Source organism: Hyperolius riggenbachi, chromosome 1 (genome assembly GCF_040937935.1).
Source record: "Hyperolius riggenbachi isolate aHypRig1 chromosome 1, aHypRig1.pri, whole genome shotgun sequence".
Lineage (NCBI taxonomy): Eukaryota > Metazoa > Chordata > Amphibia > Anura > Hyperoliidae > Hyperolius > Hyperolius riggenbachi.
In genome coordinates this window covers 52,851,217-52,995,395 of record NC_090646.1, presented here as the reverse complement: position 1 = coordinate 52,995,395, position 144,179 = coordinate 52,851,217, and the positions used below count along the sequence as shown (strand labels likewise).

The following is a 144,179-nucleotide window of genomic DNA, read 5'->3' as shown; positions in this document are numbered from 1 at the left end:
TGGATCTGAGATGAACTTTTACACATTGCATAATTGTGTTCCTTTCCTATTGTTTATAGGGCATTCCTCAAGCCAAATACTTTTTTGTTTTTGTGTTAATACTCTAATTCCCTATAGACTAAACAAGCCACGCCCACAGGTTTTCAGAAAGCCAAGGCGTTTTCAGACAGTAGCAAGGGCTCATGGGAGCTTAGTCTGGGCAGGAGGAGGGGAAGGTATTACTAGCCAGAGATTTCAGAGGCAGAGGGGAGGAGAGAGGAGGAGGGGGGGTTCGTTTTTTTTGCTCAAGATACAGATAAGCCTGCCTCTGTAATGTTTACAAACAACATGGCTGCTGTCATTGTATCACAGGAAGAAATAATCATTTTCTATTAAAGCTGTTTGCAGCTAGATTTGCTGTGTAAACTATCTAAACTTTAGATAAGATATATAGACAAGTTACTTGTTATAGTTAGTTTTTCATCTCGGATCCGCTTTCAGCTTGGAGTATAAGTATGGCAGCAATGTACTCCTCCACCATTGTTCTGCAGAGTGCTTTGAAAAACAGATTATTGCACAGGACCTCCCATCATTTGAGCTGCTAAGTGGAACATGCCAAGGAAGACATGTTTTCACGGGGTAGATGCCTACAAGAAAAGGAAGTTGTTGCAAGGGGGTGTGAGGATATGGTGTGAGGATATGGATAATATATGTGGTGATGACGATATGTACAGTAATACGCAGGACACTATTTATGATATTGTCATGATATTAGAGGTAACTGCCATCTTGTTTGTCTGCTATGTCTCACATGTGTATTCTGCTTTGAAGCGATTGTCATCTGGCTGTACTACATTTGCATCTAAAGCGGATTTCAGTGAATAGAGCTGGGGTGTAAGCCTCCAGCCAGGACATGGTTAATTAGACAACTCCTTATCTGGAGTTGAAGCTTTGAAGTCATTGACAACTGAAACATTTACACTTTTGTTGATGAAGGCTGTTAAAGCATTGTGAAGAACTCTAGACTAGCCAGGAAGAGCCTCCTGTGTGTTAAACACTATTTCATTGTGAGGAAATTAAATTATTGGTGGAGGTGCAAACTGTATCCTGTAAATTACATCTATTGGGGGATGGGAAATCTCTGCAATTAGGGACTGTCTACCTAACCTCTAATTAGGAGATGGCTAATCAGGCCAAGAGCAGCCGTATCCTTACCTTTGATCGGCTAGGAAATACTGTCAACAATGTGTTTGTCACCTGTAACTTGGACTAGGGAAGTCTTTTCATGTATGTGCTAAAATACACTTTTACCTGTGGAAATTAGAGATGGGGAGAGGGGAATTGTCTGGAAAGTTATTTAAAACTAGTTCCTTCCCTCCCCAAGGAAGTTGCAGCCTCCGGGCGTATCTCACAGTATAAAAAGCAGGGCCAGATGCCTAGAAAGAATCTTTTTCTTGGAGGTAGAGCATAGCTAGAGGGATCCCGAGCGAATCGGAATGGCGTTCTCCCACCAAACCACGTTCTAACCTACGCAGTAACGTTATATCCTTGTGTGTAATCTTGTAACTTTTACTTTGTAACTTTTTTGTTTTTTTTGTACATCTTTTGTATATAGTATGTTCTGCATTGTTCCACTTTTTTCCTGGAATATTAAATTGCTATTTAATAAGCTTGACTTCTGCTGTACTAAACTAACACTCATAGCCTGGAAGAGACTGAAGTGTAACTAAGTTCATGCTTGATTCTATGATTGAGCGACACTACCGTATAAGATTGTAATTGCATTGTGTGTGGGGCGTTTGTCATATGTTGGCCTAAAGCGCGCAGCTGACCCAACGTACGAAAACGCCACTGCGAGTAGCTCGACAGCAGAGTGGCTAACAGTATCGTTCGGAACGACTGTTAGTGGTTGTGCTTCACTACAGTGTAAGATTGCAACTGTGTGTGTGTGTGTGTGCGTGGCGTTCCCATATTCGGCCTAAAGCGCAAAGCTGACCCGAATACAAAAACGCGGATTGCGCTGAGCACTCGACAGCAAAGTGGACGTGTCTAGCAAACCGCTAGTGGTGGCAGTGAGAAGTGTTCTAAGGGGTCACCGCCTTGTTTGTAGCTTGAATAAGGCTGCTCCCCGCTTGATCTGGTCAAACCCGCAGTCGGGAACGGTATACGCAGGCGTGCCGTGGGCTGGTTCCTAACAGAGGGTCTCTCCACTTCAGTGAGCATCTTGAGCGACACAAACACGCAGGCAGGCAGGACAGGACCTGATGCATTGATGATTGTAAAATTATGTTATTTTGGTGTATAGAACATGACATGGGAGATGGGATCAAATCTAGGAGAGTTTTGTCAAAGCTCTTAAAAATGTTGTTTGTGATTTTGGTGGCATCTGAATATCATTTTCAGCTGCAGGAGGTAAACCTGAGACGAAAGGGAACTGACGAGATTACTGGACTGAATTGCGGAGGATCCAGGAGGCGGAGGAGAGCGGCAAAGGACCAAGCAGCCTGCAGGAGGCTGGAGGAAGCCCCAGATATGTCTAAAATTGTTATTTCCTTAAACTGAAGCAATCAGTGAGCTTCTTATTTCAGGGTGAAGATGGTGAGTTAATCTGGGTGCTGGTTGATGATGAAAGCTGAGTATTACTTAGGATTATAGGCTAAAGGTAGGCATAGATTTTGAGGGACAGGGCAGGGCTGGGTCTTAGCAGTAGATCAGGTCTACCCTTCCCCTGAAAACTGTCAGGGGTTCCCCTATCCTATGTTCACACCCCCTCTCCCCTCTCGCATGGTGATTGCCAAGGCCAGGGAGCCAAACAGCCAGAGGTGCCATGTAACAAGTGTGACCACAATAATTCCCAACCTATATGGGTACCATGGCGACATTGTGGTTAGCACTCTCTCTGGTTCAAAACCCAGCCAGGGCAGTATCTGCAGGGAGTTTGTATATTCTCTCTAAATCTGTGTGGGTTTCCCCCAGGCACCCTGTTTCCTCCCACATCCCCCCCCCCCAAAAAAAAAAAAACAACATACAGATAAGTGAATTGGCTTCCACCTAAATTGGCCCTAGACTATGAGACATACACTGCATGATACATACATAGACATAAGACTAAGGTAGGGATCAGATTGTGAGCCCCTCTGAGGGACAGTTAGTGACAAGACAATATATACTCTGTACAGTGCTGTGGAAGATGTTGGTGCTATATACAGTAAATACTAAATAGTAGTAATAACCCAGTCTAAAGGGGAACTGTAGTGAAAATAACGCAATGAATACAACTGCTTCTATTTTACAACATTAATTTATAAATTACTAGCTGATGGCCCGGCATTGCCCGGGTATGTATTTGGCTGGTGTTGGCTCCGCCCCATTTTACTAAATCTAACACACAATTACTCAATCACCTAGTTTGTGAGCTTTGCGGTCTTTGGAATCAAAAACGTGTATTGAAATGAAACAAATCTGATTGGCTGTTTGTGGCTCCACCCCTTTTCTGAATTTCAACACCAGTCACCCAATGACCAACTGTACCAGGTTGATGAGGCTTGTGCCAATAACAGTGCAAGAATGGCAACAACTAAATATTCCTCTTGAAAATCAATAGGTGAATTTTGATTGGCTTTTGTAGGCTCCACCCACTTTTCTAAATATTAATTCCAGTAACCCAGTGACCAACTGTGCAAAGTTTGAGAATCCTACCATTAACAGTGTAAGAATGGTTGCAGTTTACATTTTCCCAGTGAAATTGTATTTGTCTCCGAACACTGATGACCCAGCATTGCCCAGTTATGTATTTTGGTGTATTTGGCTGCGGCCGCTTTTTCTAACCCTAACAAAAAATTACTCAATAACCAAGTTTGTGAGCTTTGTGGTCTTTGGCATCAATAATTTGCATTGAAATAAAACAAATCTGATTGGCTGTTTTGGCTCCACTCCCTGTTCTGAATTTTAACCCCAGTCACCCAATGACTGAACTGTACCAAGTTTGAGGCTTGTGCCATTAATAGTGCAAGAATGGCAGCAATTACATATTCCATTTGAAAATCAATAGGTGAATTTTGATTGGCTTTTGTAGGCTCCACCCACCTTTCTGAATATTAATCCCAGTCACCCAGTGACCAACTGTGCAAAGTTTGAGAACCCTGCCATTAACAGTGTAAGACTGGCTGCCGTTTCCATTTTCCCAGTGAAATTTGTATTTGTCTCCGCCCACTGATGACCCGGTATTGCTCGCTTATGTATTAGCTGGTGTTGGCTGTGCCCACTTTTACTAACCCTAACACACAATTAATCAATTATCAAGTTTGTGAGCTTTGCAGTGTTTGGCATCAATAATTTGCATTGGAATTAAACAAATCTGATTGGCTGTTTGTGGCTCCACCCCCTTTCTCAATTTGAACCCCAGTCACCCAATGACCAACTGTACCAGGTATGAGGCTTATGCCATTAACAGTGCAAGAATGGCAGCAATTACATATCCCCCTTGAAAATAAATAGGTGCATTTTGATTGGCTTTTGTAGGCTCCGCCCAGTTTTCTTAATATTAATCCCAGTCACTCAGTGACCAACTGTGCAAAGTTTGAGAACCCTACCATTAACAGTGTAAGAATGGCTGCAGTGTACATTTTCCCAGTGAAATTTGTATCTGTCTCCGCCCACTGATGACCCGGCATTGCTCGGTTATGTATTTGGCTGGTGTTGGCTGCGCCCACTTTTCCTAACCCTAACACACAATGAGTTACTGAATGACCAAGTTTGTGAACCCTACCACTAACAGTGTAAGAATGGCCACCGTTTACATTTTCCCTGTGAAATTTGTATTTGTCTCCGCCCCCTTTTTGGTTATGGAAATAAAAAGTATCCTATACTTTATTCCAGGTAATGTACTATGTGTGTGCCAAATTTTATTCAAATCCGTTCAGCCATTTTTGCGTGATCGAGTAACAAACATCCAAACTTTCCCATTTATGTTATTAGTAGGACTAGCTGGACGCCCGGCATTGCCCGGGTATGTATTTGGCTAGTGTTGGCTCTGCCCACTTTTCCTAACCCTAACACACAATTATTTAATGACCAAGTATGTGAGCTTTGCGGTCTTTGGCATCAATAATTTGCAATGAAATAAAATTAATCTGATTGGATGTGGCTCCACCCCTTTTCTGAATTTGAACCCCAATCACCCAATGGCCAACTGTACCAGGTACAGGTGATTAACAGTGCAAGAATGGCAGCAATTAAATATTCCCCTTAAAAATCAATAGGTAGATTTTGATTGGCCTTTATAGGCTCCACCCACTATTCTGAATATTAATCCCAGTCACCCAGTAACCAACTGTGCAAAGTTTGAGAACCCTACCATTAACAGTGTAAGAATGGCTGCTGTTTACATTTTCCCAGTAAAATTTGTATTTGTCTCCGCCCGCTTACGACCCCGCGTTGCACGCTTATGTATTTGGCTGGTGTTGGCTGTGCCCACTTTTGTAACCCTAACACACAATTAATCAATTACTCAATTACCAAGTTTGTGAGCTTTGTGGTGTTTGGCATCAATAATTTGCATTGGAATGAAACAAATCTAATTAGCTGTTTGTGGCTCCACCCCCTTTCTAAAATTGAACCCCAGTCACCCAATGATCAACTGTACCAGGTTTGAGGCTTGTGCCATTAACAGTGCAAGAATGGCAGCAATGTAAATATTCCCCTTGAAAATTAATAGGTTAATTTTGATTGGCTTTTAGAGACTCCACCCACTTTTCTGAATATTAATCCCAGTCAATCAGTAACCAACTGTGCAAAGTTTGAGAACCCTACCATTAACAGTGTAAGAATGGCTGCTGTTTACATATTTCCAGTAAAATTTGTATTTGTCTCTGCCCACTTATAACCCGGCGTTGCCCGCTTAAGTATTTGGCTGGTGTTGGCTGTGCCTACTTTTCTAACCCTAACACACAATTAATCAATTACCAAGTTTGTGATCGTTGCGGTGTTTTGCATCAATAATTTGCATTGAAATGAAACAAATCTAATTGGCTGTTTGTGGCTCCACTCCCTTTCTGAAATGGAACCCTAGTTACCCAATGATCAACTGTACCAGGTTTGAGGCTTGTGCCATTAACAGTGCAAGAATGGCAGCAATGTAAATATTCCCCTTGAAAATCAATAGGTTAATTTTGATTGGCTTTTATAGACTCCACCCACCTTTCTGAATATTAATTCCAGTCACCCAGCGACCAACTGTGCAAAGTTTGAGAACCCTACCATTAACAGTGTAAGGATGGCTGCAGTTTACATTTTCATGTGAAATTTGTATTTTCCTCTGCCCCCTTTTTGGTTATGGGAATAAAAAGTATCCTATACTTTATTCCAGGTAATGTACTATGTGTGTGCCAAATTTCATTCAAATCCGTTCAGCCATTTTTGCATGATCGAGTAACAAACATCCAAACATCCAAACATCCGAACTTTCCCATTTATTATACTAGCTGGACACCCGCCGTTGCCCAGGTATGTATCTGGCTGGTGTTGGCCCTGCCCACTTTTCCTAACCCTAACACACAATTACTCAATGACCAAGTTTGTGAGCTTTGCGGTCTTTGGCATCAATAATTTGCATTGAGATTAAACAAATCTGATTGGCTGTTTGTGGCTCCACCCCTTTGTCTAAATTTGAACCCCAGTCACCCAGTGACCAACTGTGCCAGGTTTAAAGCTTGTGCCATTAACAGTGCATGAATGGCAGCAATGTAAATATTCCCCTTGAAAATCAATAGGTGAATTTTGATTAGCTTTTGTAGGCTCCACCCACTTTTCTGAATAATAATCTTAGTCGCCCAGTGACCAATTGTGCAAAGTTTGAGAACCCTACCATTAAAAGTGTAAGAATTGCTGCAGTTTACATTTTCTCAGTGAAATGTGTATTTGTCTCCGCCCACTGATGACCCAGTATTGCCCGATTATGTATTTGGCTGGTGTTGGCTGCACCCACTTTTCCTAACCCTAACACACAATTACTCAATTACTCAATAACCAAGTTTGTGAACTTTGCGGTTTTTGGCATCAATAACCTGTGTTAAAATGAAACAAATAACATTGGCTGTTTGTGGCTCCACCCCCTTTTATCAATTCAAACCCAAGTCACCCAATGATCAACTGTACCAGGTTTGAGGCTTGTGCCATTAACAGTGCAAGAAAGGCAGTAATGTAATATTCCCCTGAAAAATCAATAGGTAATTTTTGATTGGCTTTTGTAGGCTCCACCCACGTTTCTGAATATTAATCCCAGTCACCCAGTAATTAACTGTGCAAAGTTTGAGAACCCTACAATTAACAGTGTAAGAATGGCTGCAGTTTAAAATTTCCCAGTAAAATTTGTATTTGTCTCCGCCCACTTATGACCCCATGTTGCCCGCTTATGTATTTGGCTGGTGTTGGCTGTGCCCACTTTTCTAATCCTCACACACAATTAATCAATTACTCAATTACCAACTTTGTGATATTTGCGGTGTTTGGCATCAATAATTTGCATTGGAATGAAACAAATCAAATTGGCTGTTTGTGGCTCCACCCCCTTTCTGAAATTGAACCCCAGTCACCCAATGATTAACTATACCAGGTTTGAGGCTTGTGCCATTAACAGTGCAAGAATGGCAGCAATGTAAATATTCCCCTTGAAAATCAATAGGTGAATTATGATTGGCTTTTGTAGGCTCCTCCCATCTTTCTGAATAATAATCCCAGTCACCCAACGACCAACTGTGCAAAGTTTGAGAACTCTACCATTAACAGTGTAAGAATAGTTACATAGTTACATAGTTACATAGTTATTTTGGTTGACATACGTCCATCGAGTTCAACCAGTATAAAGTACAACACCAGCCTGCTCCCTCACATATCCCTGTTGATCCAGAGGAAGGCGAAAAAACCCTTACAAGGCATGGTCCAATTAGCCCCTAAAGGGAAAAATTCCTTCCCGACTCCAGATGGCAATCAGATAAAATCCCTGGATCAACATCATTAGGCATTACCTAGTAATTGTAGCCATGGATGTCTTTCAACGCAAGGAAAGCTTTTAAGCCCCCTTTAAATGCAGGTATAGAGTTTGCCATAACGACTTCCTGTGGCAATGCATTCCACATCTTAATCACTCTTACTGTAAAGAACCCTTTCCTAAATAAATGGCTAAAACGTTTTTCCTCCATGCACAGATCATGTCCTCTAGTCCTTTGAGAAGGCCTAGGGACAAAAAGCTCATCCGCCAAGCTATTATATTGCCCTCTGATGTATTTATACATGTTAATTAGATCCCCTCTAAGGCGTCTTTTCTCTAGACTAAATAAACCCAGTTTATCTAACCTTTTTTGATAAGTGAGACCTTCCATCCCACGTATCAATTTTGTTGCTCGTCTCTGCACCTGCTCTAAAACTGCAATATCTTTTTTGTAATGTGGTGCCCAGAACTGAATTCCATATTCCAGATGTGGCCTTACTAGAGAGTGGCAATATTATGCTAGCATCTCGAGTTTTTATTTCCCTTTTAATGCATCCCAAAATTTGTTAGCTTTAGCTGCAGCTGCTTGGCATTGAGTACGATTATTTAACTTGTTGTCAATGAGTACTCCTAAGTAGAGTTGGGCCGAACGGTTCCATGCGAACTTCAGTGGTTCGCGTTCGCGTCCCGCAGGCGAACTTTTGCGGAAGTTCGGTTCGCCCCATAATGCACCATGAGGGTCAACTTTGACCCTCTACATCACAGTCAGCAGGCCCAGTGTAGCCAATTAGGCTACACTAGCCCCTGGAGCCACTCCCCCCCCTAATAAAAGGCAGGCAGTGGCGGCCATTACGCTCACTCGTGTGCCTGCGTTAGTGAGAGTAGGGCGAGCTGCTGCAGACTGTCTCTCATAGGGAAAGATTAGTTAGGCTTAGCTTGTTCCTGGCTGCATACCTGTTCTGTTCAGTGAGCCCAAAATACCTGTTCTGTTCAGTGAGCCCACTGGATACCTGCATACCTGTTCAGTGAACCTGCCACTGCATACCTGTTCTGTGAACCCACCACTGCATACCTGTACTGTGAACCCACCACTGCATACCTGTTCAGTGAACCTGCCACTGCATACCTGTTCTGTGAACCCACCACTGCATACCTGTACTGTGAACCCACCACTGCATACCTGTTCAGTGAACCTGCCACTGCATACCTGTTCTGTGAACCCACCACTGCATACCTGTACTGTGAACCCACCACTGCATACCTGTTCAGTGAACCCACCACTGCATACCTGTTCAGTGAACCTGCCACTGCATACCTGTTCTGTGAACCCACCACTGCATACCTGTTCAGTGAACCCACCACTGCATACCTGTTTAGTGAACCTGCCACTGCATACCTGTTCTGTGAACCCACCACTGCATACCTGTACTGTGAACCCACCACTGCATACCTGTACTGTGAACCCACCACTGCATACCTGTTCAGTGAACCCACCACTGCATACCTGTTTAGTGAACCTGCCACTGCATACCTGTTCTGTGAACCCACCACTGCATACCAGTACTGTGAACCCACTACTGCATACCTGTACTGTGAACCCACCACTGCATGCCTGTTCAGTGAACCCACCACTGCATACCTGTTCAGTGAACCCACCACTGCATACCTGCTTAGTGAACCTGCCACTGCATACCTGTTCTGTTCAGTGAACCCACCACTGCATACCTGTTCAGTGAACCTGCCACTGCATACCTGTACTGTTCAGTGAACCCGCCACTGCATACCTGTTCTGTTCAGTGAACCCGCCACTGTATTCCTGTTCAGTGAACCCGCCACTGCACTCTCGCCATGGTGCGCACCAGTCGCCATGGTGCGCACCAGTGTTTGCGGTGCGTTACACGGTGAGTTTGGTGTGTCAGTGTGAAGCAGTACCTTAATTACACTACCTGATTGATGTATACACATGCAAGATGTTTTAAAGCACATTAGGCCTGTCATTTAGCATTCAATGTGATTTCTGCCCTTAAAACGCTGCTTTGCGTCAAATCCAGATTTTTCCCGGGGACTTTTGGCATGTATCCCACTCCTCCACCTGGGGATCCAGGTGTTAGACCCCTTGAAACATCTTTTCCATCACTTTTGTGGCCAGCATAATTTTTTTTTTCAAAGTTCGCATCCCCATTGAAGTCTATTGCGGTTTGCGAACTTTTACGCGAACCGAACCTTCCGCGGAAGTTCGCGAACCCGGTTCGCGAACCGAAAATCGGAGGTTCGGCCCCACTCTACTCCTAAGTCCTTCTCCAAGTTTGATGTCCCCAACTGTATCCCATTTATTTTGTATGGTGCTAGACCATTAGTACGTCCAAAATGCATGACTTTACATTTGTCAACATTGAATTTCATCTGCCATTTATGTGCCCATATAGCCATCCTATCCAGATCCTGTTGCAATATGACACTATCTGCCCAGAGAGTTGATGATTCTGCACAATTTTGTATCATCTGCAAAAATAGCAACATTGCTCACTACTGCATCTACTAGGTCATTAAAGAGAACCAGAGATGAAGCAACCTCATGTATTTTACCTTATAAATCAGTGGGAACATGACAGTAAACACCTAATCTGCTCTTTGTTACATTGTTCTCTGTTTAATTTGCCTGTTATCACCTCTAAGATAAGAATCCCGACTAAGCAGTCGGTCTGGCTTTGCTACAGAATAATTATAGCTGAGACTGTGTTCTTTGCTGTCTTCAAGTCCAAGCCTGCCCCCTGCTGGCTTTGCTCAGGAATCATTATAGCTGAGTCATTATAGCAAAGCCAGAATCAATGCTCAGTCCGGGATTCTTATCTCAGCTAGATAACAGACACTTTTAGCAGTGAGGATGGAACAGAGAGCATGGTAAATGTTTTCTCTAATGTTCCCACTGATTTCTATGGTAAAATACACAAGGGTGCTTCGTCTCTGGTTCACTTTAAGAAATAAATTGAAGAGCACTGGACCCAGTACAGACCCCTGTGGGACCCCACTGCTAACAGTCTCCCATTTTGAGTACGATCCATTGACCACAACTCTTTGTTTTCTGTCCATTAGCCAGTTCCCTATCCATGAACACAGACTCTTCCCCAGTCCTTGCATCCTCAACTTTTGCACCAGACTTTTGTGGGGAACAGTGTCGAAGGCCTTTGCAAAGTCCAAGTATATCACATCTACAGCATTCCCAATATCCATATTAGCATTCACTACCTCATAAAAGCTGAGCATGTTAGTCAAACAGGACCTGTCTTTAGTAAACCCATGTTGATGCCGAGAAATAAGATTATTTTCTACTATGAAGTCTTGTATAGTATCTCTTGGTAACCCCTCAAATAGTTTGCATACAACTGATGTTAAGCTTACAGGTCTATAATTTCCTGGATCTGATTTTTTGCCCTTCTTAAATAATGGGAAAACGTGGGCTGTACGCCAATCCACTGGGACTCTGCCAGTTGCAAGAGAGTCACAAAAGATAAGATAAATTTTCCAGTGAAATTTGTATTTGTCTCCGCCCCCTTTTTGGTTATGGGAATAAAAAGTATCCTATACTTTATTCCAGGTAATGTACTATGTGTGTGCCAAATTTCATTCAAATCCATTCAGCCATTTTTGCGTGATCGAGTAACAAACATCCAAACTTCCGAACTTTCCCATTTATTATATTAGTAGGATTCGTAGGATTAGTAGGATTTAGTCAGTGTTCCCCCATTATGGGTATCCTGAATAATTTACTGCATTCTACCCTCTGTCTCTACAGTGCCACTTTTAGGGCCCTTTTCCACTAGCAATCGCAATTGCTAAATGTTACCGATTGCGTCTTGTCACACATTTTTACAGGTGATCGCTCCCAAATGCGATTGCGCTAAAAATCAAATCCTTTGTTAAAGTGGCAACCCTTGCGATTCAAAAATCAGCATCGCAATCGCCGCTAGTGGAAAAGGGCCTTAAAGGAATTACGAGGTGACATGTGACATGATGAGATAGACATGGGTATGTACAGTGCCGAGCACACAAATAACTATGCTGTGTTCCTTTTTTTCTTTCTCTGCCTGAAAAATTTAAACATCAAGTATGCAAGTGACAATTTCTGTCTGGGTCGGGACCGGGTTGGACTGGGTCAGACTATAGCATAACCCTCACTGATAAGTAATTACAGCCATAAAACATTGTTCTGTCAGTAAATGGCTTTTAAGAGCAATAAAGAGATTAAAAAGGTCAATAATTCATAGATTTGAGCTCTGGCATACTGCAATGAATGTGTCATTGAGCAAAGACAATGAAACAGTAAAAACTTAAAAACTAGATTTAAATATAAAATAAAACTGTGGGATATCTAAAAAAAAGTCATTTTTAGGAGAAGTAGGATAGATATAATCTTTTTTTCAGAAGTTTATTTTCACCTCGTAAGTCCTTTAAGCGTGATAATATCTCTCTAGAGGGTAAGACATTGGGGCCCCTCCTCATCCTGGGCTCTCCCGCAACTTAAAGAGGAACTCCAGTGAAAATAATGTAATAAAAAAAGTGCTTCATTTTTACAATAATTGTGTATAAATGATTTATGAAAACAGGGTGAGATAAATGTGAAGGTGGGTATGACCCGATTGAACAAATCTGCAAAAATGCTTTAGTCAGTGTTTGCCCATTGTAAAATCTTTAGTCTCCCCGATTTACATTCTGACATTTATTACATGGTGACATTTTTACTGTGGGCAGGTTATGTCAGTGGAAATAGCTGCTGCGTGCTTTTTTGGCAGTTGGAAACAGCTGTAAACAGCTATTTCCCACAACGCAACAAGGTTCACAGACAGGAAACTGCCAGGAGTACCACGGTCCTCAGAGTTTCTTGTGGGAGGGGTTTCACCACAATATCAGCCATACAGAGCCCCCTGATGGTCTGTTTGTGAAAAGGAATAGATTTCTCATGTAAAAGGGGGTATCAGCTACTGATTGGGATAAAGTTCAATTCTTGGTCGGAGTTTCTCTTTAAAGAGACACTGAAGCGAAAAAAAAATATATGATATAATGAATTGGTTGTGTACTATGAATAATTACTAGAAGATTAGCTGCAAAGAAAATATTCTCATACTTTTATTTTCAGGTATATAGTGTTTTTTCTAACATTGCATTATTCTATAATATGTGCAGATTACACAACACTCAGCATTCTAAATGATTCTTTCAGAGCAGTCTGTGAACTAATGACCTCTCCTCTGGCAGAGAAAAAGACATTTGTTTACTTACAGTTGAGATAATAAAAGTCAGATAACAGCCATCTCCATGACTTTGAAAGTCGCAGAGCTTAATGGCTTTTTTGCATAGAGATAACAACTGGAGTTTCTTAACTCTTCCTGTACTGGAAATAATTAGACTGATGTATCTGATCTTAATGTTTTATTTCTTAGCTGTACTACACATACAAATCATAATATCATGCATTTTTTTTCGCTTCAGTGTCTCTTTAAGGGGTCGCTCCCCTCATAGTTATACCTCTGGGGTAAAGGTAGATTTGCTTTAAGCTGAATACTCACCACCCGACGGAGGAAGATGGATCCAGCGACGTCCCCCTGAGCGTCCCACGATCCATAGTCTGGCTGCCGGGTACACGCAACATCACACGACGGGTGCGAATGGGAAGTCAAGCAATTGCGGCACTTTGCGTGGATTCGTTGGAGATCTTACAGTTTTTTCTTGCGTCTTACCTTAGTGCTAGCGATTTGTAGAGCGATTGTGATTTTTTTTCTTTTTGTGGTTGCCATAAGAATCGCTGCTTTTGTACAGCGTTTGAAAAGCAATTTTGCGTCGTACCTTTACTTTGTATTAAATTGCATACGCTCCGAAAATGCTGCAGGACCCGCGTTGGCGATTTGTTTTTTAGCGCAATCAGTCCTGTGGAATTACCTACATAGTGCTTTGTGGGATCACCAGCGATTGTTAGCGATCCCAAAGCACTGCTAAAATCACGCGACTTGGCCATAGCCTGTAGGGTTAGGGATGGACCAGTGTTGTAGCTGGGGAAACAAGTGCCTGTGACAAGTCCTATCAGATAGCTTTGTGAACCAGGCCCTATGAGCTTTAATGACAAGCAGCAGCCCGGTATCGTACTGTTACGTCTCGCTACTGCTGATGATTCTGCTATCGTATTCTGGGACTAGTAGTCTAGTGGAGGCCCAGAACATGGCTGTGCACTGCGTAGTTTGTACACTAAGGGGGGAGGGGGGAGCATAATGACAGGCTAGCTCCAGCAGCTATCAGAGCCACACTCAAAAGGCTAAAGAGCCATTTACGGCTCTAGAGCCACAGTTTCAGACCCCTGTCCTATCCAATCACCTGACCAGGGGCGGAACTACAGAGGAGCAGCCCCAGCAATTTCAGGGGGGCCAGAGCTGTGATGGGGGTCCTACTAACCTCCCTTCCTCCAATAAAGATGTATATCCTTAAAGGGTCACTTAAGCCAACCTAAAAAAATGAGTTTTACTCCCCTGGGGCTTCTAACTGCCCCCTGCAGCTGTCCGGTGCCCACGTAGACTCGATCTGCTGCACCTGGCCCATCGGCAGCCACTACGGGTTTCGGTGACAGGAGCCGACAGGCCGGGAACATGAGTGATTCTTCGCGTTCCTGCCCACAAGAGCGCCCACTATACTGCTATTGCGGCCAGGAACGCGAAGAATGACTCGCGTTCCCAGGCCTGTCGCTGAAACCGGAAGTAGCTGCCAGCGGGGCCAGGAGCATCGGAGCGAGTCTACGTGGGCACCGGACAGCTGCAGGGGGCTGTTAAAAGCCCCAGGTGAGTAAAACTCATTTTTTTAGGTTGGCCTTAGTGTTCCTTTAACCACTTCAGGTTCTGGGGTTTTTACCTCTTAAGGTTCCTGACAATTTCAGCTGTGTCACTAATGATACGGCAATAACTTTTACCTGTGTCATTAAAGTGATAAATATATTGTATTTTTCAGGACAAACTAGGCTTACTTTACTTGTAGTTTTACATTTCAAAGGCATTTTATTGAAGAAAATTAGGCGTAAACGCAAAAACTTGCAAAAATTACACTTTTTTCATGTTTTCCCCTTCCTAATTTTTACACGACAAGTGCCACAGTTGTAAAACACCTCAAAACACATTACTTGTCTCGTCCCGGATAAAACAATACCCTATATGCCATATTTTATCATTAGTTGGGCATGAAGCGTACCATTATCACTAGCCTGTGTGTTTGTAGCGATTGCATGCGATCGCTGGGGCGCACTGTTTGAGGACCCTAGTGCTGTACGTAGCAATGCATCTATATAGCGTTGGGTCCTGGTCTGGAGCTGTCACCCTAGTGATTTCATCTGTTTACTATGGGCGGAAGCCATTACAGGTGTTCAGGAATCTTAAGGCCAAGTATAGGTGACACAAGGAGTTTATTAGTCTGGTAGGGGTTAAAACTTAAAAAAAAAAAACACTTTATTTTTTAACGGACTCACTGTCCCTTTAATATAAAACTTTTCTTTACGCCTAACTTTATGTGAATGATTGCTGGTAGCAGCAATCATTCACTATTGGAAGAGTGCACAAGATTGCACGTCTATGGGTGTGTACAAGCTTGTGCACGTGCATGAGCGACGGGGAGTGCGCTCACGCACGATCGCGGTGGAAACTCTATCAAAATATCAGCTGAAAAATACAAGTTTGACTGAGACCATTTGCTGAACTGAGATTAATATTTTCTCTATAGTTAGTTTACCCAACTCCTAGCTGAATGATGACCTTATTGATGTAACAGTGCAGCATCCTTTAGAGAATCATTGGAGACATCTAGCATGGACTTCCAGCCAAGGACAGTAGATCACGAGAGACAGCAGACAGGTTGCTCTAGTTTGTCTGAACATCCCCTAGAATCCTTGGCTCCCGCTATCGGTACAGGCAGCTGCCAGAGGCGGGGAATCTCTTACTCTCCAAGCATGCCAAGAGGTCTGATTGGGAGAAGCACAAAATCCCCAGAGATCCGTGCCAGACGTTCTCCTGCTTGTGTTGTTCAATCCCTCTGCCTCCTGCCTGGTATTCTCCACTAAACCTGCAGCTATGAGTTCCCATTGTGCTTCCCCTAAACTTTCAAATGAGACATCAAAAACTGATATCTACCAAGAACCTCCCATCATTTGGGACTTCTCTAGCTTGGAGGATATCAGAATTTGTGGCTAGCAGCCCATCTCACCTGTCACCTTCTCTCCACCGACTGGGCTTCTCCCTGTCGCTTCACTGGTCACGTGACGTAAGTGCCAAGGTGCCTCTAGTGTTTGGCCTCTAGTGTTTAGTCATGGGACACACAGCTCCCCAGAAGTGACGAGACAGGGAGGAGACCCTGCTGTAGAGAGATAACATGGGAGAAAACGCTGGTCGACAGGTGAGAGTAGCCCGCTGCCCCTAAACTCTGCAGGCAGTGCATGATCAGAGCTGTGGAGTCGGAATCCGAGTTGGAGCAATTTCTGGATACCCGGAGTTGGATTCTGTGGTTCCATAAACTGAGGAATCATAGCCCTGCAAGAGTTGTGGAGTCGGAGCAATTTTTGGGTACCTGGAGTCAGAGTTGGTGGTTTCATAAACTGAGGAGTCGGAGTTGGATGATTTTTGTACCGACGTCACTGTCGTCGCCACAGCCCTGTTTATACCGATGTCTATTGGAAATCTGTGTACAGTGTATGGAGGGATTTGATCAGATAAATCTCTCTCTGAATAGTTAATGATCTGAGAGCGAGCTAAGTGATGGCCGCATCGGCCAGTGTATGGTCACCTTTAGGCTTGGAATTTGTCCCACTCCAGATTGACTCTCGGCCCAGGGCTGCCATATAGATGTCGAAGGTCTTAAGCCTTTGATTTTTATTTGGAGTGAGTATTCTGATTGGGTTCAGAAACCTCTAGATGGCTACGTTCCTTACATCGTCCCACTGAGACCCACTTGTGGTTTTGAAGACTAGATGTAGAACGTCACATCCTCTGAAGCCCCTTTGAAAAATGACATCCAGGGATGGGAATCAGTCTCAAGATGGGTTCTCAGAAATTCCTCCCTGTCCCTGAGACAAATCCTTTTAAGTCGTACAGGCAAAGAATTCATTGTGATGCATGTAGAGACACTAAGCCAATGATCGAGAAAAAGACATCCATATCGGAAAAAGTTCAAAAGACTAGATTGATGCCGACAGTTATAAAATAATGTGAACTTTACTGGGGAATCAATTATTAAAAAATGTAAAAAGCAAAACAAGCAAACAAGCAAACGTGGGGGTCCTCAGAAGTATGACGTGTAATTCAAAGATGGATTAAGATGGGGCAATAGGTAAGGGAGTCGATTTGGGGCCCCCCTTGCAGTCCTTTTGGTAAGCTGAAGTGGAGAGAGGTCAGAGAAGGTGGCAGATGGGCCCCTTGACACCGACTAGGCCCCAAGCACCTGCCTCGGTTGCCTGGTGGATAATCCTGCTCTGGTGTAATTACAACTCAATCACAACTGTATAACACAGCAGGTATTCAAAAAATAATAAATCAAAGTTACATATGCACTGCTACGTATATAACCTACACACTAACAGCCCCTGGCCAACCACAATAAGTTGCAAGGGACCTCATCCTCCAATAATTGCACAATCACCCTTAGTCTGGCCTAATGAGCTCAGAAATAAATATAACGCATGTAATGAGTGCATGAAAAAAGAACGGCAGGAAAAAAGGGCTCGACTGGATAACGAAATGACGCCAGTGGATAACAAAATCTTAATAAAGATAAATATCCTTGTCAAACTTGGTTAATGATAAATACTGTTTTACAAACAGACAGGAGATAATAACCAAAAGATATTAATGTTAAAAATCATTACATAATACAACTTAACCCAACCTTACTCTCACATAGAAATCCTCCCCTGGTGGTGCCTAAAAGTAACCACTCTCCTGGTGGCGCCTTACCCTAACCACCCCCTCAATGGTACCTAACCCTAACCACCCCCCGGTGGTGCCTAACCCTAACCACTCCCCCTGGTGGCGCCTTACCCTAACCAGCCTCTCAGTGGTGCCTAACCCTAACCACCCTCTCAGTGGTGCCTAACCCTAACCACCCCCCGGTGGTGCCTAACCCTAACCACTCCCCCTGGTGGTGCCTAACCCTAACCACTACCTCTTAAGAGACCTTTTACACATAGAAACGATAATATCTTTGATAACGTAAAATCTGTACATACAAACTAAATAATATGACAAAAACTATAACGTTGCAAGCTTCTAAAACGTTAACATACTTCAAAAACTGCAATGTGCTAATATTTACCGGGCACCTTTTTTTCTGCTTTTTTCGCCATATTAACGATAACTGCATTAGAGTCTATGGCAGTGCCCTTTTCGTCCACCCTCAGCAGGTGCCCTTTTTTCCTGCTACCCATGTAATAATATATAACCAGAGGGCTGCTATCAACGCACTGGCATTAAAGGATACCTACCTTAGTGGAAAATAAAATGAGAAAAGGGGGCTGGGAGCCTGCTGGATACTGAATAGGGACTATCTACAAATCTTGGTCTGCAGCACTTTGAAAACATTGTATGATTCCTTATCTCTCCATGCCCTAAGTTGTCAGTCTCTCAGGTGAGGAAAAAGAAACTTTTCCCCCCCATGGTGCCCCCTGCAGCTTCTGGGCCCCCATGCGGCTGCATCCCTTGCAGAGGCTATTGTTACGCCCTGGCTTGGCAGAGAGGAGCAGTGGAGGAAGAACGAGAAGAGGAATGAGACAAGCAGCCAAGTTCAGTACAGATTGGAGCAGCGCCAGTCTGTTAGTTGGTAGTCCACAAAGTGGTATATTACAATAGACGGACAAGATATTATAGCAGCATACATTAACATTTTACTATTAGAGTCCTGAGTGAGAAAAGGACAGGAGCTGGTTAGGTAGTAAATGTGAGGAATAAAAGAGAGAGAAAGAGGAGTCAAATATTATATATATATTCATAAACATATTTTTATAAACATTTATAGGGCCTTAAGGTCTTGCGTAGCAGCCAGATTGAGAAAGCCAAAAATGTCTTCCTCACCCCGAAGCCTAAACAGTTGTCAAGAAAGTTGGGTAATGCTAAGCTTGCAGTCATGATGACTTTGGCCTCGAATCGAAGCGTGCAAGGTATGTATTTATTGACAGGGAGTGGGGATGAGCGCAGCAGCTCAGCCCACCTCCGACAAGCCCTTTCCTTCCAAACCTTTATCAGATACAGACACTCAGACCATTCAAAGACCTTCAAACCACTTATTTATTAAAGAGCAACTACGAATATGTGCAGACTGCATTTCTTGCTAAGGCTGCATGTTGTGCTTTAAAGTGGTATGAAACTGAGTATTTCCTTTTTGCTCTGAAAGATTATTTACAGCATAAAATCTACTACCACAAAAAATTGTAGCAGAACAGCATTCAAACAGTTAAACACAGCACTTTGTTTTTCAGTGGAAAGCTCCCTGCTTCTTGCTTCTGGCCACATCTGAAGAGGTAATAACATTATCTTTTGTTTACATTCCTTTGTAAGACTTGTTTAGTAAACATTATCAAACTGCAGAAACTGGGCTGTACTGAGCTGAGAAGTGATCACTAGAAAGATTTTAATAAATACAGCAGCTATACAATAAAATGCAAAGGCAGCTTTTAGAGCAGATAAACTGTACTTTGGGATTTTGTAATGTGTAGACAGACAAAATTACTTGTGTACAAGAGCAAATATGATAACTGTACGGGTAATAAAAAGTAGGAAAACACATTTCTACTGGATTTTATGTCAAAGTTGTATCCCACTTAAGGGATTGGAGACAGGGGGCGTCATAGTATAGCCCCTGCAACCTTCACCATCGTGAGGTGGGGAAACTAAGGGGGCCCAGATACAGAGTGTGGCAGTGGAGGCAGGATACATTACTTGTCAGTTGAGCTAGCCACACGTCCTCTTCACTCCTCTATGTAGCCGCTCTGTACAGTGTAATGGCCCACACTCACGGGCTACAATTGTCGCCGCAACACGCGGCGTGCGCGTGTTGCGGTGACAAGTCGCCCGTGAGTATGCGGCGTTGCACGGGCGCGCACCCCAAACTGTCGCTCGTCGCTGATGTCGCCAGGCGATTGAACCGCTCAATCGTCTGGCGACAGTCGCCGCCGCAACTCCGCCGCAACTGTCGCTAGTCCGCGTGAGTACGCGGACTAGCGACAGCAACAAGATAGGATTACATTTGGCTTCTGGCGGGGGGAGGAGCAACAGCGACAGCTTCCGCCGCATCAGTTGCCAGGTCCCTCCGCCGTGTGTATGCGGAGGGACCTGGCGACGAGCTGTCGCCGGCCTGTCGCGCACACGCTCACGTGTGCTGGCGACAGGCCAAAACAGTTGCCTGTGAGTATGGGCCATAACTCACAAGGTCACATGACATGCAGAGGCGGGAGCCGCAAGGAGTTACACTGTAAGGTGTAGCTGAAGAGATGTCTGAAGAGGAAAGAGGGTGTGTCACTAGCTGCCACACCCTGCCCGCTCTGCTGAGGGGCGATGACTGCATGCTGGATGCTGGTGGAGGGCAGCCAGCTACAATTTTGATCGAGGGGGGGGGGGGCACAATTTTAATCCTAGGGCGGATGGGTTTTTTCAGGGGGCCCGGCCACTTTTCCTAGTTACCCCCTGAATGCAGGATTGCTACACATGAAGATGGGTGGGGGAAGAGGATAAGGGGGGTGTTGCATATGAAAGAAATGGACTGTAAATACTTGCAATATAATATAATGCCACATACTTACATGTCTGATCGTTCCCCTCTCTTATAACACCATGTCACACACCCCCATATATACAATATAAGTCATTTCACTTTACTTAAGCTGATAGTACAGAGTGTTGATCCTTAAAAATTGTTAGAAAATAATTTTCCCAATTCTTGCAAAGCCTACTTATCTGCGTCTGTTGTTTGTCTTTCTTTCTTATCATCCATAAGCAGCTCTTCTAAACACTTCTGCACACACTGAGTACAGAATATGGGAGGGGGGTTAGTGATAAGTCATTTCTTCATTGAACAGTATGAGTCTTAAGCCAGTAGTCTGCCGGTATTCAAAAACAGAGCTAAAATCAGCAATGCAAGTCTACTGTATTATCAATCAGGGCATAATTTTACAATATTAAGCACATTCACAAGTATACTAAGACTGTGTAGGTTCATTTGTGTAGTGTTATAGGTAAATGTTGCCGATATTTTACTATAGCTAAACCTAACCCTACTCTCACACAGAACCCTCCCCACTGCCGAAGCCTAACCTTAAAACCCCCTCTTCCTGACGACTAACCCTAAAACATCCCTTCCTGATGCCTAACCATAAACCACCCCCCTTCCTGACGCTTAACCCTAAATCCCCCCTTCCTGACCCCTAACCCTAATACCCACCTTCCTGCCGCCTAACCTTAAAACCCCCCTTCCTAACCTTATCATTTTCAAAGCGATACATTTCAAAATGATTATTTTTAAAAACAAAAAAAAATTGTAAATACAAAACACAAAACAATTAAAACACTATACCTTTCTAATTATCAAAAACAAAATTTTTTGGTTAAATAGGCCCAGCGTCCGCTATTTATCAGGCGCCCACATTTCTGCTTTGGGCACCCAATAGCCGATATTTGTATTAGCACCCAAATAATCCATTAGCTGCAGGTGCCCAAATTTCCTGCTTTCCAATTTAGAACAAAAAAATAAAATGTACCAACCCCTGGAGAAGGCTGTACCCTAGATAGAACAATGTTGGATAGAGGCGCCAAGTTAGTATGGCAATAAAACACTTTTTCCAAAGAAGGTAAGGGTTAATCTTACCACTCAATGGAAAGATAAGAATTTATTCAGAAAGCACAGGGCAAGACAACACGTAAAACCACTTCTTCAGGTAAACATCCAGTTCCTCTCTGTGGAGATGCCAAACCAAGAGTACCTTTGCGTCCGGTAAGTTTTTTTTATTTTTAGTCTATTGTTATACCACTAGGGTGCCTCTAGCCATCAATTTCCTTGCAGATATGAAGGCTTGTGTACATCCACCTCATGTGACCTGATTGTGCCTCTTACCGCTGGTGCAGATAGTCCTGGCTTTCTTGACAATAAAATACTGCAGACATCAGTCCCCACATGTCTACCTCACCTTATGTCTAGGTCATGATGTTTGGCTTCCTGAGATTTACAGCCAGCCTGGATCGTTTCCGCATCGCGGAAGAAAGCTTTACCTCCATGGCAGCCACTTATTCCGGGGATGCCGTCAAAACACAGAAGGTTCTAAACGGTAGCCTCCAGCATGTCAGTCTCAGTACACCTGACCCTAAAATTACAGTCGCCTCCCGACCCGCAATTAAGGGAGGACCTGGGTCTGCCAGAGAGGGCCGGCTGGGCCAGCAGGGAAAGTGAACAGGTCAGGAAGTGGGATAATTGCCGGCTGAATCGGCCCACTGTTTCAGCCTCACTTAGAATGGCTGCGAGGGAGTCTAGTTCTTTCATGTGTCCAAGATTTCCTGGCATCTGCTTCCAATTTCATGACTCCACCGTTTCCCAGAGTGTCCCTGTGACCTCCTACCTGCTCCAAGGTGAAAATAATTATGAGGAATGACATATTGCTTTGTCCCCGCAGCAGGGCTTGTTCTTTGCAATAAATCAGTCCAGTGATCTTACTGTATTAGTGTAGATTATGTATGTTAGTTCCATCATACATCTACTCATGGGTGGAAATATTACAAGGAACGAGAACAGTGGCGGGTCTTTGCATCTGGACATCATATACGTTCTTCTTCTGTACCAGACACATAACTACTAATTGTGGAACTATGCAACACAAGATGTTTCAAGCCTTTATTGGTTATAATTTTGATGATTATGGCTTACAGCTTATGAGAACCCCAATGTTGGACCTTTGGAATACTGTATATAATCAGGGGTGCCTCTAGCCATTTTGTCACTCCAGGCGAGAAAATCTGTGGAGACTCCCCACCCCTGTGCCCCCCCCCCCCCCATTAAAATAATCGTAATGCAGCACCATTTCACCAGGAAATAATCGTAATGCGGCAGTGGTTCACTATAAAATAATTGTAATGCGGCAGCATTTCACCAGAAAATAATTGTAATGCTGCAATATTTCCACAGAAAATAATTGCTATGTGGCAGTGTTTCACCAGAAAATACTCAATGTGGGCAGCGTTTCACCAGAAAATACTCAATGTGGGCAGCGTTACAGCAGAAAATACACATAATGTAAGGCTGCCGAAGTGAGCTTACGTGCTGCAGCTGGTGAACTGGTGCAGCATCTATTAGACGCCGCAAGCCTGTTCACCACCTGGGAACACAACATGGGAAGGAGGGACAAGGAGACAGAAGGAGACAGATGGGGACATAAAAAGCCACTGGGAGAGAGCAGAAGGCACAAAGGGGCACAGTGGAACAGAGGAAGGCGCGGGGACAGAGGTGGCACATGGAGACAAAAGGAGGCACGCAGGGAGACAGAATGAGGCATAGGGGGACAGAAGGAGGCAGAGTGGGATTGAAGGAGGAACAGGGAGGGGACAAAAAAAAGGCAAAGGGGACAGAAGGAGGCACAGGGGGACAGAAGAAGGCACAAAGGGGCACAGTTGGAGGCAGAGGTGGCACAGGGGAACTGAAGGAGGCACATGGAGAGAGAAGTTTAAAGGAGGCACAAAGGGAGACTGAAAGTCAAACAGGGGGTCAGACATGGCACAAGGGACTTAAGGAGGCACAAGGAGACAGAAGGAGGCACAAAAGGGACAGAAGAAGGTGCAAAGGGGGAAAGAAGGATGCACAAGGCACAGAGGTGGCAGCTGCTTGCAACTTACGCTAAGTAGATGCAGCAGAAGCAAGTAAGAACATCCACAGGGACCGGGATTAGTCCAGGATGGGGCTTAATTTGGGGTGGGGCTTAATTCAGCAACATGGTGCCCCCCAGGACCAATGGCACTCCAGGCAACGGCCTGTACTGCCTATGCCTAGAGGCGCCCCTGTATATAATCATGCATATGTACTCAGTAGTTGGTTGGGCCCCTTTTCCATCAATTATTGCGTAAATGCGTGTTGGCATGGATGCTATCAGCCTGTAGCGCTGTTGAGGTGTTATGGAAGATCAGGATGTGGGGTGTGGCATGGATGCTATCAGCCTGTGGCACTGCTGAGGTGTTATGGAAGCCCAGGATGTGGTGCGTGGCATGGATGCTATCAGCATGTGGCACTTCTGAGGTGTTATGGAAGCCCAGGATGTTGGGCGTGGCATGGATGCTATCAGCCTGTGGCACTGCTGAGGTGTTATGGAAGCCCACGATGTGGGGTGTTGCATGGATGCTATCAGCCTGTGGCACTGCTGAGGTGTTATGGAAGCCCAGGAAGTGGGGCGTGGCATGGATGCTATCAGCCTGTGGCACTGCTGAGGTGTTATGGAAGCCCAGGATGTGGGGCGTGGCATGGATGCTATCAGCCTGTGCAGGGCCAGCCCTAGACTTTTTGCCGCCTGAGGCAAATTTAGAAAAAAATTGCTACCGCCGCCCCCCGCGGTGGGGGGCCGCCGAGCCGGAGGGGTAGCGGGCAGGACGGGGGTATTGGTCCTAGCGGTGGGGAGGGGGGTCAGACCCCCCTCCCTCGCCTGGGTCCCCCGATCTGCGCTCCCCTCCAGCTGTAAAAAGGAAGCAGCTGATGCCCGATAGTAAGAGGCACGGGCGGGGAGGACTCACCTTTTCCGCGTTCCAGCGTGCGCTCCACTGATGTCACTTCCTGCAAAGCCGTCCACTTACAATACAGTGGGCGGTGACGGCAATTTTTTTCAAAATTTGCCTCAGGCGGCAAAAAGTCTAGGGCCGGCCCTGGTTATGGAAGCCCAGGATGTGGGGCATGGCATGGATGCTATCAGCCTGTGGCACTGCTGAGGTGTTATGGAAGACCAGGGTGTTTCAATAGTGGTTGTCACGGAACAGCCATGAGAAACGAGAACGCAATCGGTTTATTGCGCCGATTGCCATTGATTGTAGTCGGGCAAGCAATCAGAGACTGACATTGCTGGTTTTTTAAAAAGGCAGTTTTTTCCCCCCTTTGCCAGCTGGCAGGAAACCTGGCCCTGTGACTTGCTAATTAAGCCAGAGGTGTAACACTCAGATGTTAATTAACAAACCAGGAGTCTTTTCAGAGCCAAGGAATCTAATCCCAGCAGGGGGCTATTCAAAACCTGCTTTCACTCCAGACTATCCCGGACCGACCACGGGCCATCTGAATGCATATGATGTATGGTTTCTTGTCGATTATATGGCAACCATACATCGCACAGCTATGAAATTCATATAGTCTTACTCGGTAAAATCTGGCCATCGGACTGATATGAAATTCATTGCGATAGCCCGTCAGGTTATTGAGGTATGACCCTTCTCAAGAACTGTATTGTAAGTGGACGGCATTGCAGGAAGTGATGTCAGTGGAGCGCACGCTGGAACGCGGAAAAGGTGAGTCCTCCCCGCCCGTGCCTCTTACTATCGGGCATCGGCTGCTTCCTATTTACAGCTGAAGGGGAGTGCAAATCGGGGGACCCAGGCGAGGGAGGGGGGGCCGACCCCCCTCCCCACCGCTAGGCCCAATACCCTGTCCTGCCCGCTACCCCTCCGGCTCGGCGGCCGCCCCCCCCCCCCCCCCCGCACCCACGGACGGGCGGGTGCCGCCCCTAGAAGTTTGCCGCCTGAGGCAAAAGTTTCACCCCGCCTCATGAGCGGGCCGGCCCTGTCCATAACACCTCAGCAGTGCCACAGGCTGATAGCATCCATGCCACGCCCCACATCCTGGGCTTCCATAACACCTCAGCAGTGCCACAGGCTGATAGCATCCATGCCACGCCCCACATCCTGGGCTTCCATAACACCTCAGCAGTGCCACAGGCTGATAGCATCCATGCCACGCCCCACATCCTGGGGTTCCATAACACCTCAGCAGTGCCACAGGCTCAGGGCCGGCCCGCTCATGAGGCGGGGTGAATCTTTTGCCTCAGGCGGCAAACTTCTAGGGGCGGCACCCGCCCGTCCATGGGTGCGGGGGGGCGGCCGCCGAGCCGGAGGGGTAGCGGGCAGGATGGGGTTTTGGGCCTAGCGGTGGGGAGGGGGGTCGAACCCCCCCTCCCTCGCCTGGGTCCCCCAATCTGCGCTCCCCTCCAGCTGTAAATAGGAAGCAGCTGATGCCCGATAGTAAGAGGCACGGGCAGGGAGGACTCACATTTTCCGCGTTCCAGCGTGCGCTCCACTGATGTCACTTCCTGCAAAGCCGTCCACTTACAATACAGTGGGCGGCGGCAATTTTTTCTAAATTTGCCTCAGGCGGCAAAAAGTCTAGGGCTGGTTATGGAAGCCCAGGATGTGGGGCGTGGCATGGATGCTATCAGCCTGTGGCACTGCTGAGGTGTTATGGAAGACCAGGGTGCTTCAATAGTGGTTGTCACGGAACAGCCGTGAGAAACAAGAACGCAATCGGTTTATTGCGCCGATTGCCATTGAGTGTAGTCGGGCAAGCAATCAGAGACTGACATTCCTGGTTTTTTAAAAAGGCAGTTTTTCCCCCCTTTACCAGCTGGCAGGAAACCTGGCCCTGTGACTTGCTAATTAAGCCAGAGGTGTAACACTCAGATGTTAATTAACAAACCAGGAGTCTTTTCAGAGCCAAGGAATCTAATCCCAGCAGGGGGCTATTCAAAACCTGCTTTCACTCCAGACTATCCAGCACCGACCACGGGCCATCTGAATGCATATGATGTATGGTTTCTTGTCGATTATATGGCAAGCATACATCGCACAGCTATGAAAGTCATATAGTCTTATTCGGTCAAATCTGGCCATCGGACTGATATGAAATTCATCGCGATAGCCCATCCGGTTATTGAGGTATGACTCTTCTCAAGAACTGGGTCCAATGCACTAGCCATGTCTGATGTCATATTAATCTGTATTTTCCGACAAGTATGAATCTGTTATCCACCTGAATATGACGTGTACCGTTTGTGAGTTACGGCATTTTATAAGTTTAAACCCAAAATCTCTCAGAGGGAAGGAACTGTCATTGGTGGGTAAGTCAGAGGGGGCCGGCATTGCCACACCCCCAAACCAGCTTCATCAAAAGCATCTGCGAGGGGCTCTTCCCTCATTCCTCCATTTTCCACCTTGATGAACGCACGGCCACCATGAGGAACAAGTGGTGGCCATTTTGCTTGGATTTTACATTGAGCTGAAAACAAAGGATTTTACCAAGGACTTTATGATTCTTCCCACAAAAGGACATCGTTCCATGAAACTAAGTATTTTTTCTCCCTTTCTTTTATTTTTCATCCTGGCTATTAATGTTTCAATAATTGTTGATTTTGAATAATTGTCTGTATATATTAATTATTTATATTGCCCGTGAATAAAAGACTTAATCAAAGTCATTCACTGTTCCGCTACCCTGCTTCTCAGCCGCACAAACTGAACCAGACTTCTGGAGAGACGCTACTATTGTATTGTTGTTATCTAGACAGGATACAGCGTGTTTTAACCGCTTTTATTTGCAGGTCGAGAAATAGTCAGTCAGTAGGGTCCACTGGCCCATACCAGTGCTGGTGGCAGATACCCTGAAATAGTGTGTAAAGTTGTAATTACCGTACCTCACAAGCTCCCTTCTGGTCGGGCTGCTGCCCAAAGTTCTGTCTGTTTCTGCGCAAAGATCGCGACCAAAGCTTGCATGGTCTGTGTACTGAAACCGATTGGAAGGCAGTTTGCGGTCTGACCACTAGGGCTCCTGTGACAGTGGTCTTCATTTCTTCTGCATTGTTCAGTCTCATGTCTCTCATCTTTCTTTTAACAATGCCCCATAGATCCTTCATGGGGTTCAGGTCAGACGACTTTGCTGGCCAATCAGGCACAGTAATGATTCCCATGGTCATTGAACCCTGGTGCTGTTCACAGCCTGGGGGCCCATCTCACAAGGGTCATAAAACAAGTGTGTCCATCATGATCTTCACACCCATAACAAGCGTAGCCACAAAAACACCTGATCTGAAGGATGGACCCCTGTATGGGAGGAAGGGAAGGTTAGTAGTTGGGGCCCCACAGCTCTGGGCGATTGCAGGGCCTGCTCCCCTCTAGTTACGCTTCTGCTGAGGTACGTAAAAATGTGTCTACACTTCAGGTGTCCTTTAGGCTCTGTTCACATTGGGGACCATTTAATGCACAGTAGGACACTGCAATTGTAAGTCTGTGCAACTTTCAGAGTACTTTCTGTGCAATGTGATCCAACAAACTTGGGTATCCCAACGTGATGCATGCAGTGTGTTACCGCATAATGTGCATGTTAACAGTGGAGGTGAAGCATACTTTCATTGACTGTATGCTTGACTGTATGCAATGCAACATGCACTAAATGGTGTGATGCAACTTTTCCCCTCTGTTGAATTCCTTTTTTTCTTTTTACAGGGAATGCAACGCAGTTCCTGATTGTGAATTTAGCTTTAGGCACATTAAGTTTCACCAAATATCTGGTCTGCAAGAGACTGAGGCCGGTTTTACAACTGGCCCTTGTGTTTGCGATGTGGTACTGTACCCCATTGCGTTGCACTGCAAAGAGTGTACCGACAGGGTCATATGCATAGCCCTGCCCTGCCGGCTGCCGTCTTTTCCAATGACATAATAAGCAGGTGAGGTGTTGATATATGCATCTTATTGATGCATTAGTAGGCATAAGCTCATTACAATAACCGGCTGTAGGCGTCCCCCACAACCCCCCTCCCCTCCTGCCTTTATCACAGCCGCCGCTGCCACCGGCGGTAAATCCGCACACGCACATGCCTGCCACCCTGTGCCCATCCTCCACCTGTCCCAATGGCAGCCCGCGTGCCACACATGCGCAGTAGCTTAAAGGCACACAGGGACAGGAGAGGACGCAGGGACACAGGGGGTTTATTGTATAGGATGCTACGGTAAATCCCCAGGGGGAGGGGAAGCTTTGGCACGTGACCAATCAGGCAGGAGTGCTGGCACCAGAACGGCAAAATCACAGCCGACAATGTTCCTTTCGCTAACTAGCGCCGATGGTCTTGTGGGCGGGACCACGGCACCATCACTTGATCAATCACTGCACTCGATCAGTAGCAGTGACATCTGATAGGTCATGCTGATCTTTTGACAGTGATGGGGTATATTGGGGTATATATGATGGGGGAATATAAATATATATATATATATATATATATATATATATATATATATATATATATATATATATATATATATATATATATATATATATATAAATCAGCGTTTCGGGGGGGGGGCGGCACATCCTACAAAGTTTGCTTTAGGCAGCAGAAAGTCTAGAAGCGGCCCTGATATTACAACACAACATAACGGCCTCAGAGTCTCCATGAAATGTAAGAAGCTGGCAAGTGATTCACCAATGAGGCGCCCACCCAAAGCTGAAATGTAAGGTCTGGAGGGAACTGACCTCTAATATCCTCGTTTGTACACATGTTGCTTCTCATTACCAGTTCTCCCCTCCACCAGAATGACTATACTGTTGTCGGTTGTGTATTGTTGCCTGGAAACCATTTCCTGTTTCAGTCCCTCTGTGGCCCATAAGTGAAATTTATATGTTCGGCCTCATTAGTGCATTTCCCCCGAGAGCAATAAAATATGTATTTCATGTGTTTGATTTGACGTCATTGAATTTCCTACAGAGCCATTGCCGAACATGGATATAATTAATGGTTGTTGTTCAGTGAGTGCACGTCTATGAGGTACATCTAAAAGAACCTCTTTGTGACGTGTATGGACACATACATGTGTGGGGGGGCACTGGCACACGCAGCTCGAGGGAAGACGTGTGTATGTCTACTGGCACCACGAAGATACATGCCAACCAAAGGACACAAGAGTTCCATGGTTTGCACTCAGGTCAAAAAGGGGATATAACAAGTCAGGAGGAAACTAGAGACTTTCAACCATGTTGTACAATTGTGTTCCCCAAGTGTACTTTAGGCCATAGTCAGTATATAAGCAAATAATGGAATATTCTTTGACTAGTTCAACTATGGCCGCCAATAAGGGTCAGCTTGCAGTGAGAAGATCAGCATTGTCCTAAAAGGCCAAATAGTAAGTAAGATTTCAGGGAATCCAGACTAGAATTCCAAACCTCAATATATCTCCATATTGTCCCAAGCCTCATGGAGGCCACAAGGTGCCTTAACGCCAGGATGAGTGCTGCCATGAAGCCAAACAGAGCAGTCCACCAGGGACCCCAAGCTTCTTAAAGATGCCCAAGCAGAGGTTACAACCAGGTCAGGGGCATAACAGTAGACCCTGCAAGGGATGCAGCTGCAGGGAGGCCTAGAAGCCACTGGGGGCCCCGTCCTGAGAGACTGATAACTAAGGAAAGGAGAGAAAAAACGTTGTGCTCTCTGCACAATTGTTCTAATTATGGCATCTGCTCAGCCACTGATAAGGAATCATACAAAATTTTGCAGACAAAGATTTGTAGACAGTCCCTATTCAGTGTTCAGCAGGGTCTTGTGTACAGCGCTGTTCTACTACCAGCCTTTCTACCCCTCCCCAAATGCTGCACCCTGCAGTAATGCTGGAGGAGACTGCAGGGCCAGTTCTGCTCTATGGGCAGAGTGAGTGTAATAAGCTGAGGCTGGGAGCACACTCGTCTTTCGATTTTCTGTATGCGTTTTCTGCACACGTGCGTCTGTATGTGTGAAACATGCACATCTTATCACAGAAGCTAATGTAACTGATAGAGAAAATGCGTGCAATGCTTCACTGCTGTCTGTTTTTATCTGCATCTGGAAAACACAGTGTCAGCGGGGAACCCCATACAAGGTTTTGCAGGGGGGCCCAGTGATTTCTAGTTATGCCCCTGAACCAGGTCCTTGCTCAGTGGGACTCAGCTGGAGGGCGCCATCACTCAGCCACCAATAACTACTACATCTGAATGGAGAAGGAAGCAGGGAAACCTGCATGTAATGACTGCACAAGGCACATTAAAACGTTTAAAGAAAGCCTGTGAGTTGCAGAGTGCCTAAGTGGGGATGTTGAGGTTAAAGAGAAACCGTAACAAAGGATTGAACTCCATCCCAATCAGTAGCTGATACCCCCTTTCCCAAGAGAAATATTTATCTTTTCACAAACGGGTCAGCAGGGGGCTCTGTATGGCTGATATTGTGGTGAAACCTGTCCCACAGGAAACTGTGAGGACCATGGTCCTGGCAGTTTCCTGTCTGTGAACCTTGTTGCATTGTGGGAAATAGTTGTATACAGCTGTTTCCAACGACTCAAAAAGCAAGCAGCAGCTACTTCCACTGACATCACCTGCCAGCAGAAAAAATGTTAGAATGTAATGTCAGAATGTAAATCAGGGAGAGGAAAGATTTTACAATAGGCAAACACTGACTAAGGCCTGGTGCACACCAAAAACCGCTAGCAGATCCGCAAAATGCTAGCAGATTTTGAAACACTTTTTCTTCTTTTTCTATGGCGTTTTGCTAGCGTTTTGCGGATTGCTGCAGCGGATTTCAGTATAGTAGATTTCATATATTGTTACAGTAAAGCTGTTACTGAACAGCTTCTGTAACAAAAACGCCTGCAAAACCGCTCTGAACAGGCGTTTTTCAGAGCGGTTTGCGTTTTTCCTATACTTAACATTGAGGCAGAAACGCATCCGAAATCCAAAAAATGCCTCACCCCGGCATTTTTCATTTCTGCAAAACGCCTCCCGCTCTGGTGTGCACCACCCCATTGAGATACATTGACCAAGCGGATCCGCAGCCGCAAGCGGCTGCAGAAACGCTGAAAAAGCCGCCCGGTGTGCACCAGCCCTAAATCATTTATACATACTTATTGTAAAAATGAAGCACTTTTTTAATTACATTATTTTCACTGGAGTTCCTCTTTAAAGAGTAACTGTCGGGCATAAAATAAAAAATCCATTCTTTATTTTTATCTGGTAAACAAGTAATAAGAATGCGAACCAGGAAATCCAAAAGGTAAAATCACTATTACTTTTCTTGTTGATAAATTATCATTCCCCAGTTTATCTGAAGTTGCAGGGCATGCTGGGTTGTCCTTTTTTGCTTCTGTACTTTCCCTCAAACTTAATTAATGCAGCCTGATTGGCTGAAGCCTCTTTCCCTCCTGTTTTCCCCTCCTACACCTCTGTTCCTCTCTGATTGGCCAAAATTTCTCATGCTGAGACAATGCACTTTCTATAGTGAAGGGCGGGCAAATAAGGCAGGGGAGAGGGAGGAAATGATATCAGAATTGGCTTCAAAATAACACACTTAAAATGGGAAATGCTAAGAAGGATTTTATCTTTTTTTTACTATAGAAAAATCACTAAAATCAAAACGTGGACAGTGCAATACGTACTGTGGGCTTGATTCAGAAAAGGGTGCTAAGTGTTAGCACGCCGGTGAAAAGCCACTTTGCATGTGCTAACATGCTTTGCACGTGCTAACTAGGGTGCTAAGTAGTTATTAGCACATGCAAACTACTTAGCACCGTAGTTAGCACATGTAAACTACTTAGCACCCTAGTTAGCACGGTGCTAAGTAGTAGTTTGCATGTGCTAACTACGGTGCTAAGTAGTTTGCATGTGCTAACTACGGTGCAAAGTTTGCATGTGCTAACTACGGTGCTAAGTAGTTTGCATGTGCTAACTACTTAGCACCCTAGTTAGCACTCCCAAAGTCTTTAAGCGTGCTAACTGGGTTAGCACCGTTTACTGAATCAGGCCCTGTATGTTATGTAAGTAGAGCAAGTATTTATCTACTTACATATGTTTTTTCTGAGATAGTATGACTGACAGCTCCTCTTTAAGTGTCAGGAAGGGAGTAGCATTACAATATTAGGCAACAGTAAGGAGGTAAGGCTGTCATCAGGGGTTATAACTAGAGTTGGGCCGAACGGTTCGCCTGCGAACGGTTCCATGCAAACTTCAGTGGTTCGCGTTCGCGTCCCGCAGGCGAAGTTTTGCGGAAGTTCGGTTCGCCCCATAATGCACCATGAGGGTCAACTTTGACCCTCTACATCACAGTCAGCAGGCCCAGTGTAGCCAATTAGGCTACACTAGCCCCTGGAGCCACTCCCAGCCTAATAAAAGGCAGGCAGCGGCGGCCATTAAGCTCACTCGTGTGCCTGCGTTAGTGAGAGTAGGGCGAGCTGCTGCAGACTGTCTCTCATAGGGAAAGATTAGTTAGGCTTAGCTTGTTCCTGGCTGCATACCTGTTCTGTGAACCCACCACTGCATACCTGTACTGTGAACCCACCACTGCATACCTGTTCTGTGAACCCACCACTGCATACCTGTTCTGTGAACCCACCACTGCATACCTGTACTGTGAACCCACCACTGCATACCTGTTCAGTGAACCCACCACTGCATACCTGTTCAGTGAACCTGCCACTGCATACCTGTTCTGTGAACCCACCACTGCATACCTGTTCAGTGAACCCACCACTGCATACCTGTTCAGTGAACCCACCACTGCATATCTGTTCAGTGAACCTGCCACTGCATACCTGTACTGTTCAGTGAACCCGCCACTGCATACCTGTTCTGTTCAGTGAACCCGCCACTGTATACCTGTTCTGTTCAGTGAACCTGCCACTGTATACCTGTTCTGTTCAGTGAACCTGCCACTGTATACCTGTTCAGTGAACCTGCCACTGCATACCTGTTCTGTTCAGTGAACCCGCCACTGTATACCTGTTCAGTGAACCTGCCACTGTATACCTGTTCTGTTCAGTGAACCTGCCACTGTATACCTGTTCTGTTCAGTGAACCCGCCACTGTATACCTGTTCAGTTCAGTGAACCCGTCACTGCATACCTGTTCTGTTCAGTGAACCCGCCACTGTATACCTGTTCAGTTAACCCGCCACTGCATACCTGTTCTGTTCAGTGAACCTGCCACTGTATACCTGTTCTGTTCAGTGAACCCGCCACTGCATACCTGTACTGTTCAGTGAACCCGCCACTGCATACCTGTTCTGTGAACCCGCCACTGCATACCTGTTGTGTTCAGTGAACCCGCCACTGTATACCTGTTCAGTTAACCCGCCACTGCATACCTGTTGTGTTCAGTGAACCCGCCACTGTATACCTGTTCTGTTCAGTGAACCTGCCACTGTATACCTGTTCTGTTCAGTGAACCTGCCACTGTATACCTGTTCAGTTCAGTGAACCCGCCACTGCATACCTGTTCTGTTCAGTGAACCCGCCACTGTATACCTGTTCAGTTAACCCGCCACTGCATACCTGTTCTGTTCAGTGAACCTGCCACTGTATACCTGTTCTGTTCAGTGAACCCGCCACTGCATACCTGTACTGTTCAGTGAACCCGCCACTGCATACCTGTTCTGTGAACCCGCCACTGCATACCTGTTGTGTTCAGTGAACCCGCCACTGTATACCTGTTCAGTTAACCCGCCACTGCATACCTGTTGTGTTCAGTGAACCCGCCACTGTATACCTGTTCTGTTCAGTGAACCCGCCACTCTATACCTGTTCAGTTAACCCGCCACTGCATACCTGTTCTGTTCAGTGAACCTGCCACTGTATACCTGTTCTGTTCAGTGAACCTGCCACTGTATACCTGTTCTGTTCAGTGAACCCGCCACTGTATACCTGTTCAGTTCAGTGAACCCGTCACTGCATACCTGTTCTGTTCAGTGAACCCACCACTGTATACCTGTTCAGTTAACCCGCCACTGCATACCTGTTCTGTTCATTGAACCTGCCACTGTATACCTGTTCTGTTCAGTGAACCCGCCACTGCATACCTGTACTGTTCAGTGAACCCGCCACTGCATACCTGTTCTGTGAACCCGCCACTGCATCCCTGTTGTGTTCAGTGAACCCGCCACTGTATACCTGTTCAGTTAACCCGCCACTGCATACCTGTTGTGTTCAGTGAACCCGCCACTGTATACCTGTTCTGTTCAGTGAACCTGCCACTGTATACCTGTTCAGTTCAGTGAACCCGCCACTGCATACCTGTTCTGTTCAGTGAACCCGCCACTGTATACCTGTTCAGTTAACCCGCCACTGCATACCTGTTCTGTTTAGTGAACCTGCCACTGTATACCTGTTCTGTTCAGTGAACCCGCCACTGCATACCTGTACTGTTCAGTGAACCCGCCACTGCATACCTGTTCTGTGAACCCGCCACTGCATACCTGTTGTGTTCAGTGAACCCGCCACTGTATACCTGTTCAGTTAACCCGCCACTGCATACCTGTTGTGTTCAGTGAACCCGCCACTGTATACCTGTTCTGTTCAGTGAACCCGCCACTCTATACCTGTTCAGTTAACCCGCCACTGCATACCTGTTCTGTTCAGTGAACCCGCCACTGTATACCTGTTCAGTTAACCCGCCACTGCATACCTGTTCTGTTCAGTGAACCTGCCACTGTATACCTGTTCTGTTCAGTGAACCCGCCACTGCATACCTGTACTGTTCAGTGAACCCGCCACTGCATACCTGTTCTGTGAACCCGCCACTGCATACCTGTTGTGTTAAGTGAACCCGCCACTGTATACCTGTACTGTTAACCCACCACTGCATACCTGTTGTGTTCAGTGAACCCGCCACTGTATACCTATTCTCTTCAGTGAACCCGCCACTGTATACCTGTTCTGTTCAGTGAACCTGCCACTGTATACCTGTTCAGTGAACCTGCCACTGCATACCTGTTCTGTTCAGTGAACCCGCCACTGCATACCTGTTCTGTTCAGTGAACCTGCCACTGTATACCTGTTCTGTTCAGTGAACCCGCCACTGTATACCTGTTCAGTTCAGTGATAATAAGGTCGTTGCCTCATTGTGGTCAGACCAAATTTGATCAGCTGGACAGTCACTGTTCTGTCATTCAGCTACATCAGCCAGGCGACCATATGGGCTGTAAAGCCACCAAAACCTGCACTCTCGCTATGGTGCGCACCAGTCCAGCACGGCCGTCACTACACAAACAGCTGTTTGCGGTGCGTTACACGGTGAGTTTGGTGTGTCAGTGTGAAGCAGTACCTTAATTACACTACCTGATTGATGTATACCCATGCAAGATGTTTTAAAGCACTTTAGGCCTGTCATTTAGCATTCAATGTGATTTCTGCCCTTAAAACGCGGCTTTGCGTCAAATCCAGATTTTTCCCGGGGACTTTTGGCATGTATCCCACTCCGCCATGCCCCCCTCCAGGTGTTAGACCCCTTGAAACATCTTTTCCATCACTTTTGTGGCCAGCATAATTTTTTTTTTTTCAAAGTTCGCATCCCCATTGAAGTCTATGGCGGTTCGCGAACTTTTACGCCAAACCGAACCTTACGCGGAAGTTCGCGAACCCGGTTCGCGAACCGAAAATCGGAGGTTCGGCCCCACTCTAGTTATAACACCTGATGACAGCGTAAGCCATAACCGTGGTCGGTAGGACGTATGAGAGTGGGCTACTCTAAAGGTGTATAAGGTGTACGTGACTTTGCAGTCCATACAAATACCTTAGAAGCGATTTGATGCAATTAGGCTCCAGTTTGCATGGACCCTTAAAGTAAGTTATATGTTTTTAATCTGTAAATTGGACATTGAATAAAGTGTAACCCCCTTTGTGATCTAAGCCTGTGTTGTGGTTTTATGCCCTAGTGGTGGCCACATCTATTATTGAGCACTTGGTGGCTGCAGGCTCCAACCCTAAGGTATACTTAACCTTGCAGTCCACCAAATGTGTAAGTGCCTTTACTATACCTCCAATGGGAGGACAGGGTTGCTCCTTTGCAGCAGAGAACGTACCAGGGCATGCTGGGCCATTTATAGGACAACTTCTGATATAATAAACCACTTTTTCCAGGTCCCTTGGCGTGTACTATAACGAGATTATACTGTATAAGTTAACCACTTGAGGACCACAGTGTTAAACCCCCCTAGTGACCAGACCATTTTTCTGTTAATAGGCCACTGCAGCTTTAAAGAGGAGTTGTCAGCCATACTATCTCAGGAAATAAATATATATATAAGTAGAGAAATACTTGCTCTACTTACATAACATATGTATTGCACTGTCCACGTTATGATTCCTGTGAATTTTATAAAGAAAAAGTCGAAAATCCTATTCTAGACAGTTTCCATCTTTACTGTGGCTATTTTGAAGCCAGTCCTGATGTAATATCCGCCCTTAGTCTCCTCTGCCTGATTTGCCAGCCCTTCACTATAGAACGTGCATTGTTTCAGCGTGAGAAATATGGGCCAATCAGAGAGGAAGAGAGGTGTGGGATGGGAAAACAGGAGGGAAAGAGGCTTCAGCCAATCAGGCTGCATTAGTTAAGTCTGAGGGGAAGTAGAGAAGCAAAAAAGGACAACCCAGCATGCCTTGCAACTTCTCTTTTGTGTACCAAATTTTCTGTGTACCAAATAAGAGTCATGTAAACCGTGGAATGATAATTTATCAACAAGAAAATTAATAGCGATTTTAGCTTTTGGATTACCTGATTAGCATCCTTATTACTTGTTTACCAGATAAAAATAAAGAATTGATTTTTGATTTTATGCCCGACAGTTACTCTTTAAGGCCAAGCTGCAGGGCCGCACAACACAGCACACAAGTGATTCCACCCCCCTTTTCTCCCCACCAACAGAGCTCTCTGTTGGTGGGGTCAGATTGCCCCCCGAATGTTTGTTTGTTTATTTTTATGTGTTTGTTTTTTATTAAAAATGCCTGTTTTTTTTTATGATCACATATTCCCCCCCCCCCCCTCCCCCCGCCAGCCAATCCCCGTGATCAGCTGTCATAGGCTTCAGCCTATGACAGCCAATCACCGCCAACTTGTAATGCTTTCCAGTCCTAGCAACTCTAGCATGGTTCTGCACTAAGAATGGCTACCACCTGAGGGAAGAAGCTGTTAATATGCCTGGAAGTTTTCATTGCAACTGACCAGGATCTCCCCCCCCCCCCCCCCCCCAAGGCATAACCTGGACAATGGAGTGAGCAGGTTGAGAGGGGTCTGAGGCAATCTTAGCTGCTCTCTTTCTGCACCTGCTAGCATAAAGGTTCTACAAGGAAGGTAAGCTACAGTTCATTGTAAATAGTAGGACAAAAAGAAGTTCCAGTCTGGCAAAACTTCACTTTGAAAGTGGAGAGTAGTTCAGATACTTATCTCGATAGAGGGAAGACTGTGGATACACTAGTGGCTTCCCACATCCTCCTCCCGACCACTGCTGGACGCTGCCTGGGACCTGCTGGAAGTTCGTAGTTTAGCTCCAGTCCGTGAACGAGCGTAGCCACATGGCACAAGCGTAGGACACCTTGCGTCTGTCTAGGAGCAGGGAACCTCCAGAGGCTTCTCCAATCCTCCACAACCCCTCCGCTGCTGGCCCAAAACCCCCTTAATATTCATGACTATGCTCCCGTCTATGAACAAGCATGGCCTGACTACGCAGGTGCCCTGATGGTCCATGCAGCAGTGTGGAGCATCTGGAGGAAAAAATGTGCCTGGATTACCAAGAGGCTTTCCTCTACTATCTAAATGCCTCTTGGTAATCCAGGCACATTTTTTCCTCCAGATGCTCCATACTGCTGCATGGACCATCAGGGCACCTGCGTAGTCAGGCCATGCTTGTTCATAGACGGGAGCATAGTCATGAATATTAAGGGGGTTTTGGGCCAGCAGCGGAGGGGTTGTGGAGGATTGGCATTTGGGCGCTCGTGGCTAATGGGCGATTTGGGTGCCTCATAGGCGCTAATGCAAATATCGACTATAAGGCACCCAAAGCAGAAAACAGGGCACACAAGAATTATTGTTTTCAAAATGACGTTAACTTATTTATCATTTTAAAGATTAGAGCATTATAGTTTTTGGCATTTTAAATGTTTAGTATTTACCATAGAAATGATTCATTTTTAAAAGTTACCCTTTTGAAATGCATTACACTATTATAAGGCTAGGAAAGGAAGAAATAGGGTTAGGCGACAGGAAGGGGGGTTTAAAGGGAACCTTAATTGAGAGGCATATGGTGTTTCCTTTTAAACAATACCAGTTGCTTGTCAGTCCTGCTGATCTCTTTGGCTGCAGTAGAGGATGAATTACACACCTGAAACAAGCATGCAGGTAATCCAGTCTGACTTCAGTCAGAGCACCTGATCTGCATGCTTGTTCAGGGGCTGTGGCTAAAAGTATTAGAGACACAGGATCAGCAGGAGAGTCAGGCAACTGGTGTTATTAAAAAAAAAATCCATATCCTTCTCAGTTTAGGTTCCCTTTAAGGGTTAGGCGACAGGAATGGGGGTTTTAGGGTTAGGCGACAGGAAGGTAGGGTTAGGTGTCAGGAAGAGGTTAGGGTTAGGCATCAGGAAGAGGGATTTAGGGGTTAGGCCTCAGGAAGGCTGATTTTAGGGTTAGACGTCAGGAAGGGAGGATTTTAGGGTTACGCACCAGGAAGGGGGGTTTTAGGGTTAGACATCAGAGGGAGGAGGGTTTATGTGAGAGTAGGGTAAAATATTGTTAGTACATACCGATAATGTATTAGTATTACTATTAAAATCGAAGAATATCGGTAGATATTAACAATAATTTTTCCTCACCTCCCTATTTTATAGACGCCTTTTTTCCTTTCAGGTACACTTTAAATCCCTTTCAGTTTTTCAGTAAAAAAAAATGCTGTAATTTAGTGCGTTTGCCTTAGGAAAGTCACTTTGCTCATCCACCCAACACCAGCACACACCCACGACTGTCAGGATCGGGTTTCATTGGACCAAAAATGTCATTTATTATTCTAAATAGAAAATGGTGAAGGTTAGAGCAAGTCCAAGAGCAGCAGTGGAAGGGGGGCACCTGCTGTGGTTGTGTTGGTCCTGGAAGGCACCCCATCTGCAGCCTGTCTTCCATATCTCTCTAGCGTGAAGTATGGGAAGCGGCCCCCGAGCTTGCGGTCAGGCACAAGTGAGCCTCGACTCATCAGCTCTTCCTCTACTGCAGACGGCCGGTGCCCTCCATTCGAACAACGGCCACTTTGTGCTCGGGCCCGGCCGTCAGACATCTTTGGAAAATTGCTGTTATAGTAATTAAGATGCGAGTCGTAAGAGGGTAAACAGCAGACTGTTTGCAGAAGGATAGACAAGGAGGTCTGGGCAAGGTTCATGGCACTCGTTACCTCCCCACCACGAAAGAGAAGGGGAAAAAAAAATCACTGACGTTATTCTGGGAGGCCAGCAAAAAATCATCATTACATAATGACTAAAAGACAACTTAAAGCGGATCCGAGATGAAAAACTAACTATAACAAGTAACTTGTCTATATATCTTATCTAAAGTTTACACAGCAAATCTAGCTGCAAACAGCTTCAATAGTTTATGATTATTTATTCCTGTGATACAATGAGGGCAGCCATGTTCTGTTTGTCATATTGTCACATGTTGAGGGCTGGAGATGCTATCAGCTTGCCTGTGTGTAAATTCAGTCCCCTCTCCTCCTCCCTCCTCCCCTCTGCCTCTGAAATCTCTGGCTAGTAACCTCCTCCTCCTCTTGCCCAGACTGAGCTCCCATAAGCCCTTGCTACAGTGCCAAGGCACTCTAAAAAGCTGTGGGCGAGGCTTGTTTAGTTTATAGGTAATTGGAGTATTAAAACAAAACAAAAAAAGTATTTGGCTTGAGGAATGCCCTAGAAACTATATGAAAAATTAGTAAAAGTTTATCTCGGATCCACTTTAAAGGGAACCTTAAGTGAGAGGGATGCCATATTTATTTCCTTTTAAATAATACCAGTTGCCTGGCTATCCTGCTGATCTTTCTGGCATTAGTAGTGCCTGAATTTCACACCTGAAACAAGCATGCAGCTAATCCAGTTCAAATTTTTGCCAGAAACATCCAACCTCCAACCTCCATGCTTGTTCAGGGTCTATGGCTAAAAGTATTAGGGGCAGAGGATCAGCAGGACTGCCAGGCAACTGGTATTAAATTATCCCAGGGCAGCCCAATCGCAAATTAAAAATGTATGCTAAAAATGTGGCTCATTACAAAAGAAAGTTTCAATTTACCTCATCTTTGTACATGTAAGAGTTAATTACAGGCATTATTCTTCTACTTCCTCTGTGCACAAGCCAATTGCAAGCAACAGAAAATGGAAGGCAGATAAGGACTCTTCTAATTAGACTTTATTGCCCACAAGCTAAGATCAAACAAACCCATAGAGCATTAGGGAGGGGAGGAGTGGGAAGACCACCCTTCAAAAAGAAAGATAAGTTACACCTGATGAACTTCACACCAACCCTGGTTAACAGTAGTAAAAAGGGAGGGGGGGGGGGGTTAACTTCTCAAACATGGAAGCCCTTTCAGCTATTTGAAATGAAGCTGCTAAGATCCCTTTAATTGTGTAGAGCAGCATTTAATCCCCATGAGTGAGAGATCTGGATTGGTGTATAGTCTCCTCATCCAGGGCCCTTGCTTCTCCATCCTTATCCCTCCCACTCTGTAGTGTGCCCTGTGTGATCCCTCCTCCCCTCCATCACAAGAGAGTGCATCACTCGCCTCCAGGCTAGCGACACATCTGTACAGCATCTGGTCCTAAACTGTCACGCAAGGGAACGGGTCCTGATCCCTGCAGGTCACAATAATTGCAGATATGTACTAGGTAGATTACATAGGGAATACAACTGTGTAAAGCTTGCGATTGCGCAAGTCAAAAACAGCATGGAACACATTGGATTGACCTATTTTCACGCTGATAACAATTTGAATTAAATTTGCATGCATGGACAGTGGACAGTCTTTAATTTTCAATAGACTAAGGCTATGTTCACCATTGTGTATTGTGGAGCGACTTTATGGGGTATCTTAGCGCAGAAAGTTGCACTGAAATAGTGAGTTAGTACTACATTAACAGTGCAAGGGATCGCTTTAAAGAGACTCTGTAACAAAATTTTGAGCCTTGTTTCTTCTATCCTGTAAGTTCCTATACCTGTTTTAATGTGCTCTGGCATACTGCAGCCTTTTCTAGTTGCACTGTATCTGTAATAAATCTTATCTTCTTTCCTCTGTCGGCTCTGTCGGGCTCAGGCTGGAATGTGCAGCACTACTTGTGATAGGCAAAAGCTTTACACACCCTCTCCAAGCTCTCCTCTCAGCCTATCACAAGCTGGTTAGCAGCCATGTCTTGTTTGTAAACACTGCCTAAAACTGGCAATTACAAGCCAGGATTGCAGCAGAGAGTGGCAGAAACAGCACAGAGGGACCCAGGAGAACATAAGGAATAGAATGGTATGCTTTTTATTGTAAGAATTGTAGAGTACAGATTCTCTTTAAATTGCTAGTGATCTCCCTAAACACTTTGCCAATGTATGTGGATAGAGCTAGAGCGATTGTGGTTAGGCAAATCGCAATCACAGGACATGCATCATTTTGGGAGCATTTGCATTTCAATGTAAAATTATATAAGCGCTAGCAAATCGCTACTGAATCGCTACACATATCAATCTGTGTACGATTTTGAATTACTGCAAACTGCAAATAAAAATAATTCGAAACAACTAATAAGAATTGAAATTGCTAATCGCAAATAGCAATCACTATCGCTGGCAAAAAGCTTACGCTTTTTAAAATTGCTAGCAAAATCAGCGGAAAACGCACATGAAATTGCTTACAAAACACTCATTCAAAACGCCAGCAATTGCGATTGCCATGTGGCACTTGTAGTGGATTCCAGGCCTAAAAGTTAGATTTGAAAAAAAAATCTAATTTAAAAGTGCCCAATAACGGTACAATTTTTCTTTCAGGTTCAATCTTTCAACACGGTTTGAATGATCAAAACTAATGTGAAAGCAATTTTCAATTGTTCCCCATTAACAAGGTTTTATATTCCGATTTGATCATAAAATCCAAATTTCGGATTGATATTTTTTTTCTTTTCCAATCGCCCAAAGAATCATTTCACATCTATTTGCGCTGCAAATGGTGCAGGTTTCTATACAATTCGATCATAAAAACGTGTTGAAAGATCAAATCTGAAGAAAGAATTGTACTGTTAATGGGCACCTTATGGAATACCTATTAAATAGGAACTGTAGTAAGAAGAATGTAATAAAAAAAAACTGCTTATTTTTTCACAATATTCATTTATAAACTATTAGCTGATGTCCGGCGTTGCTCGGGTATGTATTTGGCGGGTGTTGGCTCCGCCCACTTTTTCTAACCCTAACACACAATTACTCAATGACCAAGTTTGTGAGCTTTGCGATCTTTGGCATCAATAATTTGCATTGAAATTAAACAAATCTGATTGGCTGTTTGTGGTTCCACCCCCTTTTCTGAATTAGAACCCATCCCAATGTCCAACTGTACCAGGTTTGAGGCTTGTGCCATTAACAGTGCAAGAATGGCAGCAATTGAAATATTCCCTTTGAAAAGCAATAGGTGAATTTTGATTGCCTTTTGCAGACACCACCCACAATTGTGTTTCCTGTAACTGAACCAAGCCCCGCATCTTATGTAGCTACTCCCAACTGCTTTGGGCTTGAAGTACAGTAAAATCCCCATTATCCATCACCTACAGGAATTGGCTGGTACTGGAAAAGTGAAATGTCTGGTTGCTTGAGAATCAATGTTAAAAATAGGCCTAGCTAAAAACAGTACTTTACCCCCCACACTATATGCTTACCATAAATTCTATATGAATTTTGAAATACAGTGATTAACCACTTAAGGACCGCAGTCTTTTCACCCCTTAAGGACCAGAGCCTTTTTTCCATTCAGACCACTGCAGCTTTATTGGTTTATTGCTCAGTCATACAAGCTACCATCTAAATGAATTTTACCTCCTTTTCTTGTCACTAATACAGCTTTCTTTTGGTGCTATTTGATTGCTGCTGCGATTTTTACTTTTTATTATATTCATCAAAAAAGACCTGAATTTTGGCAAAAAAATGATTTTTTTTAACTTTCTGTGCTGACATTTTTCAAATAAAGTAAAATTTCTGTATACATGCAGCGCGAAAAATGTGGACAAACATGTTTTTGATAAAAAAAACCCATTCAGTGTATATTTATTGGTTTGGGTAAAAGTTATAGCGTTTACAAACTATGGTGCAAAAATTGAATTTTCCCATTTTGAAGCATCTCTCTCATTTCTGAGCACCTGTCAGGTTTCATGAGGTGCTAGAATTCCAGGATAGTATAAATACCCCCCAAATGACCCCATTTTGGAAAGAAGACACCCCAAAGTATTCACTAAGAGGCATGGTGAGTTCATAGAAGATTTTATCTTTTGTCACAAGTTAGCGGAAAATGACACTTTTTGACAAAAAAAATAAATAAAAAAAAGTTTCCATTTCTGCTAACTGGAGAAAAAAAAATATTAAATCTGCCATGGACTCACCATGCCCCTCTCTGAATACCTTGAAGTGTCTAGTTTCCAAAATGGGGTCATTTGTGGGGTGTGTTTACTGTCCTGGCATTTTGGGGGGTGCTAAATTGTAAGCACCCCTGTAAAGCCTAAAGGTGCTCATAGGACTTTGGGCCCCTTAGCGCACCTAGGCTGCAAAAGAAATGTCACACATGTGGTATCGCCTTACTCAGGAGAAATAGTATAATGTGTTTTGGGGTGTATTTTTACACATACCCATGATGGGTGGGAGAAATATCTCTGTAAATGAGATTTCTTTTGATTTTTTTACACACAATTGTCCATTTACAGAGATATTTCTCCCACCCAGCATGGGTATGTGTAAAAATACACCCCAAAACACATTATACTACTTCTCCTGAGTACGGCGATACCACATGTGTGACACTTTTTTGCACCCTAACTGCGCTAAGGGGCCCAAAGTCCTATGAGTACCTTTAGGATTTCACAGGTCATTTTGAAGCATTTATTTTCTAGACTACTCCTCACGGTTTAGGGCCCCTAAAATGCCAGGACAGTATAGGAACCCTACAAGTGACCACATTTTAGAAAGAAGACACCCCAAGGTATTCCGTTAGTAGTATGGGGAGTTCATAGAAGATTTCTTTTTTTTTTCACAAGTTAGCGGAAATTGATTTTTATTGTTTTTTTCACAAAGTGTCATTTTCCACTAACTTGTGACAAAAAATAAAATCTTCTATGAATTCCCCATACACCTAATTGAATACCTTGGGGTGTCTTCTTTCTAAAATGGAGTCACTTGTGGGGTTCCTATAATGCCCTGGCATTTTAGGGGCCCTAAACCGTGAGGAGTAGTCTAGAAACCAAATGCCTCAAAATGACCTGTGAAATTCTAAAGGTACTCATAGGACGTTGGGCCTCTTAGCGCACCTAGGTTGCAAAAAAGTGTCACACATGTGGTATCGCCGTACTCAGGAAAAGTAGTATAATGTGTTTTGGGGTGTATTTTTACACATACCCATGCTGGGTGGGAGAAATATCTCTGTAAATTAAAATGTTTTGATATTTTTACACACAGTTGTCCCTTTACAGAGATATTTCTCCCACCCAGCATGGGTATGTGTAAAAATACACCCCAAAACACATTATACTACTTCTCCTGAGTATGGCGATATCACATGTGTGACACTTTTTTGCAGCCTAGGTGCGCTAAGGGGCCCAACGTCCTATTCACAGGTCATTTTGAGGCATTTGGTTTCTAGACTACTCCTCACGGTTTAGGGCCCCTAAAATGCCAGGGCAGTATAGAAACCCCACAAGTGACCCCATTTTAGAAAGAAGACACCCCAAGGTATTCCGTTAGGTGTATGGTGAGTTCATAGAAGATTTTATTTTTTGTCACAAGTTAGTGGAAAATGACACTTTGTGAAAAAAAAACAATACAAATCAATTTCCGCTAACTTTTGACAAAAAATAAAATCTTCTATGAACTCGTCATACATCTAACGGAATACCTTGGGGTGTCTTCTTTCTAAAATGGGTTCACTTGTGGGGTTCCTATACTACCCTGGCATTTTAGGGGCCCAAAACCACGAGGAGTAGTCTGGAAACCTAATGCCTCAAAATGACTGTTCAGGGGTATAAGCATCTGCAAATTTTGATGACAGGTGGTCTATGAGGGGCCGAATTTTGTGGAACCGGTCATAAGCAGGGTGGCTTCTTAGATGACAGGTTGTATTGGCACTGTATTGGCACTGAAGTGCAGGAATGTTCTCAAATCTTGACCTGGACATGGCAATTAAGTCGTACCAGCAGTAATCAGAAAAAAAATTTCTGTCACTGTGGTGGGGCGGGTGAGGGTTTGGCCGGGTAATCAGAAGGGGGCATATTAGGGCCTGATCTGATGGGTAGCAGTGACAGGGGATGACGGGGTGGTTGATAGGTGATCAGTAGGTGATTACAGAGGAGAATATATGCAAGTAATGCACTGGCGAGTTGATCAGAGGAGGTCTGGGGGGCTAATTGAGGGTGTGGGCGGGTGATTGGGTGCCCGCAAGGGGCAGATTAGTGTCTGATCTGATGGGTAGCAGTGACAGTTGGTGACGGGGTGATTGATGGGTGATCAGTGGATGATTAGAGGGGAGAACAGATGTAAACAATGCACTTTCGGAGGTGATCTGAGGGTGGGTCTGCACGCAATCTGAGGGTGTGGGTGGGTGATCAGGTGCCCACAAAAGGCAGGTTAGGGTCTGATCTGATGGGTGGCAGTGACAGGTGGTGACAGGAGGTGATTGATGGGTGATTGACAGGTGATCAGTGGGTGATTATAGGGAAGAATAGATGTATACAGTACACAGGGGGGGAGGGTCTAGGGAGGATCTGAGGGTGTGGGGGGGGGTGTTCAGGAGCCCCCAGGGGGCAGTTTAGGACCTAATCTAAAAAATAGCGTTGAGATAGTGACAGGGAGTGATTAATGGGTGATTAGGGGGGTGATTGGGTGCAAACAGGTGTCTGAGGGGTGGGCAGGGGGGGTCTGATGGGTGCAGTGGGCGATCAGGGGGTAGGATCAGTGTGCTTGGGTACTTACTAGGAGGGCTGCAACCTGCCCTGGTGGTCCCTTAATCACTGGGACCACCAGGGCAGGAGGCAGCCTGTATAATACGCTTTGTATACATTACAAAGCGTATTATCTGCTTTACATGCGGCAGATCGGGGGTTAACAACCTGGCTGGAGGGTTGACGTCGCGGGCGGGCACATCCAGCGTGCGATCCCCGGCCAGCTAGCCCGCAACGAGCCGCCGCCGTATCAGCGTATTGCGGTCGTTGCGGGCTCCACTTTGCCGCCGCGTAGGGGCGGTCAGCAAGTGGTTAAAATCACAATCCAGTAAAATATATATAGATCTATATATATATATATATATATATATATATATAGATCTATATATATATATATATATATATATATATATATATATATATATATATATATATATATATATATATATATATATATATATATATAGATATATATATATATATATATATATATATATATATATATATAGATCTATATATCTATATATCTATATATATCTATATCTATATATATCTATATATATCTATATATATCTATATATATCTATATATATCTATATATATCTATATATATCTATATATATCTATATATATCTATATATATATCTCTCTCTCTCTCTCTCTCTCTCTCTCTCTCTCTCTCTCTCTCTCTCTCTCTCTCTCTCTCTCTCTCTCTCTCTCTCTCTATCTATCTATCTATCTATCTATCTATCTATCTATCTATCTATCTATATATATATATATATATATATATATATATATATATATATATAGGTGGTTGGGGGAGATCTGGATATAAAAAAGATTTTTTTTTTACACTAAAATCGCACAGCCTGTCACGGCTGCAGGCTGTGCGTCTCTCCCTGTCACACAAGATCCACAGTGACAGGGAGAGGGAGGCGGAGAGGGAGGCGGAACGGCAACTATGTTGCCTTTCGGAGGGTGATCGCTGTGATTGGCTCACAGCGATCACACGGCAGGGAGCCAATCAGTGACGGCTCCTGCCGATACCCGGAAGCCTTAGCTGTCATAAGACAGCTAAGTGCAGCCGGTTCGGTGCGCACGATCGCGGCGGGGAGCGGCGGCGCCGGTGATAGAGATCTACGCCCTGCCAGCCAGGAGCCCATCAAAAGAGGGCGTAGATCTCTATCACCTCGGTCCTTAAGTGGTTAAAAACAAGTTAGGATAAAGGACAGACTTAAAGACAAACAAAAATATAAGACTTATACATACCTGCCTAGCCCCATCCCTATGGAACGCTCCCACACCGCCGTCCTCAGTCCGGAGAAAGATAGAGGGAGCGCACTGCGCTTATGTCAACTGGAGGAGACTGCCCAAAGTTACGGGACCGGTACCGAAGAGGGAGAACTCTTCGGTACCGGGTCTTGTAACTTCGGGCAGTCGCGGCCAGTCGACATAAGTGCAGTGTGCTCCCTCTATCTGTCTCCGGTGGAGAATAGTACAGTGCAGACGCAGTACTATTCTCCACCAGAGAGAGACGGAGGGAGTGCACTGCGCATGCGTCAAACTGGCTGCGAATGCCGAAGTTACGGGACCTGGTACAGAAGAGGCAGAAGACTGAGGACGGCGACGTGGGAGCGATCCGTGCAGATGAGGCTGGAGGAAGCCCCAGGTATGTATAAAGCTTTTATTTTTGTTTGTCTCTGGTTTTCTTTAAAGTAACACAGGTTTATTACTGTATAAAGAGGTGTAAACATACATCTATGCATCCTACAAGGCCAAGATTTTTTTTTTCTAGTTGCTTGAGACTTTTGGTTAATGGAGGTTTAACTGTATTAAGACTGCTACTTTAACATGAATAAAATACAAAAAAATGCCGCTTTATTTTATTTTTTTCTTTTATTATGGAATTCTATAAAATTGTACTGATTATTTTAAAGATCACAAAATACACAACATTAATTTTTAATATATGACACATGATATTATATACATACATCAGAAACCACATTACATACAAAAAAGAAAACAAAAATAATAATAATAAACATCATCAGGCAACAACGCAAGACCAAAAAAACCAAAAACAAAAAAAATAGCAAGTGCTTCTCTTAATATTAAAAATGACTACAATATAAACATATTAATATCTGGACACTGTTTACAAATAGCGTGAAACTCATACTTTACTAAATAACAATTATTTAACAACAGGGGGCTGGGGAGGCAGGGAACGATGGGAAAAACAACTTTATACTAAATATCTATTTGAAATATAACAAAAATAGCACTTATAATATTTTATAGTCAAAAACAGAAAGAAAAAAAAAAAAAAAACAGTCAGCAAAGGTTTGTGTATAAAATATTACAGAGAATTATTAGTCCATGGACTGCACAAATGAAAAACAAAAACAAATTTAAAAAAAATGACATTCAAAGTGCTTAATCTGCAAACTTCTTGCAGGACAATGAATCTTTGCTGCTTGATAAACCATATAGTGAGGAATAGCGAAACTTTTGACGAAGCCTCGAGAAAGTTATTTAGGACCTCAGTCCAAACCGACCAGCATGGGGAATCTGGTGAATAAACAACAATGCAGCAGCTCACTGAGAGCTCGGATGTCGAGTGGCGACAGTGGACATCCAACCATGCTGCACATCTACCTTCTGATAAATCTGTCTTCTATAAAGCTATAAAGATAGTCAAGCAGATGAACATCTATATAGGAATATACATCTGAGCTCTGATGTGTCTAATGGTTTTAGTTATCTAGGTCAAGTTACATAGAGTATAAATTAGGCAAATTCAACTGGACTTCTTCATTATTCATGGCTCAACACAAAAAAACCCACTCTGCAGGGCAGAACTCTGTAGACCTTCTATAGGAGGGGTAACTATGAGTCAAGGCTCTGCAGTACTCCTTCACCTCAAGGAACAGATAGTCAATGAGATGTTCATAATTCTGACTTGTGTACAAATTTAATGCATATTACATGTAACCCCAAAAAAACAGAAGTGCATCTGCTATTGACCATCCCTACTTTAAGGGCAAGAGACCCTCATCTGAGGACATGGTGATGAACCCTGTGGACAGAGAAGATATCTAGTCGGCAAAAGGGATAAAGAGGCCAACTCGTATATCAATCTGGGGGCCTTCAACACCACTTGTCTATAAACAATACTGCGGTGTAACAATAGTTTACATCTTAAACAAGCTTTATCTTCATAATATGTTTCATGATTGCTTGGTGAGCAGATTACGTTCATTATGGAGATAGTTTTCACACCCTCAGTTTAGTTTCCCCCCACTAGGCCTCTAGTAAAGCAACTGAATTGCCCATATAAACATGGGTGCTATAAGCCTTCCAATCTGAGCAGAGGAAGCCACCTTGGAGGAGTGAAGAAATGCCTTGTTGTCTAGTCTAGAGAAGTCTAGTTGAACTTGGCGTATTTACTCTAGTTGTCTGACCTGTGGGCTTCCAGCGTTTGGTCCTTCTCTGTGGTGGGCCCAGTGACTGGATTCCACAGATACTTGCTATTGCCCAGTAAATTATACCCATGAGAGTTGACACTTTGAACTATTATTTTAGTATTGAAAATAAAAAAAATCCCTGTTAAAAAAAAGCTTATATGTCAACACTGCTAACTGCTCCTCTTCAAAACTCTACAGTCGGGGCAAACGATAAGTCTCGTCCCACCTGTATTTTTTTTTTACTTATTTACTTTTTTTATATAGTGAATAAATATTATATAAATAATACACAGGGTAGTGTAAAAAGGTTGCACTCCAGTGATTGATATATTTCCACCTTAAATCTATTCCTTTATAATCTAGCTTAATGTAGTATTGGCTAACATACTATCCACATATACACGAATCCAGGCTTTCCTGAAGATCTGATGCTGGGAATTCGTTTATAGCTCGACTCCAGGCAAACATTTAATCAATTCTGTCGCGGTATCACATAGATGTGACACAGGTTGGAAGTGGGAGGGCTGCTAATCAGTATTGTCCAACCAGAAAACTGAGGTTGTAGTATGCCTATGCCACACTGCTAATCTGCAGGAGGGGGGCCAGAATACTTAAAGTGGATCGGAGATAAACTTTTACTCATTGCATAATTGTGTTCCTTTCATTTAGTTTATAGGGCATTCCTCAAGCCCAATACTTTTTTTTTTTAATTTGAATGCTCTAATTCCCTATAAACTAAACAAGCCTCGCCCACAGCTCCAGTGCCTTGGCACTTTTAAACAGATGTAGCAAGGGCTTATGGGAGCTCAGTCTGGACAGGAGGAGGAGGAGATGTTACTAGCCAGAGATTTCAGATGCAGGGGGAGGGGGGAGAAGAGGGGAGAGAAGTTTTCACAGGCTGTGGGCTGGAGATGCAGAGCAGCTTGCCTCTGTGTAATGATCACAAGCAGAACATGGCCGCTCTCATTGTATCACAGGAAGAAATAATCATCTACTGTTAAAACTGTTTGCAGCTAGATTTGCTGTGTAAACTATCTAAATTTTAGATAAGTTATATAGAGAAGTTACTTGTTATAGTTCGTTTTTCATCTCGGATCCGCTTTAAGACTTCTTGGAATTACAAATCAGTTCCATCATTGCACATATACTTTTACTGTGTATTTAACTGCTTGCCTGGAGTTCAGATTTAAGTACAAACAAATATAGGAAATTAGAAAGAAAATGGTTTAAGGCAAAAGCAAATAATAAAAAAAAAATGCTACCCAATTTACTAATGTATTCTGAAACAAAACAATCAAGTGCTTGTTGAATAGAAATAAGTCGTTAAGGGTCCAAACAATGCTTTTGGAGTGTGAAGTTAAAAATATAAACATGATGGTCTATCAAACTCTTCATCTTCGAATTGTTTTAAATTCCAAAAAAGCCACTTCTAAATACCCAATTGACCCAATTTATCTCCATCCAGGGGATGGAGATAAAAAAAATAACATCCACTTGTGGGGTGTCCTTGAAGGAACTAAGAAAATGGAACTGTTGAAGGTGTTCTGTTCTGATTCAAAGGGATTTTGGTATGGTGAAAAAGAACAAGACTTTCATGTTTGTCCGATTATTTGAGAATACACCTCGTGGTTTGGTACAACAGGTCCACATGGACTGTTTGTAGGCACCGTTACATAATTCAACAAAATTTGAGACATTGGACCTTCTAGACAGGTTTACTATTTTCCGCTGGAACATTTTTCAAGGGCAATTCGAAAAACTCAACTTATGAAAGCAAGCACTGATTTCTGGAGTGTTTGGACAGCTTTAAGTTTCCCAGCTAAGCTAGTTTAGAGTCTTAGGTAGCTCACTCAAACTTGGTTACTGAAAAGTCTATAAGACTATGGCCAACGTTCTCACACAAACCTGATGTATACGGCTGGTATAAAACATTCATTAAAAATACATCTGATTGTTTAAATCTCTTGACGACCCTGTACGTTGAAAGGCCACTGGTTATTAAGAAAAAAAGTGATTAAATATAGGTTACATAAATGAGTCCTGATTCAAAGCTTATGGAGGGATCGGTTTTTTTTTTTTGTTTTTTTTTCTTTTTTAGACAGTAGTAGATGTTGTGAAATTAAGGCACTGGCCTCCAATATTTAGAGTTAACTTGACCATGGAAAATAGAAAAGGAAAGTAAACTGAAATGTATATATTGTCACATGCTGTTCACATGTAATGATAGCTTTTCATTCATCATGGGCAGAACATTCAACCATGTTCTAAAATTATTTCTACAATCATTTGCCTCCGCCTTCTAGGTGTGGTTCTTGGCCATTTTTTCTAGTCTCAAAGATGACCATGGTCACAATATTTTCAGCTCTGGAGCAGAATCATGGTGACGTTCTGTAGCAGGACCATGGTTGCACATTAATTTGCACTCCAACACATGATCATGGTCACATAGTCACATATTTTGGACTCTGGAGCATGTCCAAGGTAACAGATTAATCTGAACGAATTAACCTATTTTGCAGGTGCAGGTATATTCATGAAACGTAGAAGTGGTGTCCACCTTTTTTTTATTTATTTATTTTTTTATTAAACACCTAGCCAGAAAACACTTTCTGATTCCATCGCATTAGCTGGGTCATCCTTTCCAGATAGCCCCCTCCTGTAAACCCTATGACTGCTAAAGGACACACAATGCTCCGTCACTACAAACTTCTCTTGGAAGGCTTTTTTTTGTTTTTAACTTCAATCTCACAGACAATAAAGTAAGGCAGGTATAAAATACGAGTAGGAAATCCTGGTATCCCTGATATATGTAACACTGAAACAACTTTTGGAGTAAAGACAAGAAAGCAACAATAGAGGGAGGTCTTGTAAACATCAGGAGACCGCCCAAGAACCCCTCAACAAGGAGATCCACCAGCTCTCTAACAAATCCTTAAAGGAAGTCCTTCTTCAGCCAGTGATCTCCAGGCATCCTTTTTCTGCAGCAGGATTCGTAGTGAGAGGACCTGGATCCATTTTTTGTCCTTTTGATGTATATATGTTAATATATTTAAGTTAAACATTCCACAGAAATATAGTCACTGTTTGGTGGCTCGGTATATTTAAGTTAGTATCGTTCATGGATATATTTTTTTCTTTCTCGTTACTGTCTAGCTTTTGTTTTTCAACTGTGTGCTTATTTACCTGCTTGTTTTCCTCTTAGTAGAAAGATGCTGAAAAAAAAATAAAGGCTACACCGTTGCACCCAGCATGGCTTCTGTTTCCGTCACAATTTCATTTTGGTTGGAATCAAGTCCATAAAACCGGACCTTCAGTTCACTAGATGGATGGACCACAGGGACTGGCATAACTTTTGGGAAAGTTCTCGTGGCCAGCTCAAACCTGCTCATGCTAGCCAACTCAATAGCCAAGGTCTTCAAGAAAAGCTTGGCCAGCTGTTTACCCAAACAGTTCCGTACTCCACCTCCAAAAGGCAGGTAATGGAACCTGCCATCTTTGTCTTCTGTGCGGTCTTGCCCGAAACGATCTGGGTCAAAGACATCAACATCCTTGAAGACTGGAGCAGTGTCATGGGTATCCCGGATGCTGTACAAGACGCTCCATCCTTTAGGGATTTGGAAACCCTGGGGAGATACAAGTTCTCTGTTAATATCAGCGTTACTAAAATCAAAACCAAAAGAAAACGTACAATACAGTTTCTAAAGGTGATAAATTACAATTGCAACTAAGACAACCTCTGGCTCTATGGATTCCTTTAAACTACCTCATTTTATACTTATGTGCAGACATGCTGTATAAAGACAGGTCCAGACAGGTCAAAAGATCAAGGTCAGGCATGGAGTAGTTGGTAGTAGAAGAACTGTCAGATTTAAAACCCGAGAAAGCTCAAGGTGGCCAATGGTTAATATGAAATAATGATGGGAGACGTGCTCAGTAAGGTCACATTATTCCTTATAACCGCCACAATAACCTTAGTGCACAAACCTTTGGAATTCAGCTTTAAAGCCTAGCCAAGACTAGATGTTTAAATCAGTTTTGTTAGGAACTCCTGCCTGCTTTTAATTCAAATTGGAATTAACAGCTAACTGACTATTTATGGTGCTGAGGTTTCTTCAATAAAATATTTAAGTTAAAGTACAGTACAGTTTATAGGTGCTCCTAGCCATTTTCTGGGCGATAAAGTTGTGTTTTAGCCTAGAACAGCCACACACTTTTAGACCTTGAGGTGGGTTCCCGGAGGACAACCAGTGAGTAAACTTCCGGGGGAAACAAAAAAAAAAAAGGGATACACAGAGTCCGACATGGTGTATATAGGAATATGAGATGAGGAGAGAAGGGGAACTCACAAACCCAGGTTGCCAAACATTGACCACCGTCAGCAGGTGTTAGAAAAGCCTGTCCCTACTGAAGTAAGACAGACCTTCCTACTCTACTTCACTGGCACTAAGGCACCGACAAAGTGAACATGACTCATGAAACATGTTGTGTATTGTGCTGAAGAAACAGTCCTATTCTGTTAAATACCGGGGTTGAACTTGATGGGCACATGTTTTTTTAACCTAGATAACTACTGTATGTAACTTTTTGGGAGGTAAGACCGACACCAACTTAAGCTATTTTTGATTATGTTATGATTATTTTATTATATTGGATACCTCCTCCGAAAATTGTTGCTGTGTAGAATTTTGGAATTCACCTCAGATTGGTTAAAAAAAAACACATCTGTCTATCAAGCTCAACCTCACGAGCGTCACTTTCTCATAGTCACATGGATAAGAAATATCAGGGAATTAAGTAAAGCTAGAAAAAAAGTTTATGAGTAACATCTCCCACCAGCCCCTCCCTTGTTTGAGTCCCATGTGGCCCCTTCCCTGTAATAGTCCATGTTTTGGAGTCAGACTAAGTGTTGGTACTCACGTCGAGCTCGAAGGTTTGCTGCACGGTGCGATATCCCCCAGAGATGGGGCTGTAGAGCCTCAGCAGCTCTTTGATGACGCAGTCCAGGTAAGGCAGGGTGGTGACCGTGTCCACGCGTAGGGCGCCCTCGCAGACGCAGCCGTTGTGCAGGATCCCGTGACTACGCAGCTCTTCCCGCAGCTTCTCCAGAACATTGGGATGCTTCAGCAGCTGCATGATGAGTGAGGTGCTGGCACTGGCGGTGGTGGCGTAGGCTGCAAATATCAGCTCCAGGGTCCCGTCCTGTGCAGGAACAAACACACTGATGGTTCAGCAAGGGGGTCCATAGCATAACATCTGTGTAACATACATGTAGTACATTTACTAAGGAGAGTGAGGAGAGAGAAATTCCATGTCCCTTTCACTTCAGGTGTCCTTTAAAGCGGACCTGAACTCAGAAATTCCTCTCTACTCTAAAAGATAAGCAACAGCATGATAGCCTGTAAAGATAAACATTTCTTTGTTACTGTTTACAGAACTCCTGCCAGTGTGTCTACTTCCTGCTTTCATAGAAGCAGACAAACAGTTAACATCCTGTGTTTACAAATTAGCAAGGGCTGCCAAGGTTCTAGTGCTGACACAGCTGAGAGAGGGGGAGTTAGACAGGCTCTAAACACAAACAGGGTGGATTCATCTGTTTTCCTGTGCATGAGTTCAGGTCCATCTTCAGTGGTGAGAATTAGGGCCCATTCACACAGGGGATTGCAAAACGCTAGCGATTATCACTAGTAAAATGCATATTTTTGACTATATTTACACAATTTTTGAGCAATTGCAATTTGCACTTTTTAAATATTGCAATCGTGTTCACATTAAAAAAAATTGCGGGAAAAAAAAAAAAAATCGCTGCATGCACTGCGTTTGTGTTTACCGAGAATCGCTAGCAATCGCAGCACTGCCATATACTTTACATTGCATTAGCGTTGGTAAAAGCGCTAGCGATCACTAGCGATTAGTGGTAAATAGCCGCTAATCCCCCCCCCAGTGTGAATGGACTCTCAGTGACCTCTTAGCAGCTTGTCACAGCTACAAAGTCTCTCGTGTGACGTGGGGCGGGCCATGCAGACTCCTGACCTGTGGATTATGGCTGTACTCTTATTGGCGGTCTCGGCTTATCCACTTCTTCCCCTCGCCATAACCCGACCTCAAGATATGAGACGATCGTTAAGCCAGCAATACAACTGGTATTCGACAGAAGAGTCTCAGACACAGACGTGCTCAGGAATGAACCGTAAGGCTGCACCACCCTGCTTGATCTGCCCACCCACCAAAACACGGGCCCCATTCCAGCAACAGCAGTCGGATGAAATAGGCAACAGGTTTTCCGAAACGGTTGGCCAGGGTTCAGCAACCAGGTATGCAACGAGAATGCATATCAGGTGTTCCGGCTCACAGGTGGCCCTACTGGCTGCATGCTTGTACCAGCTGCAAGCCAAATCACATAATACCTAAGCCTAGGATCTGGTGGGCCTGCAGGGACCTGGCCATCAGGTCCATCTCACCTTACCAAACAGCAAGTAGGAGGAGGCAAAGCTGCTACCTTGCAGCCCCTCTTGATCTATCTTTGAGGAGACTTCACTGAAGCTGAAGGATTAATATGGCAGCCGGGCAAATGGACATTTTATGAAGTGATTGGCTAGGGATTCATATTCATGGAAATAAAGCTACTTGTTCTGAAATGTATCGTGCCTGCAAAATTAATGCTTTCTGATCTGCATGCTTGTTCAGGATCTATGGCTAAAAATATTAGGAATAGAGGACCAGCAAGACAGCCAGGCAATTTGCATGGTTTAAAAGAAAATAAATATGTCAGCCTCTATGTCTCTCACTTCAGTTGTCCTTTAAGCCACCGGTAAGCAAGCAGGAAAAGGCTAAAAATTATTTTGATAGTACTTTTCAATCGAAAAGTACTATCAAAATAATTGATAGTACTTTTCAATCGAAAAGTGCTATAAAGTGTTTATTTATGTCAGACAAGTAGTCTAGTCTGCTTTCGGAGGTAAGTCCACCACTGCCTCCCCAGCATATTTTAATTATTGTTTTTATTCTGCTGGCGCCTCTGTTCATCAAAGTCATTTTACAGAAGAGGAAAATGCATCTCCTAGGAGAAAATGCAGGAGAAAAATCTGCGGATGGCCCTACATATGTGTGCCAAAAAAAAAAAAAAAAAAAAATACTGACGGCAATCCCAGATTCCTTTGCGAATTGCGATCTATCTGTATGTGAAGATCAGACTGAGAGTTCCCAGCTATGCTCTGCGCTCGGCCACCAGCTGCATACTACGAGATCTCTGTGTGTGGCAGCTCATCCGGCGCGGGGGAATCTGCCGGCAGACGGGCACTTGGCATGAGCAGCCGTCTGGCCTGGCGCCAGGTGGTCTGGGCAGGCTTCCTCAACATGTCGCTAATTTTTGCTGCCATTAGCACCATATGATGTAATCAGATCTCCCTCCAGGACTGTGAAGCAGCTAATCTCTTGATTAGAAGAACAACGCTCTGCCAAGTAAGAACATGTAAGATACCTGCTCTGCCAGCCTCTCCCCGCCGCAGAGACAGACCGGGAAGCTTGTAAAGATTAAGCCAGTAATCGCTGCACTTAAAATAGCATTCGCGGTGCTTGTTCTGCGACCTGGGAGAATTCAAGATCTCGTTTATCAGAAGAGCGGTCCGTGCTCACTAGTGGAGCCAATCGGATTCTTTGTTAGTGGAGACAGGAAAAACGAGAACCCCAAGAGATGATTTCTGCAATGTGCAATATGAAGGTGGGCACTAACCATGCAATTTGCTGAACGATCGTTTAGGAATGATTTTTGGCGTGAACGATCAGAAATGGACAAATGGACAAAAAATCCTACCCATTGGTTAGGAGATTTTTGTACATTAGTAGTCCCAAATGATTATTTCCAATCGCTCAAATCGTAAATGATCATTCGGCAAATTGTATCATTAGTGGCCTATGGTATTGAACTCTCGCTTTGCAGCACCAGAGTCCTAGGTTCAAATACCAGCCAAGACACTATCTGCATGGAGTTTGTTTGTTCTCCCTCGGTTGACTTGGCTTTTCTCTGGGCAATCCCAGTATCCTAGCATATCCCAAGAACATTCTGGTTGGTTGATTGGTCACCCCAAAAACTGGTGCTAGATTCTGGTATGGATGTTAGATCATAAGCCTTGTAAGACTTTCATACTGAAATCTATCTGGAATCAACCTGCGGTGTAGGGGCAAACAACAGATCTCTCTCCAATCAGATTCAATCAGAGAGAGATCTGTCCCTTGGTGGATCTGCCCATACATTGCTAGATGTATGGGTACCTTAAAGAAGAACTCCAGCCTAAACAAACATACTGTCATTAAGTTACATTAGTTATGTTAATTAAAATAGTTAATATAATCTCTTACCCACATAGTTTTAAAAGAACAGGCAAATGTTTGATTTCATGATGGCAGCCATCTTTTTAGTTGAAAGAAGGTGACAGGGAGCATGAGACACAGTTCCAACTGCCCTGTGTCCTGAGCACCTCTCCCAGTTGCTAGGCAACGTGAATAACAACATAGGAAATCCCATCATGCTCTGCACAGCATCAAGGAAAAAAAGCCTGGGCTTTTTTTCTTTGATGGGTGGAGCTTAGCTAAAAATGCAGCTAAAAATGATGCTTTGGTAAGAACAACAAAGTTCTGATGCTGTGAAACTGTTAAAGAAACACGAAGCCTTTTCAGTTCTGCTGAGTCGATTTTTAGTCCGGAGGTTCACTTACTTTAAGCCATAGATCCTGAAAAAGCATGCAGATCGGATGTTTCTGACAAAAATCTGTCAAGATTACTGCATGCTTGTTCCAGATGTATGATTCAGACACTAATGCAGCCAGTCTAGGCGATTGGGATAGTGTAAAAGGAAATAAATATGGGAGCCTCCACATCCCTCTTAAAACAGGTGTCCTTTAAAGTAGACTTGAACTCTTGCACAGTCCAGAAGGAAAAAACAGAAAAATGCTCCCTGTATGTATGTAGGGCCTTTAGCCTGTCTAATTCCCCCTCGTTTGTGACTAATCAAAAGTGTAATTTGATATCTCAACTGCGTCAGCACTTAAATTCGTCAGAGCAGCTAATCTGTAAAAACAGGATATTAACCCTAGGTCTGCTTCCATGAAAGCAGGAAGTAGACACACAGTAGATGTATTGCAGGATTTGTATCAGCTGTAACATAGACATGTTTTACTGTGAAGGTTTTTATGCTGTTGCTTATCTTTGAGAGCAGAGAGGAAGTTGTGAGTTCAGGTCCACTTTAATGACATGAATGATGTAACCATGTATGGCATCAGGGACTGGAGAAATGACAGCACTATAGAAGTGCAGCATAGTCCTAATAATTGTACCAAACCTTACACAAGTCAAAAACACTCTCCATACAATCCGAGCCATTTAACAACTAAGCCCAAAGTTAGCATACTGTATGTCATATTGGCAAATATTTATAATTTGACAATCTAATGCTTCCATTTCTGCCTCACAAAGAGATAAACAATGCCCTTTAGAAACGACCCATGTATGATAATAGCAAAAACGTATAAAAAAAAACTCCTTGTATCTGACCAATAAATAAGTTAGCCAACTGGTGGCTACAGAGGTTCCTGGCTCTCCTACTGACCACATATGCTATTGCTCCGTTGTTATTGCCCGATGAAGCGGGATCAAACCTGCGAAACGCGTTGCATATTTGGAGTTCATAAATAAAATATATTGACTGTCTTTACTACAGTCGTTGTGTGTCTACTTGGAGGAGGTAAGTCCACCACTACCTCCTCTATTTACCAAGAATTTGGTTTTTTAAGCTCATTTAGCTTCCTTTTATCCTTTTGGCGCCTCTGTTCTCCTGCATAATATTGAGTCCACCCTGGGTGGAGGGTTGAACCCCCTTTTTCTCATCTACAGAGAGCGACTTCTTATTCCTGAGTGGGGTCAGGAAAATCTCCCCACCTGCCTTTATAGTGGTTGCCTAATGGTAACCCTGGTTTGTGAGTATTAATATTTACTCTATCTAGTAACCATTTACCAGTACATATTACACTATTGGGGCTCTTGGTGTTCCTTGTTTTTAACTGGTGGCACTGGATACAAGTGAAAGTGGGGTAGATTTACACAAAAAATGGCAGCTATAATATATGATAAAAATGCAGGGCTTTGGAGCCGGAGTCGAAGCAATTTTGAGTACCTGGAGTCGATGTTGGGGGTTTCATAAACTGAGGGGTCGGAGTTGGATAATTTGTGTACTAACTCCACAGCCCTGGTAAGTATTAGACTAAAGAGTCGGAGTCGAGGAGTCGGAGTTGGAGCAATTTTGGGTACCTTGAGACGGTGTCGGGTGTTTCATAAATGGAGGAGTCGGAGTTGCATGAATTTTGTACTAACTCCACTAAAAATAGTAACCAAGCCATGGTGGCGAGTGAGCAGAATTTCAGATTTAAATTTGGTGAGAGACGATGTCCTGCTTGTTACATGGTCATAATGACCACTTTGCCAGGAGCAGAGTCTTTCATTTGTTTTTTAGCCTTTATAGCACAGATGTCGAACTCCAGTCTTCGAGGGCCATATCTATTCCAGTGTTTAGGATGGACAGAGAAATAGAGAAATGTGTTCTGCTTGATGAACCACACTTTTCCTGATTCAGTCCCATCAATTATTTTACGATGTGCCAAAAATGTGTGAGGACCTCGGCCCTGGAGGACGTCAACATCCCTGCTTTGCAATTAGTGTTGGGCGAACACCTGGATGTTCGGGTTCGGGAAAGTTCGCCGAACATGGCCGCGATGTTCGGCATGTTCGGTCCGAACCCCAAACTCCCCGAACATCCCGCTTTTGGGGGCCCTATGGGGTCGCAGGTATAAGGGAGGAGCATGCCCCGATCGCGGGGGGGGGGGGGGGCGGAAATTCCCTCCACCCCCTCCGCTAGCGCTCCCCCCTCTGCCCGCTTCCCCATACAAAAGTTTAAGGAAGTAAAACAGTACCGGTGGTAGTGGGTGGCTGGCAGTGGGCGGCACTATGAAGTGAGTACCGTACTACTGCTGAACCGCCCGCTGCCCGGCCTCCCTCAACGCGTCACTCTCCGGACTCCTCCTCCTCAGTCACTCACTTCATAGTGCCGCCCACTGCCAGCCACCCACTACCACCGGTACTGTTTTACTTCCTTAAACTTTTGTATGGGGAAGCGGGCAGAGGGGGGAGCGCCAGCGGAGGGGGTGGGGGGAATTTCCGACCCCCCCCGCGATCGGGGCATGCTCCCCCCTTATGCCTGCGACCCCATAGGGGGGCAGTATTCGGACGAACAGGGCCCTATTCGGCCGAACAGGGGCCCTGTTCGGCCCTGTTCGGCGGCCATTTAATAGTTCGGGGCGAACCCGAACTTAAAAGGCCGAACACCATCAGGTGTTCGGCCGAACGTGAACATCACCCGAACAGGGTGATGTTCTGCAGAACCCGAACAGTGGCGAACACTGTTCGCCCAACACTATTTGCAATATGAAAGTGCAACAAGAGAAAGAAGACTACAGGCATAATAATAGGAGAAATGGAAGCAGCATATTGCTGGATGCTCATGATCACATGATCAGAGGTAGCATCCGCTTCCTTTTTTCGTTCTATGCCATCTTGCCCGTAGGAGAAAGCTATGTGGGAAATCAGTCGTCTTTGCTTCCATGTTACAAGAGATGACCAGAAAATCCCGCCAGGTGGCAGAAGACAAATAGAGACAGCCAGCAAGGATAGCCTAGACATTGCCTATGCCCACTAAGCTACCACACAATGATAATCACCTGCAGCTCCTGCATGGTCAGCTCGTTGCCATGCTCCTTCCCGCTCTCAATGAGGACATCTAGTGCGTCTGTGTAGTCCTTCCCTTGCGTGTTCTGTAGCTTCTCCTGTATGGCCTTTTCCAAGCTCTTTAATAGCGTCTCTCGAGCTCTCATACCCTGTGGGTTCCAAATGAAGAGAGGGTCATTCAATGCATCAACCGTACAACAAAACAAGCTTATAATGAATGAAGTCACATTTGACATGGTTTATCAAGGCGAGGAAAGCAACATCGGAGAACTGTATAAAGGAGTGCATGATCCATAACTGAACCTGCTCCAAGATAGTACCTTCTCCAATGGTCACTACTTTATACACCCAAGGTGAGAGGAACGAGGAAAACCACAGTTACCGACTCCCTTTTAAAGAATATTAAATTGCCTGAATGTTGTGAACTTCAGGTTGTTAATATTTTCTGAATCGCTGACGCAGAGTGAGGATGCAGATCAGGCTTTCTGACTTCCTACTTGTTCCAGGGGTGTAGCTCAGGCTAAGGAAGTTAAAGGCCATGTTGGGCATCCGTTTTGGCCCTGTCTCTACTAAGTATAGAGTATGTACAGTTGCCCGGGGCATCGTCAAGAGATCTGTGAGTGTTGGATCGTCTCGGCCAATGCCATTGTCCCCTCTACCATTCCTGCTGGAAGCGGCTTCATCATGTGGTGTCCCTCCTCCCCACGCCATAGCAAGAGAATAGCTTGCAATGTGTCAGCCCGTAACTGGCAGCTGTTGAGAAGATAGCAGAAGTGTGAAGTGGTTATATGTGGCATAGCTCAAGGAAAGTGTTGAGATATGAAAAGGTCTGAAGGCAATCAGGCTAGTATCACTAGATGCTTCAGAGGGTACAACAGTCAGCATTAGAGGTAGGTAAGGGTGAAGGTCAGGCTTAGGAATTGGTGAATATCAGTATTAGGTGAAGTTTAATGTAAGATTTAAGTGAAGGTCTGTGTTATGGTGGCCATACATGGTACAATTTGTTCATCCAATCTTGCCATTTCTATGTAACATAAGGGAACTGCCTAAATTATCCTTTCAATATATTGACTTAATTTACCTTTATACTACATAGAAATGGTAAGAGGAAAAAATTGTACCATGTATGGCCACCATTAGAGAGAGGTGATGGGGGAAGGTAAAATTAAGGATAGATGAGAGTCAAGGTCAGTATAGTATGACGTTGAAGGTTAGTGTTAGGTATAGGTGATGGAGAAGGTCAACGTTAGGAGAAGGTCAACGGTAGGAGAAGGTCAACGTTAGGAGAAGGTCAACGTTAGGAGAAGGTCAACGTTAGGTGAAGGTCAACGTTAGGTGAAGGTCAACGTTAGGTGAAGGTCAACGGTTAGAGGACAGAATACAAAGACGGTACCAGCATCGGGCACTACCAGGACAGATCAGACAGGGGTACTCACTACAGGAATACAAGGGTTGATGTGTTGGTGTCAGCCTCTCACACTAAGATCATGCACCCCCCCAAGGCGCATGTTATGCTCTCTGCTTAGACCTGATCAGCACTGCAGCGAGGTATTCACAAGGCATGGACGATCATGCCATGCAACTCTTCACTTCTCACACTGCCCTAAAACCTATTAAACCAACAGGTATTTCAGAGGCGACTGGAGAACAAAAAAGAGATTTGGAGCTCTATGACTTAAGTAGTGTTTGGCTTAATCCTAACTTTAAAAAAAAAAAAACAACAATAACATTAATAACTGGTTTCATCCATTAGTCACCAGCAGGGAATGCAGCCTCTCTTATGATGCTAGTCATGTCTTTTATATACAGTGGTGATGCTATCCTAACATGCTGAGCCTGACACGTCATGCGCTGTAAATCATTACAGAACGGCACGTCTGTCACTGCATTTTAATGCTTTTTACACGCATAATAGCTGCCTAATAGGAATGCACTGATCACTAACATCTCATTGGACATCCGAGGTGAAAATAAACTGATGAGAAATACAATTGCATCTATCCTCCTCCTCCTACAAATGACTTTTTTTATATATATCCCACAGTTGTATTTTATATTTCAATCTAGTTTTTATGTTTCTACTGTTTCATTCTCTCTGCTCAATGCCACCTTCATTGATGTATGCCAGAGCTCAAATCTATGAACTATTGTCCCTTTTTATCTCTTTCCTGCTCTCAGAAGCCATTTACTGACAGAAAAGTATTTTATGGCTGTAATTACTGATCAGTGAGAGTTCTGACGCGGACAAAAACTGTCACTTGCATACCTAATGTTTAACTCTTTCAGGCAGAGAAATTAAAAAAAAAAAGGAACACAGCATAGTTATTTGTGTGCTAGGCACTGTACATACACATGTCTATCTCATCATGTCACATGTCACTTCAGTTGTCCTTTAAGGAGATCCTGCAGTGAGAGGGATATACAGGTTGACAAACACAAAGCTCTATGAGCTCACAGCCAGCAGCTCTGGAGACTGTGTTACAGTAAAAGGCTGGGGAGGGGAACACCTGGCACATACTCTAAAGCCAGGGCCGGATTTCTGGGAAGGCCACCAAGGCCCGGGCTGAGGGGCGCTGGACATAGAAGTGGGATTGCTGCAAATGTAAAACAGAGGTTGTAAATACAGAGCAGCAGATAGAAATAGGCAGCTGCAGCCCATGGGATTTATATGTAATTAAAGGGGGCTGCTGTTCAAGAATGTTAGACATGGAAGAGGGGGCTGCATAAGGAATAGGAGGGGGAGTTGCACGTGGAAGGGGAGCTGCAAGAAAGTGTGCCTAGGGGCACAAAAAGTGTGCCCAGCCATGTCTGTAGCCCAACTAAACCCAGAATTGTACAAGGCAAATTCTGATAGCCATCAGGATCATAAGCAAGTCATTAGAAGCAAAGTGGTGGACAGAATATGGGCCAAATGTGGTAGCTACTGCAGTACAGCTTGTAGCCTCTCCTCACTGGATTCAGCTGGTGGGTAAGTCAATAAACAGGCCCACTGCTGCACAAACAGTTTTTTCTTTGAAAAGTTATGTGCCAGAAGTCATACTAATTTACACTAATCAATATCATGGCTTTGAGAATGTGCCTTGTTTAACCTGCTGGGCGGTCTGGACGAGCTCAGCTCGTCCAGTACCGCCGGAGCCTGCCGCTCAGGCCCTGCTGGGCCGATTTGGCTGAAATAAAAAGCAGCACACGCAGCCGGCACTTTGCCAGCCGCGTGTGCTGCCTGATCGCCGCCGCTCTGCGGCGATCCGCCGCGAGCAGCGGCGAAAGAGGGTCCCCCCAGCCGCCTGAGCCCAGCGTAGCCGGAACAAAAAGTTCCGGCCAGCGCTAAGGGCTGGATCGGAGGCGGCTGACGTCAGGACGTCGGCTGACGTCGATGACGTCACTCCGCTCGTCGCTATGGCGACGATGTAAGCAAAACAAGGAAGGCCGCTCATTGCGGCCTTCCTTGTTTATTCTGGGCGCCGGAGGCGATCGGAAGAACGCCTCCGGAGCGCCCTCTAGTGGGCTTTCATGCAGCCAACTTTCAGTTGGCTGCATGAAATAGTTTTTTTTTTATTAAAAAAAAACCCTCCCGCAGCCTGCCTGGCGATCTTAATAGAACGCCAGGCAGGTTAAAGTAGATCCGAGACAAACTTTTGCCGCCTTCATTTTTCTTCCCCTTACATATAGTTTATTGGGCATTCTGCCCCCAAATGCTTTTTTTTAATTTTATTACCTAATTGTATGTAAATGAATGTATCCACGCCCCCAGCTCCTCCAATGCCTGGGCATTCTGAGTCCCATGCTGCAAGTGCTCATGGGAGCTCAGCCTAGGGAGGAGGAGGCTTTTGTTGAAGCATGCACAAGATTTCAGAGGCAAGGGGGGTGGAGAGGGGAGTGGAGTTTTCACAAGCTGAGGGGAGGAGATGCAGAGCATCTTGCCTGTGTAATGATGACAAGCAGAATATGGCTTCTCTCATTGTAGCACAGGAAGAAATAATAATATACTGTTGAAGCGGTTTGCAGCTAGATTTAATGTGTAAATCAACTAAACTTTACATAAGATATATAGACAAGTTACTTGCGATAGTTCGTTTTTCATCTCAAAACTACTTTAAATGGGGATTTTTTCGGACTCTAAACACAATCTCAAAATGGGTAATTGGTTAGTAGCTCAAGAAGTCAATATAGGACCACTTTAGCAGTGAGCAGCTTCCTGATACTTTTCATCAAATGGTTTTCAGCATTCATGTTGATGAAACATTCAGTACACGATTTCTGAATACAGAGTTTCTCCAGAAACTTGTCTAAAGCCAAAACATGCATTTATTTTTTCTCAGAGTGTCAACGATGAGTGCAGGACCTCAACACCTTATTCTGCACTGTAGATAACCCACTATTAGGAGTACCAAGATTCATGCCAGGATTTTTCAGAGTTGAGTAAATGAAGAATCAACTGCATGTCCACCAGGCAAGAAATGGGCCCTTCAGATCAACTGACCAAGTGCTTTGTTGCATCCTCTACTAGTTCATTTGGGAAGGTGTCATGCCATCTCCGAGCACCGAATGCCAACCCCTTGCATCACTGGTCAGAGGTCTCATGGCCAAAGGACTTGGAGGTTATTTTCAACAATGTGTCCCTAAGCTAACATGGAAACACTTTGCTTATTTTTGGGGTGTCACTTTAAAAAGGGGCTATTTAGTCAAGCCATGAGGTCAAAGGAGAAGGGAGCCAGATTCCCTAAACTTTCAATTGCTTTCTGGTCTTTCAAAATAGAAAACTAATTGGATTCACCTAATTACGTATCATTCTACACTGACTGCCAGTTACCCAGAGGATGCACATCAAACTCCCAATTCTAACCTACAAAGCTCTACACCACCTGTCTTCTCTATACACCTCCTTAATTTCCAGATACTTACTATACCACAACCTCCACTCTGTCACACAACCTTCTTCTGTCCTACAGGAGTATCGGTTTCTTATATGGATGTATAGGCGACTTCTTACAAACCTAACTTCCCACCCTTGGAACTCCCTCTCAAAACACTTGGTTTACGCTACAATTCCTGACACCTCGAAGAACATCCTTAAAAGTCCTCTTTATATTCTAAAAATACTACCTAACCTAGGTCATTTCTTGCAACCACTGACCAAGTTCTGCTTCTTGCAGAGTCTAAATCCGGTACTCGCCACTCCCAGATATATAGCTTGCATACTAATGGCCTTACGTCTTGCTTTGACCCTATACCTTTAGATTATACATTTAAAGTGGGACAGTTCTCTCAGTTTTGGCTTGTAATTGCTCTGTTTTGTTGAACATGGTCTTTGACATCTTCAAAGATATAATGTTTACCACCTCTGTATTTTTTTATTTATTTTTTTTTGCCAAAGAAAATGATACTGCTACACGAATTAACAATAATAGTAATAATAAATCAAAACTGGACAGACGAGAATAGATAAAATGATGAACGCCCAAGTAAATCAGAAAGGATCCATACTATTACTGAAATGTATTTTATTCTAAGTTCTTAACAGTCATTAAACACGGTAATTGGTCACCTCCAGAGACTGAAATAGGTTCGTGGACACTTACCCTCCTATAACCACTGAAAGGGATGTCCACCGGCAAAGAGAATACATTCTCTACAAACTGCTGAAACACCCGAAACAAGAAGTTCAGCTCTTCATCAGACAACCTAAAGCCCAGCAGGACCCGGATGGCCATACGAAAGGTCAACTTCTGAGCCTCACAGTAGACATTGATGGGGTCGGGACTGCTGCTCCACACCCGTAATGTGTCCTGAATGACAAGCTGTATTTTCGGAAGGTAGGTATCTAGAGCTTCTTGGCTGAAGAGTTTTGCAAAAACCTACAAAAAGGAAAATACATACACAATGAGATCAATTTACTATCTCAAAATTCATTTAAGACTTATTCATGGCAGCGTAGGAGGCCACATCAACAACCAGGAAAGCTACGCCTACGGCAGAGTGGCAAGCCAAGCCAGGCTCCGGCCTAGTCAGCCTACAGTGCTGTTTGGCAAGCATGGGGACATGTGTATAATGTAAGAACAGTCCTTGGAGAGCCAAAATAAAGTTCAGCTCCTTGAAGCAAGAGGGGCCGGGCCATAGAAACCCAAAATGAGGGAGGACATTTGTCGGTTTGAACAAGAAACACAAACAATACAGGAATGTTAGTTTCCCCAACAGTCAGCAGCCGTCTCCATGGAAGACTTTCATGGTCCAGGAGGCAAACTCAGCACACTTCTGCTAACAAGGTCTTGGTCACACCCTCCAGTATGACCCACTCCAGTAGGTACACAATACTCCATTTCTGACCATTCCACACCCTTCCAGATTAAATCACCTGTTTTTTATTCAAAACCCTGAACAGAAGGTGGACTAAGCCCATGTGATATTAATCAGGCCGCTTATGGAAAGCTCGGGGGCAGAGTATTATGTACCTACTCTTGTTGGTCATGTTGGACGGTCTTCTTGTTTGCTGAAATAATATAGCAAACGCTTTTTTTTCCATGGCATGATCAAGGAAAGGCACAAAACTAAAGCAGTTCACTAGATTCTAATGCCTGTCAGTTTTCTCCAATAGACTTTTTCCTAGATCAGCTGTCAGGCCGATTCTAGCTGTTGACAGTTAGGGTTGGGATGAAGGTTAGTATGATTCTTAGGGCAGGAAATGTTAGCTTAGTTCAGTCTTCAGTCAAAATAAGCATACACAAGTCATACTTACCTTCCATGTAGTCTACTCCTCAGTGTCTTTCTCCTGTCCGTTTGTTCACTGTGATCAAGGGAATTTTCCGTCCTTCATTTTGAAAATGGCCATTACCCCCTAACACCTTTCTGGTCAGCACACAGTTAAAGTGCAACATCGCCAACTTGAGCCATAGAGAAACATGGACATTACCGGGCACATCAGTTTTCCTCTCAGCTATAACTGACAGCAACTGATATTTTACTGACAGCAACTGATATATTTCAGATCTGACAAAATGTTGTCAGAACTGGAAGGGATCATTGTCAGAAGAAATGGCGAGCTTCTGAGAGGAACTGATGGCAAGGTAACTATGTAATGTTCATTTGAAGTTACCTCATGTGTTTATTTTAAATATTTTTACTCAGTACAGGTTCTCTTTAATGGAACTTGAGGATGAGTTTGGGAAGCTCAGCATTAGTGGCTAATGACTGGGCTATGTTACCCCTTCTATGTAGTAGGAGAGCTTCCCTACACAATATGTTCATAGTATTAAAATTCAGCTGGCCCAGATACTACATGGAAGTGGTAAAACTGGCACTACCAAGGACAGTCAGGTAGAGTGGAGCACTGTCATTTTTTAAAAAAACTTTTTGTTGGACTCGTAAGTTTGATCTTTCTGTAGCAATCAGTCATGCACTTCCCCTGGACCAACTTATGGCCAAGTTGGAGCAACCTAACCATAACATTGTTCACAGATGATGGTGGAGGAATCATTAGGTAACAGGAGGGCCAGTGCGCCCAGAGCCAGAGATGGATTAAGATGTAATGGGGCCTTCGGCAAGGCAAAAGATTTGGGGGTCCTTTGTAGTACTTTTGGTAAGCTACAGTGAAGAGAGGTCAAAGAAGGTGGCAGATGGGCCCCTTGACACCCACTAAGCCCAAAGCACTTGCCTAGGTTGCCTGGTGAAAGATCCTGCTCTGCCCAGAACCCACACAAAGGGAAGCAACACGTGTAACCTATATGCAGATGGCACTGCTATGTAAGAATGCGTGCACTGAGGAGAAGTGAGGACTATATGACAATTTCCCCACCCACTTTGCACTGTTGCATAGGACAAAGTGTCTCATAACTACATACCGCCCAACTTTTTGAGATGAGAAAGAGGGATACTTAAGCCACACCCCTGCCACACCCCCGCCACATCCCCTAGTCATGAATACCAGAAAGATTTCATAAGACGATTGTGTTGTTTTATAACTCAAACCACACTGGTCCTTTCTATCCTGCTTCATTTTCCTTCATATTAAGATTTTACAATTAGTAATATATCAATTTAAAAGATGGGAATAAAGTCAAACACATTTTTCAGTAGAGAAATACAAATATTTGCATAGAAAGAGGGACGAAGTCCTGAAAGAGGGACAAATGAGGAGGAAAGAGGGACAGGGATCCCAAAGAGGGACAGTTGGGAACTATGATAACTGTCGCTCAGCAATGACTGGAGCAATGCATTATGGTGCTAGAAAGGGAAGCAACAGAAAGTCGTTATTGGTGCTCGTGGGTATTTAATTAAAGAGGAATTGTTTAGCCAGTGTTTGCCCATTGTAACATCTATCCTCTCCCTGATTTACATTCTGAAATGTATCCCTGGTGGTGACATCTTTAGTCCTGCCAGGTGATCTGTACAGAATGTTCATTACTGAGAGTTCTATGCACAAAGGGAGATATTGCTTGCTTGGCAGTTGGGTAAAGCTGTTCTATATATGGGCAGCACAGTGGCGTAATGGTTAGCGCTCTCGCCTTGCAACGCTGGGTCCCCGGTTCGAAATCCCAACCAGGTCAACATCTGCAAGGAGTTTGTATGTTCTCCCCGTGTCTGTGTGGGTTTCCTCCGGGCACTCTGGTTTCCTCCCACAATCCAAAAACATACAGATAAGTTAATTGGCTTCCCCCTAAAAGTGGCCCTCGACTATAATACACACACTACACTGTACATATATAAACATATGACTATGGTAGGGATTAGATTGTGAGCTCCTCTGAGGGACAGTTAGCGGCAATACAATATACTCTGGACAGCGCTGCATAATATGTCGGTGCTATATAAATACTTAAAAATAAATACATTTCCCACAATGCAGTGAGGTTCACAGACAGGAAACTGTCAGGAACATGGTCCTGACATCACACTGTGGGAGGGGCTTCACCACAACATCAGCCATACAGACCCCCGATCTATTCGAGAAAAGGTAAATCTGTCTTGTGGGAAAGGAGGTAACATCTACAGATTGGGATGAAGTTCAAGCCTGAGTTTAAGTTCCTCTTTAATCACATTGGGCTCCCACAGCTTGTGAGTGAGGCACTAGTAAATGGTATAAAAGCATAAAACATTTCAGTCACAGAACCATAAAGATCAAAAACCAACACAATATACAGCAGCAGAAGAAACTGCAGCTTGAAAGAAGATATCGGACTGCATTTAATGTGTAAAATACAAGCAGTGCACCCTCTAGTGTCCCTTTCAGGAAATGCAGGCAAACTAAAGGCTTGTGAGGTTTAAGCTCTGGCAGCCAAGTCCTTTTCTTCTTGAGACATTGCTACCAGATTATCTGCTGCCAGATGTGGCTGACTTCTGTACAGGCAGCTCTATACTACAGGAGCAGAAACCGGACAGCCAATTTTCCTATCATCGAGATCAGCGTACAAAGCTATGGAGTATCTATTCCCTTCAAAATAACAATGACAAATATTGCAAGTGCTTGGCCTACTGCAAATATGAGAGGGATGTAGAGGCTGCCATATTTACCGTAGTTTTTGGACTTTGCGATGCTCCTGACCATAAGAGGCACCGAGGTTTAGAGGACATAAACCAGGGGAAGAATATATACTAAACCTGGTGCATCCATGGTGAAGGGGCGTATTCCACAATATGTACCTCTTGTGTCCCCATGTGTCCTCCATTTGTCCCCCTGTGTCCTCCTCTGCATGGGCACAGTACAGGAAGTTCCCTCGGAGGTTGGTATTGGCAGGCATTCACAAGTCAGGAACTCTCTGCATTTGGAGTATAAGACGCAGAGACTTTCCCCCACTTTGGTGGTGGGGGGGGGGGGGGGGAGAGAAAGTGAGTCTTATAGTCCAAAAAATACAGTATTTGCTTTTAAACAATACCAGTTGCCTGGCTGTCCTGCGGATCCTCTGCATCTAATACTTTTAGCCATAGACCCTGAAAAAGCATGCAGATCAGGTGCTCTGACTGAAGTCCGACTTAATCTAGTCAGACTTCAGTTGCAAGCTGCATGCTTGTTTCAGGTGTGTGATTCAGATATTACTGCAACCAAAGAGATCAGCAGGGCTGCCAGGCAACTGGTATAGCTTAAAAGGAAATAAATATGGCAGCCTCCATATCATCAGTTCAGGTGTCCTTTAAAAAAAAAAAAAAATTTTGGAAAAGCTTGTGCAGCTTTGTATGTATACATTCAGCCAGACTGACTGCTCAGTTGGGGATTTTATCAGGGCTGATTAGAAACAAGCTGTGCAGTGCAGAATGAAACAGAAAGCAGAGTAGGTGATTTCTCTAATGTCCCCACTGATATATATGGTAAAATACATGAGTGTGTTTCGTCTCTGGTTCACTTTAACTCCAGAAAACCGCTATACAGTAGATGTCCACGTGCTACAACGTTGTTTACACATGTCTCTGGTCTGTGTATCTTTTTATAAATGCTGAATGCAGTGTTCAAGTAGCCTCTAAACCGACCTATCTCAACCTTTCTCCCCTGGAGGAACCCTGCAAATTTCTTTTGGATCTCGAGGAACCCCTGCATTTATTTTGCAGGCGGCATGGTCTGTGTATGTGTGGCTGTTTATTTCACTAACCCCCCCATTACACTGCCACTCATTATACTGTCTCCTGAGCCCCTAATTTAGTGATTCTTGTTACAGTACTCCCTATTATAGTGTGCTCTATTATACTTCCCCCACGATGGGGTAAAATGCCAAGGAACCCCTGCAGAGTCCTCAAGGAACCCTGGTTGAGAAAGTCTGCTCTAAACTATAATAACAGTACAATCTATGCAGCAATCTGGACACCTAGACAGGCCAATAAATAGCAGTGAAATATCTAAATATCTTGGCAATGAAAACTCAGTTGCTTACAATGGAGTGATCCTTGCCCGCTATGTTCTGAGGGTGGGTACTTAAAGAGACACTGAAGCGAAAAAAAAATATATGATATAATGAATTGGTTGTGTACTATGAATAATTACTAGAAGATTAGCAGCAAAGAAAATATTCTCATACTTTTATTTTCAGGTATATAGTGTTTTTTCTAACATTGCATCATTCTATAATATGTGCACATTACACAACACTCAGCATTCAAAATGAGTCTTTCAGAGCAGTATGTGAAGTAATGACCTCTCCTCTAGCAGAGGAAAAGTAAATAGTCCAGGAACAGTGGAGATAATAAAAGTCAGATAACAGCCCTCTCCAGGACTAACTTAGTCGGAGAGCTTAAAGAGTAACTGTCAGGCTGCAGAAGCTAATTTAAACCTCTATTCTCCTGTGTTAAACAGTTTAGAAGGAAGCTCAAAAGCCATTAGTGAAGATAAACATTTCAGTTACCTTTGATGTGTGCTTATCTTAAAGTCTGTTATAGACCCATAAAGACGCAAGCCGCAGCTAAACTGCAAAGCATTCTGGGGCCCTCCCCTCGGCTGCTAATGAGACGGTACAGGAGCTTCTAATCAGTCCAGCGCGAAACACTGATAAATCTCGGGGCAGAGTTTCACTGCAGGAGTCAGCTATTGTTCCTAGCCACATGGCTCATTAATATTCACTGCACACCGTGTTGTTCAAGAACGAGCTTATCTGTGATCAGAAGCAGGCAGGACATGACGACACATTTGGCTTCACAAACATGGAGCCTGCCATGAGCTGTCAGGAGCATCTATCTCTGCATATACTATATACAAATTCTGTGAAATCCAAACGTGGACAGTGAAATGCATATGTAATGTAAGTACAGCCAATCTTTAGCTACTGATATATGTGTTTATTTTCTCTGAGACCCTATACCTAACAGCTCCTCTTTAATGGCTTGTTTGCATAGAGATAACAACTGGAGTTTCTCAACTCTTCCTGTACTGGAAACAATTACACTGATGTATCTGATCTTAATGTTTGATTTCTTAGCTGTACTACACATACAAATCATAATATCATAATTTTTTTTTCGCTTCAGTGTCTCTTTAAGTCAATGAAAAAAAATGTTTTAAAGTGGGTGTGGTTAAGACCCCTACACACCCTGAGACTGATCAGCTCAGACATGGGTTTCCTTAACAGGAAGTAGAGTCACAATATCAGCTACTATTTCATTATATGAAAATTGCAGCTGTGTTGCGAGAAACCAGACTTCACTTACGTTAGGCTTATTATAAGCAGTCTGTCCTATCCTGTGGTCAGAGGATATCTGTACTCATGTTACACTTTCACAAATAATCGTCAGGAACGGCGAAAGTTTAATGTACGTTCAAATTGCTAAAGTACTTCCTTTGACGACTATCCCGTTACTTACCTTCCTGACACCAATACTACACTAACTATACCAGTGCACAAATTTCTTATTATGGATTATTATGGCTCTGTACAAATAACAAGCTGACACATCATTGCATTCCAGCGGATCTGGAGGTGTGTTTAGCTCACAGGGACAACAATGGTTGATTTGCATATTTCAGCGGTGATGCACTGGGAGACATCTCGGAGCTCACTCCAACCTGAATTATCGCAAATACAACTATTTTAAGAAAGCAAACTCATTACTTACACTTAACTGATTACAGAGCCAGTACAGGTATTCTGCCTTCAAATTTCTACCCCAGCAACTCAACCAATTATACCGAGTTCCTGACTTCAAGGTAAATTATGGAGTTATGAGGGCTACTGACTGGTTGGGCGATTAGAAACCGATTAGCCGATTTTAGCTCACTGTTAAAAGTCAGCGTAGTGCTGGTGTAGTTTAGTAATAAAAGTAAGTTAAACGTCTAGCTCGGAAAACAAAGACTGACCAAATACAGATTTCTTTTTTTTTCTTTCCCTGATGGGCAAATTCTCTCTTTTTCAGGAGCCAGATCCTAATATGAGAATTATGTAATAATAGCAGGAGGGCTGCCAACATCTGAAAACAATTTTCGTAGACACTGCTGTTGTGTGCAGAAAGTTAAACTCACTGTGAGCGAATGATGATCACACAAGCAGGCTGATTCAGCAATCAGCACAAGGAGTACCCGTACTGTAAGAGTCGCAATAACCACTCAATTATTGGCTGACCATGGTATACTGGAGCCTGACTGAGTGGAGGGCAGCACTGTGTACGAAACACTTCTTGTCTGTTTAATTCTAGGGGAGCAGATATAACTGACAAGGCCCGATTAGGATCACTTTATAGTTCTATTGCACCCTACAGAAAAAAAAAAACACACCTCCATCATAATTCTACAGTTCTAGTAGTAGTTAGAGACCAGGGTTCAAATCCTGGCAGAAACCGGTACCCATTCAGTAAGGAGTCCTTGGGCAAGACTACCTAACACCACAGGGTGAACTACTGGACATGATCACCATACAGTTCTATTACACGATACATAGACCACTAGAACTCTAACCTGACCAGACCACTGACTATGATCATACAATTCGATTACACTCTCTACATAGACCACTACAGCTCCAACGGGCCTGACCACTGACTATGATTATACAGTTCTATCACACTATGCATAGACCACTACAACTCTAACCTGACCTGACCCGATCACTGACTATGATCATCCAATTATATTACACGCTCTACATAGACCACTACAGCTCTAACATGACCTGACCACTGACCATGTCATACAGTTTTCTCACAATCCCTACATACACCTCTAAAGCTCGAACATGACCTGACCACTGACCATGATCATACGATTCTATCACACATAGACTACTACAGCTCCAACATGACCCAACTACTGACCATTATCATACAGTTCTATCACACTATACATAGACCACTACGGCTCTAACATGACATGACCACTGACCATGGTCATACGATTCTATTACACTCTCTACATAGACCTCTACAGCTCTAACCTGACCCAACCACTGACCATAATCATTCTAGAACACTCTGTACACAGACCACTACTGCTTCAACATGCCCTGTCCACTGACCTTGATCATACAATTAAATTACAAGCTCTACATAGACCACTACAACTCCAACCTGACCCGACCACTGACTAGAACCATACAATTCTATCACACTCTCTACATAGACCACTACAGCTCCAACATGACCCGACCACTGACCATGATCATCATACAGTTCTATCACACTATACATAGACCACTAGTACTCTGACCTGACCCGACCACTGACCATGGCCATCATACAGTTCTATCACACTATACAACTAGTACTCTGACCTGACCACTGACCATAGTCATCATACAGTTCTATCACACTATACATAGACCACTAGTACGCTGACCTGACCCGCCCACTGACCATGGTCATCATACAGTTCTATCACACTATACATAGACCACTAGTACTCTGACCTGACCCGCCCACTGACCATGGTCATCATACAGTTCTATCACACTATACATAGACCACTAGTACGCTGACCTCACCCGCCCACTGACCATGGTCATCATACAGTTCTATCACACTATACATAGACCACTAGTACTCTGACCTGACCCGCCCACTGACCATGGTCATCATACAGTTCTATCACACTATACATAGACCACTAGTACGCTGACCTGACCCGACCACTGACCATGGTCATCATACAATTCTGCTGATCACTATATATGGAACATCCATGTATTGTAATTTTGCTCCTGTGTCTTGGCTGTGGCCACCCACAGCTGCTTCTAAACAGATTTATAAAAGGACAAGTTTGTTGCCGCTTTTTGCTTAGTGGCTCATGTTGCTATAAGGGCTGCACCAAACACATGTGGAGGGACTTGGTTGCCACTTGCTACTTACACTGCTTGTTATGTACTAACTGGAGTGCTGGGTACCCATTTATAGTGACTGAGGATCTACAATCCCATAGCTCCCAACTGACCCTTTTTCGGAGGGACAGTCCCTCTTTGGGAGCCCTCTCCCTCTGTCCCTCTTTCCTCCTCATTTGTCACTCTTTCAGGACTTTGTCCCTCTTTCTATGTAAATATATATATTTCTCTACTAAAAAGTGTGTTTGATTGACTCTAAACTTTATTCCCACCCTTTAAATTGATAGATTACTAATTTTAAAATGTATGAAGGAAAATGAACCAGGATAGAAAGGACCAGTGTGGTTTGAATTATAAAACATATTTTTCTTATGAAACCTTTATAATATGCGTGACTAGGGCTGTGGCATGGGCGTGTTTAGGGGTGTGGCATGGGCGTGGCTTAAGTGTTCCTCTTTCTCTTCTCAAAAAGTCAGGAGGTATGCAATCCATACAGTTGTTTAATCAGTGTTGGCGCTCGATTTATAGATCAACCCCACGAGTGACTGTGCGGTGCACCTGCGTGTGGTGTGTTCTCTGTACTGTATGTGTGGCGGGGTGGCCATCCCACGCGCTTTTATTGTGTATTTTCTAGAACTTGATTTATTAATAAAGTTATATTTTTATATTCTTTCATGGTAATTTAGGATTTTTTGTCCATGACACTTATGCAGACCTATTGAACCACTTGGAACCGAGTAAATATAAGTGACGGGCGCTTGCAGTCACTCCCTGCTTCGGGGTATGCGGAAGTGCACGGAAACGTGTTGTAAGAATACACTTCCGCGCATGCGTACTGCAACGTCAACTTAACAAAAAAACACGTCGCCATAAAGTAACATGACTTCCGAGCCGACGCAGATTGCCGCAGATCCCGCACGGTAACGTAGTTCTACGCTAGCTTGAAAATGGGGGAGAAACCGAGAGCCCAATATGGTGCAGTATGTTAATATGGAGAGGTCTGTTGTGAATAAATGAGATGATTATACTCACAAGGGTGGGTCGCCACAAAGGCAACCACTGGAAAGGCCGGCGGGGAGAATTGTAACCTGACCCCGCTCAGGTTAAAAAGTCGCTCTCTGTAGATAGGAGAAAATGGGGATACACCCCTCCACCAAGGGTGGACTAGATAATATTGAAATATGATAACAGAGGCGCCAAGCAGAATAAAATTAGTTAAAATTGTTAAAAAGGGGGAAGTGGGTGGACTCACCTCCCTTCTGAAAAAAATGGCCGGACAATGGACAGGTTACTTACAGTCTAAAGTAACATTTATTAGTAACTCCAAACTTTGGAGTTACTAATAAATGTTACTTTAGACTGTAAGTAACCTGTCCATTGTCCGGCCATTTTTTTCAGAAGGGAGGTGAGTCCACCCACTTCCCCCTTTTTAACAATTTTAACTAATTTTATTCTGCTTGGCGCCTCTGTTATCATATTTCAGTAGTTCTACGCTAGCATTAGATTAGGGACTTCCGCCGCAGCGTACCGCAACATGGCGAGTATGAACTGCCCCATAGGGTTGCATAAGGGTGCGGTAGCAGTGCGGCAGTTTGACGCACCGCCCCGCCTCAGTCTGTATATTCACATTTTTCTGCACTGACTGTTCTAAAAACTTATCTGTCACTCCAATAAATAGAGTTTTTGTTGATAAAAGAAAAAAAAAGATAAAATGCATTTTGCAAAAACTTCCCCCTTTTTTTTTTCATAAACTTATATATGCATATATATATATATATATATATATATATATATATATATATATATATATAGATAGATAGATAGATAGATAGATAGATAGATAGATAGATAGATAGATAGAGTTTGATAAGTATAGGAGCCTAAGGGTGGCCATACATGGTACAATTTTTCATTTTTTTCGATAAGATAATTTAGTTCGATTATTCCGTTAGATCGAATATAAAGATTTTTCCATCATGTTGGAGCTAATTTTTCTCGAAAAAAACGGGATAATCGTTCAAATTTCTTGATCGAAAAAAAAATATTTTCAACTTTCATTCAATTCGATCATTTAGATCGAATAAACGGGATAATCGAACGTTTTTATTGTACCATGTATGACCACCACTAAGGTGGCCACTAATGATCCAATCTTTTTCATCCAATCATCCAATCATCCAATCTTACCAAATCTATGTAGTAGAAGAGTAAACTGAGTGAATATATTGAATGAATACTATAGGCTTTCCCTTATATTACATAGAAATGGTAAGGTTGGATGAAAAAGATTGGATCATTAGTGGCCACCTTTAGTATAAAACAGCAGCCGTCCGCCCATTCAGCAGCATTGGAATGTGCCTTCCTCTCACACAGTGCAGTCCTCAGACAGATTGCCGCTTTAAGGCAGCAGTCTGGGCTGGTGAGGAGGAGGCGGAGGTAGGGGGGGTCCACTCCTGGGTTACTGCAGTTCACACTGCACGTGCCACAGGCAGCATACACACACACATATACACACACACATATACATACATACAGGGGTCGCCACACATATAAGCAGCGCCGCTGTTCTACTGCCACCAGCAAGAGAGACTGCAGACAGCCATGCAAGGGTGTCCTAACCCAAGTCTGCAGGATTAACCCCTCCACTACCAGGGCAAAGTCACTGCACAAGCCCCCATGAACTCCGCTGGATTACACAGCACAGCGTACGCCTTGTGTCACACACGTGGCAGCTAAACAGGGCTTTGTGTAGCAAAGAATAGTACTGAATGAAAAGCAAAATCCACTTTTTTTACATTTTTTTTTCACTAACACAGAACTTTTTTTTCCTTCTCTCTTTGTACTTTCAATTGAATTCTGTTGTTCTTCCAATCTCCTCCAGCTGTCAAAAGCAGCCCCCCCCCCCCCCCCAAAAAAAAAAAATGCCACATATTCGGGGCGGGTTTGCTCATGAAGCAAGGTGAAACATTTGCATCAGGCGCAAAGATTACAGGGGCAGTATTTTTGTACTGTGTTTACACTAACAGCATGCAGTTAGAGTAGTGGGACAAGTGAGAGGAGAGCAAGGTGAAGAGGTCATCATTGGGAAAAAGCAGCTTGTTGTGCTGAGTGAGGAGTCTGACAGTGAGTGAGGAGGGGGGAGGCAGGAGAGCAGCAGTGTTTCATTTGACGTGCACAGCAGAAGGGAGGAGGGGGCACTGCTGTCCTGACTAAGGAGGAATGGAGGACGGCCGACTGGCTGAGGGGGAGCAGTTAGTTTGTCACAGACTCACAGCCAGCTAGTGTGCTATTGTGTTGAGCTGCAGCATGTCATGTGAGAACATTAAATGAAGCAGTGTAAACTGTCGGGTGCTGTACAAACACTCCAAATCAGGGGGAAGGGGGGGGAGCTGGCCGTGCACATACTGTATTGACGTTAATTCATGAAGCTTTACCTTAAGGGGTTTTTAAGCGATAAAAACCCTCCAGCAAGCAGCAGCTTCCAGTTGGAGGCTACTGCAGCTGATGCATTGCCGGGAGGGTTCTGCGCATGCACAGCAGTGATTCTACTGTACTGCGCATGACGCTGCGGTGCACAGTGAGGAGGCCTTCATGATTTGAGGGGGTCGCTTGTTGGATAGGTTTCTTGTGGCAGTGTGGCGGTGTGGCGGTGTGTCCCCCCCACCCCCACCCCTCCCCCCATGTTCCAACTTATCTGAACTGGGCGTGCGCTAATAAGGGCCACCCAGGCCAGGAAAATGAAGGCACTCGTATTTTCTATTGTGCAAGAGCAGATTCACCCCACTAAGCCAGCATGGGCCGCACTCACACTTGCCCAGTACAGATGTGCCTGCACATGGCTAGGAGCATGCTAAGAAGACGAGGGCTGCAACGCTGGGCACAAAGAGGATCACCTCCAGACCATCCAGAGACTTTCCACTACTTAACCAAGTATCCAACCCCCCTGCATGCACAGTGGTGCTTTAAGATACAGGCATGCCCCCTTTACTGTATAGTATAAGCTGCTACTCTGTGCTAGAATCTCCACCCATTCTCATCTGCCCCACTGCATTCTGGGTCATCCCACCCCATATCCAGGGAGCCAGACTCATCTGTGACAGATGGGGATGGGAGGAGGTTCTGTACCCCCTATTGTGTGCTTGTGGGGATAGTAAACTAGCTGCAGTGTGTGCTGGTTTTTGCCTTTTTTTTAATTATTTTTTTAAAGGACCACTATCGCGAAAAAAGTAGACAGTTAAAATCTGACAGAACCAAAAGGGTTTGGATTAGTCTATCTCCTCATGGGGGATTCTCAAGGTTTTCTTTGTTTTCAACAGCATTTCCTGAACAGCAGTTACAAAGTCTAACTGACAAAATAGTGTGCAAGCGAGTACGGAGGCTGGCTGGTATCTTACTATTTTGGCAGTTAAACGCCTGTTCAGGAAATGCTGTTGAAAACAAAGAAAGCCCTGAGAATCCCCTATGAGGAGATGGACTAGCCCAAGACCTGTCGGTTCTGTCAGATTTTAAATGCCGACTTTTTTTGACGATAGTGGCCCTTTAATATCTGCTTCTAAAATGCTGCCACTGTTTCTGGCGCGTTTCCTGACACCTCCCCCTTTCTCTACACTCCTTACCACCCCTACGTTGATTGACTGCAAATACTGAGGCGTCATTTCTTGATGATGTAAACAGCTACAGTGACATTGTAGGATAGGCTTCAGCCTATCAAATGACGGCCATTCCCTGGCCAATCAGAGGCCGGGGATCGCCGATCTGCCTTATGGCGCTGCTGCGCAGCAGCGCTGTATGATGTAAACAGTGGGGATTTCTTCCCTGCGTGTTTACATTTTGCCGGCGAGCCGCGATCGGCGGCTCTCGGGCTGTTCACGGAGACACCCTCCGTGAACTGACATGGAAAGGCCGCTTGAACAAGCGGCCGTTTCCATGGAAACCCGCAGACGACCAGTTTACGCCAATCGGCGTTAGCTGGTCGTCAAGAGGTTAAACCGGGATAGAACTTCATCCCAATTAGTAACTGACACCCCTTTTCCCACATGAAATCTTTACCATTTCTCAAATAGATCATCAGGGGTCAGTATGGCTGATATTGTGGTGGAACCCCTCCCACAGTGTGATGTCATGACCATGGCCCTGACAGTGCATACATTTGAAATCAGCACAGGAAGACTTGGGCACAGGATACAGCCGGTGTATGGCTGATCCTGCTGCTGCACAAGTCCCGGGCGCGTTCATTGCTATTTCCCCTCCAGGCCGCCATGGATGGTGGGGAATCATTGTGTTTTAAAAGTAACTTCAGCTCTGTCTTCTGACGGCACCGGAGTTACTCACTGAGAGCCGCTATAGAAGTAATTCCTATTATAGTCTATGGTGGCGCCGGCTGCGCTGAAAAGGACTGCTCCGCTGACAGTTTGCCGTTTGTGATCCTTGTTGCATTGTGGGAAATGACAGCTTTTTCCAACTGCCAAGCAAGCAATATCTCCCTCTGTGCATAGAACTCTCAGTAACGAACATTCCGTACAGATCACCTGGCAGGAATAAAATGTCAACACCAGGGATACACTTCAGAATGTAAATCAGGGGGATGAGAGATATTACAATGGGCAAAACCTTGACTAAATAGTCTATAAATGAATATTGTGAACAATAAGCAATTTTATTCATTATATTATTTTCACTACAGCTACTCTTTAAGAGAAGCAAACAGGCGTCCGCTGGGGATTATCCGTGAGCCTTGCCTTTGATGTTGGCTCCTAGAACGCTGTGTGCATCTTTCAATAAAGAGAAGGATTAGCTAGTCATTAACTACACCTGCAAGTGGGCTGTGTCACTCACTTAACACGACAGACAGACAAAAGAAAATTGAAAGAACTTGGTTTCTATTACTGTAGGTGCTCCTGGTTTGTGTCATACGCCCATCCCTGTGATAATGTGCCTGGCCCAGCTGATTTCATCCTATGAACACAACTGTATTTTTCTGGCAGCAAGGCTGATGGGGCATCTATTGGTGCTATATAAATACTAAATAATACTAATAGTAAGCTCCTGTGTGGTTTTCTGGCGCTTCTCTTTTTGTATTACAGGTTAAGGAGTCTCCTCAACTTTCCAGAAGATGCTGTTGCTGGGAGACACTGCAGGAGGGACCGCTAATGATGTAGCTAAGAGAGGGGTGCTTATCTGTGATTGGTTGATGAGTTTTTCCCTCCAGAACTGCTCTTCCAATCAGGATTTGTTTAGAGCTGCTTCATAATCTTCTCACATCTGCCACAAAGCTCTAAATAAATCCTCATTGGTAGAGCAGTTCTGGTGAGAGACATGGATCAGCCAATCATCGGTCTCCACCGTTTCTTAAATGCCATTAGCTTTCCCTTCGGCGGGGTCTCCTGGCAACGGCCTCTTCTGGCAGGTGAGGAGAATATTTAACCTCAAATACAAAACAGGAGCCAGACCTCGTATTGTCCTTCCATCAGTGACCGTCGTGAAGTAACTTTCTCACCTTCCTTTTGTGCCGGTGGATGTCTCCGATGGAGTTAGTCAGGCTGTTAGGCCCCAGCAACATGCGGGTGCTACGCGGCCACTCAGCACTGACCAGGTGGTGCTCTCCCATTAGGATCTTCCTGATATTCTCGGCCCCTGTCACCCTGATCAGGGGGCGACCCAGCAAGTGAGTCTTGAAAACGTTTCCATATTTCTCTCTCCGAGAAGACTGGAAATTCGAGCCCTGCGGGAGAAACACAACAGTAATTCATTCATTGGAACACAGAAGGGAAAAAAAGAAAATCTGTATGGAAGAAGAGGTTAGTGCTGATCCCATTACCCAGCATGCCTTACTTCTCCACATGTTACAGTCAGCCAGCCACATGAACAACAGGCGTGCCATATTAATCAGTCATGCCAGTGAATGCTCCGACTTGAACGTCCCAATTTAGGAAGAAATTTTCTTTATACGAGTCTCACTACTAATAGGACATACGTTTTTATTACTGATAACTACACATAGAACAGTTTTGTTAAAGAATAAATCGTAGTTTTCGTAAAAATGAAAAACAACTTATAACTTTAGTATTTGGGAGGTCGGAGTGGGAGGAGCTAAAGAGGAAAAGGTAGGTCTCTGAGGAGGAGATGAGGGAACCCATCAGTTGTTGCAGCTTAATATAAAGGATCATTTGGTTAAAGCGGAGCCAAACCAAACAATTTTTTAATGAGAGAAAGAGAGGGGCTGCAGTACATGGATGTTACACATGGAAGAGGGGGCTGCACATGGAATGGGACGGGCACTGCTGTACATGGATATTGCACATGGAAGAGGGGGCTGCACATGGAATGGGAGGGGGCTGCAGTACATGGATGTTACACATGGAAGAGGGGGGTGCACATGGAATGGGAGGGGCACTGCTGTACATGGATATTGCACATGGAAAAGGGGGCTGCACATGGAATGGGAGGGGGCTGCAGTACATGGATGTTACACATGGAAGAGGGGTCTGCACATGGAATGGGAGGGGACTGCAGTACATGGATGATACACATGGAAGAGGGGTCTGCACATGGCATGGGATGGGGCTGCAGTACATGGATGATACACATGGAAGAGGGGGCTGCACATGGAATGGGAGGGGGTTGCTGTACATGGATGTTACACATGGAAGAGGGGGCTGCACATGGAATGGGAGGGGCTGCTGTACATGGATGATACACATGGAAGAGGGGGCTGCACATGGAATGGGAGGGGGCTGCAGTACATGGATATTGCACATGGAAGAGGGGGCTGCACATGGAATGGGAGGGGGCTGCTGTACATGGATGATACACATCATGGAAGTGGGGGCGGCACATGGAATGGGAGGGGGCCGCAGTACATGGATGATACACATGGAAGAGGGGGTGGCACATGGAATGGGAGGGGCTGCTGTACATGGATGATACACATGGAAGAGGGAGCTGCACATGGAATGGGAGGGGGGGTTGCTGTACATGGATATTGCACATGGAAGAGGGGGCTGCACATGGAATGGGAGGGGGTTGCTGTACATGGATGTTACACATGGAAGAGGGAGCTGCACATAGAATGGGAGGGGCACTGCTGTACATGGATATTGCACATGGAAAAGGGGGCTGCACATGGAATGGGAGGGGGGGTTGCTGTACATGGATATTGCACATGGAAGAGGGGGCTACACATGGAATGGGAGGGGGTTGCTGTACATGGATATTGCACATGGAAAAGGGGGCTGCACATGGAATGGGAGGGGCTGCTGTACAAGAAAGGGGAGTTACAACATATTTGGACTAGGGGTACAAAAAGTATAAGTCTGGCCTTGAAAAGAACTGTAACCATGAAACCCGTCCATAGTAAACAAATCAGCCATACCTCTTCTAAACTCAGTTCCGTACTCAGCAATGAAAAAAAACTTGTGATAATTATACTGTATGGATCTATATTTATACACACATACACATTTATGATGATACAATGATCAGGCAGAACAATAAAAAGCACTGACAGTTGACGGGAATAACATTGATTATCTCGTTACAGTGACAACTGGCGGGGCGTGGCGGCATTATACGAGGCAGCCGGTGAACAGTCTGTTCCTGGAGGTGATGTGTTGGAAAAAGAAATTGCTAAGAAGATCTGAGTAACTAACACAGGGCAAATTGAGATGTTTGATTACTGGAGCAGAGCAAGTCCAGAGCAGAAAGTCTAACACTGATATGCCGTGGTCAGTACCCACCAGAAGTGGTGTAAGGAAGTTCAACCAGTGAACTGGTGACAGGGTCATGGGTGCCGACGGAGGAAGCAAAAGGTAGCCCATCTGGTCCTATCCTGAGTCCCCAATGCTGACTCCTGTCCACTGCCAAAGGTCTCCTAAAATGGGCACAGGAACATCAGGACTCGATCATGGAACTATGGAAGAAGATGGCCTTCTCTTATGAAGCACGTTATCTTTGCCCTCAGGGTTCTCCAGACCTCAGTTTGATCCAGCATCTGTGGGATGTGCTGGAGAAACAAGTCTGATCCATGAAGGCTCAGCCTCACAACCTACAGAACCCAAAGGACCTGAGGCTGATGTACTGGTGCCCAATACCCAGGGCAGGTTCTAGACGTTTTGCTGCCTGAGGCAAACTTGTGAGGATGCGCCCCCCTTCCCTGAATTGGAATGATCGCGCAGCACCCGGCAATTTGCACCACACCTTATAGCTGCAGTGCCCCCCCCCCCCCAAGAAAACACCCTCAGTATAGGTAGGTAGCCAGTTATAGGTGCCCCCAGTGTTGGTAGCAGGTACAGTTGACCCAGTATAGGTCGGCCAGGCATTCACCAGACTTCTGCCACCTGAGGAAGTCGCCTCACTTTATTGTGGCATTATGGGCGGACCGGGCCTGCCAATACCACAATCCACATTCAGAGTTCTTGTGGAGACCATACTTTGATCGGACTAAGCTGTGTTGCTGGAACATGGGGAGCCTGCATGGTATTAGACAGGACATTTTACAGGAAACTTGATGAGAGAGGGATATGGAGGCTGCCATATGTATTTCCTTTAAAACAATACCAGTTGCCTGGCAGTTCTGCTGATCATTTTGGTTGCAGTAGTGTCTGAATCATCCACCTGAAACAAGCATGCATCTAATCACGTCAGATTTTTCTCAGGAACTTCTGATCCTGCATGCTCATTCAGGGTCTATGGCTAAAAGTATAAGAGCAGGACAGCCAGGCAACATGTAGAGGCATTGTAAAATCTCTCCTCTCCCTGATTTACATTCTGAAATGTATCACTGGTGGTGACATCTTTAGTCCTGCCAGGTGATCTGTACGGAATGTTAGTCACTGAGAGTTCTGTGCACAGAGAGAGTTATATGGCTTGCTTGGCAGTTGGAAAAAGCCATTATTTCCCACAATACAACGAGGTTCACAGACAGCAACCTGTCAGGACCATGGTCATGACATCACACTGTGGGAGGGAGTTTCACCCCAATATCAGTCATACAGACCTTCCCTGATGATCTGTTCGAGAAATGGTAAAGATTCCTCATGGGAAAGGGGGTATCAGCTACTGATTGGGATGAAGTTCAATCCTGGGTGACAGTTCCTCTTTAAAGGGGAACTGAAGTAAGAGGTATACGGAGGCTGCCATATTTATTTCCTTTTAATCAATACCAGTTGCCTGGCTGCCCTGCTGATCTATTTCTCTGCAGTAGTATCTGAATAACACCAGAAACAAGCATGCAGCTTGGGATCAGTGAATAATGGCGCACAGTGCCTATGCATAAAAATGGCGCCGCATTAAAAAGATACGCTTATCGCTATTTATCGTTAGTACTGCATAATAATGGCGCACAGGGAAAAAAGAAGAAAAACGGCACACACTAACGTTATTTATCAATAGCGCCCTACATAAGCCAAACTGCAGACGTTATTTAACTGCAAAACGGGGAATGGATTTAATGTAACACTGTCAAGGTTAGGGTTAGGCACCACTGGGGGGGTCTTAAGGTTAGGTACCACCAGGGGGGTCTTAGGGTTAGGCACCGCTAGGGGGGTCTTAGGGTTAGGCACCGCTAGGGGGGTCTTAGGGTTAGGCATCAACCAGGGGGGTCTTAGGGTTAGGCATCAACCAGGGGGGTCTTAGGGTTAGGCACCACTCAGGGGGGGTCTTAGGGTTAGGCACCACTCAGGGGGGGTCTTAGGGTTAGGCACCACCAGGGGGGGTCTTAGGGTTAGGCACCACCAGGGGGATCTTAGGGTTAGGCACCACCAGGGGGGTTTAGGGGTTAGGGATAGGTACAGAGAGGGTTCTGTGTGTTAACGTTACATAACAATAAGGCTTTAACCTTAAATAGCGATAAGCGGCAAACGGATTAGCGGCAACACCGTGCGCCAATATTCGCAGGCGCCATTTTCAGATGGATGCAGTCTTGTCAGATCTGACTTTAAAGTCTGAAACACCTGATCTGCTGTATGCTTGTTCAGGGGCTATGGCTAATAGTATTAGAGGCAGAGGATCAGCAGGGCTGCCAGGCAACTGGTATTGCTTAAAAGGAAATAAACATGGCAGCCTCCATATACCTCTCTCTTCAGTTCCCCTTTAAATTAAATATGTTGGCCTCCATATCCTTCTCACTTCAACCAAAACATTAAAGGGAACCTGATCAGTGTACATATTCCGACACATACATACAATGAACAATTTGCTAGGAAAGCGAGGAAAGAGATTTGGGAGGTAGCAGTGGGATGGTTGGGAGTTGTTTTGACTTTATACATCCACCTACACATCAGCCTCTCCTGTCTCCTCCACAAACCTTACAAGTCACCACTTCTTGCTGGAGATCTGCATGAAACATCACGACAGTGAAGTCTGCAGCACAAGGACTTATTGTATACCGGCCGCTCCAGCATGTATAATTTGTGAGGCCACCCCGGCCCTGCAGAAGCCAAACTCTCAGATGCAAATAAGATTATCAGGCGCAAATATGATTTTATGCTGAACGGTCAATGATTTCCATAGAGCCAGCACGACCCCTGGGGACTGGGGAGTCTTAAAGGACAAATATCCCTCTTTGGTGGGTTTTTGTTTTTGTTTTAATCCTGAAGGAGGCAAACCTCCAAGCAGGGCCGGTTCAAATAACAATTGGGCCCTAGGGCAAAATTAGCCTGGGGGCCCCCCAACAGACACCCCCGACCAAAAAGCGCCATTAGAGGCCCTTTTTGCAGCCAAATTTCCCTCCTGGGCCCCTGAGCTGGTTGCTGACCCTCCCCTAATCACCTCCCAACTTAACAGACTCTGCAGAGTCCCTGGGGAGCAACAGTTAACATGGGGAGGGACACCTTGGGGCCCCTACAAGCTCTGGGGCCCTGGGGCAATTGCCTATTTTTTCCTATAGTAGCTCCGGCCCTGCCTCCAAGTATAGCTCAGACTTCTACCTCTCCGTAGAGCCCTGCAAACAATGGCGCAGTCATTCCAGAGCGGCCCCTAGAGGGAGCTATAGAGCTCTCCAGAAAATATACAAATCAAAGTCAAATCAAAGATAGCTTTATTGGCATGACCAAGATTCATACAGGTATTGCCAAAGCAAGGAGAAAAGGGGGACATGGAAGGGGGGGGGGGGGTAGGGGGACAATGGCTAAGCAGTATGTGGACATTTTAACGTTTACAGTTCCCTTATGCTCCTCTCAGTCTGTGCGCAGCGATTGTAGCTGTGGATTCCTCTTCTCCCAGTAGGATATATGTTTTTCTCTCATCTTCTAATGTGAGAAAGTCTGGGAATAGTTCCAACAATTTCTTAAACTAAGTGTATACAACTTGGTATTGGTGTGCATGGACTCCATCTGGCCTAGCCACTGATGTAGCAATGTGTGAGATGTGAGGATGATTTGATCTGCTCCTTAAATGAATTGACTGCTTCCTGTAAAGTCCCCTCCCACCAATTACAATTCAGACTGGCTGTTTTTTTAATTTTCTCTCAGTTTTGTTTTTATTCTTCAGAAACTGTAAATAGAACCGCCAAGGCTAAGAGCTCATTATTAAAAGAAAAAAAACGAACTCTGGAGTTCGCTATGGTTTATTGTGAGCTCCTCTGAGGACAGTCAGTGACACAACTATGTACTCTGTACAGTGCTGCAGAAGATGCCAGTGCTATATAAATAAATACTGTACATAATAATAATAATAGTAATAATAATAATATGGTAGGATGTGAGACTAGGACAATGGTAGGGATTAGATTGTGAGCTCTTCTGAGGACAGTCGGTGACATGACTATGTAATGTGCTGCAGAAGATGTGAGAGCTAAATAAATACATAATAATAATAATAATAATATGGCAGGACATTAGACTATGACTATGGTAGGGATTAGATTGTGAGCTCCTGTGATGACAGTCAGTGACGTGACTATGTACTCTGTAAAGTGCTGCAGAAGATGTGAGTGCTATATAAATACATAATAATAATAATAATAATATGGCAGGACATTAGACTATGACTATGGTAGGGATTAGATTGTGAGCTCCTGTGATGACAGTCAGTGACGTGACTATGTACTCTGTAAAGTGCTGCAGAAGAGGCCGCTGCTATATAATAATGTCTATGCTATATAAATACATAATAATATATACATACCCAAAATATCAGCTACCTGCACTGAAGTCTAACACATCAGTGAGTTTTATAGGAGTTTTATAACTTTTATTGCAATTTTAATAGTAATTATTTTAAAAAATTATAGCTGTAACTTCAACAGCCCAAAACATAGAGGTGTTTTATCCACGCTCTAATATCATATAAATGATATCATTATTATTTCAGTGACCTGTATAGGAATCCTGCAGATTCCACAACTGAAGCGTTTAGAGGTATATTATTAGCACGGGGACGTCACTGCCAGCAAGGGACATCTGGCATCACCGGCCGCACCACGCGATGGCCCAGCACAACCTGCCAACTGTCACCAGGCAGCATGGTGTTAGGGCTGGAGCTGTTTGGCCTCAGAGAAGGAGAGGCGTCTGGTTCAGCAGACTGGCAGGGGGAATAGTGAAAGGTGTATTGTCTGGAGGTCACAGACGGAGCTACAGTCAGGGTGTGAAAGGTCACAGAGGCGCAGTCCCCGTCATTACGCGTTTTTCCTCTGCAGGGCAGGCTGGGTTCCCCCTCAGTTAATGTCCTGACCACGCACTGCCGTCTGCAGCCTCCTCCACCAAGGGCACGGCACAACTTAAACGGCCACGGTCACGGAAACCGTAACATTTAAAATACATGTAAACGTATACAACTAAGGAGTACATTTCTCCCAGAGTAAAACGAGTTATAAATTACTTTTCTCCTATATCGCTGTCACTTACAGTAGGTAGTAGAAATCTGACAGAACTGACAGGTTTTGCATTAGCCTATCTACTCATGGGGGATTCTCAGTGTTTTTATTTTATTTCAAAAACCCCTAGTGAATGGCAGTTGCTCAGTCAAGCTGCCACAATAGTGTGCAAACAGGTAGGTGTGTGTGTGTGTGTGTGTGTGTGTGTGTGTGTGTGTGTGTGTGTGTGTGTGTGTGTGTGTGTGTGTGTGTGTGGGGGGGGGGGGGGGGGTGGGGGGTAGTGGAAGGCAGCCTGCATCTTTGTATAGGTCCCTTCCAGGGATTACTTTTGTAAAAAAAAAAAAACACCACAACAGAATGCTAAAAATCCCCCATGAGGAGATGGACTAGTCAAAAATCTGTCAGTTCTGTCAGATTTCCAATACCTACTGTAAGTGATAGCAATATAGGAGAAAAGTAATTTATGGCTCGTTTTACTCTTATTTTTAAAATATTAGTTTATAAATGATTTAGTCCGTGTTTGCCCATTGTAAAAAACTTTTCCTTTCCCTGAGTTACATTGTGAAATGTATCCCTGGTGGTGACATATTTAGTCCTGCCAGGTGATCTGTACGGAATGTTTGTTTACTGAGAGAGCTATTCACAGAGGGAGATACTGCTAGCATGGCACTAGGAAAAACCCATTATTTCCCACAATGCAAAGAGGTTCACAGACAGCAAACTGTCGGGGCCATGGCCCTGACATCACACTGTGGAGGGGGTTTCACCATAGCATCAGCGGAACAGGTGTCCCTGAAAAGGTAAAGATTTCTCGTGGGAGAAATTATCGATATTTGAGAGTTGATCAGGAAATAGTGATTTGGGGGTTTTAACTGCCTTCTGCCACTGAGCAGAAATCTGATCATAGAATCAATTAGAATGCTGCCACCACTAGTTTTGTGCCCCTCAGTGTCAGTATACAAGGTTACCCGGCCAAAAGATCCTTCGCTGTTCCCTTTGCACTTTACCGATAAAAAGATCCGCCCATCAACTGGCTAGGTAAGAGGGCCCAAAAATATAATAACAAATAAAAAGTGTTTAAAAAAAAAAAGTAGACGAGTGTTGGCTTACCGCCAAAAAAGTACCAACCAATGGCTCAATAGTGATAAATGTGTATTAAGCACAGTAAAATAATTCACTAAGATCATGCTGGAGATAATAAGGCAAGAGAAAACTTACCTCCACACAGTAAGGCCTCAATTCACTAAACTTATCTCCTGTCTTTAATAACTCTTCTAGAGTTGTTACCATGGTGATAAGGCATGTAGTATTCAGGAAACATTTTACCTCATGCAAGCCTAAAGTTAACTCTTCTGTCTTTAAATTAACTCTCCAATCCTTAAAATAACTCCAGAGTTAAAGAGGAACTGTAACGACAAAACGGCCCCTGGGGTGTACTCACCTCGGGTGGGGGAAGCTTCAGGATCCTAATGAGGCTTCCCACGCCGTCCTGGGTCCCTCGGGGGTCTCGCTGTAGCCCTCCGTACAGCCGTGACGCAATATTTACCTTCCTGGCTCCTGCGCAGGCGCTCTGATGCCTCTCGGCGCCGAAGTAGGCGGAAATACCCGATCACCGTCGGGTCTGCTCTACTGCGCAGGCGCAAGTTTCCGGCGCCTGCGCAGTAGAGCGGACCAGACGGAGATCGGGTATTTCCGTCTATTTCCGTGCAGAAAGTCGCCACAGCGCCCCCGCTGGAGCCAGCAAAGGTAAATATTGAACTGACAGTCGGCACAGTCGCCGGCTGTTCGGAGGGCTGCGGTGAGACCCCCGTGGGACAGAGGACGGCGTGGGAAGCCTCATTAGGATCCGGAGGCTTCCCCCCACCCGAGGTGAGTACCCCCCAGGGGATCTTTTTAATGTTACAGAGTCTCTTTAAAGACAGGCTGTTAATTAGCTGCATGTGAAAATAACTACAGTGGAGGTAAATTAACTACAGAGGAGGTAAATTAACTACAGGAGAGGTAACTTAAGGAATGAAGAGGTAAGATAACTCTCTCACGTGTGGAGGTAAGTTTTCTCTTGCCTTATTATCTCTAGCATGATCTTAGTGAATTGAGGCCTTTAGAGAGTAATCTAATCTCTTTATTCCTTAACCTCCTTGCCGTTATAAAAAATTAGGCAAGGAGGCAGCGCTGCACTTTTTTTAAATTTTTTTTTTTTTAATCATCTAGCGAGCCCAGGGCTCGCTACATAATAGCCGCTGAGCGGCGGCATCCCCCCACCCACTCCGATCGCCTTCGGCGATCAGAGTATGCAGGAACTGCCGTTGAGAACGGGATTTCCTGCAGGGCTTCCCCGGTCGCAATGGCGACCGGGCGGGATGACGTCACCGACGTCATGGACGTCGTGACGTCAGAGGGAATCCCGATCCGCCCCTTAGCGCTGCCTGGCACGGATTGGCCAGGCTGCGCAGGGGTCTGGGGCGGGGGGGGCGGCTCGGCGCGGCGGGTAGCGGCGAATCGGCGGCGATCGCGTACTACACGCAGCTAGCAAAGTGCTAGCTGCGTGTAGGGAAAAAAAATTATGCAAATCGGCCCAGCGGGGCCTGAGAAATCCTCCTGCGCAGGTTACCCCGAACTGTGTTCGGGATAACCGGCAAGGAGGTTAAGTTACCTCCTCTGTAGTTACGTTACCTCCTCTGTAATTACGTTACCTCCTCTGTAGTTAAGTTAACTCCTCTGTAGTTAAGTTACCTCCTCTGTAGTTATTTTCACACGCAGTTAATAAACAGCCTGTCTTTAACTCTGGAGTTATTTTAAGGATCGGAGAGTTAACTTAAAGACAGAAGAGTTAACTTTAGGTTTGCCTGAGGTAAAATGTTTCCTGATTACGACATGCCTCATCACCATGGTAACAACTCTAGAAACGTTATTAAAGACAGGAGATAAGCTTAGTGAATTGAGGCCATTGTGTTTCGCAAGGGGTGACTGACTTCTTCAGGTAAATTCATTGACATGAAGAAGCGAGTCATCACTGGCGAAACGTGTTGTCTTTTACTGTGCACAGCAAACTTCTATTCTGTTACAACATTGGTTGGTACTCTTTTAGAGGTAAGCCAACATTTGCCTCCTTTTTAAACAGTGTTCATGTTATTTTTGTACGTCCCCTGCCGAGCCAGCACAGCTTTACTCCTGTTAAGGGGGACCTTTGGTTTAATGTTCATATAATCCTTATTTTTTTTGTTAGACAGTGGCCTTTAAGAGGAATCCCAGGCCTCTTCCCAACACGCTCAGATTAGTGGCTGCCTTTGTTGCAACCCGAGGTTTGCAAATATATTTTAGTGATTCTACTTATTATATCTCGTTTATATGGATATGCTACCCTATACTGGAATATCAGTGTCTTCTGTGGTTTTGCCCAGCTCTAGTTATTAGCCCTCCCAGTCAGTCGAAAGCCACACCTCCCTACAGGAGATTAACAGCCATAATAGGCTATCACTTAGCAGGGAGGCAGGGCTTAAACCAGCACAACACTCCCTCTCTCTCCCTGCATGTTTCAGACTCACTGAGCGGGAGGAATCATTAGTAGGTCATTGTGGTGGAGATGAAACCCGGTTAACTAGTGCATTCAACAACAAAAACACAGAATTTTAAAATTGCATTTGTAACAAAAAATTAAACTGTGACTTGTGCCACTTGAAGTATTAGAGGCAAACGATCAACAGGACTGCCAGGCAATGTGCATTATTTAAAAGGAAATAAACATGTCAGCCACCATATCCCACCCACCTTGGGTTCCAGCCATGTGCATGAGACTGCCATTAGACAGCAAATTTGCTGCCAGTTTAGGAACCCCCCTTACGGAATGATCCATGCAAGCTGTTTTTTATCTTATTGCCAGAGTATATGTTATGAATCTAGTCCAGAGTTTGCTGAATCACCCATGACCCTTAGGGATCAATACATATACCACCAGATATACACTTTAAAAATATACTTATCCTTTTAAATTGTAAGGGGTCCAAATTTCCTATAAAATTTTTTTATTTTTGTTAAATAACTCTACGCTTTCATACTGACATTTAGCAGAAAAAAATAACGTCTCCCCGTGTTGCGGCTGACCGTGCGCTCAGCGGATCAGCCCTGCCATTCTCTGTTCCCCCGACTCTACAGCAAGCACGGGCCTATGAAAACAAATAACCGTTAATATAATAAATACGTACGTAATCTAAACAGCTTCGTGGCATGCGGGGAGAAAAAAAATACTCCCCGACTCCCGAGGCAAACAGACCTGCGGTTGTGAATGCTCAAAGTTCAGGTGACTGAGTTTCTGATCTACGCAAATATAATTAAAGTACTTTTTTGTGCCATTAATAAAGAGATATTTGTACAGTATTTCCACTGCAGCACAAAGACCACCTTTATGTGGTAGAACTTTCGACCAGAGTCCAATTTATACAACAGTTTGTATTTTTAGCCTTGAACTGTTTTTGGATGGAGTCTGTGGAAAACGGAATACCCTCTCTGGTACCTCCTTTAAAAAGAAAAAGAAAAAAAGTGATAGATAGATTTCACTTAAAAAATATAACATTTTGGTTGTTGTGTTTTGTTTTCTTTCTTTTTAATGTAGGATTTGTGTTAACCCTCTGGATATAACAGATTATGCGGTCGGCGTAAAATATTTTCACACTCTAAGGAAAATCCCGTGTGGGATTAGGAGACGCCAGCGCTTGCTACAGCGCCACCTGCAGGAGATTGCTTTCCAAAAATTCACAGGCAAAGAGCAACTACAGACATTGTACGTTTTATTAATTGTAACATTCTTAATTAGATGTTTGATCAGACAAAAATGTCCGATTGATCGTAAATTGAAGTGTTTTTTTTTTATATGTATGATTGTAATTATGATCGATATTAGGAACAAAACAGTGAACTGCAATGTTGTTTTTTGGTCAGTCGATCGCAAAGTCCATCATAATAGCGATCGAAAGCAACATTGTATAGTGTATGCCCAGCTACAGATGCCTCAATGAAAAAGTAGCTCCCAAAGGTAGAGATGAGCCAAAATTTTCGAAATTTCGAACTGCTTTTATTACGAATGCGAAATTTAACATTACGACCCAAATTCGTAATTTCGTAATTAATTTTCAAATCGTAATTTACAATTTCGTAATCGAAATTTCACTCCCGTAATGACGAATTTCGTGTCTCCAACCGAAATTTTACTGTTTCAGGTTTGTAAGGGTTTCTATCCCTCTAGATGCCTAAAATGAATAGCACAGCCAGCCAGCCAGCCAGCCAGCCAGCCAGCCAGCCAGCCTCCTCCTCCTCCTCCTCCTCCTCCTCCTCCTCCTCCTCCTCCTCCTCCTCCTCCCTCCCTCTCTCTCTCTCTCTCTCTCTCTCTCTCTCTCTCTCTCTCTCTCTCTCTCTCTCTCTCTCTCTCTCTCTCTCTCTCTCTCTCTCTCTCTCTCTCTCTCTCTCTCTCTCTCTCTCTCTCTCTCTCTCTCTCTCTCTCTCTCTCTCTCTCTCTCTCTCTCTCTCTCTCTCTCTCTCTCCCCAGAGATCTGTAGTATTTCAAAACCATACTCACATTCATGACATGTCCAGGGATCAAACCCAGGCCAACCACATGGAAGACAGCTATGCTCACCACCATACCACCAAACACACACTAAATAGACTGCTAACCTAAATCTTACTTGTAGACAGTCATATGAGACACATGCTGGGTGCAGGGCTTTGTGATTGGACCATGGACCATGCGATAGAGTGAGGTGCAAAAATGAAATCATGCCTAGCAGAGGATGGTTTCACAATGCTAAATGCTAGGCTGGCTGTGGTGCAATTGGTTAGTGCGTCTGGCTGGTAACAGCAAGGTTACAGGTTCGATTCCATCCAGGCATGTCTTTTCCTTTTGCGTTCAACAGTTGTCCAAACAGAGCCAACAGAGCCCCAGATAGCCATGTAGAGTTAGGTCACAGCTAGCCTGGCTGTGGTGCAATTGGTTAGTGTGTCTGGCTGGTAACAGCAAGGTTACAGGTTCGATTCCATCCAGGCATGTCTTTTCCTTTTGAGTTCAACAGTTGTCCAAACACCGAGCACAAAGTTTTGCATGCGTAAAGTTTTACGCACGCAAAATACCCCATGGGGTTCAATGGCGCAGCGCGCGCACGCAAAAGGAAAAGACATGCCTGGATGGAATCAAACCTTGCTGTTACCAGCCAGACACACTAACCAATTGCACCACAGCCAGGCTAGCTGTGACCTAACTCTACATGGCTATCTGGGGCTCTGTTGGCTCTGTTTGGACAACTGTTGAACGCAAAAGGAAAAGACATGCCTGGATGGAATCGAACCTGTAACCTTGCTGTTACCAGCCAGACGCACTAACCAATTGCACCACAGCCAGGCTAGCTGTGACCTAACTCTACATGGCTATCTGGGGCTCTGTTGGCTCTGTTTGGACAACTGTTGAACGCAAAAGGAAAAGACATGCCTGGATGGAATCAAACCTGTAACCTTGCTGTTACCAGCCAGACGCACTAACCAATTGCACCACAGCCAGGCTAGCAGTGACCTAACTCTACATGGCTATCTGGGGCTCTGTTGACTCTGTTTGGACAACTGTTGAACGCAAAAGGAAAAGACATGCCTGGATGGAATTGAACCTGTAACCTTGCTGTTACTAGCCAGACACACTAACCAATTGCACCACAGCCAGGCTAGCTGTGACCTAACTCTACATGGCTATCTGGGGCTCTGTTGACTCTGTTTGGACAACTGTTGAACGCAAAAGGAAAAGACATGCCTGGATGGAATTGAACCTGTAACCTTGCTGTTACCAGCCAGACACACTAACCAATTGCACCACAGCCAGCCTAGCATTTAGCACTGTGAAACCATCCTCTGCTAGGCATGATTTCATTTTTGCACCTCACTCTATCGCATGGTCCAATCACAAAGCCCTGCACCCAGCATGTGTCTCATATGACTGTCTACAAGTAAGATTTAGGTTAGCAGTCTATTTAGTGTGTGTTTGGTGGTATGGTGGTGAGCATAGCTGTCTTCCATGTGGTTGGCCTGGGTTTGATCCCTGGACATGTCATGAATGTGAGTATGGTTTTGAAGTACTACAGATCTCTGGGGAGAGAGAGAGAGAGAGAGAGAGAGAGAGAGAGAGAGAGAGAGAGAGAGAGGAGGAGGAGGAGGAGGAGGAGGAGGAGGAGGAGGAGGAGGAGGAGGAGGAGGAGGAGGAGGAGGAGGAGGAGGAGGAGGAGGAGGAGGAGGAGGAGGAGGAGGAGGAGGAGGAGGAGGAGGAGGCTGGCTGGCTGGCTGGCTGGCTGGCTGGCTGGCTGGCTGGCTGGCTGGCTGGCTGGCTGTGCTATTCATTTTAGGCATCTAGAGGGATAGAAACCCTTACAAACCTGAAACAGTAAAATTTCGGTTGGAGACACGAAATTCGTCATTACGGGAGTGAAATTTCGATTACGAAGGCATCTAGAGGGATAGAAACCTTTGCAAACTTTAAAATACTAAATTTCGTAATCGTAATTACGAAAATTTGCGTAATTTGCGAAAATTACGAAATTTTGATTACTGCTAAAATCGTAATTGTAGTAATTTCGCGAAATTTCGGAAATTCGTAATTAGGTCATTACGCTCATCCCTACCCAAAGGCAACCAGAGACGCCGGAATCCTAAAAAGAAAAAAAGATTTTATACATACCTGGGGCTTCTTCCAGCCCCATAAGCCTGCATCGCTCCCACGCTGCCATCCTCCGCTTCCTGGATCGCCGGTACCAGGTCCCGTCACTTCCGGCGGACGCGGCCAAATGTCCGCATGAGCAGGGGCTCCCTTCATACCCTTACGCGTGCGGCTGCACAGTATGCAGCCTCACGCATAAGGGTATGCCGGGAGCCCCTGTGATGCGGACAATTGTCCGCGTGCTGCCGCCGACTGGCTGAAACTACGGGACCCGGTACCGCCGGATACAGGAAGCGTAGGAGGACAGCGTGGGAGCGATTCGTGCGTATGGGGCTGGAGAGGAAGCCCCAGGTATGTATAAAATCCTCTTTCTGGGGACTCTGGTTCCCTTTAAGTTGTAGCAGTTACTGCAATTAACTTTAAAAGTACCATGCCAGCACAAAAAGTAAACAGGCAGGTTCACATGGGCGTCTGCTGAGCTTCCGCTTAGCGTTTCGTTCAAACGCTGTGCTTTTCCCCAACCCCCAAGAATGCCAGCATTTAACAGCTTAACTTTTAATGGCTTTTGAAGGCTTTTAATGGTTTTCAGGAGAGTGTTGCTTTTTCTGGGCCTTTGCAGGAAGTATATGGGAAGGCTGGGCTTTTATGGGCTTTCTTTGGCTTTTATGGGCTTCCATTGGCTTTTGCTGACTTTCAAACGCCTTCTAGAAGCTGCATGTTGCTTTTGAGATGAGACGAGATGCTGGGATCAACTGCCAGACTTTCATGAAAGCCTGCAAAAGCTTGTAGTAAACGCTCCCATTCACTTGCATGGGAGGGCGGTAGATCCCTAAAAACGTTACTTTAAAAACGCTGCGTTTAATGCCAGCAAAACGTCCGTGTGAACCAGCCCAAAATCTGACAGAACCGACAGGTTTTGGTCCAGTCCATCTTGTCACGGGAGATTCTCAGAAAGCATTTCCTGAAAGGCAGTTACTAATTCTAACTGCCCAAATAGTGAGTAGGGAGGCTGGCAACTTATTTTGGCAGTTAGGGCTGGTTCAGACGGACGTCTGCGTGGCGTTGCGTTTGGGGGCGTTGCAGCGGCTGCGCGGTCAGGCTTTCAGTAGCCTTTGCGTCGCGTTCTGATGCAATCGCGTTTTTTCTTCTCATAGGGGGACATTAGCCGTCGCGGTTGGCCGCCCTCTGTAAGCTACATGTCGCTTCCAGGGGCAGCTCGAACGCTAGCGAAAATCGGGACCCGAACGCCACGTTCGTGTAAACGCGCGTGAAAGCTTGGTACAAACGCTGCCATTCACTTGAATGGGAGCGTTTAACGCCAAGCCCTGAACGCTGGCTGTAAACGTTACGCAAGCGTCCGTCTGAACCAGCCCTAAATCTGCTGTTCAGAACATGCTTTTCAAAACAAAGAAAACCCTGAAAATCCCCCATGAGGACATGGACTAGTCCAAAAGCTGTTGGTTCTGTCAGATTTTAACTGCCTACTTTTTTTTTTTTTTTTTTTTTATTGCTGGAGCGGTCTTTTAGCATCACAGATGGCAGGCACATATAAAAGGTCAATTTATATGTAAGTTTTGGCGTTCCATTTTAAAAAGAAAAATGTGGTAAAAATTACTCAAAAATAATTGAAAAAGTTATAATATTACAAATATTACAAACTTTTTAAATTTAATTATGGAACAAATAAGCAGAATATAGCCATACTGCTTGTGCAGCACTGGATTTTTTTTTTTCTTATATAATAAATATAATTGCAGATATTTATTTGTGTTTCTTTTTAGTTACTGAAGGTTGGACTTTTCTATGCAGCATGCTCTGCCTGCAATATGTCAACTGAAAGGATGACACCTGCTGGCCATACTGTTTACTACAACGCCATACAGAAAATCTCTGCCAGAGCATGCCTAGATTTTATGCTGTTTGAGGATTGCATGAAAGGCACATCCGGGAATTTCTAATGATGAGCTGGAGATATTGACAGTCCATCTGTCTTCTTCATGTTAAAAAAATGTTTGTATTCAAAATCTGGCAATATTTTAGTTTATTTTTTCTACAGAGCAGTGGAGAGTAAGTTCTTCTCTCCGACTTTTAGTGTTTTCTCTGTTTTTGCTGCAAAGATTCCTCATCATTTATAATGTCTCAATTACATGGTCAGTAAGGAAATCTTACTTCCTGGACCTAGACTCCGCCTTCCTAAACATGATGCATGCTCCCTCCCACAAAACCACTCAGACGCACCTGTATCTCAAGTGCAGTGCATCCCAGTGTGTGAATGTGCCTGTGCAGTGCACCCAGTGTGTGAATGAGTCTGCGCAGTGCACCCAGTGTGTGAATGAGTCTGCGCAGTGCACCCAGTGTGTGAATGAGTCTGCGCAGTGCACCCAGTGTGTGAATGTGCCTGCGCAGTGCACCCAGTGTGTGAATGTGCCTGCGCAGTGCACCCAGTGTGTGAATGTGCCTGCGCAGTGCACCCCGTGTGTGAATGAGTCTGCGCAGTGCACCCCGTGTGTGAATGAGTCTGTGCAGTGCACCCCGTGTGTGAATGAGTCTGTGCAGTGCACCCCGTGTGTGAATGAGTCTGTGCAGTGCACCCCGTGTGTGAATGAGTCTGTGCAGTGCTCCCCGTGTGTGAATGAGTCTGTGCAGTGCGCCCCGTGTGTGAATGAGTCTGTGCAGTGCACCCCGTGTGTGAATGTGTCTGCAGTGCACCCCGTGTGTGAATGAGTCTGTGCAGTGCACCCCGTGTGTGAATGAGTCTGTGCAGTGCACCGTGTGTGAATGAGTCTGTGCAGTGCACTGTGTGTGAATGAGTCTGTGCAGTGCACCCCGTGTGTGAATGAGTCTGTGCAGTGCACCCCGTGTGTGAATGAGTCTGTGCAGTGCACCCCGTGTGTGAATGAGTCTGTGCAGTGCACCCCGTGTGTGAATGAGTCTGTGCATTGCACCCCGTGTGTGAATGAGTCTGTGCAGTGCGCCCCGTGTGTGAATGAGTCTGTGCAGTGCACCCCGTGTGTGAATGTGTCTGCAGTGCACCCCGTGTGTGAATGTGTCTGTGCAGTGCACCCCGTGTGTGAATGAGTCTGTGCAGTGCACCCCGTGTGTGAATGAGTCTGTGCAGTGCACCCAGTGTGTGAATGAGTCTGTGCAGTGCAGTGTGTGTGAATGAGTCTGTGCAGTGCACCCCGTGTGTGAATGTGTCTGCAGTGCACCCCGTGTGTGAATATGTCTGTGCAGTGCACCCCGTGTGTGAATGAGTCTGTGCAGTGCACCCCGTGTGTGAATGTGTCTGCAGTGCACCCCGTGTGTGAATATGTCTGTGCAGTGCACCCCGTGTGTGAATGAGTCTGTGCAGTGCACCCCGTGTGTGAATGAGTCTGTGCAGTGGTAGAGTGGTACCCAAGTAAATAGACACATTACTTAGAAAATGAGAATATACGCAAATCTAGGCATGAAGAAAGAATGCCAGGCTGCGCAACAGAGGAAGTCGGCAGGTAGGTTTCATATTTGTAAGAAATGTACCTTTAAAGGAAAAATCTTGGTCAGCAAGATGGCGATGATTAAAGGCAGAGGATTAGCATGACAGCCAGGAAAAATGGCAGGAAATCAACAATGACGGCCTCCACATTTCTCTTACTGCAGATCTCCCATAAACCATGAAAGGAACTGGAAGATCTGCTTTGCATTTTGTCTGTTCACACAACCCCAGCCTGCCGGGACCCCAAGTGGCCGTCCTGGATCCGTCCCAGACCCAGCAGCAACTTGTCATGACTGGGGGGTGCTGAGCAGGCTCGCAGGGGGGGGGGGGGTGAACGCTGGGGCAGAGGCCTATCCAGTCAATCAGTAGTCTCTATACTATGACATCATAGGGTAGACAAGGTTTTTCAGAGACTCCCAGCCGTCAATGAGCTCACACATGAGAATAAGTAGGACTGCTAGAATCGCTTCTGTAGCCTCGCTGCTGCCAAAAGGGTAAAAAAAAAACACACACAAAAAAGAAAGCAGCATATAACAGCAAAAAGACATGAAGAACAACGGCCATGGAGCCAAACCCTAGGAAAAGTTTGTATTTTTCCCTGGATAGTCGGGAAACCGGTCAGGAAAATTGGGGGATTTCAACGCTACCTGTATCCCCACTAGAAAAGTTGTTTGTCTCACTTCCTGTCTCTGGGACCTCTGTAGAGCTTTGCGGCAATCATATGAAAAATGGTAGTCGAAGGAAAAGGAAGTGAGGCCAAAAAATAATGAGCAGGGATCCTAACGCTATGTCCCCTGACGTTGCTGAAGTGACCATTACTGATATGTCACCAAGGCGCCAATCATCACAAAAAATGTGACCATGACAAGTGACCAAAGTCAGGCAATTTGCCCAATTCATCCGACGAATCAACTCAGACGACTGTTGGGTAGATACTGTACAATCAGTCGTGTGTGTATAATGTCGTTTAAATTACATTATTCTACAGAATGCACTTAGGTTATGCATGTCACTTCCAGCATTGGAATAAGTTAGTTGTTTGCAATCTGGGTGTGCAGACAACGTAATTGGAAAGACACATTTGTCTTTTGTCGCTAGTAAAGTCGTCTTACATTGGTCGTTTGTTTGCGTTAAAGGCTTAAAGCTGCGTACTCACCGGCCAACGGCTCCTGCGACGTCCTCTTGACGGCGGTCATCAGCAATGCCTCTTCCTGTCGGCGGGTTAAGCGCGAGGTCACGCGACGTGCACAGCAATGCGAGCGAGACTTCTAGCTATTGCGGTACTTTTCGCTGTGTCGTCGTGGATCTCAAAGATCCGCCGTGTCGGTCTTTCGTCATCGGTGCGACGATGAGCGTCATTCGCATCATGCGCCTGTACCCACCTTGCGACATAGTGTAAAAATCGCAGGTCGTCGGGAAAATCGCCAGGTGGGTACTAGACTTAAGGCACTGCAAACAACATTGCCCCATACTCACGTGAACATGTGTGTGGGGGGCAGGGGAGTGATAGGCCACGCCTCTCTGCTGATAGCCAATCAAGTCTCAATTAAAGGGGGAGTGTAGGTTGGGTGGGGTGAACGATATATTTTATTTTTTGTAACTAAACATTTTTCTTTCATACAGTATTCATTTAAAAATGTACCATTAAACACCTACAGGAAAACATTTAATTGATGATATTGACCTTCAATCTCCAACACAAGCCTCAAACTACTCTTAACTGCTGCATTGAGCATAAACGTAACCTTGAGGCCTCTTTCACAGTGTGACTTTAAAGTCGCAAGTTAGAAAATGTTTCAATGGAGACTAACGGTGGCCTAGTGGTTCGCTCTCTCGCCTTGCAGCGCTGGGTCCCTTGTTCGAATCCCAGCCAGGGCACTATCTGCAAAGAGTTTGTATGTTCTCTCCGTGTCTGCGTGGGTTTCCTCCGGGCGCTCCGGTTTCCTCCCACATTCCAAAAACATATGGATAAGTTAATTGGCTCCCCCTAAAAATTGGCCCTAGACTACAGTACTTACACTACATAATATGGCAATGGTAGGGATTAGATTGTGAGCTCCTTTGAGGGACAGTTAGTGACAAGATATATATATACATACACTGTACAGCGCTGCGTAATATGTCAGCGCTATATAAATACTAAATAATAATAATAATAATAACGCACAGCAATACTAAGGGTGTGCGACATTCACAGTGCGCACGTTGCATTTGTGTGTAGCGTTATTAGAAAGTGCTGCATGCAGTGCGTTATACACGTTGTTAGCTGCGTTGGACTGTTTGCACATGCTCAGTAATGACCTGGAAGCATACTTTTCATTGCCTGTATGCCCTACTGTATGCGACAATAACGAGACATTACGTTGCATTGGGACTTTTTTGGGGCGTTGCATTGTAATTTGCGTTGCGACTTTAACGTCGCAATGTCCTACTGTGAAAGAGGCCTTAAAGGGTCACTTAATTCATCAAAAAAAAAAAATGGGTATTACTCACCTGGGACTTCCAATATCCCCCTGCAGCTGTCCGGTACCCACGCCGTCTCCCTCTGATCCTCCTGTCCCCGCCGGCAGCCACTTCCGGCTTCGGCGACAGGAGCCGACAGGCTGGGAACGTGGCAATGGCGCCCTCTATGCTGCTATATGGTATATGAAAGTGTCCCTTTAAGGACAACTGAAGCAAGAGGGATATGGAGGCTGCCATATTTATTTCCTTTTAAATAATACCAGTTGCCTGGCAGCCCTGCTGATATATTTGGCTGCAGTAATAACACCAGAAACAAGCATGTAACTGATCCTGTCAGATCTGACAATAATTCCAGAAACACCTGATCTACTGCATGCTTGTTCAGGGTCTACGGCTAAAAGTGTTAAGAGGCAGAGGACCAGCAGGACTGCCAGGCAACTGGTATTGCTTAAAATAAAATAAATATGGCAGCCTCCATATTACTCGACCTTCAGTAGTCCTTTAAAGGCAAGCCAAATACTTGTGAATCTTCATACTAACGCTAATCTCACATCTAATAGGGGTGATGGCACTGGTGCCTCAAATCACCCATACATTCATAAAAAAGGTACCAGGAAAAATAGCACCCAAAGTACTTGCAAGAAAAACAAAACAGAAATGAAATGATCTAAGTGAGATAAGTGAGACTGGGAATGACTGAGATTAAACAACATTGCTTTGCTTGTATTTTATATGGAAGCAAAACACTGCAGGCCCTGGAGCGCCGCGTCAGCGCACAGAAGGGGGATAGTTCTAATGACTGCACAGAGGTGTGTAAGTGTAGCCAAAACAGGAAGCGCATATACAAGAATAAAAAAAATAAAGAAAAACACTGTCATCTCTACCAGCAAAGTAAAGTGTGGCGTTAGATTAACTCTTTACATGTCAGGCATGACAAGGTGTCTGAATATATACCGATTATCGTATAATATATATATATACATTTTTATTGTATATAACTGATGCAGCAAGTGGCGCTGACAATCTGCTGTATCATCGTCCACTCCACTTATGCGACATGTCCCTTTAAGGCAAGGATAAATGGTTACACAGCGGTAGGCGGTACCGCGTCAGAAAGAGGTTGGTTTTAGCAGGTGACAATTTTTGGGGGGGCTAATTAAATATACTGATGGATTCAGGCAAGTCTAAAGATGCCCCTTAACAGTACAATCTCCTGCACGATCAACCATATGATCGATCTGATATTGTGTATGGTGCCCTTTAGCGGTCCGATCTCCTGCACGATCAACCATACGATCGATCTGATATTGTGTATGGTACCCCTTAACGGTACAATCTCCTGCATGATCAACCATACGATCGATCTGACACTGTGTAAAAAGCCCACTAACGGAACAGTTTCCCTCTGATCCAATCGTTGCGATCAATTGGAAAGGATCAAGCCGGCCCGGAAAAATGATAAGCAACCCAATCCGACAAAGAGAATAGTTTGGAAATATTGGATAGATGGAACTATTGGTAAAACGATTGTGTGTTGTGGTCAATCAGCACTATCAATGGTATGAAATCGATCGTAGGGTCGATCGTTCAGGAGATTGTACCATTAAGGGTGTCAATTGATGACAAAACGATTGTTCCTTCAATACCACATTTTGTATCAATTCTAATCGGATTGCTTATCACTTTCCCCTCCGTGGGTGGACCCAAATGATTGTTTCTGATTGATCAGACTGTCGATTGTTTGGGAATTGTATGGTTACTGGTCGCCTTCAGAATGCTTTTCTTCAGGCGATGTCCTGCCAATGAAAGAAAGCAGGTCTGGTTAAGCTGACCACTAACGGTCCAATTTCTAGCGAAAAATAATTCGAGCAATCAGAAATTCTGATCGGATTAGTTGTAAATAATCTCAGTTGACGGGCACAATCGATAATGAACGATTATAAAAACAATCGTCCAACTGAATTTTCGTCGAACCAAAATTTGGATTTTCTTGTTTGTCTTGATAGATAGGAAGCAATGATTGGTTAGTAGATGGTGTAGTGAACGATTTTTCGTCCGATAAGAATTTCTGATTGCTCGAATGATTTTTCGCTAGAAATTGGACCGTTAGTGGCCACCTTTAAAACAGCAGGTCTGGTTACGACAGCACAGGGATGACGAGGGGTTAACATGAAGCGCTTCGGGGTCTGGGGAAGTAAAAAGCAGGCAGAGGTAGCCTTGAAGTTGGCAGTCGCCCCCCTCCAGCCCTCTTTCCATCTCCAGCCCCAGAGCTCAGCCTCAGACGGTCGCCAACCTTCTTACCTGTGTCCAAACTACTGACACGAGTTCACTGGGCCCTTAAAGCGGCGACGCCAAGCTGGCTGGCCGGGTCCCAAGAATAGCTGTCTGCAGCGCACGCCGTCCAAGCTGCCTACTTTATGGGCATAACATGTGGGACCCACCAGTCTGCTGTGATATGTATTACTACTGCTGCTGCCACTGCTACTACTACTGCTCACTGTGTGTTAACCCTCTACCCTCCAGACTCCTCCAACTGCCCAGCTCACATAGACATTCCTGGCATGCTTCTGCGCCAGCTGTGCCTGTACTCATCACTGTACCGTCATACGCCTGTCCTCTCTGCCACAACAGCCATCTGGGGCACACAGCTTACACTCTAATGGCGGGAGCACTACAGAAACAGCATTGCCTGGCTATTTCTAATTATTTATATCAGTGGCTCTTTCTAAGAATGCCAAAAACGGACTGACGTACCGTTCCCAAAATAAATCGCTCATTAACCTCTGGATCCAAAAATAGACCTGAAATCCCATTGTGGATCAACTGTACAAACTCCAAATAACGCTACAACACATCAGCCTAGAAAAAGTCTATGACAAGGAATTACCAGAAGAAAGAAAGAGAGGCATGGATAGATAGATAGACAGATAGATAGAAGACATATTGAGATAAGCAGATGTGAAATAGTGAAAAAGATATTTAGATGTGTACATGAGAAGATTTATAGACCATTTTGTTATGAATTATGATTACTATAATGATAATTATGTTTTTATATAGCACTGATATCTTTCTACCACAGTCATAGTCTTAGTCTAATGTCCTATCATAGTATTATTATTATTATGTATTTATATAGCACTGACATCTTCTGCAGCACTTTACAGAGTACATAGTCATGTTACTGACTGTCCTCAGAGGAGCTCACACTCTAATCCCTACCATTGTCATAGTTTAATGTCCTATTGTATTATTGTATATGTATATAGCACTGAAACCTTCTGCAGCACATTACAGAGTACATAGACCGGTCACTGACTGTCCTCAGAAAGCTCACAATCTAATCCCTGCGAGTCATAGTCACAAGCCCTACCATATAACTGTATTATTATGTGTTCATATAGTAATAGCAGTGACATCTCCTGCGGCACTTTGAGTCGTTTTTATAAACTATTTTTTATTCATTATGATTATTACTAGAATTATAATTATGCATTTTTATAGCATTCACACCTTCTGCAGCACTGTACAGAGTACATAGTCATGTCACTGACTGTCCTCAGAGGAGTTTACAATCTAATCCCAACCATAGTCATAGTCTAATGTCCTACCATATTTATTATTATTTTTATTATTATGTATTTATATAGCACTGACATCTTCTGCAGCACATTACAGAGTACATAGTCATGTCACTGACTGTCCTCAGAGGAGCTCACAATCTAATCCCTAGCATTGTCAAAAAAACAATTTTGGGAGGCAAATTAACTTATAACTGCCCAGTGGAAACGCATGCAGATATGGGGAGACTTATAGATAGATAGATAGATAGATAGATAGATAGATAGATAGATAGATAGATAGATAGATAGATAGATAGATAGATAGATAGATAGATAGATAGGATAGATAGATATAGATAAAACAGATATATGAAAGAGCGTAGGGACAGACTATGAAATTAACACCCCCCACTGAGCACAGACCAGCAGTTATAGATGTAACAATATTCTATTTATGCATAAACACCTCCATATAAACACCGTGTAACTGAACACAGATGTACAAATAAACAGGGAAGGAACACGGAACAATAAATATTCTGTGTGCTGCAGGGAGAGAGACGCACGTGCTGCCGCCCGGACTGCAGGGAGACCAGTGACACGGGAGGGGGGAGCGCACAAACCGCACAGAGAGCAGGCATAACCCGCTGCTGGAGGAGGGAGGGGGGTCGGGACACCGGCAGGTAGCAGACAGGATCCTAGCGACAGGGTGACAGCCGGGGTCACTGGAGCGCCCAGGGGTAACTAGGTCACCAGACAGAAACTTGCCTCTATTGACTATCGCACGTGTGGGGTGACAATGACCACAGCACCAGTGTCAGGACAGCAGGGGACATGGAAATATCACCAGGGACAATAGAAAAATACAGTAGTGATACTCAGAGTGACACCACAGGGTACAATGACAGTAGTTGCACATGTGACATGCACAGGGACAGGGGGACAGTGGGGTGACATTACCACAGATATTACTGTCACACTTGATTATACAGGACAATCAGAGGTGACAGACAGTGCAGTGACAATGGCAGAGAGGGGGCACAAAGTTCAGGAATAGGAGAGGGGTAATAATAACTTCAGCAATGCGAATCCCTCCCAAAGTGGCATCTTCCCCTGATTTCATATCACTGCTGCCCCCCTCAGGTGCTCTGCGGGGGGGGGGGGGGGGGTACTTTTGGCAATGGCAGGAGATGTCATTTTGTCACTCCACGATGCAGTGACAACCAGAAAATAACTCAGGAACTGGCGGGGTAGAGGGAATTTAGTACACACCTACCAGAGAGCTGCTGCTGTAGTGACAGATGGTGACAACAGTGACAATACCGCAGCAGTGACAGCACGGGGATGACAGTAAGTGACATTAGAGAGGGACAACACAGTGGCTTGCGGGTCAGATACATGTGACAATCTCCTGAGCGAGGCAGGACAATCAGGAGGAGAAACAGGCTGCAGGAGGGAAGGGGACAATGACAGCCCTGCGAGAGGTGGAAAGTGGTGACAATTACCAGGAGTGACATAATACACTGATAGCAGCGTGACTGTCCCATTAGTGGTGCAAAGTGACAGGGACATCACCCAAGAAACCGGAGTGTCACCCTCACCAGTGGGGACAACTTTATCACAGAGTCCCAAGTGACAAAAAAGTTTAAATAAAGTTATGCTTCCACAAGTGACACACACACAGGGACAGTCTCTCCGCCAGTGCAGAGATGTCACAACAGGCTAACAGTGACACACAAACAGAAGTAACAAAGTATACAAGGGATGACAACATACAGCAAACTTCACAATAGCGCTAAAAAAAAGTGGCACTTCTAGGTGTTCAAGTGACAGCAAAAAGTGACACTTCCAACCATCAGGAGCACAAAGTGACAACAGCACACAAGGTACAAGTGACAACAGGGCTAAAAAGTAGCACATCCAGCACAGGCAACAGGCAGAGAGTAGGGGGACAGTCACAGCAGGCTATAGTGACACTAACACCAGTGACAACACAAAGTATATAAAGCAGTCATTGTACAGAGAAGTCACTGCCATGCTCACAAGTGACAGGCAGGGACACCATAAAGTCTCAGCAAGAGGTACAAAGTGTGACTTTGTAGCACAGAACAGCAGCCAGGCAGCGCTGGGAGCAGTAAGTCACTGACACACACTGACACACACTGACACACACTGACAGTCAGGCACCTACCTGTAGGATCCAGTGGAAGGTCTCCCCCACCAGAGGGAAGCCCATAGAGCCCTTGGGAATGGGCAGCTTGCAGCTCTTGTCCCGGGTGGCCGCCCAGCGCAGTTGCCAGAGTTGTTGGGACACGGCGACCAGCAGCGCCACGGACACCAGGCAGGCGACCAAGGTGGTCAGCGCCGAAACCAGGTCAAAGCTATCAAACAGCATGGTGAGCCAGAGAAGGAAACAGAAGACCGACAGCAGCAGCAGCGCCCGGAGGAGGAGAGGAGCCGAGGCTCAGCAGCAGCAGCACCTGGGGGAGGAGAGCAGCGGAGAGTCACTCATCCCTGTACACAGCAGCCAGTGTGTGAGCTCTCCAGGTACCAACACTGCCCTATATATAGAGGCGGGGAGGCTGCGGCTACACTCTCTACTGGCTGCACAGAGCCTGTCCCCCAACCCCAAACTACACTGCCTGGAGGAGGAGAGACTTGCTACTACACCTAATACTATATATACACTGCACCTATCACTGTGTACTGCCACTTCACTGCCTGGAGGAGGAGAGACTGCTGCTACTACACCTAACACTATATACACTGCACCTATCACTATGTACTGCCATTTCACTGCCACTACACTGCCTGGAGGAGGAGAGACTGCTGCTACTACACCTAATACTATATACACTGCACCTATCACTATGTACTGCCACTACACTGCCTGGAGGAGGAGAGACTGCTGCTACTACACCTAACACTATATACACTGCACCTATCACTATGTACTGCCACTTCACTGCCACTACACTGCCTGGAGGAGCATAGACTGCTGCTACTACACCTATCACTATATACACTGCACCTATCACTATGTACTGCCACTACACTGCCTGGAGGAGGAGAGACTGCTGCTACTACACCTAACACTATATACACTGCACCTATCACTGTGTACTGCCACTTCACTGCCTGGAGGAGGAGAGGCTCTGCAGCTACTACACCTAACACTATATACACTGCACCTATCACTATGTACTGCCACTTCACTGCCTGGAGGAGGAGAGGCTGCTGCTACTACACCTAACACTATATACACTGCACCTATCACTGTGTACTGCCACTACACTGCCTGGAGGAGGAGAGACTGCTGCTACTACACCTAACACTATATACACTGCACCTATCACTGTGTACTGCCACTTCACTGCCTGGAGGAGGAGAGACTGCTGCTACTACACCTAACACTATATACACTGCACCTATCACTGTGTACTGCCACTTCACTGACACTACACTGCCTGGAGGAGGAGAGACTGCTGCTACTACACCTAACACTATATACGCTGCACCTATCACTGTGTACTGCCACTACACTGCCTGGAGGAGGAGAGACTGCTGCTACTACACCTAACACTATATACACTGCACCTATCACTGTGTACTGCCACTTCACTGCCACTACACTGCCTGGAGGAGGAGAGACTGCTGCTACTACACCTAACACTATATACACTGCACCTATCACTGTGTACTGCCACTTCACTGCCACTACACTGCCTGGAGGAGGAGAGACCTCTGCTACTACACCTAACACTATATACGCTGCACCTATCACTATGTACTGCCACTTCACTGCCACTACACTGCCTGGAGGAGGAGAGACTGCTGCTACTACACCTAACACTATATACACTGCACCTATCACTGTGTACTGCCACTACACTGCCTGGAGGAGGAGAGACTGCTGCTACTACACCTAACACTATATACACTGCACCTATCACTATGTACTGCCACTACACTGCCTGGAGGAGGAGAGACTGCTGCTACTACACCTAACACTATATACACTGCACCTATCACTATGTACTGCCACTACACTGCCACTACACTGCCTGGAGGAGGAGAGACTGCTGCTACTACACCTAACACTATTTACACTGCACCTATCACTATGTACTGCCACTTCACTGCCACTACACTGCCTGGAGGAGGAGAGACTGCTGCTACTACACCCAACACTATATACACTGCACCTATCACTATGTACTACCACTTCACTGACACTACACTGCCTGGAGGAGGAGAGACTGCTGCTACTACACCCAACACTATATACACTGCACCTATCACTATGTACTGCCACTTCACTGCCACTACACTGCCTGGAGGAGGAGAGACTGCTGCTACTACACCTAACACTATATACACTGCACCTATCACTGTGTACTGCCACTTCACTGCCACTACACTGCCTGGAGGAGGAGAGACCTCTGCTACTACACCTAACACTATATACGCTGCACCTATCACTATGTACTGCCACTTCACTGACACTACTGCCTGGAGGAGGAGAGACTCTGCAGCTACTACACCTAACACTATATACACTGCACCTATCACTATGTACTGCCACTGCACTGCCACTACACTGCCTGGAGGAGGAGAGACTGCTGCTACTACACCTAACACTATATACACTGCACCTATCACTATGTACTGCCACTTCACTGACACTACACTGCCTGGAGGAGGAGAGACTGCTGCTACTACACCTAACACTATATGCACTGCACCTATCACTATGTACTGCCACTTCACTGCCACTACACTGCCTGGATGAGGAGAGACTGCTGCTACTACACCTAACACTATATACACTGCACCTATCACTATGTATTGCCACTTCACTGACACTACTGCCTGGAGGAGGAGAGACTGCTGCTACTACACCTAACACTATATACACTGCACCTATCACTGTGTACTGCCACTACACTGCCACTACACTGCCTGGATGAGGAGAGACTGCTGCTACTACACCTAACACTATATACACTGCACCTATCACTGTGTACTGCCACTTCACTGCCACTACACTGCCTGGAGGAGGAGAGACCTCTGCTACTACACCTAACACTATATACGCTGCACCTATCACTATGTACTGCCACTTCACTGCCACTACACTGCCTGGAGGAGGAGAGACTGCTGCTACTACACCTAACACTATATACACTGCACCTATCACTGTGTACTGCCACTACACTGCCTGGAGGAGGAGAGACTGCTGCTACTACACCTAACACTATATACACTGCACCTATCACTATGTACTGCCACTACACTGCCTGGAGGAGGAGAGACTGCTGCTACTACACCTAACACTATATACACTGCACCTATCACTATGTACTGCCACTACACTGCCACTACACTGCCTGGAGGAGGAGAGACTGCTGCTACTACACCTAACACTATTTACACTGCACCTATCACTATGTACTGTCACTTCACTGCCACTACACTGCCTGGAGGAGGAGAGACTGCTGCTACTACACCCAACACTATATACACTGCACCTATCACTATGTACTGCCACTTCACTGACACTACACTGCCTGGAGGAGGAGAGACTGCTGCTACTACACCCAACACTATATACACTGCACCTATCACTATGTACTGCCACTTCACTGCCACTACACTGCCTGGAGGAGGAGAGACTGCTGCTACTACACCTATAACTATATACACTGCACCTATCACTATGTACTGCCACTACACTGCCTGGAGGAGGAGAGACTGCTGCTACTACACCTTACACTATATACACTGCACCTATCACTATGTACTGCCACTTCACTGCCACTACACTGCCTGGAGGAGGAGAGACTGCTGCTACTACACCTAACACTATATACACTGCACCTATCACTATGTACTGCCACTTCACTGACACTACTGCCTGGAGGAGGAGAGACTCTGCTGCTACTACACCTATCACTATATACACACTGCACCTGCTATCACTATGTACTGCCACTTCACTGCCACTACACTGCCTGGAGGAGGAGAGACTGCTGCAGCTACTACACCTAACACTGCTGCCACTACACTGCACCTATCACTATGTACTGCCACTTCACTGCCACTACACTGCCTGGAGGAGAGACTGTGCAGCTACTACACCTATTACTATGTACTGTATATACTGCCACTACACTGCCTGGAGGAGAGACTGTGCAGCTACTACACCTATTACTATGTACTGTATATACTGCCACTACACTGCCTGGAGGAGAGACTGTGCAGCTACTACACCTATTACTATGTACTGTATATACTGCCACTACACTGCCTGGAGGAGGAGAGACTCTGCTGCTACTACACCTAACATTGCTGCCACTACACTGCACCTATCACTATATAATGCATATACTGACACTATACTGCCTGGTGGAGGAGAGACTCTGCTGCTACTACACCTAACACTGCTGCCACTGCACTGCAGCTATCACTATACTTATCAACTATTTACTGCATATACTGCTACTACACTGCAGCTACTATACATAGCACTATGTACGCTATATACTGATACTACATTACACCTATCACTATAACACTGCTGCCACTACTATCCCCAGCTACACCTACCACTATACTGCCACTACACTGCCTGGAGGAGGAGATACTCTGCAGCTATTACACCTAGCACTATATACTACTGTACAGTATATACAGCCACTACACTTATCACTATATACTGCATATACTGCCACTACACTGCACCTATCACTATGTACTGTATATATTGCTACTACACTGCACCTATCACTATGTACTGTATATATTGCTACTACACTACAAAACAACTATCACTATGTACTTTGTATACTGTCACTAAACTGCTGCTACACCTATCACTAGATACTGTATATACTGCCACTACTACCCCTATCACTATATACTACTGGATATACTGCCACTACAACCATCACTATGTACTGTATAAACTGCCACTACACTACACCTATCACTATGTACTTTATATACTGCCACTACTACAGCTATCACGATATACTACTGGATATACTGCCACTACACCTATCACTATGTACTGTATACACTGCCACTACACTGCTGCTACAGCTATCACTATGTACTGTATACTGCCACTACTGTCCCCAACTGCATTGCTGCTACACCTATCACTATATAATGTATATACTGCCACTGCTATCCCCACTACACCTAATACTACACCATTATATCTTACTGCTAACCTCAACTACACTGCTAGGATGAGTATAGACTCTGCTGCTGCTACTGCATCTCTTAATATACTACCACTCTATACTAGCTAGCACCACTATCCCTAACTACATAGCTGGGATGAGGAGATTTATCTGCTACGCACATGCTATATTACACCTATTACTACTACTACTACTACCATCCCTCCCTACACTGGAGGAGGAGATACTCTGCTACACTGCTCCCCCACTACAGCATACTACAAATAGGTTATACTAAACTTACCCCAACTACACTGCCTGCAGGAGGAGAGACTCTGCTACACTGCTCTCCACTACAGTGTACTACAACTAGGTTATGCTAAACTACTTCTAACCAGACTCTTCTGACCCATTACTAATAATGCTACCACTATCCTTGCACTGCCATGATTACTACAGCTGAAATACACTGGCAGTACTTCTATACTACCACTAAATCATACCTGATACTATGCCCACTACACTGTCGGGGGGAGGACAGACAGCTGTATTGCCAATATACCTATTGCTATAGTAGTAGTAGTAACACGTCCAGGGGCGTAGCAATAGGGGTTGCAGAGGTAGCGACCGCATCGGGGCCCTTGGGTCAGAGGGGCCCCGAGGGGCCCTCCCTCAAGCACAATGTTAGCTCTCTATTGGCCCTGTGCTGGTAATAATCACTCGTACAGATGCTTTGTATAGTAGTAATCATTAACAAACTGTTTTCCATCCCCTACTTGCACCTCTGATACCGTGAAAATCCTTGGCAGGTTTTGGTGCGCCGGATCAATTGTTATGTATAGAGTGCTTGGGGGGGCCCATGTAAAACTTGCACCGGGGCCCATAGCTTCTTAGCTACGCCACTGAACACGTCCCATCCCAAGCTACACTTGCAGGAGCTGGAGAGACTCCTGCATTGCTCCTGCACATACTACTAAGATACTACTTCTAGCACTAATACTAGGAGGATGAGAGACGGCTGCATTGCTCCTGCAAGTCTGCAACTACTACTAAGATAATACTTCTAGCACAAATACTAGGAGGAGGAGAAACTGCTGCATCGTTCCTGCACTTACTAAGACGCTACTTCTAGTACTAATAGTAGGAGGAGGAGAGACTCCTGCATTGACCCTGAACCTACTACTAAGATACTACTACTAGTACTAGGAGGAGGAGAAACCATTGCATTGCTCCTGCACTTACTACTAAGATACTACTTCTAGTACTAATACTAGGAGGAGGAGAAACTGGTGCATTGCTCCTACACTTACTACTAAGATACTACTTTTAGAACTAATACTAGGAGAATGAGAGATTCCTGCATTGCCCCAGAACCTACAACTAAGATACTACTTCCAGTACTAATACTGGAGGAGGAGGAGAGATTCCTGCATTGCTCCTGCACCTTCTACTGTAATACTACTACTAGTACTAATACTAGGAGGAGGAGAGACTCCTTCATTGCTCCTGCACCTACTACTGTAATACTACTACTAGTACTAACACTAGGAGGAGGAGAGACTCCTGCATTGCTCCTGCACCTACTACTGTACTACTACTAGTACTAATACTAGGAGGAGGAGAGACTCCTGCATTGCTCCTGCACCTACTACTGTAATACTACTACTAGTACTAACACTAGGAGGAGGAGAGACTCCTGCATTGCTCCTGCACCTACTACTGTAATACTACTACTAGTACTAACACTTGGAGGAGGAGAGACTCCTGCATTGCTCCTGCACCTACTACTGTAATACTACAACTAGTACTAATACTAGGAGGAGGAGAGACTCCTGCATTGCTCCTGCACCTACTACTGTAATACTACTAGTAGTACTAACACTAGGAGGAGGAGAGACTCCTGCATTGCTCCTGCACCTACTGTAATACTACTACTAGTACTAACACTAGGAGGAGGAGAGACTCCTGCATTGCTCCTGCACCTACTACTGTAATACTACTACTAGTACTAACACTAGGAGGAGGAGAGACTCCTGCATTGCTCCTGCACCTACTACTGTAATACTACTACTAGTACTAACACTAGGAGGAGGAGAGACTCCTGCATTGCTCCTGCACCTACTACTGTAATACCACTACTAGTACTAATACTAGGAGGAGGAGAGACTCCTGCATTGCTCCTGCACCTACTACTGTAATACTACTACTAGTACTAACACTAGGAGAAGGAGAGACTCCTGCATTGCTCCTGCACCTACTACTGTAATACTACTACTGGTACTAACACTAGGAGGAGGAGAGGCTCCTGCATTGCTCCTGCACCTACTACTGTAATACCACTACTAGTACTAACACTAGGAGGAGGAGAGACTCCTGCATTGCTCCTGCACCTACTACTGTAATACTACTACTAGTACTAACACTTGGAGGAGGAGAGACTCCTGCATTGCTCCTGCACCTACTACTGTAATACTACTACTAGTACTAACACTAGGAGGAGGAGAGACTCCTGCATTGCTCCTGCACCTACTACTGTAATACTACTACTAGTACTAATACTAGGAGGAGGAGAGACTCCTGCATTGCTCCTGCACCTACTACTGTAATACTACTACTAGTACTAACACTAGGAGGAGGAGAGACTCCTGCATTGCTCCTGCACCTACTACTGTAATACTACTACTGGTACTAACACTAGGAGGAGGAGAGACTCCTGCATTGCTCCTGCACCTACTACTGTAATACTACTACTAGTACTAACATTAGGAGGAGGAGAGACTCCTGCATTGCTCCTGCACCTACTACTGTAATACTACTACTAGTACTAATACTAGGAGGAGGAGAGACTCCTGCATTGCTCCTGCACCTACTACTGTAATACTACTACTAGGAGGAGGAGAGACTCCTGCATTGCTCCTGCACCTACTACTGTAATACTACTACTGGTACTAACACTAGGAGGATGAGAGACTGCTGCATTGCTCCTGCACCTACTACTGTAATACTACTACTAGTACGAATACTAGGAGGAGAAGAGACTCCTGCATTGCTCCTGCACCTACTACTGTAATACTACTACTAGTACGAATACTAGGAGGAGGAGAGACTCCTGCATTGCTCCTGCACCTACTACTGTAATACTACTACTAGTACGAATACTAGGAGGAGCAACTGCTGCATTGCTTCTACAGCTGTTATTATATTACTTACTGTATTATGATATATTACTACAGACAGTTCCCTACTTACAAACCACTTAAGTTAAAACATTGCAGAGATACAAACGAAATTGTCTTCATGTAAAAAATAAACAATACTATTTTCTAAAAAAAACACTTTCAAAGTGTACCTGTATACAAAAAATAAATACCCAAGAAGGGGGAAGCTTCTGGAACCCACCACACAGGCTTCCCACACTGTCCTCCGGAACTCCATCACCAAGTGTAGCCCAGCCATCACCCCAAGATTATTCACAAGGGCTTGTTGGTAGGAACCTCAGGGGGCGCGCATGGCAGAAGCAGAGAGCGGCCCGGATGTTAAGGAGGGTACCGGGCAGCGGCCAGGGATAGCGTGGGTAGACTCTGCAGGATCCCGAGGCTTCCCTCTTCTTGGGTAAGTATGTATTTTCTTACCCCCTTTTCACCTCGGATTCTCTTTAAAGGAAAATTAGTAACGTATTTATGCTTACCTGGGGCTTCCTACAGCCCCCTTTAGGCCGATGGCTCCTTTGCCCTCCTCCCAGGCTAATCCGATCATCAGCTGGCCAGCCCAGTCTCTCTTCTTTCAGTTGAGTCCCGCTGCACTGCGCATGCTCAGCCTGGCCGCATGCGCACACCCGTCGTGCTCCCGTTGCCAGGAGAATTCTAGTGTTCCAGGTAACGGGAGTGTGATGGGGCGTGCTGAGGGGCCGTGCATGTGCAGTACAGCAGGACAAAGCCAACTGGAAGAAGAGACCAAGAGAGCCAGAGGAAGATCAGAGCTGCCTAATCGTGATGGCGAGGGAGCCAACGGCTTAAAGGGGGCTGACGGAAACCTCAGGTAAGTATGAATGCTTTAATCATTTTCATCTCGGGTACACTCTACAGAACAAGCAAAACAAAGAAAAAAATATTGTTCATACTATATATTCAAAGAGGAAGTCCGCTCCACTGGAAGATTGGAAGTCCAATCTTTATTCAAAAACGATTGTGGACAGAGACACATTAGCTCATGCGTATCGGAGCTATACTCCCTCCTTAGTCATAGCTTGTTTATACTATCTGTACAAACCCAAATCTGTCTGGAAAAAAAAAAATCATTTATCCACGATTCACCGTTTATACACAGGACTCAACTTACAAATAAAGGCATCGGGTAATCTGCCGGAACGGAGCCTGTTTGTAAATAGGGGTCACTATTCCCATTCTACTATTCCCAGCTACACTTCCTGGAGAAGGGGAGACACCTGCAATGCCCCTGCATCTATTTCTATGAGACTACTAGTAGCATTACTGCTACAAGTACTACTACTAGGAGGAGGAGGAGGTACTGTTCCACCAGTCGTGCAGCTATTATACTGTACTTCATCACTACGATTCTCAGCTACACGTCTAAGAGCAGGAGAGACTGCATAACAGCTCCTGCACCTACTACTATTACTACCTCTGTCCTCAGGTACACTTTTAGGAGCAGGAGAGACTGCAGCAATGCTTATGTACCTATCACTAGGATACCGCTAGGGGTACAACTACTAGGAGGAGGTAGCACTGCTTCTACATCTTTTGTTGTACTACTAGTATTATATATTACTACCTCTATCCTTTGCTACACTATTAGGAGCAATAGAGAATTGAATTCAGCACAACTCCTACATCTATTATTATAATACTACTAGGAGGAGGAATCTCTGCTCTACATCGATTGTTGTACTACTAGTATTATATACAGCATTACTACCTCTATCCTCTGCTATGCTTCTAGGAGCAGGAGAGACTGCTGCACCACTCATGCACCGATTACTATAATACTACTAAGGGTACTACTACTAGGAGTAGGAAACACTGCTGCACTACTTCTACAGGATCTTCTCAAAAATTAGCATATTGTGATAAAGTTCATTATTTTCTGTAATGTACTGATAAACATTCTACTTTCATATATTTTAGATTCATTACACACAACTGAAGTAGTTCAAGCCTTTTTATTGTTTTAATATTGATGAGTTTGGCATACAGCTCATGAAAACCCAACATTCCTATCTCAAAAAAAATTAGCATATTTCATCCGACCAATAAAAGAAAAGGGTTTTTGAAACAAAAAAAAAAATCAACCTTCAAATAATTATGTTCAGTTATGCACGCAATACTTGGTCGGGAATCCTTTTGCAGAAATGACTGCTTCAATGCGGCGTGGCATGGAGGCAATCAGCCTGTGGCACTGCTCAGGTGTTATGGAGGCCCAGGATGCTTCGATAGCAGCCTTAAGCTCATCCAGAGTGTTGGATCTTGCATCTCTCAACTTTCTCTTAACAATATCCCACAGATTCTCTATAAGGTTCAGGTCAGGAGAGTTGGCAGGCCAATTGAGCACAGTAATACCATGGTCAGTAAACCATTTACCAGTGGTTTTGGCACTGTGAGCAGGTGCCAGGTCGTGCTGAAAAATGAAATCTTCATCTCCATAAAGCTTTTCAGCAGATGGAAGCATGAACCCACTTTTAAACCAGAAACAGTGGCAGAAGCGCCTGACCTGGGCTACAGAGAAGCAGCACTGGACTGTTGCTCAGTGGTCCAAAGTACTTTTTTCTGATGAAAGCAACTTTTACATGTCATTCGGAAATTAGGGTGCCAGAGTCTGGAGGAAGACTGGGGAGAGGGAAATGCCAAAATGCCTGAAGTCCAGTGTCAAGTACCCACAGTCATTGATGGTCTGGGGTGCCATGTCAGCTGCTGGTGTTGGTCCACTGTGTTTTATCAAGGACAGGGTCAATTCAGCTAGCTATCCGGAGATTTTGGAGCACTTCATGCTTCCATCTGCTAAAAAGCTTTATGGAGATGAAGATTTCATTTTTCAGCACGACCTGGCACCTGCTCACAGTGCCAAAACCACTGGTAAATGGTTTACTGACCATGGTATTACTGTGCTCAATTGGCCTGCCAACTCTCCTGACCTGAACCCCATAGAGAATCTGTGGGATAGTGTGAAGAAAAAGTTGAGAGACGCAAGACCCAACACTCTGGATGAGCTTAAGGCCGCTATCAAAGCATCCTGGGCCTCCATAACACCTGAGCAGTGCCACAGGCTGATTGCCTCCATGCCACGCCGCATTGAAGCAGTCATTTCTGCAAAAGGATTCCCGACCAAGTATTGAGTGCATAACTGAACATAATTATTGGAAGGTTGACTTTTTTCGTTTTAAAAACACTTTTCTTTTATTGGTCGGATGAAATATGCTAATTTTTTGAGATAAGAATTTGGGGTTTTCATGAGCTGTATGCCAAAATCATCAATATTAAAACAATAAAAAGGCTTGAACTACTTCAGTTGTGCGTAATGAATCTAAAATATATGAAAGTCTAATGTTTATCAGTACATTACAGAAAATAATGAACTTTATCACAATATGCTAATTTTTTTTAGAAGATCCTGTATAGCAGTTGTACTACTACAAAAAAATGCATTGTGTACCAGCATCCAGGGCCGGGCCGAGGCATAGGCTGGAGAGGCTCCAGCCTCAGCGCGCAGTGTAGGAGGGGGCGCACAATTTTTTCAGCTGTCATTCCTAATTGTGTTTGAAGCAGAAAGAAATAAGAAAAGGGGATACATAGCAGTGACTGCAAGCCATATAACTAGATATTAAGGTGTTGGGGAGGTTGTGGGCCCTGTGGCCCTCTTAGTCTAATAGCAATCAGTGTGTGACGGCTGGAGTGGGAGGGATGGAGGGGCGCACTTTGGTGTCTCAGCCTTGGGTGCTGGAGGACCTTGTCCCAGCTCTGCCAGCATCTACTACTTCTACTGCCAGTAGTACTAGAGACTGCTATATTACTAAAAGGGTGCATTAAATAAAGGAGCATGGAAATAAGGGCGCACAGTAACGCAATAGTAAAATATTGTTGGTTTTTTTACCTACAATGCCTATTACCATGACACAGCCTTGATGATAATAGACTGCTGCAATGCTATTTCACCTGCCTATACAAATTATTTTAACTGTGGAATCAGAGTTGGATGATTTTTGTTCCAACTTCACAGCCCTAGTAGTAAGGCTCATAGCCACATCCAACTTAATGCATAACTAACCACACAACTTGACCAACCGCACAACAAGTTGTGTACCTGACAAGTACGTACACACATACCAACCAACTAAATAACCAAGTCACCTAAATACTATGAGCGCACGCTAAATGGCAAACTGCACAGCATGTCCGCATTTAAAAAAAAACAAGAAAGTCGTTCAAAAAACTTGTGCACATGTTCCAACCTGCATGATAGTTGGACAGATTGATCCACCGGTTGGATATAGCAAACTTGTTATCAGTTGGTCCTGTGGTTGTTTGCCAGCCGTACACATACCCAACTGTCTTCCTACAGACCAAGTTTGGAAGATAGTTTGATAGTTTGTTGGTACGCGTGTATGAGCCTTTACACTAAGAAGTCACTTTGCTATTAAGTGCAGAAGTTAACCCCATTGAGTTTAGTTCACTAAATTTTGTAAGATTTTCGGGATGGCAAATTTTTGACTTATTGCTCTACTGATACAGTATAAATTCCTGCTGCTGCTGCTTTGTTTCCATTACTGTGCACCTTACTACTTTTCTGGGAGAAGAAGAGATAGGTGTACTGCTTCTATGCCTATTAATACATTTTATTTTACCACTACTGCTATTGTACACCTGCTGCACTTACCAATACTAGTGGTGTTGCTGCAACTGCTATGGCTAGTAGAGCTTCAACAGCTACAAACATACCTCCCAACTTTTTGAGATGAGAAAGAGGGACACTTAAGCCACACCCCTGCCACGCCCCCATCACACCCCTAGTCACGCAGACCATACAGATTTCATAAGAAAAATATGTTTTATAATTCAAACCACACTGGTCCTTTCTATTCTGGTTCATTTTCCCTCATATTAACATTTTAAAATTAGTAATATATCAATTTAAAATGATGGGAATAAAGTTTAGAGGCAAACACATTTTTTAGTAGAGAAATATATACTGTATATTTACATAGAAATAGGGACAAAGTCCTGAAAGAGGGACAATTGAGGAGGAAAGAGGGACAGAGGGACAGGGCACCCAAAGAGGGACTGTCCCTCCAAAAGAGGGACAGTTGGGAGCTATGCACAAATACAACTATCCTCAATACTGCTGCTACCACTACTACCAGCAGTGCTCCTGTTACAACTGCTACTACTAATAGAGTTGCTGCTACAACTGCTTAGACTACCAACAGTACTAATAGTACTATGTGTAACAACTATTACTACCTGCGTGACTGCTGCTACCAAAACTACTGGTAGTTGTACTGCTTCTGCAACAGTTACAACTACTACTAGCATAATTGTTGCTGTTACCACTACGACTGATGCTGCAACTTGTTCTAACTGCTTGCATTACTCCTGCCCTATAGTCACCGTTGCTGCTACTGTGTCTGCTGCTACTAGTAGAAGAGGCGCTAATGCTACAACTACATTTCTTACTATTGATAAATGTTCAAATGTTAGCACTGCTGCTGACGCTACTTCTGATATTGCTGCTACGTTTACTGATGCTGCTACTACTACTACCACCATTGCTGCTGCTTCAACTATTATCAGTACAACCATTGCTGCTGCTGCTGCTACAACTACTACTACTACAATTATTGCTGCTGCTACAACCACTACCACCCATTGTTGTTGCTACAACCACTACCACCCATTGTTGTTGCTACAACCACTACCACCCATTGCTGTTGCTACAACCACCACTGCTGCTGCTACAACTAATACCACTACCACCACTGCTGCTGCAACAACTACTTCTACTACCACCACTGCTGCTGCTACAACTACTGCCCCAATTGCTGCTGCTGTTACAACTACTACCACTACTACCATTGCTGCTGCTGCTGCTAAAACTACCACTACCACCATTGCTGCTGCTAGAACTACTTCCACCATTGCCAGGGGCGTAGCAATAGGGATTGCAGAGGTAGCGACCGCATCGGGGCCCTTGGGCCAGAGGGGCCCCATGGGGGCCCTTGGGCCAGAGGGGCCCCATGGGGCCCTTCCTCAACCAAAGCATTAGCTCTTTATTGGTCTTGTGGTGGTAATAATCACCTCTATAGATGCTTTGAATCATAGTAATCATTAACCTGTTCCCCATCCGATTCTTGCACCTCTAATACTATGTATGACCAAGGCAGGTTTTGTTGCGCCGTATCAAGTGTTATATATAGAGTGCTGGGAGGGGCCTCATGTAAAACTCGCACCGGGGCCCATAGCTCCAAAGCTACGCCACTGACCATTGCTGCTGCTGCTAGTACAACTACTTCCACCATTGCTGCTGCTACAACTACTACCTCTACCAACATGGCTGGTGCTACAACCATTAAAATCATGGCTGCTGCTACAATTATTACCGCTACCAACATTGCTCCTGCTACAGTCACTAAAACCATTGCTGCTGCTTCAACTATTACCACACTGATCTCTTCTATCATCACTACTTTTTCTTCATATTAAAGTTAATTTCTGGTGTTTATTACTTACTAGCAGGGGCGTAGCAATAGGGGTTGCAGAGGTAGCGACCGCATCGGGGCCCTTGGGCCAGAGGGGCTCCGTAGGGCCCTTCCTCAACTACAGTATTAGCCCTTTATTGGTCCTGTGCTGGTAATAACCACTTCTAAAGATGCTTTGAATAGTAGTAATCATTAACACACTGTTCCCCATCCCCTTCTGACACTGTAGTTGTCATTGGGAGGTTTTGGTGCACCGTATCAATTGCTATGTTAGGTATAAAGTGCTTGGGGGGCCCCAACGTAAAACTTGCATCAGGGCCCACAGCTCCTAAGCTACGTCACTGCTTACTAGTTTCACATAAAGTAGGGAAGTTTCAGAACCTCTCATATTTCAAAAGTTCCCCTTTTACTTCCTGCTTTTGAAGAATGTGAAAGCGAACAGAAACCCTCCCAGCCAGGGACACTGTTGGCAATAAAAAAAAAAAATTCTCACCATGTCCCACAGACAGGATTTTATTGCAGTCTGTGTCCCCTTGGAAGAAAGTTCACCTTATTACTGTTCTGGGTGACCAGAAATTAGGGAGATATACTAACCAGAACCCAGAAAGAATATATTCTAACTAGAATTCGCCAAAAAATAACTGACAAAGGAGATTTATAATCTTTTCATTCCAAAGTGAAAGACTTGGAACTTTTATTTTCATTTTTGGATCCGGTGAAAAGGGGTTAGAAATGTTTTGAGGTTTTTATAGCTGTCTGTGTCATAGAGCGCCATGGCTTGAATATGAAAGCTGGTAGCCCCGAGAACACCAAATGAAGTAAGCCATAACTTTTCTGAGACTAGGATTCTGCCTCACTTCGCAAAAAATGTTGGGGGGGGGGGGGGGGGACTCAGAGCAATGGTCACAAATGGGGACACAGGACAGGGATCAATACTAAAATCAAGTACTCTCACCACACTATCCAAAACTAGCGTTTTTGCGTGCAATCGTGAATTTTCACACACAATTTTGCGTGGAAATTCACGATTGCGCGCAAAAACCGCTAGCGTGGCCATGCTATGAGTTAGTGCCAGTTTCCACTAGGAGCAGTGCGATGAGGCTACATAGCCGCATCGAAGCGCAGGTGTCCTGAAACACATGCGCGGCAATGGAGGAGTTTCCACTGCTTGCATGTTGTGCGGAGCGATCCGAGAATCTGCAGCATGGTGCAGATTACCGCACAGCCGCATCCGCCCGCACTGCCCTATCTCCTCAATTGACTTCCGCATCGGGAGATGCGGAAGTGACGCGGGCGCCATCGGAAGTGATGTGATCCGGCCAGGTAGCCACATTCGCATCACGATCCCTATGGAAACGGGCCCTAAGCATGGTTTAGTGAATCAAGCCCCTATGCCTAATACACACGGTACGATTTTCCATGCGATAGATGGATCCGATAGATAAAATCTGTCATGGCCGATATTGCTCCCAATCGTTTCTGCGCTCGATTTCTCGTAGTGGTGAAAGGGAAAAAGATAAGAAAAACAAATGGAGATAAGAGAATAGAGTACGAAATCGTGAGGGGAAAACGATCAGGTCGCAAAATCGCACAGAAAATCTTTAAACGCTAACAGATCTGACAGACTCTGGATTGGTTCGTCTCATGGTGGATTCTCAGTATTATATATCCTCTTTATATAAGGCGCTCCCAGGGAAGGAGCCATGCACAGATGCTGGCCAGCCTCCTTTGCATTATGTTATTCTATCGTTATAATATTTTATTCACTTCGCCCCCCATTTCCACCTGATTGGGAGTCGCTCTGTGCACTGATTGTATAAGGCCTTTATTCAATTCACCTTTTTCTCCTGAAAACCTGTTACACACCTTCAATTATGATTGGCCAGTCACTGACCAATTTTACCACCTCCAAGTAGTATGAGGGTGGGAACACACTGGGCAGAAACGCTAGCATTAAAGTGAACCCGAGGGGAGAGTGATACCAGTTGCCTGCTGTCCTGCTGATCCTCTGCCTCGCCCTCTAATACTCTTAGCCATAAACCCTGAACAAGCATGCAGCAGATCAGGTGTTTCTGACATTATTGTCAGATCTGACGAGATTAGCTACATGCTTGTTTCTGGTGTGTAATTCAGACACTGCTGCAGCCAAATAGATCAGCAGGGCTGCCAGGCAACTGGTATTGTTTAAAAGGCAATAAATATGGCAGCCTCCGTATCACTTTCACCTCGGGTTCACTTTAATACACAGTTACATAGTTATTTTGGTTGAAAAAAGACGTACGTCCATCGAGTTCAACCAGTATAAAGTACAACTCCAGCCTACTCCCTCACATATCCCTGTTGATCCAGAGGAAGGCGAAAAACCCTTACAAGGCATGGTCCAATTAGCCCCAAAAGGGAAAAATTCCTTCCCGACTCCAGATGGCAATCAGATAAAATCCCTGGATCAACATCATGCAAGTCAATGGGGTGCATGGAAAAACGCATATGTTCACTGTTCAGGTTCTGCAATGTGGGGTTTTTAAAACCGCTGAACTTGCTCAATATTTTTCCAAAACGCATCTAAAACACTCCTAATGTATGTCAATGGTAGTGCAGAGGTATAGAGATTCAGTGCGTTTTGTATGCTTTTTCTTTATTCGTTTTTTTAAAAAAACAACAACTTTGATGATGCATTTCCCCTTCCTCTTGACTTCCTAGTGATTAGCATAAACACATATAAAAACGCATACAAATCGCACAATAATGCATCTACGACTTTTATTCGTGAAACGCAATTGCATTAAAAAAAATGCAAGAAAAAGGCATATGAGAAACGCAAAATGCACACGCACTTAAAACGCACAAACGCATATGCAGAAAAAATATTATTATTATTATTTAGTATTTATATAGCACTCATCTTCCGCAGCGCTGTACAGAGTATATTGTCTTGTCACTAACTGTACCTCAGAGGGGCTCACAATCTAATCCCTACACAACATTTCAGGCAATGCCTAGTGTGTTCTCACCCTCGGGGTTTACCTACACAATCTGCTGCTCATAGTGTTCACTATTTGTTCACCTTCATACTACATGGAGGTGGTCATATTGGTCAGTGATTGACCAATCTTAACCTCCCTGGCGGTCAATTAAATCCGCCAGGGAGGTGGCGCAGCACTATTTAATTTTTTTTTTTTTAAATCATGTAGCTAGCCTAGCGCTAGCTACATGATAGCCCCTGCGCAGCGGCATCCCCTCACCCCCTCCGATCTCCTCCGGCGATCAAGCCCGTCCGGAAATCCCGTTCTGAACTGGATTTCCATGAGGGCTTCCCCCGTCGCCATGGGGACGGGCACGATGACGTCATCGACGACGTGACATCAGAGGAAGTCCCGATCCACCCCTCAGCGCTGCCCGGCACTGATTGGCCATGCAGCGCACGGGTCTCGGGGGGGGGGGGGGGGGAAGCACCCTCTGACGCAGCGGGTAGCGCCGAATCGGCGCGTAGCCGGGACGATCGTAAGTAACACACGGCTAGCAAAGTGCTAGCTGCGTGTATAAAAAAAAATAAATAATGCAAATCGGCCCAGCGGGGCCTGAGAAATCCTCCTGCGCGGCTTACCCCGTGTCCAGCATGGGGTTGCTGCTAAGGAGGTTAATTTAAAGTGGGTACCATGCTTTAGTTTTCTTCCAAATGACACATTTTCTCACCAATGGGAATCCGAAGGATCCCCATTGGTTTATTATTAGACCAATGGGGAGTCTTGGATGCAAAATTTGAAGATGCTTTGAGCTCTAGCTATACAGAGTATACAGTAGCTAGAGCTGTGCTGTGCGGCAGGGAGCGACGTGTGTATCGGCGTGTGCGCGGAGCGGCGGAGATCTTCAATCAAGGTAGCAAGATAGAGGATATTGGCGTGGGACTTTTCCAAAGATACAGATAAGTATTTCTGGTTAATTAATATTAATAAAGGACCATTTTGTTGTCGTGTTTTTATTTCATTTAACCCTTTCTGGAAATGGGCAAGGGGTACTATGTGTCCCTATACTCATTTCTTCTGGGGAGGGGGCAGGCATCTAGGGGTCCCCTTCTTAAAGGGGACTCCCAGATGCCACCAGGAATCCCCCTAGGATGTCGGCGAAGAGCCCCTTGTCCATGGATTGGGCAAGGACTCTGGGGAGAGAAGGGGGCTTGGCCACCCCTCTCCTCCAGAGCCCCCCATACCATGGATCATGCGGGCTGGTATAGCTCGGGGTGTGAAGCCCCACGCGGCTGGGGCCTAACATTCTGGCTATTCCAGCCTGCATGGGGGACAAGGGGTTAAAAAGGCTCCGGTTACAGAGGCTCGAGAGGGGGAGACCCCACGGCACTGTTTTTACATTTCCCACACTCTGAACATATATAAAAAAATACATTTATATAAATGTTAATCCACTATCTGTCATTTTAGAGCAGTAACTTTGCTACTTTTTTCCTTTAAAGGATACCCGAAGTGACATGTGACATGATGAGATAGACATGTGTATGTACAGTGCCTAGCACACAAATAACTATGCTGTGTTCCTTTTTTTCTTTCTCTGCCCGAAAGAGTTAGATATCAGGTATGTAAGTGGCTGACTCAATCCTGACTCAGACAGGAAGTGACTACAGTGTGACCCTCACTGATAAGAAATTCCAACTATAAAACACTTTCCTAGCAGAAAATGGCTACTGAGAGCAAGAAAGAGATAAAAGGGGGAATTTCTTATCAGTGAGGGTCACACTGTAGTCACTTCCTGTCTGAGTCAGGAATGAGTCAGCCACTTACATACCTGATATTTCACTCTTTCAGGCAGAGAAAGAAAAAAAAGAACACAGCATAGTTATTTGTGTGCTAGGCACTGTACATACATGTCTATCTCATCATGTCACATGTCAGCTCAGGTATCCTTTATCTTTAACATCGATTTCCTCAAAAACTATAAGGTCTCTTTGGTGTTTCTAGCACACAAGGGGGGTTTTCTATTAACCGGCGTTTGTCGAAACATTTCCCACACTCAGAACGAGAACTTTAAACTTTCTCAAAAACTAGAAGGTCTTTTTGAATTTGTGTCCTTCATATACCCTGCAAATTTGGGGTTTCTAGCATTCTAACATGTAAAGGGGCTTTGCCACTAACCGCTAAAGTCAGTGACCCATTTATTGTGAAATGCGAATGCAAATTGTTGCAAAAAAAAAAAAAAAAAAAAAAAAAAGGGAGTTAAACACGAACGGTGAACAGCCCAAGTTTGCTGGGAACTGTCCGCCGGTGAACTGTTCGGACCTTCTCTACTGACGGAGGAGGAGGGGGGTGAGACTGACAGTGCATGAACCTGAGGATTTCTCCCTAAGCCTTAATGGCAGTGGGACTTCCATTTCAGCCAGTAACTGTGCGTTATCCTTTTCACTCTACCCAACTCTCAATATTGTGACATACGGCACTACTGGCTCCAGTGTTTTCTCTTTTTTTAATGTTTGTATTCTGCTCCGTGAATTCTTCAGCTTCTGGGCCGAATCCGCAGAGTCTCCCTGCAGGCAGATCGCGCGGGGAAACTCTGCCATAGGACACAATGGCGCCGCCGGCCGAATCACTTACCTTAGTCAGTTTCCGTGCGGGAGGCTGCGAATCCCATAACCGTGCATGGCACGGCTTAAGGGATTCGTCAGCGTTCTCGCTGACCAGAAAGTGCCGCCGCGCATCTCGCAGCCGCACGCAGCACTAGTGGAAACGGCTTACACAAGACTCAGTTTTGTTAGAATTTAACCTTTTGCAGACCAAAGGCTCTGGTCCCTATGAAGTGAATCTCCAGACTAAAAATCTACGAAAAGGCTTGGTGTTTCTTTAACAGTTTCACAGCATCATAATTTTTTTTTTATACCCAAGCCTCATTTTTAGCTGCACAGAAGAAAACTGCCCGGGCATTTTTCCCCCAATACTGTGCAAAGCATGATGGGATTTCTGATGATGTTGTTCTTGTTGCCTAGCGCGCGCAGCTGGGAGGGGTGATCAGGACACAGGACAGTTAGAACTGTGTCTCATGCTCCCTGTCACCTCCTTTCAACCAAAAAGATGGCTGTCTTCATGAAATCACAAACATTTGCCTTTTCTTTTAAAACAGGGTGGGTAAGAGATTATATTGCCCATATTTTAATTAACATAACTAATGTAACTTAATGACAGTATGTTTGTTTAGGCTGAAGTTCCCCTTTAAGGACTGGAATTAAAAAGAAAATACGCACGTCACCATAGACTTCAGGGCCGGGCCGAGGCAAAGGCGGGAGAGGCTCCAGCCTCAGGGCGCAGTGTAGGAGGGGGCGCACAATTCATTCAGTTGTCATTCCTAATTGTGTATGAAGCAGAAAGAAATAAGAAAAGGGGATACATAGCAGTGACTGCAAGCCAGATAAGTAGATATTAAGGTGTTGGGGAGGTTGGGGGCCCTGTGGCCCTCTTAGTCTAATAGCAATCAGCGTGTGATGGTTGGGGTGGGAGGGATGGAGGGGCGCACTTTGGTGTCTCAGCCTTGGGTGCTGGAGGACCTTGTCCCTGCTCTGATAGACTTACATGATTTCCGGTCCACCGCAGGAGCCACACGGTAACGTAGATATGCGCTCTTATTAGATAGGCTTGGCTTCTCCCGATGCAGCGTACCGCCGGCAATATAGACTCCCAGATAGATATTCATACAGTGTTGGACTGGGAGCTGGAGAAGCTGAGGAGATCCACTTGCTGGGCAAGCAGCAGTAATCAGGTGTTGCTGCTCACAGTGAAGACTTGCTGCAGGTTTCCTTTGGGAGTGATAACACAGGGTTACTGCTGTTTGGCCAGCAGGTGGATTTCCTCAGTTTTTCCACCTCACACTCCAACACTGCTTTCTTTGCCCTAGCGGTAGGCTGTGGTAAAATGCAGCACCACACCAGTGAGAAAGGGCCCTGAGGGTGGTGGAACCAACTACAGGGGAGATGTCATCAGATGAATCCGGAGGGCATTGCAGACAAACTCAGATACATGTGGTAAGGGGGCAAAGACAGCAATGATCACAGTGAAAGGAGCACAGAGAGGGTATTTATTTGCCTAAGTTTCAGTCTCACAACGTGCCCCATATGCCATACTTACTGCCTTAAAAGGGAACCCAAGGTAAGAGACATATGGAGGCTGCCATATTTATTTCCTTTTAAACAATGCACATTGCCTGGCTGACCTGCTGAACCTCTGCCTCATAAACTTACAGATGGAATTTTAAAAAAATTAGACTATGGTGCAAAAGTCCATTTATTTCAGTAATTTAACTTAAAAAGAGAAACGTATATATGAAGTAGGAACCATTTGCAGGAGTTTTGATGAATTAGCTGATTAGAGTCTGACACTTTCAGCCTAGAAAATTAAACATTTTTCCAATATTGTAATGGTCTGAGATTTTGATTTCGGGTTCTCATAAGCTGTAAGCCATAATCAACATTATCTTATCCTACTAATATAATAAATGGGAAAGTTCGGATGTTTGGATGTTTGGAAGTTGTTACTCGATCACGCAAAAATGGCTGAACGGATTTGAATGAAATTTGGCACACACATAGTACATTACCTGGAATAAAGTATAGGATACTTTTTATTCCCATAACCAAAAAGTGGGCGGAATCAAATACAAATTTCACTGGAAATATAAACTGCAGCCATTCTTACACTGTTAATGGTAGGGTTCTCAAACTTTGTACAGTTGGTCATTGGGTGACTGGGATTCATATTCAGAAAGGTGGGTGGAGTCTATAAAAGCCAATCAAAATTCACCTATTGATTTTCAAGGGGAATATTTCATTGCTGCCATTCTTGCACTGTTAATGGCACAAGCCTCAAACCTGGTATAGTTGATCATTGAGTAACTGGGGTTCAATTTCAGAAAAGGGGGGTGAAGCCACAAACAGCCAATCAGATTTATTTCATTTCAGTGCAAATTATTGATGCCAAACACCGCAAAGTTCACAAACTTGATAATTGAGTAATTGTGTGTTAGGGTTAGAAAAAGTGGGTGGAGCAAACACCAGCCAAATACATACCTGGGCAACGCCGGGCCATCAGCTAGTAACAAATAAAGACTTGAGATACCACACTTTGCATGTAATGAGTTTATATATTAGTTTCACCTTTTCAGTTGAATTACTGAAATAAATGGACTTTTGTACGATATTCTAATTTTTCGAGTTTCACCTGTATAGACATAGACCCTGAACAAGCCTGTACATCAGATGTTTCTGACAAAAATCTGACAAGTTTAGATGAATGCTTGTTCCAGGTGTGTGATTCAGATACTATTGAACAGGAGGATCAGTAGTGCTGCCAGGAAACTGGTATAGTTTAAAAGCAATTAAATATGGCAGCCACCATATCCCTTCAGGTTCCTTTTAAATACTACCATAACGATCACTGCCGCTCAACCCTATTTATGGTAAATAACCTGCAAAGTGCAAGTCTTCATTACTACTCCTATTACAGTGCCAACAAGGTATGTTCGCTATTCACTGCTGTTTGTACCATAGGGAACTCATTTAAGACCCATTCGCATAGGCTTTGTTGCCTTGCAATGCAGCAGGCATTAGACAAGCAAGCGATACATGGAACGGTTCCAGGCCTTCTCATGGGCAACATTTGTCTGGTGCAGCTTGGTGTGCTGGAATGCTGCACAAACCAATTTTGGTACCATTTTTGTCCATTTTGCTGGATTGGAGCAAGCACAAAAACAGTTGTTAATGGATCCGATCATCCTTTACCAATGGATCCGACGGATCCCTCCAGTAATCCGGACGCGATCAGAAAGCAAAGCTACAACTGGCAATTTTCAGCAAAATAAAAGATATGCTGTCTTAGGCCTGGAACCCACTACAAATCGCTATCGCTAATCACAATCGCTAGCGTTGTATGAGCAGTTTGTAAGCGATTTTATGAGAGTTTTAGGGAGCGATTTTAGAAAGTGTAATCAATTGGTCAGCGGTTGTGTAGCGATTAGCGTTTTAAAGTCTGATTGGTCCTTTCAATTATTTTTAATTTTGTTACAGTGTGCAGTAACTTCAAAAACGCTAGCAAAGTCACGCCATGCAAGTTTTGAAGAGCGATTATGCCAGTGATTATATACTTTACATTGAAGCGCAAACGATAACAAAATGCTGCATGTCCTGCGTCTGCAATTTTGCTAATCGCAATCGCTTCTGTGGAATTTGCACCATCCATTTACATTGGAAGAGCGTTTAGGGAAATCGCTGGCGATCTCTCACGCTCCCTAAACGCACAAAAAAAAAAATCGCTGTAGTGGGTTCCAGCCCTTAAGGTGCGTACACACATGCGACTATAGTCGTTTGTAACGATCGTTCCCCGATCTTTACCAACGACGATCGTTACAAAAAACAAACCACCGACTATTAAGGCAAACGACGAACGAGCCAAATCGCTACAAAAGAAAGTTCGGTACTTATCCGTTAGCCGGGCGCATCCGGCAGGTGGCGCTAATTACTATTCCTCCTCCAGGCTGCCATGGATAGTAGGGAAAGATGTAACTCTGGTGGAGTTTTGTCGCCACCTAGAGGATGCGCCCGGCTAACGGATAAGTACCGAAAGTTCTGTCTCGGCGGATTTTAACCAACGACGATCGTTTGCAAAAGTAGTACATCGTTGGAAACGGTCGTTCGTACTAGGCTTGACATGCGCATTTCACTATTTCTCCCTGAAAGTTCTCATTTTTATGCGCAGGCGCAATAGTTGTTTTACGTGATGTAACATTCGTTCTAATGATCAGATCGTTACACACCTTTTAAAACTAACTTTACTTAGGTCGTTCTTTCATCAATTAAAAGTTTGTTCGTCGTTCTCAACGAACGATCGTTGTCGCATGTGTGTACGTAGCACTAGCCAGTCTTGCTATACCAAGATGATGCACATCACTGTGCAGTGCATGCAAATGGTGGAGACTGTGCAAAGGTAGACTTTGCAATGGTGGAGACTAGGCGACGGTGGAGAGTTTGCACACCAAGAAACAATATTAAACTGCTCTGATGTCCTCTGAATGCATATTTACATCTCACTAAGGCCTCTTTTCCACGGACTGTTGAGCTGCGTGCTCAGCAAGCAGTTACCAGGCAGCAGCAAGCAATTGTGAGAGTTTGAGAGGCATTTCACTGCCTATCAACAGTCCTGAAAAAGAGGCCTTAAGCTAACTGATATAATTTCTGGCTGCAGGACAAATTATCCAATGTTCTAAGTAAGCAATTACTGAGCGAATAAAGCAGAGAAACTACAGCAGGAACATTTCTACCTTGTTTGCACAGTTTATTACGCTTCCTAAACAATCTGAGAATTGGACAAAGGCAGGCTTATTAATTAGCAGCTAAATGAGGTAAAAAGCTTGCAGTTTAACCCTTCCAGTACTTGGAAAAACAGATGGATTTAGCTGTTAATTTTATGCTGTGTTTAATGCTTTAGAGCATAGAGGAACTTTCGGTATACCTCTCTCTACTTATCACATAAAGTGGACCCACAATGCTGAGCTCAGGTTGCTTTAACCTTATGCATGCCTTGCAGGGATGGAGGAGCCTGAAAAGAAGCGCCAGCATCCCGCCAACCGCTGCAGCACAAGCATCCTGACTTCACTCCTCCGCTACACAAAAACCCCCATTCATTTTCCCTCTTCACTTCTTTTAAGTCTAACAATGTAGCGGAGAGAATCAGATCTCTGGTGTCCATCGCATTGTCCTCCGGAGGGGAGATGTGTGCAGACTGCTGTACTGAGGATCTGCTGGGGGGAACTGGAATTACTGTGTGTGTGTGTGTGTGTGTGTGTGTGTGTGTGTGTGTGTGTGTGTGTGTGTGTGTGTGTGTGTGTGTGTGTGTGTGTGTGTGTGTGTGTGTGTGTGTGTGTGTGTGTGTGTGTGTGTGTGTGTGTGTGTGTGTGTGTGTGTGTGTGTGTGTGTGTGTGTGTGTGTGTGTGTGTGTGTGTGTGTGTGTGTGTGTGTGTGTGTGTGTGTGTGTGTGTGTGTGTGTGTGTGTGTGTGTGTGTGTGTTTTATGCGCAAGCCAAGTATGAGTGTACAGTGTGTGTACAGAGTGTGTGTATGTGTGTATAAGTGCACAGTGTGTAAGCGTGCGTGCGTGTGCGTGTGTGTGTGTGTGTGTGTGTGTGTAAGTGCACAGTGTGTGAGCGTGCGTGTGTGTGTATGCGCAAGCCAAGTATGAGTGTACAGTGTGTGTACAGTGTGTGTGTGTGTACAGTGTGTGTGTGTACAACTCGTCTGTGTGCTTGGGTGTGTGCGTGCACCTGTATGAGAGTGTGTCTGTATGAGTATACAGAGTGCGTATACGTGAGTGTGCCGGTATGTGTTTGTGTGCCTGTATGAGTGTACAGTGTGTTTGTATGAGTGTACAATTGTGTACCTTTATGAATGTACAGCATGTTTGTGTCTGTATGAGTGTACAAGTGTGTGTGTCAATATAAGTGTACAGCATATGTGTGTGTCTGTACATGTGCACTAGTCATAAGTACAACATTAACTTAATTTCCACCAATTTCAGCTACACAAAAGATTTTATGAAATCTATAAAGGTAATTTTTAAAGTTAATACTTATAATTTTCACTTATCAGCCATGCTTTAAGAATTATTGGGTTTTAATTGGGCTTTTAAGTCATTCATACCCAGTAGCTGCTGATCGGTCATCCTTCAAGCTTTAAATGGTGGAGTAGAATGCACTCCCTGGGTCAGTGGAGACTTGTATATTAGGAGATGATTTTGCACTGGAGTGTGCATGTAAGTGGGTGTGTATGTGTGGCGGGTGTGTGTTTGTCTGTGAGTGTGAACTGTATATATGTCTCTGTGTGCATTGTGGAAACACTGTAAATATGTTTGTGTGTGTACATGTATTTATTTATTCATTTATGGTGTGTGTACTGTATATGTGTTTTTTTACTGTGTGCATATGAACTGCAAATGTGTTTTTTTCAGTGTGCATTTATGAACCATATATGTGTTTTTTTACCCCCCTGTGTGTATGTATCATATATGTGTCTTATTTTTCCTGTGTGTGTGTTCCCCATATATACGTTGTGTGTGTGCAGTATGTATGTACCATATATGTATTTGTGATAGATAGATTCTATATCTCTCTCTCTTATCTATCTATATCTCTATATATATATCTATCTGTATCTATCTATATATACACACACAGTATATGTGTGCACTTACTGTATACATCTGCATGTGGTTATGATGTACAGTATATATATATATATATATATATATATATATATATATATATATATATATATATATATATATATATATACACACACACACACACACACATACTGTATATTTGTGATCTGCATATGTGTGTGCGTACCGTATACAACTATGTGTGCCGCATGTGCCCCTCCCCCTCCCTGCTCCGCTATGTGTTGGGTTGAAGCGCAGGTCTTGGCTCTTAATAGGTAAAAATTTCTACTTTGAAGACCCTTTATTCTCACTTTTTGCCCTGTACCTCCACCTAGTGGACACTCCAAGCATAGCTGCTGAAAACGAGGCAGGTGTTCAGAATGTCTCAGCAAATATTCGGTCATCGCTAGGGATGGTCGGAAATGCCAATTTTCCTATTCTCCGGAATGCAGATGTCCGTATTTCCGATTTCCGAGGTGTCTTTTTTTGCATTCTCTGATTGGCTAAATACTTCTGAGTTGATTCGGAAATATTGGACCATTCAGAGAACGCAGTCATTGGAATACTGCGGACATTTTAGGCCAATTACAAATCTTGGGATTACTCAACAGTGTCAGAGTCTTGTCTATTGGTCTAAAATTACCCCAGTGATTTGATTTTCGCAGAAAAGTTATGCATCCTCTGATTGGTCCACTGCTTCTGAGTTCTGTGATTGGTCTAAAATTACCGAGTTGCGCTAAATCAGATTTTCATGCAATTCTGATTTCCTGTGAGTTATCAGTCAAACCCATAGAGCTTTGGCCAATCAGATACTCTCTGGAGGTCATTTGCCAGAGAGGATTTGGCGAGTGAGCAGTAACGATGGTTCTGTTACCTGTCAAATCTACTCTCTGTCTCAGAGGGCCCAGTCACATTACAGCCCTTATTCAGCTCACCTTTTTCTCCTGAATTTTCTCTCAAAAGATGATTTTTCATCTTATCTAAAAATAACTTTTGTTTTGAGCACTTAACAATTGGAAAAGTACTAAAAAGTAGGTTAAAAAATACTGTCAAAAGTATCTTAACCTCCCCGGCGTTCTATTGAGATCGCCAGGGAGGCTGCGGGAGGGTTTTTTTTAATTAAAAAAAACTATTTCATGCAGCCAACTGAAAGTTGGCTGCATGAAAGCCCACTAGAGGGCGCTCCGGAGGCATTCTTCCGATCGCCTCCGGCGCCCAGAATAAACAAGGAAGGCCGCAATGAGCGGCCTTCCTTGTTTTGCTTAGATCGTGCGGAGCGGAGTGACGTCATGGACGTCAGCCGATGTCCTGACGTCAGCCGCCTCCGATCCAGCCCTTAGCGCTGGCCGGAACTTTTTGTTCCGGCTACGCTGGGCTCAGGCGGCTGGGGGGACCCTCTTTCGCCGCTGCTCGCGGCGGATCGCCGCAGAGCGGCGGCGATCAGGCAGCACACGCGGCTGGCAAAGTGCCGGCTGCGTGTGCTGCACTTTATTTGAAGAAAATCGGCCCAGCAGGGCCTGAGCGGCAGCCTCCGGCGGTGATGGACGAGCTGAGCTCGTCCATACCGCTCAGGAGGTTAAAGGAAATGCAGAGGAATACATTTTTTTTTTTAACGGCTTTCTCCAGCCCATGGAAGCCGTCCTGTGCCCTCACCGCAGTTCTGGTGTCCCGGGATTACCTCCATTGGAAAAGCCGACCTCGGCATCTACTGCGCCCGCACGAGTTCCGCTGGTGACCCCGTTCACGTACTCTGGAGCATTCTGTGCAGACACAGACGTTCTTCCTCAGACATTTCCTTTAAAGAGAACCCGAGGTGGGATTCTTCCATCGCAATCACCATACAGAGGCTGGGTCTGTCTATAGAGCCCAGCCTCTGTTGCTATTTAGTTTCCTCCAAAGCCCCCCCTGCACGCTGTCAGACCCCATAAAAGACAGTGTGTCGCAGCCGGCTGTGTTTATCTCACTACTGTCAGTCTCGCCCCTCCCCCGCCTCCTGAATGGCTCCAGTCCCCGCCCACGTCCCTTCCCTCGCCGCTGATTGGAGGGAAGGGACGCGGGCGGGGACCGGAGCGATTCAGGAGGCGGGGAGCAGCCGAGACTGACGTTAGTGAGGTAAACACAGCCGCACATCTATGCAGGTAGTTAATTCGGGTGCAGCCTATGTCTGGAAGCACTGCCAATGTCTACTTCTGTAATAGAATTATGAGCCTATGGGCGGTTGCAGTATAACACCTCCAGGGACATTTTATCCCACAGCGCATGCAATTTCCTGTCAGGTTCTATTGTGCTGTGGCCGCCGACATCCAGGCTATAACTAGGGATGCTCGGAAAATTCCGCGGAATTATGAATTCCGTGATTCCGGCCGGAATTAGGTTAATTCCGATTCCGGTAGTCGAAACGGAATTCCTATACCTCTCAACCGGAATTCCACGGAAATTTTATAATTCCGACGGAATTTTCCGGAATAGCACGAAATAATCCTCCTCCTCCTCCTCCTCCTCCTCCTCTTTCCGGAATAGCACAAAAAAAATCCTCCTCCTCCTCCTGAATTTTCCGGAATAGCACAAAAAAATCCTCCTCCTCCTCCAGGTCAGAATTCCGTGGAACAGCCTCCTGTTCCGACGGAATTTTCCGGAATAGCACAAAAAAAATCCTCCTCCTCCTCCTCAAATTTTTCCAACGGAATTCTGTATAGGTCAGAATTCCGCGGAACAGCCTCGGAATGAAACGGTAACGGAATTTCTGTATGACGGAATGCGGAATTGTCCCGGAAACGGAAATGGGCTCTTCCGACCATGCCTGGCTATAACGCATGTGTTTTTTTATGTGGGGAAAAAGAAAAACCAGGGCTCAGCTTTTTTTGCAAGCCATGTAATGCTATGCGTTAAAATGCAGGCAAGCGCATTTTCGAGAGTGAAAAACGCACAAGAAAAAGTGCGCAGTAAAGCCCAAAGAAGGCAAAACATTTACGATTTCACATAGCTCAAGTGTCCTCTCAGCCTCCAGGTTAATGTCATTTCCAGCATCAGACAACCATATGATTCCAGCATCAGGCATTTTCTATGCTTTGTGAGGACCAGTCATGTTATGTGCTTCAAACCCCCTTCCTGCGAAGCACTTAGTGCCGAAGTTGGGCACCGCTGTAGCAGTAATGTTATAGTGTGCGCCCCGCGCAAAGGGTAATTCGGGGTCAGACCCCAAATTACTTCCCCCTCCAAGTTGCTACGACTCGGAGGGGGAATAGTATTTAACGTGCCGTGAATTTGAGCGGCAGCAGAGAGAGCCAACATTCGGCTCAACTCTGCGACCAGCTCACCGGTGGTGTACACATACGTACGCACCCTTCCTGAGGCCATATCCACTAACAGTCCCCACACTGCCTCAACTAAATAGTGTCCCTATTTAAAGGAAGAGGTTTATGGAGGCTGCCATATTTAATTCCTTTTAAAGAGACACTGTAACAAGAAAAACATCCCCTGGGGGGTACTCACCTCGGGAGGGGGAAGCCTTCGGATCCTAATGAGGCTTCCCCCGTCCTCCTCGGTCCCACGGGGGTCTCGCTGCAGCCCTCCGAACAGTGGCTCGACAGACCCGACAGCCTGTTCAATATTTACCTTTCCAGGCTCCAGCGGGGGCGCTGTTGCGGCTCTTCTGACGGAGATAGGCGGAAAAAGCCGATCTCCGTCGAGTCCGCTCTGCTGCGCAGGTGCAGGAGACTTGTGCCTGTGCAGTAGAGCAGCCTGACGGAGATCGGCTATTTCTGCCTATCTCCGTGGGAAGGAGCGGATACTGCACCTGCGCTGGAGCCAAAAGGTAAATATTTACATCGCCGCCGCTCCGGGAGGATTTTCGCCGCCACCGTGGGACCGAGGAGGACGGGGGAAGCCTCAATAGGATCCGGAGGCTTGCCCCACCCGAGGTGAGTACCCCCAGGGGAGGTTTTTTTCGTTACAGATTTTATTCAAACAATACCAGTTTCCTGGCAGCCCAGTTGGTCTTCTGGCATCAGAAGTGTCTAAGGGTACGTACAGACATACGATAACGATCGTTCGTTCTGAACGACGAACGATGTTAAAGGAGGTATCGGCCGATGATCATTTGAAGAAAGGCTACTTTGAACATCGTTCGTGTACGAACGATCTTGGAACGAGCGTTGCGTGCGCAACATAATGTATAAACTGATTTCAAACACAAGTGTCAAAAAGAACTGTTTGAGCATGTGCAAAGCTTTGAGAACGAACGATCAACGACCGATCGTTGTACAGACATTACTTTTTGAACGATGGTCGTTGGAAAAGATCTGGCAGAATGGATCGTTCTTTACCAACGACATATCTCGTTGGTCGGTCGTTTTAATGATCGTTAGTGCACTTTTTACGAACGATCGTCGGGCAATGCCGTCGGTAACGATCGTTTTAAACGACTATAGTCGCATGTCTGTACGCACCCTAAGTCACAACCTTGAAACAAGCATGTGGCTGATCCAGTCAGACTTCAGTCAGAGCACCTAATCTGCATGCTTGTAAAGGGGCTATAGCTAAAAGTATAAGGCCCCATACACACATCAGACCATAGTCTTTTGAAAATGAAAGATCACAGACCAATCTTACCACCCTTCATGTAGTATGAGAGCCATACTCTACACAGTCTTTTCTATGGAGCTGAACTCCACATCAGAAAAAAATCTTTGCAAGATGCTGCACACACATTTGCTGTACAGACACAAAAGATCAGTATCTGCAAAAGATCTGTTCCTGCCAAAAATCCATTCCTGCAAATTGCAATGATAGTCTATGAGATCTGCAGATCATCATACACACATGATTTAACTGACATTCATCTGCAGATCAGATCCACCAGGATGGATTTTCAGATCTGCAGATGATTGCTTGATCTGCAGATGAATGTCAGTTAAATCATGTGTGTATGATGATCTGCAGATCTCATAGACTATCATTGCAATTTGCAGGAATGGATTTTTGGCAGGAACAGATCTTTTGCAGATACTGATCTTTTGTGTCTGTACAGCAAATGTGTGTGCAGCATCTTGCAAAGATTTCTGTCTGATGTGGAGTTCAGCTCCATAGAAAAGACTGTGTAGAGTATGGCTCTCATACTACATGAAGGGTGGTAAGATTGGTCTGTGATCTTTCATTTTCCAAAGACTATAGTCTGATGTGTGTATGAGCCTTTAGAGACACAGGATCAGCAGGCAATTTGCATTGCTTAAAGGGAACCTAAACTGAGAAGGATATGGATTTTCCTTCTAAAATAATACCAGTTTCCTGACTCTCCTGCTGATCCTGTGTCTCTAATACTTTCAGCCACAGCCCCTGAACAAGCATGCAGATCAGGTGCTCTGACTGAAGTCAGACTGGATTAGCTGCATGCTTGTTTCAGGTGTGTGATTGGGCCTCTACTGCAGCAAAAGAGATCAGCAAGACTGCCAGGCAACTGGTATTGTTTAACAGGAAACATCCATATCCCTCTCAGTTTAGGTTCCCTTTAAAAGGAGATAAAAATGGCAGCTTCCATATCTCTCTCATTTCAGGTTTACATTTCAGAACATTGGGTGGTAGCGTCCAGATCAGAGCGAAGCCTGCATGCTTGCAGCAGGAGAGTCTCAAAGGTCTGAAGTGGAGAGACCAACATGACAGTCAGGCAAGAGTAGCAGAGATAGCAGCCTGCACATTCTTTCTACAACAGGTTTTCTTTATCAACAGTACTGCCTACCTTTTCAGTGTTTGTATAATAAGTGCATATCAGCATCCTTGGTGCGTAATGCAAGCCTGCTCCCAGTTCCTCCTGCCAGTAGGGGCTGGTACTGAACAAGAGAGCCTAAGGTCTTCCACTAAGCATTTCCAGAACTTGTGCTCAAGTTCCACCAGCTGTGCATGTTCAGTGGACAGGCATTTTCCAAACACAAAGCAGAGACACTAATGGTTCCACCTGAGAGTATATGAGGTCAGCTGCAAAACATGCTCTGCTTGTGGACAAGTATGAAAAAAAACAAAACAGCTCCCTAGCAGCCTCTAGTGACTGGAGGAAGCAAGTCTACAAGCCCAGATGGTCAATGCTATGCTAATTATTCTGGCTTGCATGCAAACATAATCCAAATTGTATTCAGTCTGAACCAATCAAATGCACCTCCTGTCAGTTTTGACTGGTTCTGTCCCAAGTTGCATGCAGTTTGCAATTGATTTGCACGCTAGCTAAAGGAGTTATCAGGCAAAAAAAAAAAAAAAAAAAAGCTATACTCACCTGGGGCTTTCTCCAGCCCCTTGCAGCCAACTGTCACACGCCGAACGCTCTGCTCTCTGCCGCCATCCCGGCCTCTGCACACGGTGCAGAAGCCGTCCTTACACGTCCTTACTGCACCTGCACGAACCGCCGCTGTCAATCAAGCCCACGTTGTACGCGGCTTACTGTTTTGGACATTGTTTTGACTGACAATAAAGCTGTATTGTTTTATTGTTTTATTTTACCCTAAAAAGAAAGAAAAATTGGGGGCATATGCGGCGTGCGCCCGAAAAATGGGCATGCCCATGACATTGTGTGGGCGGAGCTAACGTAATGATGTAACAGCGAGGCATAAGAAAGCAGTGTTTCCGCCATAACATGGTGAAACGAGGATTCGCATCATGGGTGTGCAGAAACTGTGTGATGCTATTTAATGGTATACCGTAACCCCAAAGCAGCAAATATAGCCAACTACCGTTAAATAATAAATGCAGCAACAGTTTCCCCAGACACCAGAAAATAAACGCAATGTTGGCAACATTTTAGCAGTAAATAAACGCAATGTGGGCAACATTTCACCAGAAAATAAACGCAATGTGGGCAACATTTCACCAGAAAAGAAAACGCAATGTGGGCAACATTTCACCAGAAAAGAAAACGCAATGTGTGCAACATTTCACCAGAAAATAAAACGCAATGTGGGCAACATTTCACCAGAAAACGCAGTGTGTGCAACATTATACCAGAAAATAAACGCAATGTGGGCAACATTTCACCAGAAAAGAAAACGCAATGTGTGCAACATTTCACCAGAAAAGAAAATGCAATGTGGGCAACATTTCACCAGAAAACGCAATGTGTGCAACATTTCACCAGAAAATAAAACGCAATGTGGGCAACATTTCACCAGAAAATAAACGCAATGTGTGCAACATTTCACCAGAA

At 44.7% G+C, this 144,179-nt stretch overlaps 1 protein-coding gene across 1 annotated transcript; it reads right to left on the bottom strand.

The window, feature by feature from the left end:
* Positions 1–48,878: 48,878 nt before the first annotated feature.
* On the bottom strand, positions 48,879–110,509 carry CYP26B1 (cytochrome P450 family 26 subfamily B member 1). Its single transcript, XM_068274286.1, has 6 exons — positions 110,093–110,509; positions 83,403–83,627; positions 67,772–68,047; positions 62,186–62,341; positions 55,341–55,622; positions 48,879–54,046 (listed from the first exon to the last, which is right to left on the bottom strand). The coding sequence occupies exons 1-6, from the start codon at positions 110,294–110,296 to the stop codon at positions 53,654–53,656; spliced, it is 1,536 nt and encodes a 511-aa protein (XP_068130387.1). The 5' UTR covers positions 110,297–110,509; the 3' UTR covers positions 48,879–53,653.
* Between the last annotated feature and the right edge of the window lie 33,670 nt (positions 110,510–144,179).

What these genes read in the sequence shown, in the direction of transcription:
- CYP26B1 (XM_068274286.1), bottom strand. Translation starts at nt 110,296, where the DNA reads ATGCTGTTTGATAGCTTTGACCTGGTTTCGGCGCTGACCACCTTGGTC. An exon ending in CTTTCAGTGGTTATAGGAGG is followed by an intron (nt 62,342 to 67,771) that starts GTAAGTGTCCAC and finishes TGGAACCCACAG; the next exon opens with GGTATGAGAGCTCGAGAGAC. An exon ending in AGCAAACCTTCGAGCTCGAC is followed by an intron (nt 54,047 to 55,340) that starts GTGAGTACCAAC and finishes GTATCTCCCCAG; the next exon opens with GGTTTCCAAATCCCTAAAGG.